At 42.1% G+C, this 137545-nt stretch overlaps 5 protein-coding genes across 6 annotated transcripts; 2 read left to right on the plus strand and 3 right to left on the minus strand.

Moving 5' to 3' along the window:
- The first annotated feature begins 13009 nt into the window (after nucleotides 1–13009).
- On the plus strand, nucleotides 13010–14310 carry LOC115144204 (hemoglobin subunit alpha-2-like). The gene is made up of 3 exons (XM_029685051.2): nucleotides 13010–13393; nucleotides 13683–13890; nucleotides 14040–14310. The coding sequence occupies exons 1-3, from the start codon at nucleotides 13299–13301 to the stop codon at nucleotides 14166–14168; spliced, it is 432 nt and encodes a 143-aa protein (XP_029540911.1). The 5' UTR covers nucleotides 13010–13298; the 3' UTR covers nucleotides 14169–14310.
- Nucleotides 14311–14415: 105 nt separating this feature from the next.
- aqp8a.2 (aquaporin 8a, tandem duplicate 2) lies at nucleotides 14416–20257 on the minus strand. Of its 2 annotated transcripts, XM_029685050.2 has the most exons (6): nucleotides 19910–20257; nucleotides 19486–19612; nucleotides 18965–19179; nucleotides 18560–18694; nucleotides 16188–16252; nucleotides 14416–16011 (listed from the first exon to the last, which is right to left on the minus strand). In XM_029685050.2, exons 1-5 carry the CDS (start codon nucleotides 20167–20169, stop codon nucleotides 16210–16212), a joined length of 780 nt encoding a protein of 259 aa, XP_029540910.1. In that variant the 5' UTR covers nucleotides 20170–20257; the 3' UTR covers nucleotides 14416–16011; nucleotides 16188–16209. The 2 variants fall into 2 exon arrangements, with proteins under 2 accessions (XP_029540910.1, XP_029540909.1); XM_029685049.2 differs by having other exon boundaries at nucleotides 14416–16252.
- A 463-nt stretch (nucleotides 20258–20720) lies between these two features.
- On the minus strand, nucleotides 20721–31498 carry LOC115144202 (aquaporin-8-like). The gene is made up of 5 exons (XM_029685048.2): nucleotides 31221–31498; nucleotides 30886–31012; nucleotides 23570–23784; nucleotides 21372–21506; nucleotides 20721–21152 (listed from the first exon to the last, which is right to left on the minus strand). The coding sequence occupies exons 1-5, from the start codon at nucleotides 31496–31498 to the stop codon at nucleotides 21110–21112; spliced, it is 798 nt and encodes a 265-aa protein (XP_029540908.1). The 3' UTR covers nucleotides 20721–21109.
- Nucleotides 31499–61604: 30106 nt separating this feature from the next.
- lcmt1 (leucine carboxyl methyltransferase 1) lies at nucleotides 61605–67442 on the minus strand. The gene is made up of 11 exons (XM_029685052.2): nucleotides 67005–67442; nucleotides 66593–66684; nucleotides 66367–66488; nucleotides 66184–66260; nucleotides 65888–65949; nucleotides 65677–65779; nucleotides 64791–64911; nucleotides 64585–64686; nucleotides 64020–64111; nucleotides 62454–62551; nucleotides 61605–62322 (listed from the first exon to the last, which is right to left on the minus strand). The coding sequence occupies exons 1-11, from the start codon at nucleotides 67088–67090 to the stop codon at nucleotides 62300–62302; spliced, it is 978 nt and encodes a 325-aa protein (XP_029540912.2). The 5' UTR covers nucleotides 67091–67442; the 3' UTR covers nucleotides 61605–62299.
- A 7969-nt stretch (nucleotides 67443–75411) lies between these two features.
- Nucleotides 75412–118166, plus strand: arhgap17a (Rho GTPase activating protein 17a). The gene is given in 22 exon segments (XM_029685057.2): nucleotides 75412–75949; nucleotides 84115–84154; nucleotides 96505–96609; nucleotides 98708–98784; nucleotides 101777–101888; nucleotides 102063–102139; nucleotides 102418–102535; nucleotides 103777–103845; nucleotides 103991–104072; nucleotides 108099–108226; nucleotides 109414–109525; nucleotides 109639–109720; nucleotides 109872–109952; nucleotides 110081–110194; nucleotides 110291–110382; nucleotides 110576–110717; nucleotides 112617–112883; nucleotides 113599–113762; nucleotides 114318–114737; nucleotides 114740–114859; nucleotides 115080–115109; nucleotides 116353–118166. Coding segments are annotated over 22 exon segments (2628 nt in total). The 5' UTR covers nucleotides 75412–75896; the 3' UTR covers nucleotides 116496–118166.
- Nucleotides 118167–137545: the final 19379 nt, after the last annotated feature.

Below are 137545 nucleotides of genomic sequence, written 5' to 3' on the forward strand. Positions count from 1 at the left end.
ACCACTACAGGTCCCCTTGGCATATGGCTTGAGGTGGGCACTGATATTTACTGACACACAGTCATTGACATGGAAATGATCTTTTGACGTCAGACTCACTCTGCCCAGTTTGCAGCCTACCAGGATAATTGGTTTTCTTGCCCTTGGCATGCGCGTTTCTGCAAGCATAAACGCACAACAGAACATTGATGAGGATTTATACTAAGACCAGTTAAGGGTCTGAGCAAAATACCAGTCTTGGTAAAGTTGTAAATCGACCCTGAAGCTACTTTGACTCAACAGCTACATTAATCCCCAGCTTCTTCCCAGAGGTCCATATATCATCCCTGTAGACTGTCCGAAGCTAGTGCCTTACAGCTGTAGCCTTATCATGTAGTTATCAACTTAGGATAGTGCCCTAAGCATCACACCACTAAGTAGGATCACCTTAGATATCACAGACAAAACAGTCATTTAGCCAAGACCATGGACGTATATATAGAATAGGGTCCAATTAGATGATAAAGGTGTGGTAACTATATTTTGTAGATATTTTTGTTTTGTATTTTTATTCTGCCACAAACAAGTTCCCAATACAACCACCAATTAGTGCCACAAAGCCGCTCATTTGGGAACGAAATGTACTGATGTATTGCCTGAGTGTTGTGCATTATTAATTAACGTCTGCCTAAGTTACTGCCTAGATACACCAGCCTGTCAGTCATGACTGTCCATGAGAATCCAAATATGTCAGATCAGGTTTGCAATGAATAACTTCAATCAGACCCGATCTCACCCATAGAGGGGATGGAAAGAACTAGCGGGGATTAACAACTCACATCCTGATGTAAATCAAGAGAGAAGATTCAGGCCTGTGCTCTCAAAATTCACCAAAGGAATGTGCTTTGTCTCAACAGACTTTTCCCCGCTGAAACTCTAACACGTTCAAAAGCGAATACTGGAACAATATTTCTAAAGTAAAATGTGGGGAATGGTCAGAGGCGATCTATATAACACTAATGTCATTTTGTTTGTTATTTTGTGATGTCATTAAACACGTTAAAGGAAATACTGTAACTTGGAAAGTACACACACTACATAGCTGAAGTTTCCATACAAAGGCTTGTGCATGTACTGTAATATGAAAAATTATTAAAGTGTTTTTGTTAAGAGATGGATGTGACTTGAGAAGCTATAACAGACAATTGTTTTCCATAACTTTGCACAGTGAGTAATTACCCCCACACACCCCCCAAGTGAGGTTAGAGAGCGTGTCTTCCGGCTGGAACCGCCCATTTCGAGCAAAAGGTATACATTATGGGATAAGACATTAACACATTGAACCAGAAAAAACGTGATGCGGCAGCTACATGTTTAAAATGGTTTAAACTTTGAATGTCAACCCAAGGTGGAGACGATAAGATCACCTCCTGGACAATCACTGGTACAGCTGATTAGCTGTCCTAATTAAGTTATGTTCGAAAGCGAATTTAAGTAAGACCATCCTGTTGCTCTGCTCAAACTAGCATATTATGCTACCCTCATCACCCCACTGGGGAAACATCGATACGGCTGGCTAGACTATCTTCAAAGAAGCATCTTCAAGAGCGAATGGAAGGAAAATCAACTCTGTAGTTCTATTCAGGACTACAAGACAAGTCACCGGATACCAGACAACTACGAAGGACAACAGTAGAAATGTTGTTGAAACCATTTCGGACATTCAGAGCCTTCCAAGCATGCCGCGAAAAGGCCCAACCCAATTTCCAAGGCTGGCCCTTTCATCGAGTGATCCCAGGTGAACCCAGGCATTTCACGTAAAAACATAAACGGTTTCTTGCTCAAAGCGGGCGGCGGTTCGTGTGCAAAATATACAGTGCAAGAAAAAGTATGTGAACCCTTTGTAAATACCTGGATTTCTGCATAAATTGGTCATAACATTTGATCTGATCTTCATCTTAGTCACAATAATAGACAAACACAGTCTGCTTAAACTAATAACACACAAATAATTATACGTTTTCATGTATTTATTGAACACACTGTGTAAACATTCACAGTGCAGGGTGGGAAAAGTATGTGAACCCTTGGATTTAATAACTGGCTGACCCTCCTTTGGCAACAATAACCACAACGAAACGTTTTCTGTAGTTACGGATCAGACTTGCAAAAGTGCCAGGAGGAATTTTGGACCATTCCTCTTTACGAAACTGTTTTAGTTCAGCAATATTCTTGGGATGTCTGGTGTGAACTTCTCTCGAGTTCATGCGACAGCATCTCAATCGGGTTGAGGTCAGGACCGGGCAACTCCAGAAGGTGTATTTTCTTCTGTTGAAGCCATTCAGTTGTTGATTTACTTCTGTGTTTTGGGTCGTTGTCCTGTTGCATCACCCAACTTCTGTTGAGCTTCAATTGGCGGACAGATAGCCTAACATTCTCCTGCAAAATGTCTTGATGAACTTGGGAATACATTTTTCTGTCGATGATAGCAAGCTGTCCAGGCCCTGAGTTAGCAAAGCAGCCCCAAACCATGATGCTCCCTCCACCATAATTTACAGTTGGGATGTTGGTGTGCTGTGCCTTTTTTTCTCCACACATAGTGTTGTATGTTCCTTCCAAACAACTCAACTGTAGTTTCATCTGTCCACAGAATATTTTGCCAGTAGAGATGTGGAACACTCAGGAGCACTTTTGCGAACTTCAGACCTGCAGCAATGTTTTTTTGGACAGTAGTGGCTTCCTCCATGGTGTCCTCCGATGAACACCATTCTTGTTTAGTGTTTTACGTATTGTAGACTCGTCAAAAGAGATGTTAGCACGTTCCAGAGATTTCTGTAAGTCCTTAGCTGACACTCAGATTCTTCTTAACCTCATTGAGCATTCTGCGCTGTGCTCTTGCAGTCATCTTTGCAGGACGGCCACTCCTTGGGAGAGTAGCAACAGTGCTGAACTTTATAGACAATTTGTTTTACCGTGGACTGATGAACATCAAGGCTTTAAGAGATTGCTTTTGGAGAAGTCATTGGTTCACATACTTTTTGTAAGCTACACTGTGAATGTTTAAATGATGTACTCAATATAGACAAGAAAATACAATAATTTTTGTGTTATTAGTTTAAGCACACTATGTTTGTCTATTGTTGTGACTTAGATGAAGATCAGGTCAAATTTGATGATCAATTTCTGCAGAAACCCAGGTAATTCCAAAGGGTTCACATACTTTTTCTTGCCCCTGTATGATTATTGTAGGTGAGAGTAGTTTCTGAATGTGGCAATGTTAAGTGTCTCTGTCCCTCTCTTCCTCTCCATCTCTTCTTTAAAAAGGAGACTGGTTGTTCAAATTAAACCAATGTGTGTAGTACTGAATCACAAGTAAGGCTCTAGTTTTTGCAGATGCAAGGAGGTTACAACTGTTCAGAATGATGATACGAGGTTATGATTAATAAGTTGACTTTCTATAGATGTGATAGGTAAAGACTTTTTAGAGTTTAACTCTGGAGATGATAACTCTTTATCCAACCACTGTCGTTACATTATTAATTTAATCGGGTAACAATTCAACATAGTTAGTTAATTAGGTAAATAACAGTCTTCAGATTAATGTTCAAGTCAAGTCACGACATACAGAAGATGGCTTTTCCAAGATAAAGGCCACAGTCACTCATGCCATAATTCATCAATCATACGAGCATCTATGAATTACGTGATTTCCTTAATTGTTTTGCTTATGATTATATTTCCCTTTGCATAAGAATGATGAACACCAATGGCATTTGATTTAGCACATGAAATTACCAAAGATATCTTTAAATTGGTGAGAATATGAAAAGAGTATGCAGACTCACCATATGCCTCCATAAATGCTGCTCCTCCAATGAGCTCTTTGCAACACAGGAAGTAAACTCAGCAAAAAAAGAAACGTCCCTTTTTCAGGACCCTATCTTTCAAAGATAATTCGTAAAAATCCTAATAACTTCACAGATCTTCATTGTAAGGGGTTTAAACACTGTTTTCCATGCTTGTTCATTGAACCATAAACAATTAATGAACATGCACCTGTGGAACGGTCGTTAAGACAAGACATGAACAGCTTACAGACGGTAGGCAAATAAGGTCACAGTTATGAAAACTTAGGACACTAAAGAAACCTTTCTACTGACTCTGAAAAAAAACAAAAGAGCGAAGAGCCCGGATCTCAATCCCATTGAGCACGTCTGGAACCTGTTTGATCGGAGGGTGAGGGCTAGGGCCATTCCCTCCAGAAATGTCTGGGAACTTGCAGGTGCCTTGGTGGAAGAGTGGGGTAACATCTCACAGCAAGAACTAGCCAATCTGGGGCAGTCAATGAGGAGGAGATGCACTGCAGTACTGTACTTAATGCAGCTGGTGGCCACACCAGATACTGACTGTTACTTTTGATTTGGACCCCCCCTTTGTTCAGGGACACATTATTCAATTTCTGTTAGTCTGTGGAACTTGTTCAGTTTATGTCTCAGTTGTTGAATCTTGTTATGTTCATACAAATATTTACACCTGTTAAGTTTGCTGAAAATTAACACAGTTGACAGTGAGAGGACCTTTCTTTTTTTGCTGAGTTTACTTCTCTAGGCAGTTGTGTGTTTTCAAAACTGCAATTCCTTTGAAGAGATAACACCAATGACAAGAAATTGATGGACAGGTATTTTCTAATAGTTTTTTTCTAATCATTCAGTACATATAATGCTTTTGTTTAATTGATGGCATTAAAACAATATATATTTAAACATTTTTACTCAAAACATGTGACTACACCTCCACACATCATCATTAGGACAAGACAATTTGCTAGCCCACATTATTTTCTAAAATGCATTAAAAAAATATATGTTTTGCAGTAATACGTTTTCCTATTCAATAACAGTTTAATTGTTTTTTAAGTATAATTTGTCATTAGTGGTTCCCTATTGTTATTCTCTCAATTATTAAATGTTTTTTCTTGACATGGTCAAATAACTCGGCATAGATTTGTAACTTGTTTCTAATTTGGCACACAGAAACTAGAGGCCATGAGTAACTTGGTCAAAAATAATGGCACCAATTGGCCTATAGGTAGCACTGTTATAAGCAGTCTTACTTAAACCCTTATATACGTCGCCCGTTTGACCTAGAGACTTGAAACTTGTAACTGTTTTTTCTCATGCTAACCTTTGTCCCCATGTGCAGTTGCAAACCGTAGTCTGGCTTTTTTATAGCGGTTCTGGAGCAGTGGCTTCTTCCTTGCTGAGCGGCCTTTCAGGTTATGTCGATATAGGACTCGTTTTACATTGGATATAGATACTTTTGTGCCTGTTTCCTCCAGCATCTTCACAAGGTCCTTTGCTGTTGTTCTGGGATTGATTTGAACTTTTTGCACTAAAGTACGTTCATCTCTAGGAGACAGAACGCGTCTCCTTTCTGAGCGTTATGACGGCTGCATGGTCCCATGGTGTTTATACGTGCGTACTATTGTTTGTAGAGATTAATGTTGTACCTTCATGCGTTTGGAAATTGCTCCCAAGGATGAACTAGACTTGTGGAGGTCTACAATTTGTTTTCTGAGGTCTTGGCTGATTTCTTTTGATTTTCCCATGATGTCAAGCAAAGAGGCACTGAGTTTGAAGGTAGGCCTTGAAATACATCCACAGGTACACCTCCAAATGACTCAAATTATGTCAATTAGACTATCAGAAGCTTCTAAAGCCATGACATCATTTTCTGGAATTTTCCAAGCTGTCTAAAGGCACCGTCAACTTTACAAGGAACCCAAACCGGCTGCGCGTGCGCCATCTGCATAAATGTATTTTGTCCCCCCACACCAAACGCGATCATGACACGCAGGTTAAAATATCAAAACAAACTCTGAACCAATTACATTCATTTGGGGACAGGTCGAAAAGCATTAAACATGTATGGCAATTTAGCTAGCTAGCTTGCACTTGCTAGCTAATTTGTCCTATTTAGCTAGTTTGCTGTTGCTAGCTAATTTGTCCTGGGATATAAACATTGAGTTGTTATTTTACCTGAAATGCACAAGGTCCTCTTCTCCAACAATTAATCCACACATAAAATGGTCAACTGAATCGTTTCTAGTTATCTCTCCTCCTTCCAGGCTTTGAACTTATATGGTGATTGGCATCTAAACTTTCATAGTATTACCACCACTACCGGAAAAACAATTAGTCTTTCAATCACCCACGTGGATATAACCAATGAGGAGATGGCACGTGGGTACCTGCTTCTATAAACCAATGAGGAGATGGGAGAGGCAGGACTTTCAGCGCGATCTGCGTCAGAAATAGAAAGGAGTTCTATTTTAGCCCTTGGCATCGCTCGCAGACGCTCGTTGGCGCGCGCAATAATTGAATAACATGGATTTCTAAATGTATTTTGCAACGCTTGTGCACGAGACTGTCCGGTCTGGTCAGAATGTTATGGACACTTCGGATAGTGTTGCATATAGGCTAAAAATGTGAGGGTTACCCTCAGAATCTATTTCTGGTTTCTAAAATGCTTTTTCAGTGGAAGGGTTTTAGCTGTTTCACCAAAAACCGCTGGATAGTAGGCCTAAAGAAGGGCCCAAATAATATAAAAAAACACTTTTTCCAAACTTGTTCATGACTCCGAATCTCACTAGAAACTAAGCTAAATCAGCACGAGCAACATGGTTGAGTGGACAGATGAAGTGCGCGCGGCCATCTCCGACATCTTCTCTAAACTAGACTATGACGACGTTGGCCCAAAGTTCCTGTCAAGGTAAAATAAGAAAACGTAGATTTACTTTCATTTGGAGTGTTAGTCCCTTAAATCTTCATCCTCTTCGTCATCTTCTGTTGTTGTTCAGCCACACACTGTCGGCATCTCCGCTCCCCTCAGGTGTCTGATCGTGTACCCAAGTTCTTGTCAGTGGTGGTGTCTGCTCTGGGCAGGCAGTACCACTAGAGTCAGTCTCCATATAGCTGAGAAGAGGAGACAGCATGAATGCTTATGTGCTTCACTCCTCAATAAAAAAACATTAAGAAGCACCTGTTTGTTGATCACGTGTTTTCCTTTTACGCATGCATAATTGTATAGAAGCTCAGACGGATTGCACTTTAAGCATGGCTAATAGAATAAGACAAATTTTAAGGTTATATCATAAATGGATGTTAGATCTATACATTATAAAAATGTGAATTACATACAGGGTTGGGTAGGTTACTTTCTAAATGTAACCCGTAGCTAGTTACCGGTCCAAAATCGTGATCAGAAATGTAACTTTTGGATTACACAAACTCAGTAACGTAATCTGATTACATTCAGTTACTTTTAGATTACTTTCCCTTAAGAGGCATTAGATGAAGACAAAAATGTATTTTACAACTTGAATGACATCTATTGCAGGATAAATCACTGTTAAAGATTACATAGCTGGCCATCAGTGGTGGAAAAAGTACCCAATTGTCATAAAAGTAAAGATACCTTTAATAGAAAATGACTCAAGTAAAAGTAACCCAGTAAAATTCTACTTGAATAAAAGTCTAAAAGTATTTGGTTTAAAATATACTTAAGTATATTTGAGTAATTACATGTACTTTTGATACTTAAGTATCAAAAGTAAAATTATAAAACATTTCAAATTCCTTATATTAAGCAAACCAGACAGCACCATTTTCTTGTTTTTTTTAAAGTTCTGGATAGCCAAAGGCACACTCCCACATTCAGACATCACTTACAAACAAAGCATGTGTGTTTAGTGAGTCCAGCGGATCAGAGGCAGTAGGGATGACCAGAGATGTTCTGTTGATTAGTACGTGAATTTGACAATTTTTCCTGTCCTGCTAAGCATTCAAAATGTAACGAGTACTTTCGGGTGTCAAGGAAAATGTGTGGAGTAAAAAGTAGAATATTTTCTTAAGAAGTAAGAGTAAAAGTAGTCAAATATATAAATAATCAAGTAAAGTACAGACACCCAAAAAAAACTACAGTACTTTTAAAGTTTTTCAATTTAAGTACTTTACACCACTGCTGGCCATACACTACCAGACAAAAGTTTTAGAAACCTACTCATTCAAGGGTTTTTCTTTATTTTTACATTGTAGAATAATAGTGAAGACATCAAAATTATGAAATAATACATATGGAATACATCATGTAGTTGTAACGGCCGTCGTCGGTGGAAGAAGGAGAGGACCAAAGCGCAGCGTTGTAAGTATTCATCTTATTTAATGAAAAAAAACTGAACACTGAATAACAAACAACAAAGAAACAACCAAAACAGTTCTGTCTGGTGCAGACACACAAACACTGAACATAACCACCCACAAAACACATTTGAAAACAGGCTACCTAAATATGGTTCTCAATCAGGGAAAACGATTGACAGCTGCCTCTGATTGAGAACCATACCAGGCCAAACACAGAAATAGAAAATCATAGAAAAACTAACATCGACAACCCACCCAACTCACACCCTGACCATACTAGAACAAAGACAAAACAAAGGAACTAAGGTCAGAACGTGACAGTAAACCCCCAAAGGTGCGGACTCCGGCCGCAAAACCTGAACCTATAGGGGAGGGTCTGGGTGGGTGTCTGTCCACGGTGGCGGCTCTGGCGCGGGACGTGGACCCCACTCCGCCATAGTCTTTGTCCACCTCCTCAACCGCCTCCGTGGCCTCTTTCGAGCAGCGACCCTCGCCACCGACCTCAGACTGGGGACCCTAGCAATGGGTCCTGAATGGACGGGAGATTCCGGCAGCTCCGGATAGGCGGGAGACTCCGGCAGCTCCGGACATGCGGGAGACTCCGGCAGCTCCGGAGTGAAGGGTGATTCCGGCATCGCCGGCGTGACAGGCGGCTCTGGCATCGCCGGCGTGACAGGCGGCTCTGGCAGCTCCTGGCTGACTGACGGCTCTGGCAGCTCCTGGCTGACTGACGGCTCTGGCAGCTCCTGGCTGATGACGGCTCTGGCAGCTCCTGGCTGACTGACAGCTCTGGCAGCTCCTGGCTGACTGACAGCTCTGGCAGCTCCTGGCTGACTGGCGGCTCAGGACAGACGGGAGACTCTGGCAGCTCAGGACAGATGGGAGACTCTGGCAGCGCTGGAGCTGAGGAAGGCTCTGGCAGCGCTGGACAGGCGGGAGCACCTGTAGGAAGGAGACGGAGAGACAGCCTGGTGCGGGGGGCTGCCACCGGAGGGCTGGTGTGTGGAGGTGGCACCGGATAGACCGGACCCTGAAGGCGCACTGGAGCTCTTGAGCACCGAGCCTGCCCAACCTTACCTGGTTGAATGCTCCCCCTAGTCAGGCCAGTGCGGCGAGGTGGAATTTCCCGCACTGGGCTGTGCTGGCGAACCAGGGACACCATGCGTAAGTCTGGTGCCATGTACACCGGCCCAAGGAGACGCACTGGAGACCAGATGCGCTGAGCCAGCTTCATGGCACCTGGCTCGATACCCACTCTAGCCCGGCCGTGTCTCACAAAGACACGGCGGTTGGAAACAAAAATCTCCAATTTGGACTCCAGACCAAAGGACAGATTTCCACCGGTCTAATGTCTATTGCTCATGTTTATTGGCCTAAGCAAGTCTCTTCTTATTATTGGTGTCCTTTGGTAGTGGTTTCTTTGCAGCAATTTGACCACGAAGGCCTTTTTCAGTCAGTCTCCTCTGAACAGTTGATGTTGAGATGTGTCTGCTACTTGAACTCTGTGACGCATTTATTTGGCTGTAATTTCGGAGGCTGGTAACTCTGATGAACTTTTTCTCTGCAGCAGAGGTGACTCTGGGTCTTCCATTCCTATGGCGGTCCTCATGAGAGCCAGTTTCATCATAGCGCTTGATGGTTTTTGGGACTGCACTTGAAGAAACTTTAAAAGTTCTTGAAATGTTCCGTATTGACTGACCTTCATGTCTTAACGTAATGATGGACTGTCGTTTCTCTGCTTATTTGAGCTGTTCTTGCCATAATATGGACTTGATCTTTTACCAAATAGGGCTATCTTCTGTATACCACCCCTATCTTGTCACAACACAACTGATTGGTTCAAAGGTATTAAGAAGGAAAGAGATTCCACAACTTAACCTTTAAGGAGGCACACCTGTTAATGGAAATGCATTCCAGGTGACTACCGCATGAAGCTGGTTGAGAGAATGCCAAAGCGTGCAAAGCTGTCATCAAGGAAAAGGGTGGCTATTTGAAGAATCTCACATGTAGCAATTGTCTAACACACATTTTGGTTACTACATGATTCCATATGTGTTATTTCGTAGTTTTGATGTCATCACTATTATTCTATAATGTAGAAAATAGTAAATATAAAGAAAAACCCTTGAATGAGTAGGTGTTCTGAAACTTTTGACCGGTAGTGTATATGGATGTTGCATTTTACTTTATGGGTTGGTTATGTAGGCTTCTTCTAACCCATCGCTTTCCACTACATATAATAATACATTAATATATATAATTTATAAGTCCAAAAATTGATGTAGCAACTGCAGATTGCCCCTTTAAGTCTATCAATAGTGTGCGAGATTGAGCATGTGTCCATTAGGCCTATGGATTATTTTTGCTTTTATCAGCATGAATTAGATTGAGCAATAAAAGCACCACTTTCATTCCATAGGCAGGGATCCACACTATGCAGCTGTTGCAAGAGCGCGTTTTTTACTGGCTGTCCACTGGTTTCAACAACAATGATTGATAGGCATCTTACATTTCTTGAATTCAACCATTATTGGGTTCAAATACACATTTAGATTTGTGAACAGCCTTCCACATAAACCACTGTAAGGCGCAAATAGCTAAATGAGAGAGCAGCACTCTGATTCACATCAATGCGCTATGTAGATATCAATAATACGTGATATCCGTATCCCAGTAGATTACACCACTGCTGTCATCCTTAACTCCAAGTGTTTATTCAAGTTGAATAATCTTTGGATGCCGACAGCTGTAGCACCATCGGAAGACATAGCTAGTACTGTAGACTACAAAAGCCTATTCGTGCTATTTTCCTGCGATCCATCAAACACATTTGATGTGTCATCATATTGGTCTCTGACTTGTGGTCAGACTCTCTCAGGTGAAACAAATTTAAATGTGCGCCTTTTTTAAAATGCAGATTTGAATGTAATTGAGAAAACAAAGAAGTGTCAAAGATTTCTTTTCGCAAACATCCTTTCTGAATTTAAAAGTAATCCTCGAAGTAATCATCTAGTTTTTAAAAAATATCTGTAATCTGATTGCAATATTTTTTCTGGTAACGTTACGGATTACATTTACAAATAGTTTATAATCTCTTACATGTAACGGATTACTCCCCAACTGTGATTGCATAATACATTTGACATCATGAACAAATTAGCGAATGGAAGTCAACATTCTACAGAGCTGTGCAGGCTGTTGCTGGCCATAAAACACGTGACAAACATTAATTTGATTATTAATACATAAAACATACAAAAACAAAACTACGAAGTGATGCACCTATATGTATTTCTTTACTGAGAAGAAACAGTGGGCTATAAAACGCATATCAATGCACCATGGATGGAATGCGCAAAAAAAAATGTACTGTCAAAATAAATGCATTATTGTCTTTTGAGCCATTAACAGTTAATATGCATTTGTCAAAGTTTTTACTTTAAATTTGCATTATTTTACTGTAGTTGTTGTGATATTGATATCCGTCATGCAAAACACTATAATTCCAGAAATGTTTAATCCCCTGCTAAGATTGTTTTTCGTTTTGTTTGATACAATTGACATCCACTTACGTGTAGGCTACATATAGCAAAAGCTATTCGGTTTGGTGAAGGAAACTGCCCCATATTCATTTTTTAAATACGTTTTACATATTTGCCACAATTTTTTATTGTCCATATGGGGAAATATTCAAGTTTCCTGTACCAGATCCATACATGAGCTACATGATTACCGTAGCCTACATGACGTGATCCACAGCAACCTGTTCCATGCAGGCCCCTGCAGCAGCTGGCCCTGGCCTCTCCAGCTGTGACATACGTGGGGTTTTAGAAGATAAGAATGGCAACACGTACAGATGAAGGATCTTATTTTGAACCAGTTTGCTACAGCAGGAAACATTATCCCGCATCAAACAGGAAATATGAATTATTATGTGGATTATAATTCATGGACATTTTTTTAGAGGTTGATACATTTTTCGTAAAGGAAAATCAAGTCTGAAATTCAAAACTTCAGAAGCTTTTTTAAACCTCAAATGCACTACAAGTTTGGCATTCCTGCATTGCAGGAAAATTATCCGGCAACAGGGTGATCTAATAAAGATCCTACATCTGTAGTGTTATCTTTAAGCACATACAGTAGGCCCACACACGATCTCAGAAGGTCTATGAGTGAAAGGCGAATATATGCGTTTTACATTTATTTCATGAAAGCATCCCAATAAAATGTATAACCATATGTCTCTCCACTGTGGCTATACTGTTCCCAAGCAGAGTATTCCTCATCATCACATAGGCAGGTGTAGGAGATGGCAGCTGCCACATACATAACACATTATAAAGACAGTTACATAACATTTCCTTCCCTCAGTATCACGATACCAGCCACTTTCATTCTAGAAATCATTATATTCGTTGAGAACCTAGCGAATGTTGGTCTTCATTCTGTTTTTTCCCCCATCTGTTAATATCAAGTCACCACTCCTCTGTTAGCAACTCAATCAATTATAAAACGGTCACTTTTCTATCTTCTTAATTGTGCACCATTTTTAGAAAGTAGAAATTGGTGCGAAGTATCGTCTATTTTCATAAGAACAGATCAATTGTCATACTTAGGTTATTGTCAAATAGCAAGCAGCAGTAAGTCTTCGCCATCGTTATATTGTGTAAGATATATTATTGCATTATAACAGATCATATCTGTTTCGTCGTAAGATATCAAAGTCCCTATTTTCAAAAAAGGTAGAATACATTTTTTAGAGAAGTGTTTCTGGGCTATATTTAGCTCTAATAGATAGAGCGGCAACGCATAGCAATGAACTTGGTTACTCCTATATGTCTATGTCAAACGCGTAAGGATGTGCTGTGTTACCATACATAGCCTAAAGCGATAAGGCAAGACAACACCCTAAATTCACAGAACTGATGCTCCATCTCACTCCATCATTTTACTCAATTATCTCATCATAGCCAATAGAAAACGAGTAGAGGTGTGGTTTCGTGACATATGTGTCTTGGGCCATAAAATAGGTGTCGGGATCCGTCTAACTCCAGACCCTTCTAAAGCTTCATTCATCCTCTGAATATCTTGTGTGGTACAGCAGAACCTCTTGCCAAAATGAGCCTGTCAGCGAAGGAAAAAGTAATCGTCAAGGACTTCTTTGCGAAAGTCTCCAGCAGGTCGGACGAGATCGGCGCCGAGGCTCTCGCCAGGTAAAGATGGAGATACTTTATCATCAGTTAGGCTACAACGGGGTGGAGTCTATCTAAACTCGTTCGATTTATGGAAATTGTATTCGAGATTATTGTATTAAACAATTCTAATAGAATAGGATCTAACAAGCCTATATGAATTTAAAAAAAAATACAAACCAGTTCCTGAAATTGACTGCATGACTGATACTTGTCAGATACAGAGTGTTATTGGTACTGAGTATTGATATGCTCGACAGAACAATTACCACTTACCCTAAGCAATCATTTCTATCCTTCCTCCATGCAGGTTGATCGTGGTGTACCCCCAGACCAAGTCTTACTTCGCCCACTGGAAGGACCTGAGCCCCAACGGCGCTCCGGTTAGGAAGCACGGCATCACGGTCATGGGTGGCGTTTACGAGGCGGTGAGCAAGATCGATGACCTGGCCGGTGGTCTTCTGAACCTGAGCGAGCTGCACGCCTTCGTTCTTAGAGTTGACCCTGTCAACTTCAAGGTAATTTTCAAGAACTATAGCCAATGTAACCATATGCTCTATAGGCGTATGGGCCATGTATTAGCCTACCTATAACGTTTGCAGAAGGTGTCATTGCACTTTTCTCAGCATAATCAAACTGACTCTTTGCTCTGTTTGTCCCTCGTCAGATTCTGTCCCACTGCATCATGGTGGTCTTGTCCATGCTGTTCGCGGAGGAATTCACCCCTCAGATCCATGTTGCGGTGGACAAGTTCCTGGCGCTGGTGGCCCTGGCTCTGGCCGAGAAGTACCGCTAAAGGACCAATCAGCACCAACACACACCAACACGCAGCACTCACATCTGCTGTGGTCCTCAGTGTGGAAATAAAAGGTCTTCTTTACTGAGAAATAAAAAGTGCAATCAATGAAATCGAAAGTTTCGATGGCCTTTCTTTGTACTTTTGTTTAAAAAAAAATAAAAAATAAAAGGATGTTTGTGAGTTAGCTATAAAAAGAGGATGTCATAGTCGACAATAAGAGATTAAAAAAATTGGAGTCACAAACTATAAAGCAAATACTTTTAAATAGCAAAAAATGTTATGAATGACACTATTAAATTACAATACTACTTATCCCAATAAATTGAAATGTTCGCAAAATGACTTATAATCAATATTAATAGCTATGCTATACTAATAACACAAATTCGATTGGTAGTGCATGCTGGGTGCTTTTCGAATGCTCAAAGCGCTTTACATAATAATTTAGAGGGGGCATTTATACCTCATTCACTAGGACTGTAGTAGATCAACGTGACTTGTAAAACTATTCTGTTGTAGACATCTTTTGTGCTAGGCCTACATGAATAGGCCAACAGCCGCAACCTCCCAGTTTCTCAAATATAGGCCTACTAAGAAGATGTCAGGAAATATATCTGCGAAAGAAGTGTGAAATTCCAAGCAAACAACACGAATTAAAGCTCATGTGAAATTGTAATGGAGTCACTTCAACAATTTAAGAAACTAACAAATACACTGAGATAAATTAATTAAATGTAATGAAAATTACCACAATAAAGAGTATTTCTGAATTATTAAAATAGATTTAGCATAGACTTCTCTATTTCATGAGTGGAAACCTTCAGATATACATATATATATATATATATATATATATATATATATTTTATTAATAATGATTCAAATAACAAAAAAAGTATTTAGATAAAAATAATAGATAACAAACATTTCATTTTTTATACATGTCATTTTTTAGATTTATCACATTGGTTGCCTTACAATAGAAGATTGAAATAAAAGCCTGTCTGTTTTTGATGTAGGCTATTCTTATCAACATTTTGATGGGTAACTGTACATTTACTGTACTTACTGTATGTACTGTAGCCTACTTACTGTACTTAGGCTACTGTATAGGTCATACTGAGCCAGAACATCAACCATATAGCCGTTTTGAACTAAACACAAGGGGTTGCTATATTGTATTAAACAATTTACTATATGTATTTAAATATGTATTTTGTATTATTATATATGATTATTTATAATCATATACTGCTACCCAAGACTTCTGGTCGTTCCTTCTATCGGTTTGGTTGCCAGAAACGTGACCCAGTCATTCAGTCTTTTTGTTCTGTATCTATGGAGGCGACCCAGTCGTTCGTTCTAAATATTCTATTGCCATACTGGCTGGCAACGTTCTTGTACCCTAGCTGCTGGCTGATGTTCTGACCGTGGTAGTCGCTGGGAGGATGTGCAACAACTTCCCATCCTCCCAGAGCATCTTTCCAGAAGTTAATGTCCTTGGTCGTGTCCGCTTGGGGCAGGTGGTACCACTACAAGCCCCTTCCCTCCATTCTCTCGACTAGGATTGGCTGGAGAGATGTCTCTGTCCAGTCGCAACAGCATAAAAAACGACACGTTTTGTTGGTTTCTTTTGACTTTGTTAATGTTGTTTGATGAGAAGGCTTGATGAGCTAAGAAAAGTCGAGGTGAGAATATACCGAAATTGTTTTATGATGAATAGCTTTAGGTCTACCAGTAAAAAAAATTGCCGCACGGTAAGTCAGCTTGCAGTTACAATCATCTTTAGAGGGCATCCACATCTTTATCGTTTAATTTAAAGGAAAAGCACGAAAGCAAACTGGAATCAGAGAGTACAATAAGAGTTATATTAGTACAATATGACATCTCCTATCTGCTGACATTTACAAACCAGATTCATAGTCTTTCAAATTAAACAGAAATTCCAGTCTAAATTCACGTTTCTTAGAAAAAAAGCTTTATAATATGACAAAAAGTAGGAAGTAAGTGACTTGCATAGGACATGTAGAGTAGGATGTCACTTCATGATGACTCGTGTCTTCTCATCTCCAAGCACAAGTCTGGAAAAGAAAAGTGGGTATTTTACTCAAAATCACAACATAAACTAGACACAGATAAAGATATCACACTAGCAACATAAGGTATTTTGGGGGGCGGCCAGGATGCCAAGACAACGACCAAGATCGACGACCACCACATACTCACATATTTTTGCTTAATATGATTAGTCTGCCTAATATGAATAGCTTGCCTAATTGCTTACACATAACTTAAAACCATCTAATGTACAAAAGTGTTTAATCCATAAATCCCGTTGACACAGATGTCAGGACAGAATTCTGGGCCTCAGGAACTGACAATCCAAGCTTGAACTTGCTAAAATGCTGAACACCACTCTCTGTTCCGGACAACATGACCAAGTAGCAGAAGTCTAACTGTTGTTAGACAGTTCAACTTACAGTTGTATCAGTGTCATATCTACAATGTCTTCAGAAAGTATTCATACCCCTTGACTTAGTCCACATTTTGTTGTGTTACATCCTGCCTGACTTTAAAATGGATGACATTTATATTGTTTCTCTCACCCATCTACACACAATACCCCACAATGGCATAGTGAAAACATGTTTTTAGAAATTTTAGCAAATTTATTGAAATCTAAATGCAGAAATAACTAATTTACATAAGTATTCACACCCATGAGTCAATACTTTGTAGAAGCACCTTTGGCAGTGGTTTCAGCTGTGAGTCTTTCTTTGTAAGTCTATAAGAGGTTTGCACACCTGGATTGTACAATATTTGCACATAGTTAGTTAAGCTCTGTCAAGTTGGTTGTTGATCAGTGCTAGACAGCCATTTTCAAGTCTTGCCACAGATTTTCAAGCCAATTTAAGTCAAAACTGTAACCAGGCCACTCAAGAACATCCAATGTCATCTTGATAAGCAACTCCAGTGTATGTTTGGCCTTGTGTTACAATTCTTCAATCTCTGTCAAGTTGGTTGTTGATCATTGCTAGACAGCAGACTTAACCAGGTTTTCCTCTAGGATTTTGCCTGTGCTTAGCTCTATCCCGTTTCTTTTTATTTAAAAAAAACCTCCCTAGTCCTTGCCAATGACAAGCATACCCATAATGTGATGCAGCCACCACCATGCTTGAAAATATGAAGAGTGGTACTCAGTGATGTGTTGTGTTGGATTTGCACCAAACATAACACTTTGTATTCAGGACGTAAAGTTAATTTATTTGGCAAAGTATTGGCAGTTTTACAATCATGTCTGATTGCAAACAAGACACACATTTTGGATTTTTTAAATTCTGTACAGGCTTCCTTCTTATCACTCTGTCATTTTGGTTTGTATTGTGGAGTAACTACAATGTTGTTGAACCATCCGCAGTCTTCTCCTATCACAGCCATTAAACTCTATCACAGCCATTAAATTCTGAAACTGTTTTAAAGTCACCATTGGTCTCATGGTGAAAACTCTGAGTGGTTTCCTTCCTCTCCAGCAAATTAGTTAGAAAGGACGCATGTATCTTTGTTACTCAGGTACTAACAGATGCCCTTTGCAGGCATTAGAATTGCAGGCATTAGGTGTTTGTGGTTGAATCTGTGTTTGAAATTCACTGCTCAATTGAGGGACCTTACAGGTAATTGTACTGTATGTGTGGGGTACAGAGATGAGGTAGTCATAAAAACATTGTGTTAAACACTATATTTGCACAAAGAGTGAGTCCATGCAACTTATTATGTGAATTGTAAAGCAAACGTGTACTCCTAAACTTATTTAGGCTTGCCATAAAAAAGGTTTGGCACGAGACGTTTCAGCTTTTCATGTTTAATTCATATGGAAAAATGTGTAAAAACATAATTCCACTTTGACATTATGGGGTATTGTGTGTAGGCCAGTAGTATAAAATATCAAGTTAATCCATTTTAAATTCAGGGTGTTTCATAACTAAATGTGGAAGTCAAGTGGTGTGAATACTTTCGGAAGGCACCGATTTTTTATTAATTCAGAATGATTATAAAGTCTTGAGACTCAGAAGCATATTTTGCCTTTGGCCATTTGTGTTTTAGCCATGCTCTTTAGCCACCATGCTATTGGCCTTGGTCTTTTAGCCCCTGGTACTAGTAGCCTTTGCAGTTTTACATAACCCCCTGTATCCAGAAAGCTCTGTATTCAACTTTTTAAAGTCAACTTGCTACTGCAAAATTTGATCTATAGTACGCAGGATATCAAGTACATTGTACAAGGATGTATATATTTTCGTAAATGTAAATGTATGGAATTTGAAAAAAGAAAAAAAAACACATTACAGGTTTGAACATATTTTATGTGATGGCCTATCTACTGTGTCTCTCACCTCACTAGTCCTGCTGCCAGTAGACCTCCTGCGATAGGACCAGCCCAGTAAACCCAATGGTAGGTCCAGTAGTTGGCCATTACCGCTGGCCCAAGAGCCCTGGCTGGGTTCAGACAGGTCCCAGACACATCCCCCCTGCACCAGCACACAGACAGGTTAAGTGCTTAAGTACTAATATCAAGGATAACAGTCAACACCAACTTTAGAGAAATCAGAGATGCTGTTTGGTAAAGGGGATATTATCTGGCACATGATACAAACTTGGCAATATGTCTGAAACTGACTATTGGTGAATTCTGAGCATGTGGGTATTGCAATAGTCTAGAATTCTTAGGGCAGGCTTAAAAAGGTAATATTGGATTCTTAAATATTGTACAATTCAATAAATATCTTCTCTCAACTCACCCTGCCAGAATGTTGATGATGACAGTACAGCCTACCAGGAAAGGCACCATTGGGCTTTTGCTCTTTGCATTGACCGCCCCTAGCAATACTACCATGGTAACCAGGCACGTCATGGCGATCTCTCCAAATATGGCTCCCGCCAGCTGGTCCTCTGATTGGAGGATAGTAAACGCCGCTCCGGTGGCGTTGGCATAGTTCTCCTTTGATGTCATCATCTGAGGGACAGTATACATCAGTCAACTGCTGACCTGCATATTGCAGGAGGTAAGCACAGCAGTACACCACTTCACATTAGTGACAAATGTATTCATAAAAGCTCTAGGCCTATACAAATAATTGATTGATTGATTTTCTTAACTTTATAAGAATGCCTTTCCCTGATTTTGTCCCCAGGCTCAATGAGAGCCGGCTGGTGGAAGAGATGAAATTTTCCACTATAGAATTAGAAGCTGTTCCCCATTTGTACCACTGAACCTGTTCATTAGAGGTTACCGCAGGTGAACATTAATAACTCAACTGACCTTTGACATGGCAGCTCCCAGCACCCCCCCTAATAACTGGCTGATAAGGTATGGGACAACCATGAACAGTTTCATGCCGCCACACAGGTAGATGGCAATGGTGAAGGGAGGGTTGAAATGGGATCCACTGCATAAAGAGAAGGATCTAGTAAGCTGCATTAAAAAAGCCTACACACTGATATAATTATTCAAATTCAATTGTATAAAATTATTTGCTTCTATAACAAACTATTTTTCATACATATATTTTTTCAGATAATTTTTTATCCAAAATACATTTTATTCCAATTTATATCTTGAGAAAATAAGAAATAGTTATCTGCACAGTAGACCATTAGCTTGCTGCAAGCAAAGCTTTAAGTTGCATGAAAAAGCCAGGTGAGACACAGTTAAGATCAACCAGAGCAGTACAGGTGAGTCCTACCTGATCTGATCCATGCATGCCACCATGACAGCCACAGCCAGGCCATGGACCAGCGCCGGCTGTACCCTGCCTGCAGACTCAACGTTCTCAATGACCGACACACACCCAATGAAGACAAAGAACATGGTTCCCACCACCTCTGCCAGGCAGGGTTGGATGATGCGCTCAAACGTGTTGGGAGGCCGAACCGGGGGAGGCTTCTTGGTGTCACTCATCAGAGTCGAGTGTCCCTCATCCAGCTCCATTTTCTCAACTCCCATTGTGTCTGTCCGGACCTCAAGAGTAAATCTGACTGTCCGTCTGACTGTCTAGTTGAAGTGTCTGAGATACAAGTGAGCGACTTATGATAGTGTCTTGACAATTTATAATCACTGGCGGTCTATATTGATATTGCCTCATTGTTTGACCCACTGACCATAAACCTTGACAGGGCAATTTCTAGACATATTTTATTCTGCTCCTTGACCTCATTCTGATAGAGGCAGTTCATACCAGTTCAACAAAGGACTTCTTAGCCTGAAGTGTGCCCAACAGCTTTACAAGACAGCATGAGGGGGAGGCAACGTCATGTTCATGCCTTGCAAATCGATAAGGGTAAACTTCAGTTGCTAAGTTGGCTAAGGCTACCAGAGGTTAGAAGTGTCTTGATAAAGGTCACTATGTCACAATCTGAAAGTTAAATGGGAGGACATTGACAAGGTCACCTACTCACAATGCTTTCTATATCGACACATTTTACATTTGAGACACTGTCATAGACAGGGATGCATTTATTGTCAATAAATGATATATATATATGCATGCAAGCTGAAGTGTGATTTGATCAAATTTGGTCAGTGAGTTCAATGCCTCTGTTGAGTTCTGGAAGTTATTACACCACCTATCATGTAATAAAATAGTCATAAACTATTAATGTTTTCCATTTAAGAACTTTGAACCAAACATATCAACAATGATTGATGGACTGAATGGCCAGAAGTGATCATAGGTTTGAATGTAATGTATTTATGCAAACCGTTTTTGTTTTATAGTTCACTACAGTTCAATACAATATGATGTGTATGACAAGATGGGAACTGCAAAGGTTCTGCAAGCTATAGAGGGCAATACAATACTTGGGAAGACAATGACATTGTTTTGGGAAAAAAAGCATGGCAAACACATTGTCAAAAAGGCTCCCATTGCTCCGAGGCGGCACATTCACTTCAGAACAAGACGAGTTTTCTGGTCTCCCAACAACAACCTGTGTACAAAAATCTGAACTAAATAATAGTAAACAATACATTAATTACAATGCGATTAAGAAATATTCTCCTAGTGACTGTATACAGTATGACTATAACATGCTGAAACTGTATGGAAATGCAGTGCCATTTTAGTGCCTATTTTAGGCAATAATCTATGGCCTAAGGGTAATACAATCTATAAATGGGTAATGAAAGCTGGGCGTGCTGTATCCTACCTGACCAAGCTGCCAGTGATAAGGGCCCCTGCCATCGGTCCCAACCAGTAGATCCAGTGGTACTCCCAGTAGTTAGCTACCACTGCAGGGCCAAACGCCCGAGCTGGGTTCATACACCCTCCAGATGCTGACCCTCTGAAAGACCAATGGGACAAACACATCTGGTTACTATATTGATAGAACTATGCATTACATTAGATCAATTCATGTATTCATATAATTAATCATTATCAGGCAGGCAGTGATGTCAATGGCAATGCCCTCTTTGTTTCTGCTGTGACATTTCTTGTTGTTGTCGATAACAACAAATAGCACAGCAGAAATAGTATTGAAACTGTTCTGCTGCGAACACTTGTCGTTTCAAAACACCATTCATCACCAAACCATTTGATGTTGCAAATTTAGTGTGGGAAAGGAGGAAAAATGATTGTTGTCGATAAATAATGACAAACCTCCTGGCATTGCCAACAGATGGAAAGCTACTGAGGATGGTAGCTGACTCGAGAGCCTCTCCCATCTGTCATATCTTTAATCTGAACCTAAAGGAAAGTCTTTGTCCTCAGATCTGGGAGTGAAGCCAAAGTCATTCAGCTACCCAATAGTGGTAAACCGGCCTTTACTGGTTCTAACAGCATACCTATCCGCTTGCTGTCAGCTCTTAGCAAACTGTTGGAAAAAAAGGTGTTTGACCAAATACAATACTACTTCTTTGTAAACAAATTAACAACAGATTTTCAGCATGCTTATAGAGAAAAGCACTCAACATGTACTGTACTGCACTGACACAAATGACTAATGATTGGTTGAAAGAAATTGATAATAAGAAGATTGTGGAAGCTGTACTGTTAGATTCCTGTACAGCATTTGATATTATTGATCATAACCTGTTGTTGAGAAAACTTGTGTTCTATGGCTTTTTCAAATCTGTCATATCGCGGATTCAGAGCTATCTATCTAATAGAACTCAAAGGGTTATCTTTAATGGATGCTTCTCTAATGTCAAACATGTAAAGTGTGGTGTACTACTGGGCAGTGCTCTAGGCCCTCTACTCTTTTCTATTTTTACCAATGACCTGCCACTGATATTGAATAAAGCATGTGTGTCCTTGTATGCTGATGATTCAACCATATATGCATCAGCAACCAAAGCTAATGAAGTCACTGAAACCCTTAACAAAGAGTTGCAGTCTGTTTTGGAATGTGTGGCCAGTAATAAACTGGTCCTCGACATCTCTAAAATCTCTAAGAGCATTGTATTTGTTACAAATCATTCCCTAAGTTCTTAACCTTAGCTGAATCTGGTAATGAATGGTGTGGCTGTTGAAAAAGTTTAGGAGACTAAATTGCTTGCTGTTACCTTAGATCGTAAACTGTCATTGTCAAAACATATACTGTAGATTCAATGGTTGTAAAGATGGGGAGAGGTCTGTCCATAATAGGCTCTAGTTTTGTATTTTCTTGATTATTGTCCAGTCATTTGTGCTGCAAAGAAAGAGCTACTTAAGCTGCAGCTGGCCCAGAACCGTGCGGCACGTCTTGCTCTTCATTGTATTCAGAGGGCTGATATTAATACTTTGCATGTCAGTCTCTCTTGGCAAAGAGTTGAGGAAAGACTGACTGCGTCAATTCTTGATTTTATAAGAAACATTAATGTGTTGGAAATTCCAAATTGTTTGCATAGTCAACTTACACACAGCACTGACACACACATGTACCCCACCAGACATGCCAACAGGGGTCTTTTCATAGTCCCCAGGTCCAGAACAAATTCAAGGAAACTTACAGTATTATACAGAGCCATGATTGCATGAAACTCCCTTCCATCATATATAGCGCAAGTGGACAGCAAACCTGGTTTCAAAAACAAATAAAGCAACACCTCTCCTCCATGTGACCTACTTGCTGTGTGTATGTACTGATATGTATGTAGAACTGATAGATGCACACACACACTACATGTTAATGCTTTAAATGTATGCAAATTGTAAAGTATTTTGTCTGTAATGTATTTTTCATTATATGTCGGACCCCATTAAGACTAACTGTCACCATTGGCGTCAGCTAACGGTGATCCTATTAAATCTAAATCTAAACCATCTATCATGACAATGCATTACATACTGTAGGCCTCAGGTGTTTCCAAACAATCTGTATCTATTGACATTCATGGGTCTCCATAGATCTTCCTCAGCCCTTACCCAGCCAGTATGTTAGCAGTCACAGTGAGCCCGATGCAGAGTGGGGCCAGTGGTGTACGGGTCCTGCCGTTCACAGCCCCCATACAGACCACTAGGGACAGGAAGAGGGTCATGACTATCTCTGCTACGGTGGCACTGCCGATCGCTCCACTGGTTTTAACCACGTTGAACACTCCCCCTGCTGCACTGGCATAGCTGATGGTGGAGGATGCTGCCTGAGGAATATCACAACATCTGTACGATTAGATTGGGATTACATTGGGTTATATTTCCTTTTATGAAACACAATCGGAAGGTCTTTTGTTTCTTCATAGATCCGAATGCTTTTGAAAAAATTATTAGGCCTATTTTAATGTCCAAGCTGAACAAAGATGTACATCATTCACGTGTTTTATTCCAAGAAAACAGCACATGGAGACTGTTTCTCAAAACATGTTTGTTTGCTATCGTTCGAATCAGAGTTTGATTATTTGCTACATTGTGTTTTGGTCATTTGGTCCAGTTGGTTTCACATTGCCAAATGTCGAACAAACTAAAATATGTAGGCTATACAAAACTGTGTGTGATGCAAGTCATTTGTTTATTGGACAGAAATGCTCACGTTAAATCCATCTATGATCATATGGAGCAACACTTTTCTGTCCCAATCTTCATATTGCATTCGCTTTGTAACATGAGCGATAGCTGCTCTATAATACCTGCCAAGTGCAGTAAATAGGGGAGACTGGGGCTGGTTCTCTTATCATTGGTTGGTACTAACGTAGCCTATTACTCCAATCGAGAGGGTGCTCTGTAACCTAGTCATTTTAGAATTAATGTGTGCGACTTATTTGCAAGAGGTCATCTGGTCAATTCATATTAGCATATCTAAATATTGAGGAGCAGGGATTCTGTGTTTTTACATGAGCTGAAAGTAAAACATACATGTCTTGATGTTTGAATTGTTTGAATTATAGGAGTAGGCTATCCTTGAACAATTAATTTATATTGTTGAAAAGAGGAAAGGAAGAGCTATAGCTAGACTATTTCAAACTGATTTCTAAATTGTTGCCAGGGTAAGCCATGTGGAAATTAGCATCATAGGCCATACCAGAGGAAGATGTTTTGGGGTGGGGGTGCTGAATTTATTTTTCTGGCTGGGGGGGGGATATACACGGATACTAACAAAATGTTTCAGAGGTACACTTCAAAAGTATGTGGACACCTGCTCACCGAACATCTCATTCCAAAATCATGGGCATTAATATGGAGTTGGTCCCCACTTTGCTGCTATAACAGCCTCCTGTCTTCTGGGAAGGCTTTCTACTAGATGTTAGAACATTGCTGCAGGGACTTGCTTCCATTCACCGACAAGAGCATTAGTGAGGTCGGGCAATGACGTTGGGGGCGATTAGGCCTGGCTCGCAGTCGGCATTCCAATTGGGGTTGAGGTCAGGGCTCTGTGCCAGTCAAGTTCTTCCACACCGATCTCGACAAACCATTTGTGTATGGACCTCAATTTGTGCACAAGGGCATTGTCATGATGAGACAGGAAAGGGCATTCCTGTAACGGTTTTCTAGGTGTGGTGAAGGAGAGTCGGACCAAAACGCAGCGTGTAGATTGCGATCCATGTTTAATGAAAACGTAAAACTCGAATCAATACAAATGCACTACAAAACAACAAACTTAACGTAATGAAAACCGAAACAGCCTATACTAGTGTAAACTAACATAGGAACAAGGACACTAAGGACAATCAACCACGACAAACTCAAAGAATATGGCTGCCTAAATATGGTTCCCAATCAGAGACAACGATAAGCACCTGCCTCTGATTGAGAACCCTCCAGACAGCCATAGACTTTGCTAGATAACCCCACTAGCTACAATCCCAAATACATACACACCAAAACCCCAAGACAAAACACACCACAATACAAAAACTCCATGCCACACCCTGGCCTGACCCAATACATGAAGAAAAACACAAAATACTTAGACCAGGGCGTGACAGAACCCCCCCCTAAGGTGCGGACTCCCGAACGCACCTCAAAACAATAGGGAGGGTCCGGGTGGGCGTCTGTCCATGGTGGCGGCTCCGGCGCGGGACGTGGAACCCACTCAGTCAATGTCTTAGTCCCCTCTCCTCGCGTCCCTGGATAGACCACCCTCGCCGCCGACCATGGCCTAGTAGTCCTCACCCAGAACCCCACTGGACTGAGGAGCAGATCGGGACTGAAGGACAGCTCGGGACTGAGGCAGCTCGGGACTGAGGGGAAGCTCGGGAGTGACAGAAAGCTCGGGAGTGAGAGAAAGCTCGGGAGTGAGAGAAAGCTCAGGAGTGAGAAGAAGCTCAGGCAGGTTGATGGATCTACCAGATCCTGGCTGGCTGGTGGTTCCGGAAGATCCTGGCTGACTGGCGGATCCTGGCTGACTGATGGATCCTGGCTGACTGGCGAATCCTGGCTGACTGGCGAATCCTGGCTGACTGGCAGATCCTGGCCGACTGGCAGATCCTGGCCGACTGGCAGATCCTGGCCGACTGGCACTTCTGGCGGATCCTGGCTGACTGGCACTTCTGGCGGATCCTGGCAGACTGGTGGATCTAACTGATCCTGACAGACTGGCGACGCTGGGCAGACTGGCGGCGCTGGGCAGACTGGCGGCGCTGGGCAGACTGGGAGCACTGGCGGCGCTGGGCAGACTGGGAGCACTGGCGGCGCTGGGCAGACTGACGGCTCCTTGCAGACTGACATCTCTCCTTGCAGACTGACATCTCCTTGCAGACTGACATCTCCTTGCAGACTGACATCTCCTTGCAGACTGGCAGCTCCTTGCAGACTGGCAGCTCCTTGCAGACTGGCAGCTCTGGCTGCTTCATGTAGACTGACATCTCTGGCTGCTCCTTGCAGACTGGCAGCTCCATGCAGACTGACAGCTCTGGCTGCTTCATGCAGACTGGCAGCTCTGGCTGCTCCATGCAGACTGACAGCTCTGGCTGCTCCATGCAGACTGACAGCTCTGGCTGCTCCATGCAGGCTGACAGCTCTGGCTGCTCCATGCAGGCTGGCAGCTCTGGCTTCTCCATACAGGCTGGCATCTCTGGGTGCGCTAAACAGGCGGGAGACTCCGACAGCGCAGGAGAGGCGAGGCGCACTCTAGGCCTGATGCGTGGTGCTGGCACTGGTGGTACTGAACCGAGAACACGCACAGGAAGCCTGGTGCGGGGAGCTGCTACCGGAGGGCTGGAGTGTGGAGGTGGCACAGGATGGGCTAGACCGTGAAGGCGTACTGGAGATCTTGAGAGCAGTGCTGGCACAGGACGTGGCAAGGCTAGGGATGTGCACAGGAGGCCTGGTGCGTGAGGCTGGCACCAACTTCACCAGCCGACTAACACGCACCTCAGGACGAGTATGGAGCGCTAACCCAGGTGCCATCAAATCCCCAACACGTTCCGTCGGGCGAATTCCATGCAAAAAGCACCAACACAGCAACTCCCTCATTTCTCTCTCCTCCAATTTCCCCATTAACTCCTTCACAGTCTCTGTTTCGCTCACCTCCAACACCGGCTCTGGTTCTGGTCTCCTCCTTGGCTCCTCACGATAAACAGGGAGAGTTGGCTCAGGTCTGACTCTTGACTCTGCCACACTCTCCCTGAGCCCCCCAATAAATTTTTGGGGGCTGATTCTCAGGCTTCCGTCCGCGCCGCCGAGTTTGCTTCGCCAACTCCATTCTCCGATAACCTTCCGCGCACTGCTCCATCGAATCCCAGGCGGGCTCCTGTTGCCTCTTCTCCTGCTGCACCTTTGGGCGGCTACACTCCCCTGGTTTAGCCCAGGGTCCTCTCCCGTCGAGGATTTCCTCCCATGTCCAGAAATCCTTATTCCGTATCTCCTCTTTGGGCTGCTCCTGCCTGTTGACACGCTGCTTGGTCCATTGGTGGTGGGTGATTCTGTAACGGTTTTCTAGGTGTGGTGAAGGAGAGTCGGACCAAAACGCAGTGTGTAGATTGCGATCCATGTTTAATGAAAACGTAAAACTCGAATCAATACAAATGCACTACAAAACAACAAACTTAACGTAATGAAAACCGAAACAGCCTATACTAGTGTAAACTAACATAGGAACAAGGACACTAAGGACAATCACCCACAACAAACTCAAAGAATATGGCTGCCTAAATATGGTTCCCAATCAGAGACAACGATAAGCACCTGCCTCTGATTGAGAACCACTCCAGACAGCCATAGACTTTGCTAGATAACCCCACTAGCTACAATCCCAAATACATACACACCAAAACCCCAAGACAAAACACACCACAATACAAAAACTCCATGCCACACCCTGGCCTGACCCAATACATGAAGAAAAACACAAAATACTTAGACCAGGGCGTGACAATTCCCCAAACCTTTGCCATAAAGTTGGAAACACACAATGGTTTAGAATGTCATTGTATGCTGTAGCATTAAGATTTCCCTTCACTGGAACTAAGGGGCCTAGCCTGAACCATGAAGCGTGATTCATTACTCCAGAGAACACATTTTTCACTGCTCCAGAGTCCACTACCAGTTCGCGGCTGATCTGTTGTTGCTCTTTGACGTTTCCACTTCACAATAACAGCACTTACAGTTGACGGGGCAGCTCTAGCAGGGCAGAAATTTGGCTAACTGATTTTTTGAAATAACAGTGCCACGTTGAAAGTCACTGAGCTCTTCAGTGCGAGCCATTCTACTGCCAATGTTTGTCTATGGAGATTGCATGTCTGTGTGCTTGATTTTATACACTTGTCAGCAACGGGTGTGGCTGAAATAGCCTAATCCTCTCATTTGAAGGCAAGTCAACATACCTTTGGCCATTTAGTGTATCAACCCACTGAGCACAGACGTCAATTCAACGTCTATTCCACGTTGGTTCAAAGTAATTTCAGCCAAATGATGTGGAAACCACTTTGAGTCAACCAGTGTGTGCCCAGTGGGAAGTTAGGATATTGCATGCATGCTTACAAGAAACGCAAACCGGCTGCTTGCGTGCGTCCGCCATCATGCATAAATATATTTTGTCCCCCCACACCAAACGCAATCACGACACGCAGGTTAAAATATCAAAACAAACTCTGAACCAATTACATTAATTTGGGGACAGGTCGAAAAACATTAAACATTTAAACACTTGGACATGCTAGCAAATTTGTCCTATTTAGCTAGCTTTCTGTTTCCAGCTAATTTGTCCTGGGATATAAACATTGATTTGTTATTTTACCTGAAATGCGCAAAGTCCTCTACTCCGACAATGAATTCACACATAAAATGGTCAACCAAATCGTTTCTAGTCATCTCTCTTCCTTCTAGGCCTTTTCTTCTCTTGACTTTATATTGCGGTTGGCAACTTCCATAAATTAAGTGCATTACCGCCACTGACCTCGTTCGTCTTTCAATCACCCACGTGGGTATAACCAATGAGGAGATGGCACGTGGGTACCTTCTTCTATAACCCAATGAGGAGATGGGAGAGGCAGGACTTGCAGCGCAATCTGCTTCACTAATAGAACTGACTACTATTTTAGCCCTTGGCAACGCAGATGCTCATTGGCGCGCGCGAGCAGTGTGTGTGCAATAATTGAATAATTTAGATATCAAAATTGATTTTGCAACGCGAGTGGTGTAGTCAGCCTGTTACAGTCAAACAACCAATAGCTTACTGCACGCCTCTGGTTATTTTCCTGTGTTTGGTCCGGACTGCATTCTCACTTGCAGCAAACTGCACCAAGGTACCAATGGAATCGGGACCGAGACTATAATTTTATGCGAACCACAGAGCGTTTCAACAAGGCACACATCATTTTAACGTAGATAGTTGGGTAATATTTGGTTGAGTCGTTGATCAATGAGATTCCAACCTATATTCACCCACTCAAAAAGACAGCCACAAGTTAGTTGTCACTATGCTTTCAACCATCTAAAAGCTGTGTTACAGCCTGAATTAAAAATTGATTAAATAGATTCTTTCAAATGTATTGAAAATTAAATACAGAAATATCTCAGGAACATTCAATGTCTTCTTGGTAAGCAACTCCAGTGTAGATTTGGCCTTGTATTTTAGGTTAATGCCCGGCTGAAAGGGGAATTTGTCTCCCAGTATCTCTTGGAAAGCAGACTGAACCAGATTTTCCTCCCTGTGCTTAGCTCTATTCTGTTTTATCCTAAAAAAAATCACTCTAGTCCTTGCCAATGACAAGCACACCCATAACATGATGCAGCCAACACCATGCTTGAAAATATGATTTGGACTCAGTGATGAGTTGGACTCAGTGATGTGTTGTGTTGAATTTGCCCCAAATATACACATTTTGACAAATTATTTTCACTCTGTCATTTAGGTTAGTATTGTGGAGTAATTACAATGTTGTTGATCCATCCTCCATTCGTTTTCTCCTATAACAGCCATTATTAAACTATGTAACTGTTTAAAATCACCATTGGTCTCATGGTGAAATCCCTGAGCGGTTTCTTTCCTCTCCGGCAACTGAGTTAGGAAGGACGCCTGTATTTTGTAGGGACAGGGTGTATTGATACACCATCTATAGTGTAATGAATAACTTCATCATGCTCAAAAGTGCGTTCAATGTAATTTATTTTGTCATTTTACCCATCTACCAATAGGTGCCCTTCTTTGAGTCTGTATTTGAAATTCACTGCTCGACTGAGGGACACTACAGATAATTGTATGTGTGGGGTACAGAGACGAGGTAGTCATTAAAAAAAAGTCAAAAAGTGTGAATACTTTCTGAAGGCACTGTACTGTATTACAAAAGTAATATTGAATTGTGTTTGGTTGTCAACACAACCAAATATCGACATTTTAAAGGAGATGTATCTTCTGCTTGGATAGTTCCTTCTGTGCCACTGACTCAGTCTGGCTTTAATTCCAGTTTGTCTACAAATTAATAACTGATATGACGGATTCATGTCTCCATCGCAACCAAAAGTCCAGAGAACAGAACAAAATCAAATCAAAATCTCATTGCACTTTAAAGTTTGATTTATTCCTATTCTTTCATTTAGATTTTTGGTTTTGATGGAGACGTGAATCCTGAAAACAACAGTTTATCATGATTACTTTTTTCAAAACCAATGTATTTTCCAAGTAGATTCCGTGTCACAATACATTGACAAATTGCGTTGAAACAACATTGATTCAACCAGTTTGTGCCCGGTGGGTTATTTGGTGCACACCCCAGTACGGTTAGTGTTCCCACCTGTCCAATCTAACCAAATTTAAGGGTTAATCGCTCCAGAGTTCGAAAAAAAACTTGGTGTGAAAGCCCCCTTACCTTTGCCAAGCCAGCCCCAATCATTCCCCCCACCATCTGGGAGAGTATATATGGCCCCAGTAGGATTACGTCCAGTCCTCCACTAATGCACACACTCACAGACACAGCTGGGTTGAAGTGGCCACCGCTGGATTCCGAAAGAATTAGGTGTACAATCACATTGAAAAAATTTAAAACATTGATAAAAGAGATTCCTACACGTGTTACAGCTATAAATCTCAAGTCATGTGAACAAAATTCTATTTTAGCCCAAAGTTAAAATCATTCATAAAAACATCCTAATACTTTCTGACCTTAGAGGAGGGAGATGTTAACAGGTGTCAGCATGTCCTCACCTGATCTCTCCCAGCACAGCGATAACAATCACCAGCGCCAGCCCATGAGCCAGAGCAGGCTGGAGGCTCCCCGGAACGCCGGCGTTCTCAATAACAGACCCGCATCCCACGAAGATGAAAAGGGCGCATCCCACCACCTCAGCCAAGCACGGTTGGATATATCTCTCAAAGGTGGTAACTATCTTTCTGGAGTTGAAAACCTCTGAACCTGGCCCTGACTCCACAGTGTCAGTCCCAGCCACGGTGAAGAGCTCTGTCTTTGACTCTTTCACGGACATGTTGCTCAGCTGACTCCTGCTGCTCTCTGTGTGTCACATACACCTGCTCTGTTAAGTGGTCAGCCAGAGCATGATACATGCCGTGATAAAAGTGCAGACAGGAGAGGCAGGACTGTCATATTGGGGTGGTCTCAGGATATGTGTGGGAGTATTCATATCGCCAACACCCCTTAATATGGTGACATGTTTTGGCACACATCCCCATTTCTGGATATAGTAATAGCCGTAGTGTTAGTGGTTATTGTAATGGATGAAGTATTAATGATGGAAAGACGAGGATTAGCTTATCAGGGTAACACAGGGGTAATAAATCGTGTTCATAATTAGCCTAGTAAGTAGGCATAGCTGCTAAAGAACAATATCAAGTGCGTTGAATTGTCCTACTTGCCTAAATAAAGGGTCAATCTGTTGTTGCTACATCTATTTTGGACGTATAAATTAATAATATTGTCACGCCCTGACCTTAGAGAGCTTTTTAATGTCTCTATTTTGGTTTGGTCAGGGTGTGATTTGGGGTGGGCATTCTATGTTATTTTTTCTATGTTTTGTATTTCTTTGTTTTGGCCGGGTATGGTTCTCAATCAGGGACAGCTGACTATCGTTGTCTCTGATTGGGAACCATACTTAGGTAGCTTTTTCCCACCTATGGTTTGTGGGTAGTTGTTTTCTGTTTAGTGTTCTGCACCTGACAGGACTGTTTCGGTTTCGTTTTGCACTTTGTTATTTTGTTTCAGTGTTCAGTTTAATAAAAGTCACTTACCACGCTGCACTTTGGTCCGATTCTTCCTCATCAGACGACGACGACCGTTACAAATATGTACCCATCGATTTTTGAAGAATATAACTTACAAATGCCTCATGAGCTTAGTTCAACTGAAGTCCCCCTTAAGAACCCAACATACAAGCCTGTTTTACTCCAAAGTTTGTATAAAAAAAAGTAAATCTTAAAAAACAATATATAGCCTCAAAACATAGTCCAAACTAAAATGTTGATATGATGGATGGTCAGTCCTTGCATCCATAGCTCTGTCTATGAGTGGTTCTTCAGGCCAATCCCTTAGCTTTTTACCAAAGCAGAGGCAGGGAATATTCTTTGTCATTCTTTCAATTAAGGACTCTAGTTTAATAACTTTAATTAGGCCTAACAGAGGTTAATAAGCAAAGGTTATGTTGTAAGTATTCAAGGCCATTGAACATGTTCTCAGCAGCACTATCTACAGTGCCTTCAGAAAGTATTCACACCCCTTGACTTTATCCATATCTTGTTGTGTTACAGCCGGAATTTAAAATGCATTCAGTTAAGATTTTTTGGTCACTGGCCTACACACAATACCCCATAATGTCAAAGTGGAATTTGTTTTTTAACATGTTAACAAATTAATTTAAAATTAACAGTTGAAATGTCTTGAGTCAAAAGGTATTCAACCCCTTGTGATGTGTAAAAAAGCAGACATTGAATATTATTAATTACACTTTGGATGGCGTATCAATACACCCAGTCACTACAAAGATACAGGTGTCCTTACTAACTCAGTTACTGGAGAGGAAGGAAACAGCTCAGGGATTTCACCATGAGGCCAATGGTGACTTTAAGACAGTTACAGAGTTTAATGGCTGTGAGGAAGGATCAACAACATTGTAGTTACTCCACATTATTAACTTAATTGACAGAGTGAAAAGAAGGACAGCTGTACAGAATACAAATATTTCAAAACATGCATCCTTTTTGCAACAAGGCACAAAAATAATACTGCAAAACATTTTCACAAAGCAATTCAGTGTTTGTCCTGATACAAAGTGTTATGTTTGGGGCAAATCCAATATAACACTTTACTTAGTGCCACTCTACATTTTTTCAAGCATAATAGTGTCTGCATCATGTTATGGGTTCAGCGGCGATTTTAGCATTTCTAAATCTTGGTGTGGCAAACTCCCCAAAGCCACTACACAACACAACACTAAACAAGACAAGAATTGCACTATAATAGTGACAAACGGTGCCCACAAACTGTTAGGGCCTACATAAAGCTGTCCCCAACAGCAGTCCCAACACCTTACCACTACTACACCTGACTATAAGCGGAGCCTTGTCTGGCAGCAAAACAGTTAATTCAGCCTCATTTACTGCCTTTAAAAAAAGATAGCTGATTTGGCTGACTTGCTTCAACGAATGTGGTTTCTACTGACAATTGAGATGTACAAACTATGCCATAAGTGGATGACGAGTAGATAAGAGGAAATCCGCAATTTTGATTTAGACATTAATGAGCGAGCTAGGATGGACATTGTCAATATAACTATTTGTTCAGAACTTTGAAATGTACAGCGACAGAATTCAGAACATGGCCATTCTTACAGTATTCTCCCTGTACACCAAGTCAGAACCATATGATAAATAAAGGGGGCAAATAAGCAGACAATGAAACAATTACAATATTCGATGATAGCATTTCTCTAAAACAGGCTATAGGCTACATGTGTATCACCAAGTCAGAAGCGTAGGCTAAATGATGAGGGAAAAGAGACCAAATTATTAGGGTGAGGCACATGGGCTACTAACAGCTTACTACACAACATACACGTAGTATTACTTTCTTAGCTGCAGTATACATATCTCCCTGGCATATTACATAATTTATGCAGCAGCATAAAATGCATATTGGACTCACCTTGTTGTGCTGTGCTCACTTGAACAGGATGGTGGCAGGGCAGTCCTTTATTTATTTAACCTTTATTTAACTAGGCAGGTAAGTTAAGAACAATCTCTTATTTACAATGATGGCCTACCCCGGACGATACTGGGCCAATTGTGCACCGCCCTATGGGACTCCCAATCACAGCCAAATGTGTTACAGCCTGGATTCAAACCAGGGATGGTAGTGATGCCTTGTGCACTGAGATGCAGTGCCTTAGACCACTGCGCCACTTGGCTGACATTCTGGCATTATCTGGATTTATGGTGCTTTCAAGACAACTAGGAATTCTGTCAAATCATGAAGACGTCAGGGATCTTCAAGTCAGAGCTATAGAAAGCGGCATGAATTGTCGACTTGCAATTCCGAGTTGGATGACCGTTCAAAACGTATTTTCCCAGTCGGAGCTAGTTTTTTCCCGAGTTCCCAGTTGTCTTGAACCCACTGAAGTCTGAGCTTTCCCAGTTCAGAGAATCCAGTTGTTTTGAGCGCGGCAGAAGTCATGCTGGATTTACAGCAAGGCCAATGTTGAATGTTTATCCCTTTTACGCCTGGAAAAGAGACCCTTAAACCCAGACTTGGACCAAACACCCACTCAACTGAATAGCAGGCTAGTGATTGCTTTACAATGCTTGTAGTTAGCCACTGATTACTTCCAAACCACTCATTGTTCAATTTGCAATTTCCAACTTGTTGTGTAATGTTTATGTCCAATATCTGACGAGCACCGATACATTTTATATATAATTTATCTTGATTATCTCTCTTCATATGACAAGGATTGAAAGGATTTGCCAGGAGATTGTCAACTTGATTCATGATGCTGACTGCTAGCTTGATCAGTCCAATCAAAGCTACTGTAGATATAACGTGATTTGACATCATTTTATCTGTAGCCAATGACCTTGCGCCTTCATGGATGGGCTCTTCTAATATAACTCTATGGCAGCACCCAAGGGGCTTGAATTGTTGAGCTCTACCTGTAGATCTTGCGTTGATGTCGTGTCCCCTCGAGTGACACGACACTGAGCCAATCACGGCGCAACTAGAGAACATTACCAAAACCCCTACGCTTTGTATTTTCCGCTGGCTGCCCCACCACCACAGAAAGCACTGAGCTAGGCTGAAATACCTGCATTTTGGAGCTGTCTTACTCAAGAAAGCAAAAAAGAGACCAAGTGTGTATGCGGCTTTATTAACTCAATATTGTTTTTCCTGTACATTGTTTGCAAACTGATATGTGACACGTATTAATGCCAAAATAATTGTGGCTGAACAGGTGGGGCTCAAAACAGGTGGGGCTCTGCAATCTGAAAACATTCTGCTTTCCACCAGACACTGGCAGGTTAATACACCTTTCAGCAGGACAATAACCTAGAACACAAGGCCAAATTTACACTGAAGTTCCTTACCAAGAAGACATTGAAGGAGTGGCCGAGTTACAGTTATGACTTAAATCTACTTTGAAAATATATGGCAGGACCTGAAAATCGTTGTCTAACAATGATGAACAACCAATTTGGCAGAGCTTGAAGAATTTGATAAAGAATGATGGGCAAATGAGACTTAGCCAGAAAAACTCACAGCTGTAATCGCTACCAAAGGTGCTTCTACAAAGTATTGACTTATGGGTCTGAATACTTATGTAAATGAAATATTCTGTATTTTGTTTTCAATAAATTGGCAAACATTTCAAAAAAAATATTTTCAGTTTGTTGTTATGGGGTATTGTGTGCAGACAGGTGAAAAAATATATATCTAATCCATTTTTAATTCAGGCTTTACCACAAGGAAATGTGGAACAAGTCAAGGGGTATAAATACTTTCTGAAGGCACTGTATACAACGTACACTGAGTGTACAAACATTAGGAACACCTGTTCTTTCCATGACATAGACTGACCAGGCGAATCCAGTTGAAGGCTATGATCCGATGATGATATCACCTGTTAAATGCACTTCAATCAGTGTAGATAAAGGGGAGGAGACAGGTTAACAAAATGTTTAAGCCTTGAGACAATTGAGACATGTATGTGTGACATTCAGAGGGTGAATGTGCAAGACAAAATATTTAAGTGCCTTTGAATGGGGTTTGGTAAGTGGTGCCAGGCGCACCGGTTTAAGTGTCAAGAACTGCCACGCTGCTGAGTTTTTCACTCTCAATCACATGGACTGGGAAATGATCCGGGCAGCCTCAGAGAATAACATTGATTAATACGCTGACTCTGTGAGTGAGTTTATAAGGAAGTGCATTGGAGGTGTTGTGCCCACTGTGACTGTAAAACCTACCCTAACCAGAAACCGTGGATAGATGACTGAAAGCGCAAACCACCGCATTTAACCATGGAAAGATGACTGGGAATATGGCCGAATATAAACAGTGTATTTATTCCCTCCGCAAGACAATCAAACAAGCGAAATGTTGGTATAGGGAAAAAGTGGAGTCGCCATTCAATGGCTCAGACACAAGACATATGTGGCAGGGTCTACAGGCAATTACGGACTACAAAAAGAAAAAACAGCCACGTCACAGAAACAGACGTCTTGCTTCCAGACAACTAAACACCTTCTTTGCCCACTTTGAGGATAATATAGTGCCACCGATGTGGCTACCAAGCCCTGTGGGCCCCCCTTCTCCGTGGCTTATGTAAGTAAGACATTTAAACTTGTTGACCCTCGCAAGGCTGCTGGCCCAGACGGCATCCCTAGCCGCGTCCTCAGAGCATGCACAGACCAGCTGGCTGGTGTGTTTACAGACATATTCAATCGCTCCCTATCTCAGTATGCTGTCCCCACTTGCTTCAAGCCACCATTGTTCCTGTACCGAAGAAGGCAAACATAACTGAACTAAATGACTATCACCCCGTAGCTCTCACTTCTGTCATCATGAACTGCTTTAATAGAATAGTCAAGGATCATATCACCTCTACCTTACCTGCCACCCTAGACCCACTTCAGTTTGCATACCGCTGCAACAGGTCCACAGACGATGCAATCGCCATCACACTGCACACTGCCCTATCCCATCTGGACAAGAGGAATACCTATGTAAGAATGCTGTTCATTAACTACAGATCAAAATTCAACACCATAGTACCCTCCAAGCTCATCATTAGGCTTGAGGCCCTGGATCTCAACCCTGCCCTGTGCAATTGGGTCCTGGACTTTCTGACGGGCCACCCCCAGATGGTGAAGGTAGGAAACAACATCGCCACTTCGCTGATCCTCAACACTGGGGCCCCACAAGGGTGTGTGGTCAGCCCCCTCCTGTACTCCCTGTTCACCAATGACTGCGTGGCCATGCATGCCTCCAAGTCAATCATAAAGTTTGCAGATGACACAACAGTAGTGAGCTTGATTACCATCAATGACGAGACAGCCTACAGGGAGGATGTGAGTGCACTCGGAGTGTGGTGTCAGGAAAACAACCTCTCACTCAACATCAACAAAACAAAAGAGATGATCGTGGACTTCAGGAAACAGCAGAGGGAGCACCCCCCTATCCACATCGACGGGACAGTAGTGGAGAAGGTGGAAAGTTTTAAGTTCCTTGGCATACACATTACAGACAAACTGAAATGGTCCACCCACACAGACAGTGTGTTGAAAAAGGTGCAACAGCGCCTCTTCAACCTCAGGAGGCTGAAGAAATTTGTCTTGTCACCTAAAACCCTGACAAACTTTTACAGATGCACAATTGAGAGCATCGTTCTGGGATGTATGACTGCCTGGTACGGCAACTGTACCACCCTCAACTGCAGGGCTCGCCAGAGGGTGGTGCAGTCTGCCCGAACGCATCACTGGTGGCAAACTACTTGCCCTCCAGGACACCTACAGCACCCAATGTCACAGGAAGGCCAAAAATATCATCAAGGACATCAACCACCCAAGCCACTGCCTGTTCACCTACCATTCAGAAAGCGAGGTCAGTACAGGTGCATCAAAGCTGGGACCGAGAGACTGAAAAACACCTTCTATCTCACAGCAATCACTAACTCAGAAAAGCTGCTGCCTACATACAGACTAAAAACATTAGCCACTTTAATAAATGGATCACTAGTCACGTTAAATAATGCCACTTGCATATCTTTCATTACTCATCTCATATGTATATACTGTATCTTATACCATCTATTGCATCTTGCCTATGCCTGCTCGACCATTGCTCATCTATATATTTATATGCACATATTCTTATTCCATCCCTTTAGATTTGTGTGTATTAGGTAGTTGTTGGGGAATTGGTAGATTACTTGTTAGATGTTACTGCACGGTCGGAACTAGAAGCTTAAGCATTTCGCTACACTCGCATTAACATCTGCTAACCATGTGTATGTGACCAATAACATTTCATTTGATTTCTAAATTCTTAATACATAGAAACACTTTTTAGTTCACAACACAATGGCACATTTAAAAACTTGACCGGTGTCCAGCTTTTACTTTTCTCCAACATCCAGCAAACCTGCTCAATGTTGTCTGAAGGTACATTAGAAACAGGCCGTGCCATCTCAGACAAATGGATTCAACGAAATGAAGGCTAGGGATACTATCCTTTCCAATGTCTTGTCATTCATATCACATTTCCAGCACAAATGTCTTCTTTCCCAAAACCATGCTGGGAGGCAGTGGGTGCACTTATGGGATGCAAAGGAAACACATTAAGTAAAATTCTGCTGATGCCAGAAGTTTCCAACACCAGATTGATCCAGATTGATTCACCTCTAGTACTTATGGAGGGGACACTTCACACAATAAAATAATGGAGTCACGCTTCCATTCCACTTTCCCTCAGACTAAAACTGAAACTGCCAATTCAAACAGTCTAGAGTTGCATTTGGCATGCAAAATTACACACAGTCAGCAAGATTTAATGCATTAAACAAGATAGTGTCTAATACTTGAGATAAGTATGACACGATAGTGCTTCAATGTCTCTTCTCACTTTCAAACATAGTCTAGGGCCCCCGGCCTAATCACCAGTAATGGATCTACCCTTGAGAGAGCAGCCCTTTTGAATAAGTGTAATCTTTGGGAATATCTTGGCAACGGATCACTAATTCCGTAGGCTTTTATCCATGGAGAGAGATATAGAACCTCCCTGTAACAGTATCCTTGAAAAGGAGGACTGCCCTGCCTTGCAGACAGTAGCTAGTAGAATACACAGCCAGTGTTGTTGTCTGGCCAGGTCCAGGTTTACCAAAATAATCTTACGGCTAGGTTCATCATTTGAACCTTCGTAGGAGCATTGTTTAATATCTGAGTGGTTTCCCAAAACCATCGTTATTAATGTTGCACTTGAAAACACTCGTAATCTAACGCCTGCCTCCGACCACTTGTAGAACAGCAAAGTGTATCGTTAGATGCTTTTTTTGCTCTCCCGCATCACTTTATACACAAGATATCCGCTGTCCCTGATTGAGAACCATACCTGGCCAAAAACAAAGAAATACAAACATAGAAAAGAGAACATAGAATGCCCACCCTAGTCACACCCTGGCCTAACGAAAATAGAGAATAAAAAGCCTCTCTATGGCCAGGGCGTGACACCTATTTTAATCATATTGAAATACACTTAATGTTCAATAAATTGAGTTTTATTTTGCTACTTGTAGGCCACTGTCTAATTTGTCTCAATATATTTCATGATGTGTAGCCTTATATGTGCGCAATGATGTGCCAAATCTGTGATTCAGTGAATTTTTATTGAGTAATCATTAGAATAAGCCACCTCAATATTTGCAGCCATAGGTGATATTATCTCTCCAGGAGCTGATCAGCGTTGTGAAATAATTATAATGTTCAGGAAAGATCTGAATTGAGAAAGCTGATCCGAGAGCAGCGCTCCCTTTCTTTTGATCCTATCAGTACCGACATATTCTCTAACGACGCAAACGTATGTTACATCTTCGGCCGTTGTAGGAAAGATGCATCCTTAAAACACCTAAATTCCATCTCTATTGGGAAACCGGGCCCTGGCCTGTTATCATTACGTGGGGCTGAAGTGTGAGGGGTACTGCGTGGGAGTATGAATATAACCTTTAGCTATGGGCTTGGGGAGAGCCCAGCACAGGATGGTACGGAAGGTCTCCTTGGCTTCTCTGAGTGAACACATGACCAGAGATGATACACATTGTACAACATGCAACAGTTGTGGCTCTAATAGTTTTAACTAGCTTCATGTTCCTACTGCCATGATCTCTGATCTGGCAGAACATAATGATAGGTGAAAGAACAAGTTGGAAACCTATCCAGTCCTTTCAGTGCTGATGGAGAAAAGGTGACTTGGAAAGGAAGCAATTGCAGAGTTTTGAGACACAGCCAAGATAACATCTCAGACTGGGGAATCTTGCTCTGCTCTGGTCTAAGGATCAAAAGTAACCTAGAATGCCACATGTGGATTGTGGAATGGAACATAGCATTGAATTGGAATGTCCATCCGTTCTACAAACTCTAATTCTATGGGGAGAAACAATGTTCAGGGCCTAGCTCTAATTCTAGAAAAGATCTGCAAGGCTAAGCTACTCTGTACTTCTTTCCAATTGGCATATTTTGAATGACAGTGTAGTTAGCATAGAGAGACATCCAAGTTGCCATACCCAGATAATCCTGGCGTGTTTGAGTGTAACCGTATCCTGAGTGCTCAGAGTATCCCCTTAATGTACATTCAGCGCTGTGCCACTGGCTCAGGGTGAACAGACAGGACTGCTGGAATACTAATCATTTCCTCACTGTATTTAACTAACATTGAATCAGGAGTGTGTGTGATGTAGAAAGCAGACCTGTGGGAGTGTGGGAGTACAAGTATACAAAAGTAGTGCACTGGGCCTGTTCTAGTCCTGTATTAGCAGACCCTCGTCAATGAAAGAAATCACACCCCCCCCCACAACATTTTTCCATGGCTATGAAACCATGTCACAGTATGCTACTATAAGTATTCAGTTGTGCACAACTCCTATCATTTCATCTGTGTCCAAAATCCGTTATGTTGTGAGCCCTGAGCTGCCAACTGTTGCTAATATGAAAAACTCAACCTCTTCTCCAAACTGATTGAGTGGTGAAAAGGCCAGCAACAACCCCTCTATTGTAGAAACCGGGCAGAGTATTAATTTAACCTCTCTAGCACGTTGCCATGGGGATCATTCTTAGGCTGGTGGCGGGGTGCAGCCTAACTGTCTGGAGCAGTGGAAACGCGTTCTCTGGAGTGATGAATTACGCTTCACCATCTGGCAGTCCAACGGACAAATGTGTGATTGGCGGATGCCAGGAGAATGCTACCTGCCTTAATGCATAGTGCCAACTGTAAAGTTTGGTGGAGGAGGAATAATGGTCTGGGGCTGTTTTTCATGGTTCGGGCTAGGCCCCTTAGTTCCAGTGAAGGGAAATCTTAACGATACAGCATACAATTACATTCTAGAGCCCTGACCTCAACCCCATTGACCTCCATTGGAATGAATTGGAACGCCGACTGCAAGCCAGGCCTAAATGCCCAACATCAGTGTTCCCGCAGAATTTCTTTTTTTTTTACACATATTTTATCAAATATGTATACAGTGCATTCGGAAATAATTCAGACCCCTTGACTTTTTAAACATTTTGTAAAAAAATAAATATTTAAAAAAATCCTCATCAATATACACACAGTACCCCATAATGACGAAGTAAAAATGTATTTTAGATTTTTTTGCCAATGTATTAAAACTAAAAAACAAAATACCTCATTTACACAAGTATTCAGACCCTTTGCTATGAGACTCAAAATTGAGCTCAGGTGCATCCTGTTTCCATTGATCATCCTTGAGATGTTTCTACAACTTGATTGGGGTCCACCTGTGGTAAATTCAATTGATTGGACATGATTTGGAAAGGCACACACCTGTCTATATAAGGTCCCACAGCTGACAGTGCATGTCAGAGCAAAAACCAAGCCGTGATGTTGTAGGAATTGTCCGTAGAGCTCAGAGACAGGATTGTGTCCAGGCACAGATCTGGAGAAGGGTACCAAAACATTTCTGCAGCATTGAAGGTCTCCAAGAACACAGTGGCCTCCTTCATTCTTCAATGGAAGAAGTTTGGAACCACCGTGACTCTTCCTAGAGCTAGTGGCCCGGCCAAACTGAGCAATCAGGGGAGAAGGGTCAGGGAGGTGACCAAAAATAGTCACTCTGACAGAGCTCTAGAGTTCCTCTGTGGAGATGGGAGAACCTTCCAGAAGGACATTTTACATGTACTTGTTAGCATTGCTATCCCTGGATTACAGAGCATCAATGTGGTTAGAAAACAGCTTCCCTTGTGTTCAGTGCCGATTTTACAACATAGTTCAATCCTCCCGTTCGTTATTGAATGTGAGTGAATTTTTCCAATTAATAGCAAACATTTTGCAGCAATTAGTCTTAAGTTACAAATATTGGTCACAAATATAAATTTCTAGACACAATGACATGATGGCACAGACATTATCTCAAAATGGTGTCAGTTATTCACCGGATCACAGCATATGTCGTTTTTAAAAATATATTTTATTATTTTATTAATATATTTTATATTTTATATTTTAACATTGATATGACATTTCTGTGTGCATCACATGCATTTTTGCAGGAGTGTAGTACATTCTATAGACCTTGAATTGCAATAATATATGTCTAAGGTTGTAGGTGCAAATATTAACATTTCACATTTCACGTGTGACTTCATCGCCTTCTTCCTTGATCTGTTTCCCATTTGTTCCTTAGGTTCTGAGCTATCAGGTAGAGATTAAATCAACCCTTGATTTAACTAGGCAATTAACTTATTTGGCATTACAGCTTCTTTCAGTATTTTTTCAATGCTAGATGCTCTAGGTTCATCCAGATTCTGTTGAAGCGATTTAAGATTTCTTAGTTGTAAAACTTAAAGAAATTTGTCTTGGATAACCCACATTGTCTTGTAATTGATTGAATGGCTGTAAAGAGCCATCATAGTACATATGCTAAACATTTATGATGCCAATTTGGAACCAGTACTTAAAGGTATTGTCATTAAATGCTGGAGGTAATTTGAGGTTGTTACAAATAGGGGTGCCTGGCAATGTGGGTTTAATCCATTTCATTCATTTATATACATTTTCTTGAATTGAAAATAATGCCTTTTTTCTTTAAAGCCAGGGACCCAAATTAGTGAATATATTTTAAATCATAAGGTATTCATGGCTTCAATACTCCTCCAAGTACAAGGATAGTCTACTGTCCATTGTTTGAGTGAACACAGTTGTGCGGCCCAGTAATACATTTTTATGAGTTAGTCCAAGACCTCCATCTTTATAAGGTCAGTGTAAAACATTCAATTTGACTCTTGAGGTCTTTCCATTAAAGATGGAGAGTTGGACTTTTATTCTCTTAAAGCAGGTTGATGGAATTTAAACTGGTCAGGCTTGGAATATATACATCAACCTTGGTAATATATTCATATTGCCCTACTTAACATAGAAATAGGGAGATTTCTACATTTCTGAACATTGGATTCAATCTTATCTATACTGAACCTAAATGTAACATGTAAAGTGTTGGTCCCATCTTTCATGAGCTGAAATAAAGATCCCAGAAATGTTCTATATTCACAAAGCTTATTTCTCTAAAATGTTGTGCACAAAATTGCTTACATCCCTGATAGTGGGCATTTCTCCTTTGCCAAGATAATCCATCCACCTGACAGGTGTGGCATATCAATAATCATGATCATTACACAGGTTCACCTTCTGCTGGAGACAATAAAAGGCCACTCAAATGTGCAGTTGTATCATACAACACAATGGCCTGCATACTCCCCAGACATGTCACCCATTGAACATTTTTGGGATGTTCTGGATTGACGTGTACGACAGCGTGTTCCAGTTCCCGACATTATCAAGCAACTTCACACAAGCATTGAAGAGGAGTGGGACAACATTCCACTGGGAAAATCAACAGCCAAAACTCTATGCGAAGGAGATGTGCTTTTGCGCTGTATGAGGCAAATGGTGGTCACACCAGAAATTGACTGGTTTTCTGATCCACGCCCCTAACTTTTTTAAGGTGTCTGTAATAAAGTAATGTGCAATCCATAGATTAGGGCCTTATTTAAATTGACTGATTTCCTTATTAACTGTAACTCTGTAAAATCTTTTGAATTGTTGCATGTTGCGTTTGAGGTTTTTGTTCGGTTGTAGTAAATGAGAGTAGTTGATTTTATAGGCCTCTTCCAAATTGCTAGGTATTAATACACCCAGGTATTTTGTCTGTCAATTTCCACTGAAACCTACTATATAAGCTTGAAGAGTAATAACTGAAATAATAGGCATTTCTAATATCTCCTAAGTCACTTTGAATCCTGATACAGCACCATAAACTGTATTTCCAGTTGCAAAAGAAATTACAGAGAATGTTCAGATAAATACAGTAAAATGTCATCTGGATACAATATCACATGTTTTACACCAATCTCTATTCCCTGGCTTGAGCCGTGGCTAAAGCAAATAAATAACTGGACAAAGGGCATCCCTGTCTTGTCCCTCTTGATAACTTAAATGGTTCAGAGATTTGTCAACTTGTTCCTTATTGAAAACTCTTCTTTTGACAGTCACCAAATATGTGACCGACCAGCTCGAAAGCAGTCTTATATAGAAACATTTTTTTTTTTTTTTACATTGGATAAAAGTAGAGACTCGGAGCTAGAAAATGCTACATCATACACTACAGTCGAGGAACAATGGGGAAAGTCATTCTGCTTGAAAGTTGATAAACTTGTAACCCCACTTTTGAAAAAATGGCCGTTGATTGTTTTGGTACACCTACTGGAGAGCTCTCCTTTGTCTACACCCATTCAGCATTGTTCACACTCTCTTAAGCCTTAGCCTCACCCATCTCTTTAAGTATGCACATGTGAGGCCATGTACTAAACAACCAAAGATTTCAAGACTAAAGGCTAGTTTATACTATGTCTATTGATAGTTGTCACAGTAACCTGAACATTCTATTGTCGTCCGACATCAAACTTGTCGTTGTCATTATGAAAAAGTATTAACACAAAAATTACAGGCTGCATGACATCAACAGCCAGGTGGTCCAAAATAGCGTAACTGGTGTATTTTAACACCAATTAACCCACCTGTTTTAAAATAAATGTATTATATGTCAATCTAGAAAACCAGGCAACTAAAAGCAACTTTCTAAACAAAGTTTTGGTTAGTTTCTAGCTTGTTAGCTAGCTAGCTGACGTTAAGTTAGCTGGCTAGCCAGTTCAAATAATGACCATATCATATAGCTGACAACGTCTTCACTTTTGCTCATTTGTATTAATTGTCACAGGAAAATAAACTCACAACAAGATCATTATTTATCATAAGTTCATGGCGAGCCAATTACAGAAAATAGCTTATGGTTGTGAGTGATACAGAAGGTGTGAGTGCTATAGAATGTGTAAATGGTACAGGGCAATGGTTACTTGCATAGTTTGTTTAGACGTGTAGCTAGCTGGATAACTAGCTAAACAGTGAGCCATAATCCCAACTCATAACGTTACTGTCCTGCAACCAGGTTCAATGTTAGCTAGCTAGCTAACATTAGGCTATAACTTGTGTACAAATGGCTCTGAGATACAAATAATATTACTACACAGATCATACACAACGTTGGCTAGCAAGTCAGCCAGCTGAGGTTAGCTAGCTACAGTAGCTAAAAATTAAAAATGACTTTCTGACAAAATTAAAAATGTATAATATCTGAATGTAGCTAGCTAGACTCTCTTCCCCATATTATGTGGATGAAAGTTTCTCTCTCTTTGTCACAGATGCCATGGTTGTTCTTAGTTTTAAGATGTAATCTGGAGACAGGTTTTATACAACATACTTCTGCGTGTTCTCTTTTCGACTCCCACTGCATATTTGCAAACAAATTGCAGAATTTTCTCCATCTCCTAAAATTGTTATTTGTATTTACAGATGGCATCCAAGTTTGTTTTTAAGGCACATGAAACTTCACATGTTCCAGAAGGCATGTCTGCCTAAATGCATTTTGATTAAAAAAAAAACTGTTTCCGTTCAAATGCCTCTCCTGTGAAGTAGTGACGTGAGACATATGCCTAGCTTCCTGAAATGGGTCACATATGCCCATTCCACCCTTTTGCTTTTTCAGCATCTAATTTCAGCATCTAATGATTCTGCCACTTTTGGAACATTTCAAATTCCTGGTAGGATGGATTCTATTGAAAAAACGGCAGAGATTGTCTGAAGACATCCTATTCTGTATGAAGCCTGTTTGATCTAAGTGAATCAACATTTGTATGACTACTTCTATGTGAAAAGCCAATACCATACCATAGCATTGATTTTGTAATCCACATTCAAAAGTGTTACTGGGCAGAAAGATCCACATGACAATGGATCCTTATCTTTCTTTTTAAGTAGGGTTATTGTAGCCAAACATAGCAATTGGGGAAGTGCATTTTTCTTTTAGAGCATCTGAGCATTAGTAACTTAGGCTTTAGAAATTTGGGACAAAAATGTATATCAAATTTCACTGGGAATCCATCATTACCAGAATATTTCCCATTTTGTAGATTTAATGGCCTCCACCAGCTCACCTAGGGAAATGTTTCTATCATATACATTTTCTTTGGTTCACTTATAACTGGTAAATTGGCCTTTATTAAGGAAATTCTCTATCTCTTTGAACTTTTGTTTTTGGATTGATACAATTTGATTAAATGTTTAAAGACTAAGTTAATTTCAGGAGGATCCATTGTTATAAAATCTGGGGTTTTAATGCTGTAGATGGTACGTTCCTCTTTCTTAATTTTCCAATTAAGATTTTTCCTGGCACTTTCACCTTGCTAAATATATTGTTCCTTGGATTTCAAGGGCAGCAATCTTTGCAGAGGGGTTTATTATGTTATATTCAAGTTTCAAAGTGTTCAACTGTTGAATGGTGTCAACGTTTCTATCTGTTTTATTTCTAAGTTGTGGATTTTCTTTAATAGTATTTCACATTTTCTATTAGTCTTCTTCTTCTTATGTGAAGAGTAAAACATGATATAACCCCTCATGTATGCTTTAAGACAGGGATCGTCAACTAGATTCGCAGAGGGACAATGTTGTTTTTGAACGGATAAACGGGGTGCTGAAAAATTACTACAGATCATTTGTAGACTGCAAATTTTACTAAAACATAATCATTTCAAACCTTGCGTACATTTGTATATGATCACGTCTCTCTATAATACATAGGAATATTTGGAGCTGATTTCCTGGTGTTTTTACAATCTTTTATGTCCAACAATAAAAACTTAGTTGGGAAGGGCAAATAAAACCACACGCTGGCTGCCAGTTGGGGAACCCTGCATTAAGAGCTTCCCATACAACAGTTAGGCATACTTCAATATCTACATATATTTACAAAAACATGTCTGTTTGTTGAGATATGTTATGTTGAGATATAATCTTCAATTAACATTGTGTTCAATCGCCATGTCTTTGTTATTGGCATAGGAGGTTTGAACTTAAAGATGAAGGTCAACGGGGGGTGGCCTGAAATTATTCTAGGAAGGCGATTGAACACAACATTTTTACAATGACAAAATCAATTCTTGAATATGAGTTGTGGACAGAGTAATAGGAGTATTCTCTTTCAGTTGGATGTTTCCAGAGTTCACATAGAACCATCTCTTTGATGTTGGGGTTTAAGACCTGAGACATGTTAGGAAGACGATATAGTTTAGTTGATGATGTCTAGAATTGCATCCCGCACACAGTTAGAAACCCCCCCCTATATAATGTTCAGGTTACATTAAGATAGTTTTAGAATAAGGTCATTAATGAACTTTGGGTCATCTTCATTTGGGCAATAGCAATTCAGTAAAGTAACTTTTTCTTGAGCCAGATCTCCTTTTACCATTATAAAAGGTCAATTTTGGGTCGTAATCATTTCTGTAGATTTAAATGGGACTTTTTTTCATCAATGAGATTTGATACTTGAGGAGTAGGTGGAGGGAGAATGTCAACCCATCCCAAGTCTTTCACTTTATATTACTGATAGGTGAGTTTTCTTTTGTCAAAAACAGATGTTGGCGTTATTCTATATCAAAAAAGAAAATACCTTAATTGTTGCTGGCTGCACAATTCCATTGACATTCCATGTCACACATGTTAATGTATTAATATCTTAAGTATTATCCACAACATGTGATATAGCGATGGGTCTTGACATATCTTTTTGTTTCATATTAACTCCATACATTATGTAAGGTGTTGATACACTACATAAACAGCTACATTGAAACCAGTTTTGATGAAATCCTCAGGCTTAGTGGGCATGTATTCACAATACATAACAAACAAAACAATAAATCCCTTATGTTTCACCTCCTTCCCTCTCCCCTTTGATGCTTCCTTTATGAATCTGTCCTGTCGTCAGCAAACTAGGCGTTGGAGTCGTGCACTGCCACGCAGTCGTGGTTGAACAGGGACTACAGATGGGGACTAAGCACACACCCCCGAGGGACCCTGTTTTTATGGTCAGCATGATGGATGTGTTGTTGCCTACCAGTTACTGAAGGCTACACTCAGACGAGGTTGGCGATCTGCTGTTGGCCACCCATCTCTCTGTGTGACTGAGATGGTACAGTATCAGTATCTGCCGATTTTATATCGTTTTCTTTAGAGGTAATGAAAAACATATATTTTTTTAATACAAATTGTGCTCCAAAGGATTAATAGACCCTAAATTATGATTTCTTAACTACACTAAACAAAAAATATAAATGCAACATGTAAAGTGTTGTTCCCATGTTTCATGAGTTGAAATAAAAGATCCCGGAATGTTTCCATATATCTCAAATGTTGTGCACAAATTTGTTTACATCCCTCTTAGTGAGCATTTCTCCTTTGCCAAGATAATCAATCCACCTGACAGATGTGTCAAATCAAGAAGCTGATTAAACAGCATGATCATTACATGGGTGCACCTTGTGCTGGGGACAATGAAAGGCCACTCTAAAATGTGCAATTTTGTCACAACACAATTCCTGTCGCGAAGCTGTGCTCAATTTCTCCTCTCTTACTCAGAGGCAGTGTGACAGCGAACTTGCAGTCTACTCAGACTGGCCTGGGCCATTGTTTATAACAGGCTATAAAATTATACAATATGTCAACTTTGCTCGCTCTGTGCGCTGCACCAACGTAGTAAATATACAAATTCACTGAGTGTACAAAACATTACATAATACTCTTTCCATGACATGTACTGCGAACAAGGACAGGTCTGAGGAGCTATTTGGCGTTGCAGCTATTGTCCCAGGCTTGTGGCTGTCTAGATCCCTGCTGTTTGTTGTTTTCAATCTTCCCTGTGACCTTTCCTGTCTGGAACTGTGAGGAGTAACAGCGTAACCAAAGTTGCTAGCTACCATGACAAAGACTAAAGCTGGCAGTAGTACCGTTGAGGACAACATTTCTCAAGGGACAATCAAGGTGGAACAACATGGTTGTGGACAGAATTGTAGAATCTCCATGAGACCTGGATGGAGTCTGAGGACAAAGTGAGGGAAATGATCTCTGAGACGTTGAAGATGGACCACAAGAAGATTGAGGTGGAGCGCGCCCACAAGACTGGAAAACCATCACCGGCCCAGGTGACAGGCCCAGGCCGATAGTGGTCAAGTTCCTGAGGTTCAAGGACAAGGTAGCTGTTCTGGAAAGAGCCAAGCACTTGAGAGGAATGCATATCTTCCTCAACGAGGACTATCCTGAAGCTGTGCACCAGAAGAGCAAAGAACCGATCCCAGCCATGAAAGCTGCCAGAGCGTGTGACATTGCATCAATCTGCCATGACAGGCTCATTGTCCACCATCCCTCCCAGAAGCCTGGAAGGGATGAGAGAGCCAAGCCTATGGGTTCGTAGCTTCAACCTCGCAGCACACACACACACCAATTGATTAATGGACTGCTGAATGAATATATTGTTTCTCTTGCTTTGTTTGGTCTTTTTAGTATTATGTCTATCTCTGATAAGCTACCCAGGAAAGGGCTGAAAATAGCCCATATTAATATAGTATGTAGCCTTAGAAATACGGTTAATGAAATCAATAACTTGCTAACACCAGATAACATTCATATATTAGGTATTTCTGAGACTCACTTGGATAATTCATTTGATGATACAGCAGTAGCAATACAAGGATTTAAGATCTATAGAAGAGACAGAAATGCTTAGAGGTGTTTCTGTATATATTCAGTGCCATATCACTGTAATGCTTAGAGAATATCTTATGTCAATTGTTATTGAAGTGTTGTGGTTGCAGGTTCACCTGACACATCTAAAGCCTTTTCTTTTGGGGTGTTGCTATAGGCCACCAAGTGTGAATAGTCAGTATCTAAATAATATGTGTGAAATACTTGATAGTGTATGTGATGTAAACAGAGAGGTCTACTTTCTTGGGGACCTGAATATTGACTGGTTTTCATCAAGATGTCCGCTCAAGAGGAAGCTTGTCACTGTAACCAGTGTCTGTAATCTGGTTCAGGTTATTAATCAACCTACCAGGGTGTTTACAAACACGACAGGAACAAGATCATCCACATGTATCGATCACATTTTTACTAATTCTGTAGAACTTTGTTCTAAAGCTGTATCTGCACCCATTGGATGCAGTGATCACAATATAGTGGCTATATCCAGGAAAGCCAAAGTTCCAACAGCTGGGCCTAAAATAGTGTAAAAGAGATCATACAAAAGATTTTACGGTGAGCCTTATGTGGATGATGTTAAATATATTTGTAGGTCTGATGTGATTTCAAGAGGAGCATCCAGATGCTGCACTTGATGAATTTATGAAATTGCTTCTTCCAATTATTGATAAACATGCACCTGTTAAGAAACTGACTGTTACATGCTGACCACACCGCTCATGTTGTGCCAACGAGTGTTGCCAAGTGCTTGCGGTGCAAGTCCTGCCTCTCCCATCTCCTCATTAGTTTATAGAATCAGATACCCACGTGCCAACTCCTCATTGGTTATACCCACGTGGGGGATTGAAAGATGAACTGAGTTTGGTCGGTCGTCGTGGTAACTATGAAAGTTAGATGCCAATCGCCATATAAAGTCCAAAGAAGAAAAATCTTGGAAGGAGGAGAGCTGACTAGAAACGATTCGGTTGACCGTTTTGAGTGGATTAATTCTCGGAGTAGAGGACCTTTTGCATTTTTGCATTTCAAGTAAAATAACATCTCAATAATTTTTTGTTTATTTTTCTTTAAGCAATGCTTTTTTCTGGTCACTCTTCTGTAAAGCCCAGCTCTGTGGAGTGTACAGTATGGCTTAAAGTGGTCATATGGACAGATACTCCAACCTCCGCTGTGGAGTTTTGCAGCTCCTTCGGGGTTATCTTTGGTCTCTTTGCTGCCTCTGATTAATGCCCTCCTTGCCTGGTCCATGAGTTTTGGTGGGCAGCCCTCCCTTGGCAGGTTTGTTGTGGTGCCATATTCTTTCAATATTTTAATAATGGATTTAAGGATGCTCCGTGGGATGTTCAAAGTTTTAGATATTTTTTTTACAACTCAACCCTGATCTGTACTTCTCCACAACTTTGTCCCTGACCTGTTTGGAGAGCTCATTGGTCTTCATGGGGCTGCTTGCTTGGTGGTGCCCCTTGCTTAGTGGTGTTGCAGACTCTGGGGCCTTTCAGAACAGGTGTATGTATACTGAGATCATGTGACAGATCATGTGACACTTATAGGACACACAGGTGGACTCATTTAACTAATTATGTGACTTCTGAAGGTAATTGGTTGCACCAGATCTTATTTAGGGGCTTCATAGCAAAGGGGGTGAATACATATGCACGCACCACCTTTCCGTTTAGTATTTTTTTTTTTTTTGAAACAAGTTATTTTTTCATTTCACTATACCAATTTGGATTATTTTGTGTTTGTCCATTACATGAAATCCAAAATAGGAAAAATGCCAAGGGGTATGAATACTTTTGCACTGTATGTCTGTAATAAAGAGATGCTCTGCTTTTTTGACACCACACTCCAAAAAGCTAATTCTGCAGGCGCTAGTTTTGTCTAATCTTAATTATTGTCCAGTCGTGTGGTCTGGTGCTGCAAGGAAAGAGCTACTTAAGCTGCAGCTGGCCCAGAACAGAGCGGCACGTCTTGCTCGTCATTGTAATCAGAGGGCTGCATCACTTCTTCTTTTTATAAGAAACATTAATGTGTTGAAAATCCCAAATTGTTTGCATAGTGAACTTACACACAGCTCTGACACACACACTTACCCCACCAGACATGCCACCAGGGGTCTTTTCACAGTCCCCAAATCCAGTACAAATTCAAGAAAGCGTACAGTATTATATATTATATATATTACTGCATGGAAGTCCGTTCCATCTCATATTGCTCAAATAAACTAACCTGGTTTAAAAAAACAGATAAAGAAACATCCCACGGCACAATGCCACTCCCATATTTGACCTAGATAGTTTGTAAGTATGATATGTAGGCAACGTGTACCCTTTAAAACATTTTTTTTATGTAGTTCTGTCCTTGAGCTGTTCTTGTCTATTACTGTTCTGTATTATGTCATGTTTCATGTTTTGTGTGGACCCCAGGAAGAGCAGCTGCTGCTTTTGCAACAGCTAATGGAGATCCTAATAAAATACCAAATCCACTTCAATCAGTGTAGATGAAGGGGAGTAGACGGGTTAAAGAAGGCTTTTCAAACCTTGAGACATGGATTGTGTATGTGTGCCAATCAGAGGTTGAATTGGCAAGACTAAATATTTAAGTACCTTTGAACGAGGTATGGTAGCAGGTGTGTCAAACTGCAACGCTGCTGGGTTTTTCACGCTCAACGGTTTCCTATGTGTGTGTGTGTGATAAGATTTCTCCACCACCCAAAGGACATCCAGCCAACTTGACACAACTGTGGGATGCATTGTAGTCAACATAGGCCAGCATCCCTCTGGAATGCTTTTGACACCTTGTTGAGTCCATGCCCTGACGAATTTAGGCTGTTCTGAGGTCAAAAGCAGTTGCAACTCAATAGTAGGAAGGTGTTCCTAATGTTTTGTACACTCAGTGAACAACAGAAGACTCATCAGGGTCTGCATCCCTGCTCACCATCACGGCTGTCATGACTCCCGCCGAAGTCGGTCCCTCTCCTTGTTCGGGTGACGTTCGGCGGTCGAAGTCACCGGTCTTCTAGCCATCGCCACGCCACCTTTCATTTTCCATTTGTTTTGTCTTGTTTTCCCGCACACCTGGTTTACATCCCCTCATTGCTCTACGTGTATATTATCCTCTGTTCCCCCCATGTCTGTGTGCGGTATTGCTTGTTCGTTACATGTGTGACGCTACAGGCTGGTTTTGCGCCGGGTATTGTTGTAACCCGTGGTTTTGATATTTTGTACCATTTTGTGTGATTTTGTGCGCTATCGCTTTTCCTTGGGCCGGAGTGTTGTGACGCAGTTGCGTCCGGCTGTTTTCCTCTGCCTGATTAAAGTGTGCCTGTTCACTCATCTCTGCTCTCCTGCACCTGACTTCCTTCGACCAGTTGCACACACTCTGACAACGGCTAAATTATATTTTAACTGGATATACAGTACCAGTCAAAAGTTTGGACACACCTACTCATCCAGGGTTTTTCTTGATTTTTACTTTGTACTATTTATTTACACACATGGAATCATGTAGTAATCAAAAAAGTGTTAAACAAATCAAAATATATTTTAGATTATTCAAAATAGCCACCCTTTGCCTTGATGACAGCTTTGCACACTCTTGGAATTCTCTCAACCAGCTTCACCTGGAATGCTTTTCCAACAGTCTTGAAGGAGTTCCCACATATGCTGTGCACTTGTTGGCTGCTTTTCCTTCACTCTGCGGTCCAACTCATCCCAAACCATCTCAATTGGGTTGAGGTCGGGTGATTGTGGGGGCCAGGCCATCTGATGCAGCACTCTATCACTCTCCTTTGTCAAATAGCCCTTACACAGCCTGGAGTGTTGGGTCATTGTCCTGTTGGAAAAAAAATGGTTGTCCCATTAAGCACAAACCAGATGGGATGGCATGTCACAGAATGCTTCGGTAGCCATGCTGGTTATGTGTGCCTTGAATTCTAAATAAATCACAGACAGTGTCACCAGCAAACCAACCCCACACCATTACACCTCCTCCTCGATGTTTCATGGTGGGAACCACTCATGCAGAGATCATCGCTTCACCTACTCTGCGTCTCACAAAGACCAGGACGATTGGAAGCAAAAATCGCACATTTGGACTCATCAGATCAAAGGGCAGATTTCCACCGGTCTGCATTTTTGCTATTTCGATATTTGCCTCATGACTCCTGCATGCTTTGTTGACTACAAACTTTATTTTCCCAAACGTGGGACAGACTATGCTTGTTCCCACACTTGGGACTCTATTGTTTACACAGTCTTTTGGCCTCCCATCCCATTCTAACCACCTCTCGCCGGATTTGTATTCATGTTACCTGATGAAATTGCTGTACAATATGATCTTGTTGCCATCTGATGCACATTCAGATGTCATAAATCAGCACTGCAGAGCTCTTCCTTTCATATGCCTGGATTGTATTACTGTTGATGATATCTGGATATGTGCATGTACACCCTGGCCCATCTACTGTTGTTAGCCACAATTCTGACTTGTGCTCTGATATCTGCTTCACTGATTTCTGCTCTCGCTTATTACCTAATATGGATAAATTGAAAGTGTGGGTTCACAGCTCCAATTCCGATGTGTTGGTCATTACTGAGACATGATTAAGGAAGAGTGTTTTGAATACTGATGTTAACCTTTCTGGTTCTGTCCTCAAACAATTTGATTGGCTGGTTTTAAGTATTACACTTTCAAATAGCTCTTTGTTGACTGTTGCTGGGTGCTATCGTCCTCCATCAGCACCGGCCTGTACTCTACCTGCCCTAAGCTTTCTCCTGGCCCCTTTACACTAAGTCTGAATTTGTCCTTAGGTGACCTAAACTGGGACATGCTTAAACCACCTGACCAAGTCCTAAAGCAATGGGACTCCCTAAATCTTTCTCAGATTATTACCAATCCCACATGGTTTGACTCCAAACACTCAGAAAAGGCTACTCTTTTTTATGTTATCCTCACAAATAATCTTGATAGGTATCAGTCTGACGTTTTCTGTAATGACCTCAGTGATCACTGTTTTACAGGCTGTTTTCGTAATGGCTGCTCAGTGAAACGACCTCTACTGATTTGTCATAGGCGCTTGCAAAAAAACTTGAGCAAGCCTTCCTTCATGAACTGGCCTCTGTAAAATGGTATAGAATCAGCTTGACCCCCTCTGTCGAAGACGCGTGGACCTTCTTTTTTGATATTTTTAGTGGTATTGTTAACAAACACGCCCTCATAAAGAAAATGAGAATTAAAGACAGGTTCAGCCCCTGGTTCAACCGTGATCTTGCAGAGTTACTCCACCTCAAGAATTGCATTTGGCGAAAGGCTCGGCTGACTGGCTCTCGTTCAGGCAAATGAGAAATAAGTGCTCTCAGGCTATCCGAAAGGCCAAAGTTAGTTACTTTAAGGAGCAGTTCTCTCTCTGCGGGTCTAACCCCAAGAAGTTCTGGAAAACGGTTGAAGACCTTGAGAATAAACCCTCCTCTTCACAGCTGCCCATGTCCCTTAAAGTTGATGGTTTGGTTGTTACTGACAAGAAGCAGATGGCTGAGCTCTTTAATCACCACTTCATTAAGTCAGGATTCCTATTTGACTCCGCCATGCCTCCTTACCAGTCCAACATTTCCTCATCTCCCACCCTTTCTAATGCAACTAGCTCCAATGCTCCTCCCTCTTTTTTCCCCTGCCCCGCTACAAAATTTCTCCCTGCAGGCGGTCGCTGAGTCCGAGGTGCTAAAGGAGCTCCTGAAACTTGACCCCCAAAAAACATCTGGGTCAGATGGTTTAGACCCTTTCTTCTTTAAGGTTGCTGCCCCTATCATCGCCAAGCCTATCTCCGAACTTTTTTAACCTGTCTCTCCATTCTGGGGAGGTTCCCATTGCATATAAGGCTATTTTTATTGACTTGGCCAAAGCTTTTGATATGGAAGACCATTCCATTCTTGTGGGCCGGCTAAGGAGTATTGGTGTCTCTGAGGGGTGTCTCTGACAGGTGTCTGGTGTCTCTGACAGGCCACTGCCTGTCACCAAGGAAGTATCCCAAGACTCAATCCTAGGCCTCACGCTCTTCTCAATTTACATCAACAACACAGCTCAGGCAGTAGGAAGCTATCTCATCCATTTATATGCAGATGATACCGCCTTATACTCAGCTGGCCTCCCCGGATTTTGTGTTAAATGCTCTACAACAAGCTTTCTCTACCCTTAATCTTGTTCTGAACACCTCCAAAACAAAGGTCATGTGGTTTGGTAAAATGAATGCCTCTCTCCCCACAGGTGTGATTATTACCTCTGAGGGTTTAGAGCTTGAGGTAGTCACCTCATACAAGTACTTGGGAGTATGGCCAGACAGTACACTGTCCTTCTCTTAGCACATATCAAATCTGCAGGCTAAAGTTAAATCTAGACTTGGTTTCCTCTATTGTAATCGCTCCTCTTTCACCCCAGCTACCAAACTAACCCTGATTCAGATGACCATCCTACCCATGCTAAATTACAGAGACATCATTTATAGATCAGCAGGTAAGGGTGCGCTCGAGCGGCTAGATATTCCTTACCATTTGGCCATCAGATTTGCAACTAATGCTCCTTATAGGACTCCTCACTGCACTCTACAGTATACTCCTCTGTAAACTGGTCATCTCTGTATACTGTCGCAAGACCCACTGGTTGATGCTAATTTATAAAACCCTCTTAGGCCTCACTCCCCCCTATCTGAGATATCTACTGCAGCCCTCATCCTCCACGTACAACACCCGTTCTGCCAGTCACATCCTGTTAAAGGTCCCCAAAGCACACACATCCCTGAGTCGCTTGTCTTTTCAGTTCGCTGCAGCTAACGACTGGAATGAGCTGCAACAAACACATAAACTGGACAGTTTTATCTCAATCTCTTCATTCAAAGACTCGATCATGGACACTCTTACTGACAGTTGTGGCTTCTTTACGTGATGCATTGTTGTCCCTAACTTCTTGCCCTTTGTGCTGTTGTCTGTGTCTAATAATGTTTGTACCATGTTTTGTGCTGCTACCATGTTGTGTTGCTACCATGTTGTTGTTGTCATGTTGTGTTGCTACTATACTGTGTTGTCATGTGTTGCTGGCTTGATATGTTGTTGTCTTAGGTCTCTCTTTATGTAGTGTTGTCTCTCTTGTCATGATGTATGTTTTGTCCTATATTTATATTTTATTTTTAATCCCAGCCCCCTACCAAAAGGCCTTTTGGTAGGCTGTCATTGTAAATAAGAATTTGTTCTTAATTGACTTGCCTAGTTAAATAAATAAAAATATGGACTTGGTCTTTTACCACCCCTACCTTGTCACAAAACAAGTGATTGGCTCAAACGCATTAAGAAGGAAAGAAATTCCACAAATTAACTTTTACAAGGCACACCTGTTAATTGAAATGCATTGCAGGTGTCTACCTCGTGAAGCCGGTTGAGAGAATGCCAAGAGTGTGCAAAGCTGTCATCATTGCAGCAGGCGGCAGCGTAGCCTAGTGGTTAGAGAGTTGGACTAGTAACCGGAAGGTTGCAAGTTCAAACCCCCGAGCTGACAAGGTACAAATCTGTCGTTCTACCCGTGAACAGGCAGTCAACCCACTGTTCCTAGGCTGTCATTGAAAATAAGAATTTGTTCATAACTGACTTGCCTAAAGGTAAAATAAAAAACTTTGAAGAATATAAAATATATTTTTGGTTACTATGTGATTCCAAATGTTTATAAATCCTCTATGACAACAAAATCATAAACAACAGATTAGGACTGGCTAATAAGTCCATAGTTTTGGGGTTATGCTCAGGTAAAACAATTTGGCTAATCTATACCTCCATATTTCCAAGTCCTATTCTTGAAGATCAAGGTGTATAACATTTTATTGGAATGACTGGAATTCTGATAGACTTTGGTTTTTAATGTAAAGATATAATTTTGTCATATTATATGGAGTAGAAAGCGATAGGTTAGAAGAAGCCTACATAACCAACCCATAAAGTAACATTTTACATCCATATATGGCCAGTTATGTAAACTTTAATATTGATTTATCCTGCAACAGATGTCATTCAATTGGTAACATACATTTTTGTCTTCTTCTAATGCCTCTTAAGGGGAAAGTAATTTAAAAGTAGCTGAATGTACTCAGATTACGTTACCGAGTTTGTGTAATCCAAAAGTTATGTTACTGATTACAATTCTGGACAGGTAACTAGTAACTGTAACAGATTACATTTAGAAAGTAACCTACCCAACCCTGGTAATAGCTGATGTGTGTAGTGTTGGCTTACATAGACACTGGCTTTACTGAAAGCAAGTAGCATGTCGTTAGTAAAGATTGAAAAAAGTAAAGGGCCTAGCCCGGGGGAATTCCTGATTCTACCTGGATTATGTTGGAGAGGCTTCCATTAAAGAACACCCTCTGTGTTCTGTTAGACACGTAACTCTTCATCCACAATATAGCAGGGGATGTAAAGCCAAAACACATACATTTTCCCAGCAGTAGATCATGACCGATAATGTCAAAAGCTGCACTGAAGTCTAACAAAACAGCCCCTCATCAATTTCTCTCAGCCAATCATAAGTAATTTGTGTAAGTGCTGTGCATGTTGAATGTCCTTCCCTATAAGTGTGCTAAAAGTCTGTTGTCAATTTGTTTACTGTAAAATAGCATTGGTCAAACACAGTTTCACTAAGGGTTGGTAACAGGCTTATTGTCGGCTATTTGAACCAGTAAAGTGGGCTTTACTATTCTTAGGAAGCGGAATTACTTTTGCTTCCCTCCAGCCCTGAGGGCACACACTTTCTAGTAAGCTTAAATTGAAGATATGGCAAATAGGATGGTAATATCGTCCGCTATTATCCTCAGTAATTTTCTGTCCAAGTTGTCAGACCCAGGTGGCTTGTCATTGTCATTGACCCAGTTGGCTTGTCAATAATTTTAACAGAATAAAAAAAATCAGTAATCGGGATCCTAATCACAGCTGTCACCCTAGTGTTTGAGCTTCCAGTTTCTCCAAGTAGGCCCAGAGCTTTCCCACTCTCCTAGCCCAGAGAGTTTCCCTGTTAGGACAAAAGTTTTCAGCACGACAGTAGGCTCCCACCCTTCAGCCATTCTAGTTTCACTGTCTCCAGCTTTACTCAGCCCCTAGTCCACTGCTCCGCCAGGCTTTAGGTTCTCTGCCCCACTAGGTCTGCACTCTCTGCCTTTAGTCAGCTGCCTCCAGCCTCAGTCAGCAAGCAGTCAGCTACGCGCTAAACCTCCTGCCCTAGTTCTAGGCCCTCTATCTCTATCAGCCCCATGACCTGGGGGGCCCACTGTTTCCTGACCCAGGGGGCCTGCTGTTTCCTCTGGGTGGCTGCCCTCCTCCTGCACTAAAATACCCTCTGTCCCTTGCACCTGGGAAACTTCCTGACCTCCTCTCTGGGCCCAGCCTGCCCCTGCCTTAATGGGGTCCGCTCCTGCTCCACCGTGGTAGCCATTGCCTTGCAATTTAAAATACTTTGATTGCCTGAGTGGTGAGTCACCAACGTCAGCCGCAGGCAGTATCCTGCCAATGACAGTTGTGGCTAATTCATGACTCTGGCACCAGAGGGACATTTTTTTGTTGTTGTCAGGGACCATGTACAACATGCCATTGCACCATATTCCTGTATTGTGATGGCAGCATCATGTTATGGGTATGTTTGCCATTGGCAGGGACTGTGGAGTTTGTCAAGATCAAAATAAATATGAAAGTAGCAAAGCCCAGATAAAACGTTTGCAGGACAACTACACAAAGTTGAATGCCAAAGACACACCAGATGGCTTTCCAATAGGTGTTGTGTTCCTGAATGTTCCAGTCTCTGTCCTGACATAAATCGGTGTGCGAATCAAAGACACGATTTTAATATTGCTGTCCTTCAATGACCAACAAAATTTGCTGAGTTTGAGCAATTTTGACAAAAACAATTAATATAGTGGGGTCCGAAATTATTAACACCCTTGATAAAGATGAGCAATAATGACTCAAGAAAATAAATAATTCAAATACTGAGATATTGTATGATAACAAATTAGTGAAATTATATGATGTTATACTAATACAATTACTCAAGTAATATATTTTTTCTGCCGAAGAGGTAGGGGTTCAAATGATTGACATCCCTAAAGATTTTTTATAAATAACGTATTTGGTCCCATATTCGTTGCATGCAATGAATACAAACTTGTGACACTCTAAGCTTGTTGGATGCATTTGCAGTTAGTTTTGGTTGTGTTTCAGAGTTCAAAGATCATACCCCCATGCTAACCTCACGTTATTGGTAATTGTGAGAGTTTAGCATGTCTTGGGGATATGATCTTTGACCTCTTTCTTACTCATCATTATTCACGATTTTTCAGGATTATCTGTAACCATGGTAGCATCCACATTAATGTGTTTAGAAACATATTCTATTCTTATTTATAAAAAAAGTGACACAAATGACCTAACATTTATTTATATTGGGCACAAAATAAGATGAAAAACCATAACTGCAAATGCATCCAAGTTTGTAGAGTCACAAGCTTGTAGTCGTTGTGTGATAGGAATATGGGACCAAATACTGAACTATAACTACTTTATAAGACTCTTTAGGGGTGTCAATAATTTTGACCCCCTACCTTTGAGGAAAAAAATATAACTCGTTAAACAAAATCTCTTTCTCTGAGCAATTATATTCGTATTAAACAATTTCCCAATATTATGAGCATTCAATAAAGCTCAATATTTGAAATATTTTATGCAGTGATTATTGCTCATCTCTATGAAGGGTGTAAAAATGTTCAAACCCCACTGTATGTCACACTACTTTTGATTTATTTACAAGTAATTTGGAAAATGTTCTATAATTTGTAGGGTTGAGTACATTGGTAGGGAATAAAGCAATTGAATCCATTTTTGAGGTTAAGTTATAAGGCAGCAACATGTGAAGACTGTGCAAGGGGTGTGTGTAGACTAACTAGACTGTATATGTGTTATAAACATCTCTCTTCTATCACTGTCTTCAGTGCTCTAGTGCTGCTATCTGTATCCATACCACACTGTACACAAGGTCATATTGGGTTAATGTTTCTCTGTAAAACACAGGATCTGACCAGAAGGACATAAGGGTCTCAGAGGGTGACAAACTATTCAATGTGTCTTCCATGTGGAAATGACATCGACTTTCATGGCATCTAATGCAGTCTGTTGACCATAGGTAATGAAATGGAAGTCAGGTTTTCAAACACAAATATGAACAGCTTTATTCAACCTCTAGACCTGCATTGTCGTGGCATTGGTACTGTTGTATCACCTGCAAGAACTTGAAATGAGTTTGCTCTGATTGAAAATGCCACTCGTATTTCTTTGACTAGAATCCTTTTTACATGCACATGTATCTATTGCTACCTTAAATCCAGCAATTTCCTAATTGAATCAAAGAAATCTTTAAGTGCATTCAATGTATTAACTTCACATTTCTATTCGTAAGACACTATCGGTCTTGGCAATACATTTTTAGAGTCTTAATAATACATACACTTTTTTAGTTCACAACACAATGGCACATTAAAAACTTGACCGGTACCTGGCTTGTACTTTCTCCAACATCCAGCAAACCTTCTCAATGTTGTCTGAAGGTACATTAGAAACAATGAAATGAAGTCTAGGGATACTGTCCTTTCCAAAGTCTTGTCATTCATATCACACTTCTCTTTTCTTTCCCAAAACCATGCTGGGAGGCAGTGGGTGCACTTATGGGATGCAAAGGAAACACATTAAGTAGAACTCTGCTGATGCCAGAAGTTTCCCACACTTTATTTGAAGCAAAGACAGACAGGACTGGAGTCTGATGTTAACGGGTTCCTTCTTCCTTGCATGGTGGTGTTGATCACAGAGAAACAGGCTTAAGACAGTCGGTCCACAGTCCAGGTTCAGAAAGCAACTTGTGAGAGTCCTGGAACAAGCAGACGATAGTGTCATTGGCGATCTTATAAAGAACAGTGATGTAAATTAAAAACAACGTTCTGTATCCAAATGTAAAGACTTAAAAATAAACTTTGTGGCAGTACTCTAACCCATATGTACCTAGCTTGAGCTTGTCCTTGGTAGCCCAGCAGATACTGTAATGTTGGAGGAGCTGCTGCAGAAGTTCCTTCTCATCCAGAAATTCCAGACGCTCTATTCTGTATTAAAAAAAGATGGAGAAACTAAATAAAGAGTTGAAAAAAATAAAAAAATAACTTGAGCTAAACAATGTGAAACTGACAACGGAGAAATAACATGATGCCTAATGTATTGAAAATACTTTATACAACAGGTGGGTCTAATCCTGAATGCTGATTGGTTAAAAGCGCATTCCAGCCGGTGTCTATTCCACAAGTTACCGCCGGCTGAATCTTTGACGTTAAAATGCCTATTTACTCTGTTCTATCTGACTGCACAATCGACTGTCTCATCAGCCCAGCCAGGGAAGTTAGAAACTTGATCTCCACTATAAAAATGTACACATTATCTCACATTTCTTTTAGACTAACATTTAGTTTTCAACAGCGGAGATTTGTATAAACCTTGCTGTCGGTCTCTCCGAAATGTTCTAATTTAGATTCCCCACTGTCCCATTGTAATGAATGTGTAGGGGTCGGGACGAGAGAGGCAGGCAGTGTTTCTCAGACAGTCTAAAGCATTAATCAGCTGGCATCATTTTATGGATATATATATATATATAAAGAATATACAATCGAAAAAAGGTCAAATGAAACGAAGTGCAGCTAGTTTGTAGTCTTTCCTGCTTCAGTTTGAAGTTGTGTGAGCTGTGTCCTCTGAACAGTGTCCTGACAAGAGAGCACATTTTCTATGCCAGATAAAAGCACGCCTCATTAGCTCATTGTTATGGATGTATCCAAATAAATGTCACTAGAAAACAGCTTAAACAAATGCAGCTACTGTTGTTATTCTGTCGGCACTGTTGGACGTGACTAAGTTAACCAGCAAGGGATAAGAAAGTTGCCAGCAGGTATAGCAATGGAACATTTAGAACGAACGACGGGGTCGTGTCTGTAAATACAGAACGAAAAGACTGAACGACTGGGCCGCGTCTCTGGCAACCGAACCAATAGAACGAACGACCAGTCAGATTGGGTAGCAACCCTATATTTGTTTCGGGACTATATAAATAAAATAAAAATGTATTGGTCACATACACATGTTTAGCAGATGTTATTGCGGTTGTAGCTAAATGCTTGTTTCTAGCTCCAACACTGCAGTAATATCTAACAATTTCACAATACACACAAATCTAAAGGAATGGAATTAAGAATATATAAATATTTGGACGAGTAATGTGGGAGCGGCAGACTAAAATACAGTAGAATAGAATACAGTATATACACACACGAGATGAGTAATGCAAAATATGTAAACATTATAAAAGTGATTCTTGTGGAAGGATGAAATTGTATGAATCAATTGATCAAAATAACGTTTTGATTGAAAATATCATTATTTGAATATGTTGTATAAAAGGAATAATGCCCTTGAAGCCAGTGTTAGGAGGATATACCGGCACGGTTTGCAGGCCCTCGACTAACAACACCCGTGCCAATATATCCTCCAAGCACTGGCTTCTCTAGCATTAACACTTAAGTGTCTTACCTTGCCACGTCGTCCTGAGGTATAACACTGTACACAGTCATCATGTCCAGAGCATCTGCATTCTCCCAGCCCGTCTTTAGGAAGCGCTCTTTCTACAAATGCAAGCATGTTTCACTTCAGGACATGTCTTGCACAAAATCAACACTTGGGATTTGTTGTTTCATTATCATGATTGAGTACATATATATGTTTGGGGTGACGTTTGATCAAGTTTCAATACAGAATATTTACAAGCAAAGGATTTAAGTCATAATGACTGTGAAACTTTCAAAAGGACCAAGTGACCTCATAAGTCTTCGGCCCTGAGACCTTAAGTTTGGTTCCACAGACAGAGATCTGGAGACTGACACAGCTGCTGTACATACAGAATTGTAGTCTTCTAATCACACCCACTCAGCATGTATACACCGTGTTTGTGTCACAAAGTGAACCTTATCTAACTGTGCTGCATAATCACTGCTGCCTTCAGATTTATTTAGCTAATTCTGTAACGTCACTTCTGATCTAATACAAAGGTGTTTTAAAGTGTTGTTGTAAAGTTGCTGTACGGTTGAGGGTGCTGTACCTGCGTTTCCAGTGACTGACACACCTCCACTCCAGCCAGATTACACTGACGACGCTGAAGATTCTCAATCATCACCTGGCCAAAACGATCCAGCATGTTCACCTAGAGAGAGAAACAATTAGCATAGACGCTCAGCAATATAGATGGACTCAGCAGAGGCATTCTATCTCGCCATAGTTCAGAGTCTGATCTTGTTCATCCTTTACCTGCTCATAGTTGACAAACATGGCTGTGTGGAAAGTGACTGAGGCCCAGTTCACCAGCTTGGATGACTGATCTGGAGTCATGTAGACCAGCACACACTCTGACAGGAACAACGTAGGCAACCTAGGAGAACAAAACATCCCCAAGTTAGAAAAAGCCAGAGGATTCCTAGTCAGTTCTGCATGTAAAAAAAGGTATACATTTTATGTCTGGGATGCATCCTACATGTAACAAAGGTGAAATAGACAACATTTATTTGCATCTGCTTAATTTCTCCCTTGAATGTCAGAATCTGTGACATAAAACACCACATCCGCAGAGCCTTTGGCACAAGTGGCAGACATTTTAGAAGACACTTGAATCCACAAAAAAAAAAAACATATTCTAACGTCATTGAGGCTTGGCTGGTAGACCAGACCTCACAGGAAGAAGTTAATATATGCACTAAAACAATAAGCTCTCAGAAAAGCAGAACCCTTGGTTGACACTGGGCCAGTGTCTATGGCGGCTTTTCCAAGTCTCATAGGCTGAGATCAAAGGAGATGGGTCTCTTTGAAAGCACAGGTGGAAAGGATTGAAAATCAAAGAGCACCCAAGTGTATGATCGTTGTCATCAGGAACTGACTGCCAAACACTCAGCCACGTCTGGCCAAGACCATAAATACGAGTTAGGTACAGGGAAAGAACACTGTCAGCCCAAGACATCAATAGTCTGCCAAACATCCTACTGTAGCGCTACAGCAAAACTGGTGATCCACTGATAGGGTTGGATACTGCTACCTCAAAAATGGCTATACTCTTGCAAAGCTGTCCAATAAAATTAAATAAAAATAGTGCAACGGTGAATTCTAGGCCAAGCATATTCAATATAATGTTATTTTCACTGACTCTGGGTTGAGGTGGAACTTCTTCAGTTTGTCATCTAGGCCTGGGATGTCCCTGAGGTCAGCACCGATGATGCAGTACCTGTCTGAGTCTAGGCTGTGGCCATCTGAAACAGACAGACAATACAAATCACTAGGTGAAATGTTACCATAAGAGACAACTACATACAAGTATTATGTTGATTTGTATCAGCCAATGTCTTTTACTTCATTACCTAGTAATAGTGAGTCTGTGGAGTGGGTCTCAATGAGAGGTTTTGACAGTGGTGGTTTTGTCCTGAAGAGAAGGTTCACAACATTATAACTACACACTAAATTGTGTTTCTTTTTAACAGATTAGCACACTACAAGTGTAGCTGGACAGACTATTTCCAAAAGTGTTTATAGACAGGCTCTGCTTCCCTCTACAGGTCAATTTCTGACATTACAGAGACCACAGTGACACAAAACAAATTAAACCCAAAACTGATGTATATGAATTATTCTAAAGAGAAAAAGTAGAACGTCTTACTTTATGTTGTGTATTTTCCTGGCAGCAATCATTGGAAAGTCAACTTCAAAGTATTTTCTAGGCATGAGGTTTTCATCCTAAAAACAAATGACAAATGAAAGACAATGCAAGTAAAAACCAAGACCAAGCATGAATTGTACTCTAAGATTAATGCATTTCTTTAATGGGATTATTAGACTGTACCTTTAGCCTCCAGAAAGTGGTGTCCAGCCCTGCCCCCAGGTTCACTATCTGACAGTCACACTTTGTTTTCCTGAGGAAGGCATCCAGGAGGTGGTTCATTCCCTGCACACGGGCATAGTAACCTAACAGAGGACAACAAAGATTTAGTAATACAGTATTAAGCAAGCCTTCTTCACGCCCCAAAAAAATGTATGAATGCGTTTGTCTCTGGCCAACATTGACTTGCCTCGGTTAATTTCTGGAGCTTTTCGTTCCCCTACCGACCTCACAAAATACTGGACATAGGGGTCCGTCCAGTAGCCTTTACTGGTTGCATATCTGAAAATCAAACTAATGGTAAGTATTGCAAGTCCAAATGCAGTATAAAAAAATACTACACTCCCATTTATGAAATAAGTCTCATTGAATATGGTTGTGTCATTTACTGGGTAATATCTGAATAAATACTAATGGCAAGCTGATTATTTATTCCACCACTATGTGGTTCAATAGATACACTTTTCATGTTGCTGGTAAGCAGGTGGCTACAACTGGGGGAGGCAATTGACGTGTTGCAAACGCACAGCAACCATGTTGCAATTCTGATCACCTAGCTAAGCAGCAGCTTGTACATGTTATGAATCTAGCTAGCTAGCTACCTTTTGCATGTCGTTGCATCGTCACAAGTCGACCTCACTGCTTCGTCGGCAGTGTCTAAATCTGTGAAGGGTTGTCGGGCAGCCATCTAACAGTTTCACACCTCATACAAAAGTCCCTGTTGTTGATATTTAAAAAGAAAACGGTATTCTCTGCAACACCAAATGCATCAGCTGTTCCAATGTGGCTAACGTTAGCTAGTTGCTAACACTGTATAACTTTGACCGTAGCTTTGAAGCCAGACAAAACAACTTGACCAGCCGGTTGGTGAAACTCTATAGTAGATGGACGAATTGATATAAGAAGCAGTTAAATAATTTAACTACCGTCACATAACATAGGCAAGAAATTCTGTTAAATTGGCATTATTTAGCTACCACTGCTCAGCTGAAGGAGCTTGCCAATCTTCAACATCCGGTGCCTACAATGTATGTTCTTCTTCGATGAGGTTTAAGAGCGGTTGGCATCCTATAAATGTTGCATTACCGCCACCTACTAGACTGGAGTACAACTCCCTTATATCATGCTTGAAAATAAATAAATAAACAAATACCCTACCATCTAACACTACACACACACAAATAATAAAAAATAACACCACCCTAATCCACTATTTAAATATATTTAGTCCTACTTCAGGCCAACAACCTGAAATGATGTGACACCACCACTTAACACCCCCCAAAGCTTTCCCTTGCCCTCCATTTGGCAAATCTGACCATAATACTATACTCCTGATTCCTGATTCAAGCTAAAATTAAAGCAGGAAGCACAAGTGACTCGGTCTACAAAAAAGTGGTCAGATGAAGCAGATGCTAAGCTACAGGACTGTTTGGCTAGCACAGACATGAATATGTTCCTGGACTCCTCCGATGGCACTGAGGAGTACACCACATCAGTAACTGGCTTCATCAATAAGTGCATCGGTGACGTCGTCCCCACAGTGACTGTACGTACATACCCTAACCAGAAGCCATGGATTACATGCAGCACTCGCAAGGAGCTAAAGGGTAGAGCTGCCGCTTTCAAGGAGCGGGAAATATGCTCACTTGTGCCCAGTAACACTAAGGTAACCTGCCTAAACGACTACAACCCGTAGCACTCACGTCTGCAGCCATGAAATGCTTGGAAAGGCTGGTCATGACTCACACCAACACCATTTTCCCAGAAACCCTACACCCACTCCAAAATTGCATACCACCCCAACAGATGATGCAATTTCTATTGCACTCCACACTGCCCTTTCACACCAAGATAAAAAGGAACACCTATGTCAGCATGCTATTCATTGACTACAGCTCAGAGTTCAACACCAATCTCATCGCTAAGCTAAGGACCCTGGGACTAAACACCTCCCTCTGCAACTGAATCCTGAACTTCCTAACGGGCCGCCCCAAGGTGGTAAGGGCAGGTAGCAACACATCCGCCACGCTGATCCTCAACACAGGATCCTGATCCTCAGGGGTGCGTGCTCAGTCCCCTCCTGTACTCCCTGTTCACTCATGACTGCACGGCCAGGCATGACTCCAACACCATCACTAAGTTTGCCGATGACACAACAGTGCTAGGCCTGGTCACCGACAACAATGAGAGAGCCTATAGGGAAGTGGTCAGAGACCTGACCGTGTGGTGCAAGGACAACAACCTCTCCCTCAACGTGATCAAGACAGAGGAGATGATTGTGGACTACAGGAAAAGGAGAACCGAGCACATCCCCATTCTCATCGACGGGGCTGCAGTGGAGCAGGTTGAGAGCTTCAAGTTCCTTCGCGTCCACATCACCAACAAACTAACATGGTCCAAGCACACCAAGACAGTCGTGAAGAGGGCATGACAAAACCTATTCCCCTCAGGAGACTGAAAAGATTTGGCATGGGTCCTCAGATCCTCAAAAGGTTTTACAGCTGCACCATCGAGAGCATCCTGACGGGTTGCATCACTGACTGGTATGGCAACTGCTCGGCCTCCGACCGCAAGGCACCACAGAGGGTAGTGCGTACGGCCCAGTACATCACTGGGGCCAAGCTTATTGCCATCCAGGACCTCTATACCAGGCAGTGTCAGAAGAAGGCCCTAAAAATTGTCAAAGACTCCAGCCACCCTAGTCATAGAATGTTCTCTCTGCTACCGCACGGCAAGTGGTATTGGAGCACCAAGTCAAGGTTCAAGAGGCTTCTAAACAGCTTCTACCCCCAAGCCATAAGACTCCTGAACATCTAATCAAATGGCTACCCAGACTGTTTGTACCCCCCCTTTCTATGCTGATGCTGCTCTCGGTTATTATCTATGCATAGTCACTTTAATAACTCTACCTACATGTACATACTACCTCAATTACCTCGACACTGGTGCTCCTGCACATTGACTCTGTACTGGTACCCCCAGTATATAGCCCTACTATTGTTATTTACTGCTGCTCTTTAATTATTTGTTATTCTTATCCTCTTATTTATTTTGGAGGGTATTTTCTTAAAACTGCATTGTTGGTTAAGGGCTTGTAAGTAAGCATTTCACTGTAAGGTCTACCTTTTGTATTAGGCGCATGTGACAAACACAAATGTATTTGATTTGATTTAATTGAACTCTTCTGATGTCAAGTCTCGCACACCCAAATACCTCCCTGCAGCTGCCACCACAACCTTAATATTCTGCGACTTACGTTCCATCCCTGCAGTACAGTTGATAACCATTGCTATCAATGCTAAAAATCCAATCTTACTGAAACATATATCACTTGTTGGCCTATCTCTCTGTACTGGTACAGATCTACTACTCACAACACTCCTCTCAGGATCCCTCTCTCTGTACTGGTACAGATCTACTACTCACAACACTCCTCTCAGGATCCCTCCCTCTGTACTGGTACATATCTACTACTCACAACACTCCTCTCAGGATCCCTCTCTCTGTACTGATACAGATCTACTACTCACAACACTCCTCTCAGGATCCCTCTCTCTGTACTGGTACAGATCTACTACTCACAACACTCCTCTCAGGATCCCTCTCTCTGTACTGGTACAGATCTACTACTCACAACACTCCTCTCAGGATCCCTCCCTCTGTACTGGTACAGATCTACTACTCACAACACTCCTCTCAGGATCCCTCTCTCTGTACTGGTACAGATCTACTACTCACAACACTCCTCTCAGGATCCCTCTCTCTGTACTGGTACAGATCTACTACTCACACCCCTCCTCTCAGGATCCCTCTCTCTGTACTGGTACAGATCTACTACTCACACCACTCCTCTCAGGATCCCTCCCTCTGTACTGGTACAGATCTACTAATCACAACACTCCTCTCAGGATCCCTCTCTATGTATTGGTACAGATCTACTACTCACAACACTCCTCTCAGGATCCCTCTCTCTGTACTGGTACAGATCTACTACTCACACCACTCCTCTCAGGATCACTCTCTCTGTACTGGTACAGATCTACTACTCACACCACTCCTCTCAGGATCACTCTCTCTGTACTGGTACAGATCTACTACTCACAACACTCCTCTCAGGATCCCTCTCTCTGTACTGGTACAGATCTACTACTCACACCCCTCCTCTCAGGATCCCTCTCTCTATACTGGTACAGATCTACTACTCACAACACTCCTCTCAGGATCCCTCTCTCTGTACTGGTACAGATCTACTACTCACACCCCTCCTCTCAGGATCCCTCTCTCTGTAGTGATACAGATCTACTACCCACAACACTCCTCTCAGGATCCCTCTCTCTGTACTGGTACAGATCTACTACTCACACCCCTCCTCTCAGGATCCCTCTCTCTGTACTGATACAGATCTACTACTCACAACACTCCTCTCAGGATCCCTCTCTCTGTACTGGTACAGATCTACTACTCACACCCCTCCTCTCAGGATCCCTCTCTCTGTACTGGTACAGATCTACTACTCACACCACTCCTCTCAGGATCCCTCCCTCTGTACTGGTACATATCTACTACTCACAACACTCCTCTCAGGATCCCTCTCTCTGTACTGGTACAGATCTACTACTCACACCCCTCCTCTCAGGATCCCTCTCTCTGTACTGGTACAGATCTACTACTCACAACACTCCTCTCAGGATCCCTCTCTCTGTACTGGTACAGATCTACTACTCACAACACTCCTCTCAGGATCCCTCTCTCTGTACTGGTACAGATCTACTACTCACACCCCTCCTCTCAGGATCCCTCTCTCTATACTGGTACAGATCTACTACTCACAACACTCCTCTCAGGATCCCTCTCTCTGTACTGGTACAGATCTACTACTCACACCCCTCCTCTCAGGATCCCTCTCTCTGTACTGATACAGATCTACTACTCACAACACTCCTCTCAGGATCCCTCTCTCTCTGTACTGGTACAGATCTACTACTCACACCACTCCTCTCAGGATCCCTCTCTCTGTACTGATACAGATCTACTACTCACAACACTCCTCTCAGGATCCCTCTCTCTGTACTGGTACAGATCTACTACTCACAATACTCCTCTCAGGATCCCTCTCTCTGTACTGGTACAGATCTACTACTCACACCACTCCTCTCAGGATCCCTCTCTCTGTACTGATACAGATATACTACTCACACCACTCCTCTCAGGATCCCTCCCCCTTAACCCATCTTCCTCTACTTTCTTCACTGCCTCAGCATATGACAACTTCTGCACTCCTCTAACCCTGGAAACCTTAACCTGCCTCTTTAACATGGGACATTTCTGATCTCCAGCCCCATGGGCACCCCTACAATTAACACATACCAATACTTTCCCCAATGCTACACATTCCTTTGTCTCATGCCCTTCTGTACACTTCTCACACCTAGGGACCTCCCTCCTACACACTGCTGCCACATGCCCATAAGCTTGGCACCGCTAACAACGTAATGTATTCGGCACAAAAGCTCGTACAGGATAACTTATCTATCCTATCATCACTTTGTTGGGCAAAGACTCAACATCAAAACTCAAAAGAACAGACAATGACTCTTCTGTTTCACCACTCACGCCACCATGTCTGCGTCGCACCAAACGGCGAGCATCTTCCCCTTCAGTTGGTCAACTTTTACATTTACTGCTACCCCAGTAATCACTCCTTTCAATGGCACCCTTTTCTTGAGAGCAAAACAATTCACATTTCTTGCCCTTATTCGTTTAACGCGGAGCGCCTTCTCCCTCTGACCAGGAGAAACACAAGACCACTTCTGGTTACCCTCACCGATTCCACAGCACCCACCCTGAAACCACAAATAGATCAGCCAAAAGGCAAGGGACCACTTTTTCCAAAAACTTCACTCCTACTGCCAGACTCATCTTTATCCTGACCCTCGGTGCAAGCCTCAGGCTCCGAGAACTTCACCACACCACCTCCAATACTTCACCCTCATTCACTTCCATTTCTCATCCTGTCTTAAGCTCACTCTGCTTACACTTTCTACCATTCTTCTTTAACAAACCATCTACCTTTTTTCAGACATTTTTAACCAACTCAAGCTCACCCTCTTCCTCCCTCCCTCTCAGACCTCCTCTGCCTCTCTTTTTCCCTCCATTCCTTCTCCGTATTCCAAGTAAACATCTCCTTATGATAATACTGCACTTCTCCTGACATGCATCTTGTTTTTGCCTTCTGAAGGGATGCCATTTAACCAGTTGTCACAATCTCCGTACAATCAGCACAAACCCCTCGGGATGTAGCGCTCAACAGTACATCCCACTTGTAAAGCAGCCGCCTCGTCTTGATGTTCTTCTCTATCAAAAGCTACCGCAAAGCATTTTCCATTTCAAACAAGCGCGCTCTTCCAACCACCATCCACAGTCTTGCTTCTTTGGAACTTGGGCTACGGTGTATGTGTCCCACAATGCAACGCTGTATTCATTTTCTAACGTTTTCATTGCCCTACTCTCTAGCCGCCACAACCAATAAATGAAATGCATTATAATGACATCAGATAACCTCTCAACAGATCTGGGATTGTCATTTTAGATGCATCAAATTTCATTGGGATTGTTATGATGTTACACGTATATTTTATCTCTATGGTATTAAGTATGGGTCAGTTATAGAAATAACATTTGACAGGGGTTTTGATCATGTTGACTTCAATTAAAGACATCTAGTTTTGTGCATGTAATAATGACATTTAGTTTAATGCCAGACTTGGTGAGCTCGGCCTCGAGGGCAAGTGTAAATCTGGTTGACACCTAACTCATGATTTGCGTCAGCCAGGCTATGCAAGTGGTGCCAATCCAAATGGAATTGGATCAATAAAGAATGGCAGCCATACTAATAAATGATCCATACTCCCAGTGGCCATGGCAACTTTAGCAGTAAAACCTGTCTCTCTCCTCTGTTTTTCTTATCTTCTTTTCTCTCCTTCAAGATTATTTTAATGAATGGAATTGTTTTACATTTTTCCTGAGGAATCAGATGACACCACATGTTCATTAGGGCTGAATATTTTCCTGATTAGGGCTGAACTTTTCTCCCGGGGAACCCAATATTTCCCGCCCAAACCGGAAGTGCCATTCAAAAGCATTATAAAGTATTTAAATATGTCTGGATTTGATTAAAGCTTTGATCAGCATGAAAATTCAAACCGGATACTACCTGAGCCTGATGAGCCATATATTAAATACATTTTACGAGCCCTACATAAACAACATTTAATGTTAATGACCCCAAGCCCAAAAAAGGCCAAATGATTGTGCTGTTATCCAATACATAGCCTATATGATATAGGCTACTGCGCATTACACACGACAGAAAAACATGAACGCCCATAGATGTAACTAGCTATATGCTCTCTTGGGCAAATAAATGAATCAGTAGGCTAATCTTTTTGAGTGTGAACTGTATTACTGTACTGTATTATACAGTATTGTATGGACTGGAATTACGCACATAGTTCAAACCATGATAAAGCAGAAGAGAACATGCGATTCTGCTGCAACACATGCGGCCTACAAAGTTACAAGTATAGGCTAGCGAATTTTATTTCATTTTTGAAATATAATACGGCCTATTCGTATAATTAGTAGGCTGATGCATATATATTTCCCCTAATGTTATTAGCCTACCTCTTCTTTCTCTCTATTGTTGCTTCAGCCCTTCCCCGCTTTAAACAGTTCAATTAAATACGTTCCCTTGTCCATATCTTCATCATTCTAATGACACACTTGAATAATACAGGACTAGAATTAGATGCAGAATGCTTTGACTTCTCTTCACAAAGATTGATTGAATGGTTATGGGTCGGAATAAATAACTGCTATAACCTATCCCCCATCTCGCGTTCACTCTTTCTTCAAACTACCGGTGAGTTCCATTGGCTGCTGTATTTACAAAGACAACCGTTGGAACCAAACAATTTAAAATGTGGACTCATCAAACCAAAGGACAGATTTCCACCGGTCTAATGTCAATTGCTTGTGTTTCTTGGCCCAAGCAAGTCTCTTCTTCTTATTGGTGTCCTTTAGTCGTGATTTCTTCGCAGCAATTCGACCATGAAGGCCTGATTCACGCAGTCTCCTCTGAACAGTTGATGTTGAGATGTGTCTGTTACTTGAACTCTGTGAAGCATTTATTTGGGCTGCAATTTCTGAGGCTGGTAACTCTAATGAACGTTCTTTCCTGTGACGGTCCTCATGAAAGCCAGTTCATCATAGTGCTTGATAGTTTTTGCGACTGCACTTGAAGCAACTTTTTAAATTCTTGACATTTTCCGCATTGACTGAACTTCATGTCTTAAAGTCATTATGGACTGTCATTTTTATTTGCTTATTTGAGTTATTCTTGCCATAATATGGACTTGGTCTGTCTTCTGTATACCAGCCCTACCTTGTCACAACACAACGTTAGGCTCAAACACATTACGAAGGAAATATATTCCACAAATGAACAATTAACAAGGCACACCTGTTAATTGAAATGCATTCCAGGTGACTACCTCGTGAAGCTGGTTGAGAGAATGCCAAGCGTGTTCAAAGCTGTCAAAGGGTGGCTTCTTACAAAATATATTTAGATTTGTTTAACACTTTTTTGGGTTACTACATGATTCCATGTGTGTTATTTCATAGTTTTGATGTCTTCAATATTATTCTACAATGTAGAAAATAGTAAAACAATAAAGAAAAACCTTTGAATGAGTAGTTGTGTCCAAACTTTTGACTGGTACTGTATGTCGTTGAATAACAGTTTGATATTTCAACTCAACTGACTGTTTTAATAGGTATGGGTAAATGTTACTGTATAATTCTGTAGGCATGTTCAATGTCTTCATGATCACAATTCTAGTGAGGTTGTGAGGTCAGTGCAAATTATTGCAGTACTGTATTGTATCACGGGAGCGAGCAAGATTACTTTCGTAAAACTAGCCCAAATTACACAGTCTGCACATTTAGCAGTGCTGAGGATGGTGTTAGACGGATGGATGCTTTTGCTACGTATACTTCCTGCCACCCATTCAACGCCCTCAGCTTGTGCTGGCAAAGAGGGGAGAGGTGTGCTGCAAGCTGGTTGGGAAAAGCGGTCGACGTTGAGTAGCCGGCCAGATATTCAGCAATGTAAAGGCTGCAACCAGTCAGTGGAACACTGGATAGCTTTTTGATCATATACATTGCTTTAACCATGTCGTCAGCTTGCGAGGGAATAGCTTTTTTCTGAAACAACTACTTGAAGGCTAGACTAAACTAGCTAAAAAGTGACTAGCCACAGTAAGTTAGCTATTTTAATTGGTTCATAGCTTAGCTAGCTGCAAGCTAATCTTCGACAAAAAGCTAGCTGGCTATTGTGAACTTCATGACCAACCTCGTCTGATGAAGCACATCGCAGGAGTTACTTTTCCAGCTCTAAAACGTCGCAAGACTCCACTGGAGAAGGACGCAAAATGAAGAAACAGTTCAATCGGATGAAACAACTCGCCAACCAAACAGTTGGCAGGCAAGTAATGTTGGCTGTTGTTAAATTTAGCTAGCTAACGTTAGCTAGTTTTGTCTTTATTGCGGCGTTGGGGGTAGGGATGTTGCCCTGATTTTCTATGGCGTTCGTATGCCGTATTGTCAGTTCAGTTGTCTAGAAAATACATGTTTTCTATCAATAACTGGTCATGTCAAGGCTAGAGCTAACGTGAATGTTGTCCCATTTAATTTGGAGCTTTGTTAATCGAGGAAAAGTGGTGAGGTTTCCTAAACCGTTCACATCTGTTGCTTGCTATGAACGGTTTGTGCCATGGCTGGAAGTCTAAACATGTGATGCTAAATTCACCATGAAACATCTCTTCGCCAGCATGCATATCGCACATTTACATCGGTAACGGCCAGATTTGCACATCGTCTACTGCTGAGCTTAAAGACATTTGACAGCTGTTATCCAAGGACTGTGACGACGACCTACTTCACGTGGCCGAGCCACAAATGGCTTACGCTGGAAATGATACAAAAAGTGCATGCCCTGCAACAGTTTTTGTCCCCAATTTAACTGACATTAACCTGGCTGGTTTTTCATCCAACAATTTCATGCGAATACATTAACGTTACCTGACGCATGAAAACAATCACGTCCGGGCTGATGGAAAGGTGAAGTGCCGGAACAATTGTATTAATGCAATTTGTTCATTCGACATGGTGGGATATTTTTGTGTCGGTAAAATGTATCATGCGAGAAATGGCAGTGGAAACTCCTTCATGCCAAATATTGATAATCATCATATCGAAGTAGATTTGGGAGTCACGCTATGATATGTTGTGTGGTCCTCCCACTATGACTCCGGAAAGCATGCAGGTTATTAGACTACAGATGAAGTAAAACTTCACAGGGTGGTGAATGTGCAAGGTGATGAGCTTGATGCTCATTTCCAATAAATATCGAGGGTCTTATTCTGGTGACATGAGGATTAATGCTTGGTCTCCGTTTGGCAAATACAAGTAATATCGCTGTTATCCATAATAATCTCATACTGTAGGTTGGTAGTCTACCCGCACTGTATCTGCTAGCTGTTGGCTAGAGCTCATGTACCAAGACCAGAGTGGGCACATTTGCTACTGGATATAACATAACGCAAGTTTTTGTGTCAAACGTCAGCAGAGTTGAAAATGCGATGGAAACCAATTTAACGCACAGGCGTTTATCCACAAAAATGTAGTTCGATGGAAACATCTCTGGTGGGAAAATGCTCATTGTTTTATGAAGATTTTAGAATATTCACATGAAAATCTGTCTGAAATTGGATGGATTCCTACCTAGTGAAGATATTCAAGCAATGTTTTGGGATGCCAGTCCATCAGTGAGTCACCAGTCCTCCAGCTCTGTTGGCTGGCCATGTCACTTCAATGCCATGTCAGCCTAATCTGCTGAGGTAGCCAGGATGAGTGATCAAGTTCATATTAACTGATGCTAACCAAGAGATAACATCCTTGTTTACCCTTGTGTGGCTCAAAAGAGCACAGGTGTGCTTGCGGTAGAAGGCCCCCGGAACAGTTTCACCTCTAGTACTTATGGGGAGGGGGGGGGGACACTAAACGATCAAATAATGGAGCCACGCCATGCTCTTCCATTCCACTTTCACTCAGACTTAAACTGAAACTGCCGATTCAAACAGTCGAGTTGCATTTGGCATGCAAAACTACACACAGTCAGCAAGATTTAATGCATTAAACAAGCTAGTGTCTAATGCCTGAGATAAGTATGGCACGATAGTGCCTCAATGTCTCTTCTCACTCTCAACCATAGTCTAGGGCCCCAGGCCTAATCACCAGTAATGGATCTACCCTTGAGAGAGCAGCCCTTTTGAATAAGTGTAATCTTTGGGAATATCTTGGCAACGGATCACTAATTCCGTAGGCTTTTATCCATGGAGAGAGATATAGAACCTCCCTGTAACAGTATCCTTGAAAAGGAGGACTGCCCTGCCTTGCAGACAGTAGCTAGTAGAATACACAGCCAGTGTTGTTGTCTGGCCAGGTCCAGGTTTACCAAAATAATCTTGAGGCTAAGTTAATCTTTAGAACCTTCGTAGGAGCATCGTTTAATATCTGAGTGGTTTCCCAAAACCATCGTTATTAATGTTGAACTTGAAAACGGCTCGTAATCTAACGCCTGCCTCCGACCACTTCTAGAACAGCAAAGTGTGTCGTAAGATGTTTTGTTTTGCTCTCCCGCGTCACTTTATACACAAGATCTCCGCTAAACGTAGAATCACATGAGTTATTTGTCTCTCTCTGACCACTGATAACTTCAGAACAAAGTTGACCACAAATACAATGTTGCCAATGTCTTTGCAATGGTATAAACAAGCATTGTTTAAAAAATATGCATGAAATTAAAACAGTAGGCTATAGGCCTATATTAATCATATTGAAATACATTTTAATGCTCAATTGCGTTTTATTTAGCTACTTGTAGACCACTATCTAATTTGTCTCTGTATTTCATGTGTAGCCTTTCATGTGCACAATGATGTGCCAAATCTGTGATTCTGTGAATTTTTATTGGAATAAGCCGCCTCAATATTTGCAGCTATAGGTGGTAATATAATTATAATGTTAAGTAAAGATTTGAATCGCGAAAGCTGATCCGAGAGCAGCACTCCCTTTCTTTCGATCCTATCAGTACCGACATATTCTCTAACGACGCACTTAGCTACCTTTCTCTCTGCATGGTGTTTTGGGAAACGCATGTTCGGCCGTTGTAGGAAAGATGCATCCTTAAAACACCTACATTTCATCTCTATTGGGAAACCGGGCCCTGGCCTGTTATCATTACGTGGGGCTGAATAGTGAGGGGTACTGCGTGGGAGTATGAATATAACTTTTAGCTATGGGCTTGGGGAGAGCCCAGCACAGGATGGTACGGAAGATCTCCTTGGCTTCTCTGAGTGAACACATGACCAGAGATGATACACATTGCACAACACGCAACGGTTGTGGCTCTAATAGTTTTAACTAGCTTCATGTTCCTACTGCCATGATCTCTGATCTGGCAGAACATAATGATAGGTGAAAGAACAAGTTGGAAACCTATCCAGTCCTTTCAGTGCTGATGGAGAAAAGGTGACTTGGAAAGGAAGCAATTGCAGAGTTTTGAGACACAGCCAAGATAACATCTCAGACTGGGGAATCTTGCTCTGCTCTGGTCTAAGGATCAAAAGTCACCTAGAATGCCACATGTGGATTGTGGAATGGAACATAGCGTTGAATTGGAATGTCCATCCGTTCTACAAACTCTAATTCTATGGGGAGAAACAATGTTCAGGGCCTAGCTCTAATTCTAGAAAAGATCTGCAAGGCTAAGCTACTCTGTACTTCTTTCCAATTGGCATCTTTTGAATGACAGTGTAGTTAGCATAGAGAGACATCCAAGTTGCCATACCCAGATAATCCTGGTGTGTTTGAGTGTAACCGTATCCTGAGTGCTCAGAGTATCCCCTTAATGTACCTTCAGCGCTGTGCCACTGGCTCAGGGTGAACAGACAGGACTGCTGGAATACTAATCATTTCCTCACTGTATTTAACTAACATTAAATCAGGAGTGTGTGTGATCCGGAAAGCAGACCTGTGGGAGTGTGTGAGTACAAGTATACATGTGAGCGCATGTGCGAGCTACGAGCGTGCATGTGAGCATGAATGTGTGTGTGCTTGTTGTGTGTGATAGAGAAGGGCCTTTAGCCTGTCCCTGGGTTCCTGTGATTGTGCCGGAGCAGAACACTGCGTTCAGCAGTCAGCCACTCAGAGGAAATCTCTCCTTATTATTCTCCAAACAGGAAATGGTCTGCCAGAGAAGTGCTGTTTCTAAGAAGAGAAAATGGGTGAAAAACACTGGTGTGACGAACGCTATAGAAGTACCTGTGTAGAAGAGGATGTGAATCCTTGCCTACTCTTGTTTCTTGATTTTAACTCCCAAGTTCTGATGGACCTCAGACAGAACCTGGTGAGGTAACTCTGCTGAATCTAGTGTGATTAGATCTGGTGATAAGACCGAGCCTGTTCCAGCAGAGTGGTAGAATGATTAAGGAAAGAATCTAGCCACAGTTTGTCACAGGCAGACAGGTTGCACATCTCAGCACAGTAAGTTGTTTAAAACCACAAGACATTCTTCAGTTCCATAGTTCTCAAAGGGTTGGGTGTCTAGGTGGTAGGTCCATGCAACACTGAAATTGACTGGTCAGAAGTGTGCTCAGTGGCACAACATCTCCTTGTAAAACTGGACACAGTAAGGGTGCTGAAGATACTGCAGCACTCCCTGCAAAATCAGAATAATACAAATAAATAATAAAACCTTTACAAATAAAATCTTCACAAGAGTAGTGCTCTGGGCCTGTTCTAGTCCTGTATTAGCACCCCCCCACACTTTCCCGTGGCTATGAAACCAGACAGCAACAGTATGCTATTTCACACCTGTAAGTATTCAGTTGTGCACAAGTCCTATCATTTCATCTGTCCAATATCCATTATGTTGTGAGCCCTGAGCTGCCAACTGTTGCTAATATGACAAACTCAACCTCTTCTCCAAACTGATTGTGGTGAAAAGGCCAGCAACAGCCCCTCTATTGTAGAAACCGGATAGAGTATTCATTTACCATCTCCAGCACGTTGCCATGGGGATAATTCTTAGGCTGGTGGCTGGGTGCAGCCTAACTGTTATGTTGTTCAGTGATCCAAGTGACTGTTGTTGCTATAGCTAGCTAGGTCACAAAGATACCTCGTGGTGAGTGTAACAGTTCTACAGAGCCTGGTGTAGTCACTCAGCTCCATTCACTTTGATAGCCCAGGTCAGCTGAGAGATGCTAAACAATTGTTTTGTTGCTCCTGGGCTGGGACATTATACTAGGTCTATTTTTGTTTTTAGTGACGCAGTTTAGTTTGTCTGGATGAGCGAGTGTGGCTTTTATGTTGTTAGATATAGGCTACTGCTACTCATTTGTTTATACACCAAATAACCATGCAAATATAATTGATTGGTGCTCCGAGTCAATAATTCCATGCAGACTCATTCCATGTACTCTGAACTGTTATATAACACCGAGGCAATAAATGGGAGACAGCTAGAGGGATTCTGACCTGTGGTTTAGTAATATGTTTTAAAGTGTGTTTCTCTCTGGAGTGCTGTAGATGTGGTGAGTGATGTGAGTCTCATATGTCCCCTCTGGCCCTGGCTGCCTGCTGCTGCTCGAACCATGTTTGTCCCAAATGGCCCCCTATTAGTGCACTACTTTTGCCATTTGGAACGCAGCCCCATGTCTTCTGGTTTCTGAGGTTGAATGTCCACACACCATGTGACCCCACCAAGCTGCTTTGCTTCAGGCACTTCTCCAGAAAACTTTGACTTGAATCCTCGCTGGATTTGGTTTTGGGGCTTGGCTCGCAGCCCCTTTCTCTCATTCTCCTTCTCTTTCTGCCTCCATCTTTCTCTCTTAGCCTCCATCTCTTTCTCTTTTTTTTCTCTCTCTCGCTCACTTACCATGCCTCTCTCTGGGTTGTAATTGGAAGCAGCTGTCCACCACTGTCACAAGGTTACTATAGTGCACAGAGCCCAGTTTTTGGAGGAGAGGAGGGACTCCGCTGAGTTTAGGGCTCCAGTTACTGACTGTCTGCTGTTTAACATCTGACCTGAGAACTTTTCGCTGTACATCAGCCTAAACCTAAGCAGTGGGACCTTAACAGTGAAACTATACTAGGACCAGTTGGCAAGGGGAAACGCTACAAGCTACAAAAAGGGTTGCTTGACTTGTAGGAGGAATAGAAAGGCATGGGGGAGGGGGAGAGAGGGAATGGACTATGGAGTCTTGTGTGAAAGCACCATTTTCAACATGTTGGTCACATGCAATATTACACCGTCTCTTTGCTGAGGTATGAAATGACAGAATCCTACTCATTATTCCACTTGCATAATCTAGCTAGGTTATGTCAATTTTGTTTTGAGACAATTTCACTTCACCATTGGCTTTGAACGGGGCACCTGGCTCACGCCCGGGAAGCAGCCCGGTTCCTAAATTAATGCAGCCTGGAATCGAACCAAGGTCTGTAGTAGAGGTCAACCGATTAATCGCCATGGCTGAATTAATAAGGGCCGATTTTCAAATTTTCACAACAATGGGTAATCAGCATTTTTGGATGCCGATTATATTGCACTTCACGAGGAACTGCGTGGCAGGCTGACCACCTGTTACGGGAGTACAGAAAGGAGCCATGGTAAGTTGCTAGCTAGCATTAAACTTATCTTATAAAAAACAATCAATCTTAACAATCACTAGTTAACTACACATGGTTGATATTACTAGGTTAACTAGCTTGTCCTGCGTTGCATATAATCAATGTGGTGCCTGTTAATTTATCATCGAATCACAGGCTACTTCGCCAAACTGGTGATGATTTAACAAAAGCACAATCGTTGCACGGATGTACCTAACCATAAATATTAATGCATTTCTTAAAATTAACACACAGAAGTAGATTTTTTAAAACCTGCCTATTTAGTTGAAATGAATTAATGGTAGCAGGCAATATTAACTATGGAAATTTTGTCACTTCTCTTGCGTTCATTGCACGCAGAGTCGGGGTATATGCAGTTTGGGCCACCTGGCTTGCTGCGAATTAATTTGCCAGAATTTTACATAATTATGACATAACATTGAAGGTTGTGCAATGTAACAGCAATATTTAGACTTAGGGTTGACACCCGTTAGATAAAATAGGGAACGGTTCCGTATTTCACTGAAAGAATAAACGTTCTGTTTTCGAAATGATAGTTTCCGGATTTGACCATATTAATGACCAAAGGCTAATATTTCTGTGTGTTATTATAGTATAATTAAGTCTATTTGATAGAGCAGTCTGAGCGGTGGTAGGCAGCAGCAGGCTCGTAAGCATTCATTCAAACTTTACTGTGTTTGCCAGCAGCTCTTCGCAATGCTTGAGGCACAGTGCTGTTTATGACTTCAAGCCTATCAACTCCCGAGATTAGGCTGGCAATATTATAGTGCCTATTAGAACATCCAATAGTCAAAGGTATATGAAATACAAATGGTATGGAGTAGAGGTCGACCGATTATGATTTTTCAACGCCGATACCAATTATTGGAGGACCAAAAAAGCCGATACCGATTAATCGGCTGATTTTTATTTATTTATTTGTAATAATGACAATTACAACAATACTGAATGAACACTTATTTTAACTTGATATAATACATAGTCCTATAATAACTACAACTTAAAACTTCTTACCTGGGAATATTGAAGACTCATGTTGAAAGGAACCACCAGCTTTCATATGTTCTCGTATTCTGAGCAAGGAACTGAAACGTTAGCTTTCTTACATGGCACATATTGCACTTTTACTTTCTTCTCCAACACTTTGTTTTTGCATTATTTAAACCAAATTGAACATGTTTCATTATTTATTTGAGACTAAATAGATTTTATTGATGTGTTATATTAAGTTAAAATAAGTGTTAATTATTCATTCAGTATTGTTGTAATTGTCGTTATTACAAACTAATATATAAAACTCGTCCGATGACCTCTAATTTTGATTTAACACTTTTTGGGTTACAACATGATTCCATCTGTTATTTCATAGTTTTGATATCTTCACTATTATTCTACAATGTAGAAAATAGTAATAAATTAAGAAAAACCCTTGAATGAGTGGGTGTGTCCAAACTTTTGACTGGTACTGTATATAATATCTGTTCTTTATATGTGAAATAAAGACCGATACAAATATTTCTGTGAAAGGCTAATATCAGCCGACAATATCGGTCAACCTGTTTATCGGTCGGGCTCTAAACCCCACCATGTAAACCGATAGTGCTCAGGCTTTCATGTGGTTTTCTATACTGGGTGCCAGTCTGCTTCTGTCTCACCGAGGCAACAATGTACCATAGTTGTGTTGTATAATACATTTCAAACAGTGTGGTTGGTACCCAGGCTAGTGCAGTGGTTCACATGATCACTGCCCATAATACCTGACCCTGTTCTTCTGCACTGTGTGGAATCTAGTCTGTCTGGAAAGGCCTCATTGTATTGACAGTGTTTGCATATACAAAGTGTCTCTAATCAGTAGCTGTCAAACCTAATCTATCTCCTGTTGTGTTTTCTCATCCACAGAGCAGAGAAAACAGAAGTCCTCAGCGATGACCTTCTACAGGTAAATAAATCATTACCTAGGCTACATTTTTGCATTTACTCTACCAACTCTCCCATTACGTGCTGTACAGTAAGTCAATGGAACTGCGGACTCAGCATATGTGAATACAAGAGGCTCTTAGCTGAGTTACAGATGTCATTCTTCCTCATGTTGGTGACAAAATGTAACTCTGCCAGGAAATTTGACAATCTTTGGTACTAGTAGTGCAAAGTAAAGACAATGTGTGTGTATATTCTATTCATTTAATTTCAGTTCAATTTATGCTCTGGTTCTCCCCCAGTGCTGTGTGTAGTCTGGTTCCCATGGAAATTCCCATTGAGTCTAGAGACAGCAGGTGGAGTCCCTCAGAATTCCTGTTGCTCAGTGAAGACATTCCATACACTCAACACTTTATTTCTGTCATTCCGGAATGTTATTGTTCTTCTGGTTTTCTCCACCCCATTTAAAGTCAGAGAGGGCGTGTACAGAAACAACGCTGTTGAAAAGACAGGCTCCTGCTGTTGCTTCAAGCCTTGTTCTCTTTCAGTCACGTTAGATAAATAGCATGCGTTTGACTGGAGAGAAGTATACTGGAATGAAAACGTCATGGGACCCAAACACACAGCATTTGAGTGACAACTAGCATGACCGTGTCCTATTTAGAAGCAGTGTGAGGCGTTGTCATGGAAGGAGTAAGTGTCTGTCCAACAGCAGTTATGAATAGCTGCTACTGAGGTGGGGACACTTTATCGTATCTGACAGTTGACTCCGTTTTCCCTCCAAGGCGTTTTGTGTGCGACCTTCCTCTAACAACCTTCCATGGCCCACTGTGACTCAGACTCCTCTGTATTCCACACGTCTCTCACGCTACCATGTTAGTCTGAGAACACACGGTTGGACCTTCCTCTAACAACCTTCCATGGCCCACTGTGACTCAGACTCCTCTGTATTCCACACGTCTCTCAAGCTACCATGTTAGTCTGAGAACACACGGTTGGATCTTTCTCGTGTCCCTAGAAGCACTGGAGTGTCTGGTGCTTGATCACCACTGATCGGTTTTCTGCTTCAGCCAACTCCTCTCTGCGGTGTTTGTCATTCCATACGTGCATGCTCTGGGTTAGTGGGTTTGGCATCCATGCTGGCTCTGGTTTTGCCTGCTGTAAATGTATGGCATGCATGAGATGACATGAGTAGGCTAAAGAGTGGTCAACAGCCCAAACAGATGAGACCTCTAGTAGAGCTGGATGTGTAGAATTGCAGGATATGCACTTTAAAACTGTAAACTTTGCTCTGCATCCCATGACATAATGTATAGAACTGCAGGAAAAAGCTTTAAACCTTCAAAATGTTCTCTCCACAAATGAGGGGTGTGAACAGCTGGTCATGAACTGTGCTTGTGCCCATAGAAATAGACTGGGGGGAGGGATGTTCCCCAATGCTGGGGGAGGGGTGTTCCCCAATGCCAAGAGTGGAGCCGACGTGATAACGTTTGGGAACCCCTGGTTTAGGCTACTGCTGTTTTTGTTTGGACACAGACAAGCTCTCACACCCTTCTTTGGCTAAGTGTGTTGTGTGCTTGTCTGGACGTGTTCTCATCAGTCCTGGCACACACACTCCTCAGTCACATTACAGTGGCGATTCCCAGCTCAGTTGATGCGTCATAGACCTAACTAGGCTCTGAGCTGATCACAGTTAGTACAACAACTTCTGGCTGGCTCTTTCACATCCTTCTGGTTTGTTTGTTTGTTTGTTTGTTTGTTTAGTCAGTGTTTCCGCTGCAGTCATTTAGCTGTGGCGCTACGCCACGGCATAAAAATATGGAACATGTAAAAATAGGTGCACTTTAATGATGCTAGGACAGTCCACATTTACTTTTCCTCTGCAAGCTGAGTAATGAATATAAAAGTCAGACAACCCATAGTAGAAAAGTTCATCTATTTACCTAGTCTGCTTGTTGTTGTGCCTTCAGAAGGTATTCATACCCCTTGACTTATTACACATTTTGTTACAGCCTGAATTCAAAATGGATTCAATAGATGTTTATTTTGTCACCCATTTACACACAGTAATGACAGTGAAAACATATTTTTGCAAATGTATTGAAAATGACATGCAGAAATCTAATTTACAGAAGTATTCACACCTCTTTGCTATGACACTCCAAATTGAGCTCAGGTGCATCCAATTCTCCTTTAATCATCCTTGAGACGGCAGTACAACTTGATTGGAGTCCACTTGTGGCCAATTCAATTGTTTTGGACATGATTTAGAAGGAAGCACACCTGTCTATATAAGGTCCCACAGTTGACAGTGCATGTCAGAGCAGAAACTATAGCATGAAGTCCAAGGAACTGTAGGTGATGGAATGTTTAGAAGGCATACAACGGCTGTGCAGGTGCCTTGTTTGCGCAGAGGGAGGGAGCTCCAGTCTCATTTTGTTCATGGTGCCATCCAGACTTGTTTTCTTTGCAAGAAACTTGTTTGCCGATGACAGTGAAGTGAAGAAATGTCTCCCCTTGCCAACACAAGCTTCTACAAGCCGCATCACCACATTGTCCGACACTAGCTCACCTGCTGCCCGATGCAGATTTTTTTCCCAGATATTGAAAGCCTTTCTGCATGTATAATTACGCACGCTCTCGCTTGTGTTGTTGGGGCAGTAACCGAAAGATTGCTGGATCGAATCCTGAGCTGACAAGGTAAAAATCTGTCGTTCTGCCCCTGAGCAAGACCGTTAACCCACTGTTCCCCAGGCGCCGAAGATGTGGATGTCAATTATGACAGCCCCCCGCACCTCTCTGATTCCGAGGGGTTAAATGCAGAAGACACATTTCAGTTGAATCCATTCAGTTGTACAACTGACTAGGTATCCCCCTTTCCCTTAGCCTACTCCAAGTAGGCCAGAGTAGACTGATAAGTGGACTGAAATAAGGTACATACTAGAGGTCGACCGATTATGATTTTTCAATGCCGATCCCTATTATTGGATGTCCCAAAAAAAGCAGATACCGATTAATCGGCCGGGTTTTATTTATTTTAAAAGAAATATATTTTTATATATTAGTTTGTAATAATGACAATTACAACAATACAGAATGAACAATGAACACTTATTTTAACTTAATATAATACATAAATAAAATCAATTTAGTCTCAAATAAATAATGAAACATGTTCAATTTGGTTTTAATAATTCAAAAACTGTGTTGGAGAAGAAAGTAAAAGTGCAATATGTGCCATGTAAAAAAGCTGATGTTTAAGTTCCTTGCTCAGAACATATGAAAGCTGGTGGTTCAATATTCCCAGTTCTTCAATATTCCAAGTTAAGAAGTTTTAGGTTGTAGTTATTATAGGAATTATGACGCGGCGACTATTTCTCTCTATACCACTTGTATTTCATATACCTTTGACAATTGGATGTTCTTATAGGCACTATAGTATTGTCAGCCTAATCTCGGGAGTTGAGAGGCTTGAAGTCATAAACAGCGCTGTGCCTCAAGCGTAGCTAAGAGCTGCTGGCAAATGCAGTAAAGTTTGAATGCTTACGAGCCTGCTGCTGCCTACCACCGCTCAGACAGACTGCTCTATCAAATATCTAATCATAGACTTAATTATATAATAAACACACATACAAGCCTTTGGCCATTAATATGGTCAAATCCGGAACTATCATTTTGAAAACAAAACGTTTATTCTTTCACTGAAATACGGAACCATTCTGCATTTTATCGAACGGGTGGCAACTCTAATTCTAAATATTGCTGTTACATTGCAAAACCTTCAATGTTATGTCATAATTATGTACAATTCTGGCAAATTAGTTGACAGTTTGCAACGAGCCAGGCGGCCCAAACTGTTACATATATACCCTGACTCTGCTTGCACTGAACGCAAGAAAAGTGACACAATTTCCCTCCTTAAAATTGCCTGCTAACATGAATTTCTTTTAACTAAATATGCAGGTTTAAAAATATATACTTCTGTGTACTGATTGTAAGGCATTGATGTTTATGGTTAGGTACATTTGTGCAAAGATTGTGCTTTTTTTCGGCAATGCGCTTTTGTTAAATCATCACCCGTTTGGCGAAGTTGAAGTAGGCTGTGATTCGATGATAAATTAACAGGCACCGCATTGATTATATGCAACGCAGGACAAGCTAGTTAACTACACATGGTTGATGATATTACATGGTTAACTAGTGATTATGTTAAGATTTTTTTTTAAATATAAGTTTAATGCTAGCTAGCAACCCACCTTGGCTCCTTGCATCCACAAGGTCCTTTTGACCCTGCACTCACGTGGCAGGCTCACTCACGTAACAGGTGGTCACAGCCTGCCATGCTGTTTCCTCGTGGATCGCAATGTAATCGGCCGTAATCGGCGTCCAAAAAGGCTGATTACCCGATTATGAAAAACTTGAAATCAGCCCTAATTAAATCGGTCAACCTCTAACAGCTACCTCAATTACTTCGTACTCACCGGTATATAGCCATGTTATTTTTACTAGGTTTTGTTATTCACTGTGTATTTATTGCTCATGTCACTTTATATTTATTCATCTTTAATTCTGCGTTGTTGGAAACAGACCCGCAAGAAAGCTTTTCACTGTTAGTGTACACCTGTTTATGAAGCATGTGACGCATAACATTTGATTTGTTTTTTTGTTAAGAGACATGGGTAAGGGGTTCTTCTGGTCCACTTTCCCAGGGCCAGACCAGGCCTTAGCTTGTCTGTCTTCCATTTACCCATGGGCCCAGAGCTATTAATAGTCACCATAGTGAGGGTCAGACAGATTAGATTAATTTAAAGGGAGAGGAGAAAACACTGGCTGAGCTTAAATAGTTGATCAATACCCTCAGCATGGCGCTTAAGCACAGCACACAGAAGGTCAGCTGACTGTTACAGTTGCCATGGACAACACTGATACTACTGTAGGATTATCCGAGTCACTGAGGGAGTTCTATTAACCTGAGCCGTGGTGTACCGGTCTATGGCCCGTGACATGAACGGGCAAACGTGGTGAGGGAGGAGTGCCCTTCTTAAAACAGAACAGTAATCTGCACTGCTCAGTCATGTTGTCAACAAGGCAGCATTGTGCATTGTCCAGAAACACAAAACATATATTTTCCATAAAACATACACTTCATGACCAAAGGTATGTGGACACCTGCTCTTCGAACATCTCATTCCAAACTCAGTGGCATTAATTTGGAGTTAGTCCCCCCCTTGCTGCTATAAGAGTCTACTCTCCTGGGAAGGCTTTCCACTAGATGTTGGGACTTGCTTTCATTCAGCCACAAGAGCATTAGTGAGGTCGGTCACTGATGTTGGGCAATTAGGCCTGGCTCGCAGTCAGCGTTTCAATTCATCACAAAGTGTTCGATGGGGTTGAGGTCAGGGTTCTGTGAGGCCAGTCAAGTTCTCGCTTTGTGCACGGGGGTATTGTCATGCTGAAACAGGAAAGGGCCTTCCCCAAACTGTTGCCACAAAGTTGGAAGCACAGAATTGTCTAGAATGTCATTGTATAATGTAGCGTTAAGATTTCCCTTCACTGGAACTAAGGAGCCTAAACCATGAAAAACAGCCCCAGACCATTATTCCTCCTCCACCAAACTTTACAGATGGCACTATATATTGAGGCAGATAGCATTCTTGTGGCATCCGCCAAACACACATTAATCCGTCGAACTGCTAGATGGTGAAGCATGATTCATCACTCCAGAGAACGCATTTCCACTGCTCCAGAATCCAATGGTGGTGAGCTATACACCACTCCAGCCGACGCTTGGCATTGCGCATGGTGATCTTAGGCTTGTTCTGCGCCATGACAAACAGTTCTTGTGCTGACGTTGCTTCCAGAGGCAGTTTGGACCTCGATAGTGAGTGTTGCAACAGATCAGACGATTTTTACGCACTACGCGCTTCAGAACTTGGCGGTCCCTTTCTGTGAGCTTGTGTGACCTAACACTTTGCGGCGGAGCCGTTGTTGCTCCTAGACGTTTCCACTTCACAATAACAGCATTTACAGTTGACTGGGGCAACTCTAACAGGGCAGACATTTGACCAACTGACTTGTTGGAAAGGTGGCATCCTATGACGGTGCCACGTTGAAAGTCACTGAGCTCTTCAGCAAGGTCATTCTACTGCCAGTGTTTGTCTATGGAGATTGCATGGCAGTGTGCTTGATTTTATATACCTGTCAGCTGACCTAGCCGAATCCACTAATTGGAAGGGGTCTCCACATACTTTCATGTATATAATTGTCTAACTAGTTTTCATTTGGAAGGCAGATAAAGCATCAAAAGCAATCCCTTTTGCATGTGAAAACACAGAATCCCACTCCTATGCCACATGCTTAATCTCAGGGCTCCAGAGTGGCGCAGCGGTCTAAGCCACTGCATCTCAGTGCTAGAGGCGTCAGTGCAGAGTAGAGGTCGACCGATAATGATTTTAACGCCGATACCGATTTATTAGAGGACCAAAAAGAGCCGATACCGATCAATTGGTCAAATTTCTATTTGTGTTTGTGTGTGTATAATGACAATTACAACAATACTGAATAAATACTAATTTTAACTTAATATAATACATAAAAATATATTTGGTCTCAAGTAAATAATGAAACAATTTGGTTTAAATAATGCAAAAATAGTGTTGGAGAAGTAAAAGTGCAATATGTGCCATGTAAAAAAGCTAACGTTTGAGTTCCTTGCTCAGAACATGAGAACATATTAAAGTTGGTGGTTCCTTTTAACATGAGACTTCAATATTCCAAGGTAAGAGGTTTTAGGTTGTAGTTAATATAGTATTTATAGGACTATTTCTCTCTATCGGTCGACCTCTATTCTCTATACCACTTGTATTTCATATACCTTTGACAATTGGATGTTCTAATAGGCACTTCAGTATTGCCAGCCTAATCTCGGGAGTTGAGAGGCTTGAAGTCATAAACAGCGCTGTGCCTCAAGCATTGCTAAGAGCTGCTGGCAAACACAGTAAAGTTTGAATGAATGCTTACGAGCCTGCTGCTGCCTACCACCGCTCAGACTGCTCTATCAAATCATTGACTTAATTATAATATAATAATCACAGAAATATGAGCCTTTGGTCATTAATATGGTCAAATCCGGAAACTATCATTTCGGGGAAAAAAATGCTTATTCTTCCAGTGAAATACGGAACCTTATTTGTGTTCTACAATGTTGAAAATAGTAAAAAATAAAAACCCTTTAATGAATAGGTGTGTCAAGTTTTGACTGGTACTGTGTACTTAATTGTTTGAAACCTGAACATTTTAATAGATACTATGAGGCATGTCTTACCTTTCTTCAAAGTAGCGTATTAGATCTCCTCTCTTCATACATTTCTAATGGATATTTTTGTCTCTGTCACATGAAACCACTTGCATGTGCAGTGCCCTTTTTAACAACTCTGTTTTCCCGCAAATTGCTTTATGGAACAAACATTCACGCTGGTCTTATTGCCTTGTGTGCATTGCTGCGCTTATAATGTGAAGAAATAATAGGTTATCAACATTTTAAGCTAAACGTTCTGATCTGTTGCATCAGACTCATTGCTTGTAAACTTTTTATGTAGCCTAGGCCTACTGGTTGTATGAATTTGGGATCTAACTTTCCCAGAGTCGGGTTTGGAATAGGCTATTTCTTTCTTGACAAGCAGATCTATAGAATAGCCTAAACTTTTCTACTATAGTAGATTGACATAAGCTTGTGATTGTGCTGTTCGTTACTCATCTTGTTGGCTGAGGAAAAGTACATTTGGACAGTTATTCTAACATGTTCAAAGTGCACATCAGAATTAATCGACTTCCATGTTCTTTTAATATGAATTGCCATATTTGAACTATTATGTCTGTCATGAGCACCGTGGGTGGACGCCCTAATCAGGTTACTCGCCCAATAAGCACCGTGGGTGGATGCCCTAATTGGGTTACTCTCCCAATGAGCACCGTGGGTGGATGCCCTAATCGGGTTACTCGCCCAATGAGCACCGTGGGTGGATGCCCTAATCAGGTTACTCGCCCAATGAGCACCGTGGGTGGACACCCTAATCAGGTTACTCGCCCAATGCATATGGGTCCGGTACATTTCTAAAACGTCTGTAAAATTCAAATGTTGCCTGTCAAATGTCCAGCGCCACATTTTCCTAACGGAAACCCTGGGTGCAGCTCAATATTAAGGTGTTCCAATTGTTTTGTACACTCAGTGTGTGTAATTTTATTGTCAGAGTAAAATCTTTAACATTTGCCTAGGAACTCACTTGGTGAAGTCCACGGGACTTAAAAGGAATGAATTCAACAGCTAGGTCTGTCACTAACAAATACAGCCATGGTTGGTAACTCCACAATTCACTCGATAATGCAAGGCAGGATCCCACAGAAATATGCAAATGAGGCTTTACATCATGTGGTGTTAAAACACTAACACTACAGGTGTTAATTTCTTACACTGAGAAAGTGTGACAGCGTCAGCACTAAGCAGTGTTAAATTAACACAAATGTGTGGGTCGCTATAGACACAGGAACCGTTTTAATTTGAACCCTCAGTGTTGATTCAACACTGGAACATTTGCTGTGTGTGGGAAGTCTTTGTCTCTGTGTCTAATTTAGGGGGGGGGTTGTCTCTCTGCGTGTAAGAATATGGTGGAAAAGGGAAACACAGTGGCACCCCTAGCTCCATGTAATCAAAACACACACACATTCCCAGGATCTCCCACTCCAGTAAGAGGAATCTCCCTTTCCTGTGCCAGGTACTAGCAGGGCCCAGTTTGAACACATGACTTTGCCCCTTAAGCCATGGGCTTGTGGAAGAGGCAGGAGACGCCCTCCACACAGTTTCTGTCATAACAGCTGTTTTGGGAATGCTTAGGGGCCTCCTTGAGTCGGGAAAGACGAGTGAGAGAGAGGTGGAAAGAGTCTCTGCACACCTATCTCCTCTGTCCTCTTCCAGCCAGTGGAATTCCAGAGTTCTGTTTTTAGAACACAATTGCCATGGTTTCTGTTTATCTGTTCTGACACTGTGTCTGTCTGTCCCCTGGCTGCTCCGTCTCTGCCCTGTTCCCAAAGCATTGTTCTGTCCCCCCCCCCTTTTAAAAACCGACACACCCCATGTTCCATACTGCGCATGTTCTGTACCTAAGTTGGTACAACCGACACTAGTTTTGAACTGACAATAAATGGCATAACAATGCTCTAAAGAAGCGTTGGAAATAACATTGTTTCACCATTTAGTGTGCAGTCGGAACGTATTCAGACCCCTTGACTTTTTCCACATTTTGTTATGTTACAGCCTTATTCTAAAATTAATTAAATAATTTTTTCTCTCCACAATCTACATTCAATACCACATGACAAAGCAAAAACAGCTTTTTAGAAATGTTTGCAAATGTATAAATTTTTTTAAAGTATTCAGACCCTTTACTCAGTATTTTGTGAAGCACCTTTGGCAGTGATTACATCCTAGAGTCTTCTTGGGTATGACGCTACAAGCTTGGCACACCTGTATTTCTCCATTCTCTGCAGATCCTTTCAAGTTCTGTCAGGTTGGATGGGGCACGTCTCTGCACAACTATTTTCAGGTATTTCCAGGGATGTTTGATCGGGTTCAAGTCCGGGTTCTGGCTGGGACATTCAGAGACTTGTCCTGATGCCACTCCTGTGTTTTCTTGGCTGTGTGCTTGGGATTGTCCTGTTGGAAGGTGAACCTCTGCCCAGGTCTGAGGTCCTGAGTGCTCTGGATCAGGTTTTCATCAAGGATCTCTCTGTACTTTGCTCCGTTCATCTTTACCTTGATCCTGACTGGTCTCCCAGTCCCTGCCACTGAAAAACATCTCCACATTATGATGCTGCCACCATGCTTCACCGTAGGGATGGTGCCAGGTTTCCTCCAGATGTGACGCTTGGCATTCAGGCCAAAAAGTTTTAATCTTGGTTTCATCAGACCAGAGGATTCTGTTTCTCTTTAAAATAGCCTCCAACACTCTACTCAACAAACTGGATGCAGTCTATCACAGTGCCATCCGTTTTGTCACCAAAGCCCCACACACTACCCACCATTGCAACCTGTACGCTCTCGTTGGTTGGCCCTCGCTTCATACTCGTCGCCAAACCCACTGGATACAGGTTATCTACAAGTCTCTGCTAGGTAAAGCCTCGCCTTATCTCAGCTCAACGGTCACCATAGCAGCACCCACTCGTAGCTCGCGCTCCAGCAGGTATATCTCACTGGTCACCCCCAAAGCCAATTCCTCCTTTGGTCGTCTTTCCTTCCAGTTCTCTGCTGCCAATGACTGGAACGAACTGCAAAAATCTCTGAAGCTGGAGACTCATAATTCCCTCACTAGCTTTAAGCACCAGCTGTCAGAGCAGCTCACAGATCACTGCACCTGTACATAGATGGGCTGTTTACAGATGGGCTATCTACCTACCTCATCCCCATACAGTATTTATTTATCTTGCTCCTTTGCACCCCAGTACCTCTACTTGCACATTCATCTTCTGCACATCTACCATTCCAGTATTTAATTGCTATATTGTAATTACTTCGCCACCATGGCCTATTTATTGCCTTGACTCCCTTATCTTACCTCATTTGCACTCACTGTACATAGACTTTTTGTTTTCTTTTGTTCTACTGTATTATTGACTTTTGTTTATTCTGTGTAACTCTGTTGTATGTGTTGAATTGCTATGCTTTATCTTGGCCAGGTCGCAGTTGCAAATGAGAACTTGTTCTCAACTAGCCTACCTGGTTAAATATATATGTGTATATATATTTTCTTAAGTGGTCTGAGCATCCCTTAGGTGCCTTTTGGCAAACTCCAAGCGGGCTGTCATGAGCCTTTTACTGAGGAGTGGCTTCCATCTGGCCACTCTACCATAAAGGCCCGATTGGTGGAATGCTGCAGAAAATGCTTGTCCTTTTGGAAGGTTCTCCCATCTCCACAGAGGAGCTCTGTCAGAATGACCATTGGGTTCTTGGTCACTTCCCTGACCAAGGCCCCTCCCCCGATTGTGCAGTTTGGCTGGCGGCCAGCTCTAGGAAGAGTCTTGTTGGTTCCAAACTTCTTCCATTGAAGACTGATGGAGGCCACTGTGTTCTTGGACTTTCAATGCTGCAGAACATTTTTTGGTGCAGATCTGTCTCGGAGCTCTATGGACAATTCCTTCGACTTCATGGCTTGGTTTTTGCTCTGACATGCACTTTCAACTGTGGAACCCTTTTATATAGATGGGTGTATGCCTTTCCAAATCATGTCCAATCAATTGAATTTACCACAGGTGGACTCCAAGTTGTAGAAACATCTCAAGGATGATCAATGGAAACAGGATGCACCGGAGCTCAATTTCGAGTCTCATAGCAAATGGTCTGAATACTTATGTAAATAAGTTTTTTTTACTTTTATACATTTGCACATATTTCTTAACCTGCTTTTGCTTTGTCATTATGGGGTATTGTGGGTTGATTGACAAACATTTTTTACATTTGTTTTTATACATTTTAGAGCAAGGCTGTAATGTAACAAAATGAGGAAAAAGTCATGGGGTCTGAATACTTTCCGAATGCACTGTATATCAGCTCTTCATTTGGGAGATCGACAAGGCTGGCTGTCTTTTATGGCCTAGTATGAAGTTGTTTTCTGCCCTGTCTTCAGAGTGCCTTGAAATCACAACTTCCAAGGGGAGAGCATTAATCTGCCCTTTCACTCTCCAAACAGCAGTCACAGCCCAGCTACGGTCTCCATGGAGACGTTTCGGATGAGTCATCCGTTTCATAGAGAACATTCCTGTGTCGCCCCGCTGGGAGCGGCCGGTATCAATCGTGCCTGACCTTTGACATCCAGCCCCGGCCACTAATCAAAACAGGCCATGTATCTGAATGGACTTCCATGAGACAGCAGTCAACAGGCAGGAATGGGGGCGATTAGAGGAATATAGTGACCTGTGGAAAGACGTCAACACCATTCATTCTACAGACAGTTATCAGAGGACCAAAAGGGCTGGGAAAGATGGCTCAGTGTAGTTCTAAACTACAGGCATAACCTTTCAACTCATTGTCCCTAACCCCGGGAACTTTTGTCTGCATTACAAAGTTCCTCCACCAACATTATTTTTTTAAATAAACAATGCGTTGAGTTAACTTTGCCTGTGACAGCAGTGCGGAACATATGGAATTCATAACTTTTTTACACAATGAACAACAAAACAATGCATTGACAGGGGTTTACTTATTCAACACACTGCCTCTATGAAACTAGTTCCCCATGTCTATAGGCTGTAGTTGCATGCTACTTCACAGTAAAGGTCTGTCTGTCTGTAAGTGGTCGTGTGTTTCTCTCTTCTCGTGCACAGATTGAGCGGCGCATGGAGATGGTGCGCGTGGTGTCCCACAATACACACAAGAGGATGGTCACGTGTCTGCAGGGCCACATTGGCACCGACGCAGAGAAGAGACATGTAAGTACACCTAATTTAACATTATTCCTGGCCAAATTGTCTGAATTACTAGATCAAATATTAACAGATTTATGATTTACAGTACCAGTCAAAAGTTTGGACACATCTACTCATTCAAGGGTTTTTCTTTTTTTAAATAGTGAAGACATCAAAACTATGAAATACACAATGAATCATGTAGTAACCCAAATAAATGTTAAAAATCTAAATATATTTTATATTCTTCAAAGTAGCCACCCTTTTCCTTGATGGCAGCTTTGCACAATCTTGGCATTATCTCAACCAGCTTCACCTGGAATGCTTTTCCAACAGTCTTGAAGAAGTTCCCACATATGCTGAGCACTTGTTGGCTGCTTTTCCTTCACTCTGCGGTTCAACTCATCCCAAACCATCTCAATTGGGTTGAGGTCGGGTGATTTTGGAGGCCAGGTCATCTTATGCAGCACTCCATCACTCTCCTTGGTCAAATACACAGCCTGGAGATGTGTTGTCATTGTCCTGTTGAAAAACAAACGATAGTCCCACTATGCGCAAACTAGATTGGAAGGTGTATCGCTGCAGAATGCTGTGGTAGCCATGCTGGTTAAGTGTGCCTTGATTTCTAAATAAATCACCCACAGTGTCACCAGCAAAGCACCATCACACCACCTCCATGCTTCACGATGGGAACCACACATGCAGAGATCATCCGTTCACCTACTCTGCGTCTCACAAAGACACAGCGGTTGGAACCAATATCTCAAGATTTCCACTGGTCTAATATCCATTGCTCATGTTTCTTGGCCCAAGCAAGTCTGTTCTTGTTATTGGTGTCCTTTAGTAGTGGTTTCTTAGCAGCAATTCAACCATGAAGGCCTGATTCAGAGTCTCCTCTGAATACTTGTGTTGAGGTGTCTGTTACTTGAACCCTCTGAAGCATTTATTTGGGCTGCAATTTCTGAGGCTGGTGACTCTAATGAACTTATCCCCTGCAGCAGAGGTGACTGGGTCTTCCTTTGCTGTGGATGTCCTCATGAGAGCCAGTTTCATCATAGTGCTTATTGGTTATTGTGACTGCACTTGAAGAAACTTTCTGGATTGACTGACCTTCATGTATTTAAGTAACGATGGACTGTTGTTTCTATTTGCTTATTTGAGTTGTTCTTTCCATAATATGGACTTTTACCAAATATGTCTGTCTTCTGTATACCACCCCTACCTTGTCACAACACAACTGATTGGCTCAAACACATTAAGGAAAGAAATTCCACAAATGAACTATTAACAAGGCACACCTGTTAATTGAACTGCATTCCAGGTGACTATCTCATGAGGCTGGTTGAGAGAATGCCAAGAGTGTGCAAAGATGTCATCAAGGCAAAGGGTGGCTACTTTGAAGAAAATAAAATCTATTTTGTTTTTGTTTAACTTTTTTTGGGTTACTACATGATTCCATGTGTTATTTCATATTTTCGATGTATTCACTATTATTCTACAATGTACAAATACAGAAAAACCCTTGAATGAGTAGGTGTGTCCAAACTTTTGACTGGTACTGTATATACCACTGAGTCTTCACTTATCCCGATTTAACACTAGATTATCTCACCCCCTTGAAAATAATGTTCTATATCAGCAATTTGTTTGTTTTTGTTTACTTCTCATGCTCCAACATGTACAATTGTGTCAATGCCAGTCCGTACCACGCCTTTACACAGGAAATGGTCAGGTAAAAACACACATTTTACTTTTCTCATAGCTACATTTCCAGCTCTGCTCATCTCTCCTCCCATGCTTTTCATTCCAGCTTTGAGAATAGAAAGGAATGAAAAGGCATCATACTATATCTAGTTTTTACAGTATGTCAAAGTACTGTAGCTATTAACACAGCAATAACAGTAACATCCTCATTCTTTCTACTATTCTTTATTGTCCAACTTCATGACATTGGAAAATGACTTTCTGCTGATAAACCCTAAAAAACTAAGCATAAACATTTTGTTGACATTATTAGAATGAGTAAATTGTTGGTGCCTCAGATGGTATCTAATAAATATATACATCACTCTCTTCCCTCTCTTTCTCCACACACACACACACACACACACACACCTCACAGAAAAAGCTTCCTCTGACGGCGCTGTCTCAAGCCATGGTGGACGGTGGCAGTCAGCTGGGAGAGGAGTCTCTGATTGGGTGAGTGAGGGTGACAGGTTAGACAACCAACCATTTGTCTGACATTGGTTATATGGAACAGATGAACCTTAGAGTGGGGGAAAGGGGGATACCTAGTCAGTTGTACAACTGAATGCCTTCAACTGAAATGTGTCTTCTGCATTTAACCCAACCCCTCTTAATCAGAGAGGTGGGGGGCTGCCTTAAATCGACATCCACGTCTTTGGCACTCGGGGAACAGTGGGCCTTGCTCAGGGGGATGGAGAATGTGGGACTATGTTTTCAGAGCTAACAAACTGGCCTAATTTGTTATTATCGTCTGTATTTTGTAATTTTTTGTTTTCGTGGAGGATCAGAAAGTGCTTAGTGTGGTTGTGTGTATCCACATAATGAGGATGTGTGCCAGACAGTTCCTCCATGTAACAACACTAGCTTGCCTTGTTCGCATGGTAAGACAGTGACAGAAATGGACAGGCACTCAAACAAGAGGATCTAGAAACTGTGACTGGAAGCTACCCATTGATTTTACTGTTACTACCAAGGTGTCCATCTGACCTTTTTATGAGAGTAAAGTACATGTTGGATAAAAAATGTCTTGACAGGCCTGATTGAAACTGAACATTTGTCATTAACTTTCCAAATGTCATCAAAACAAAATACCCTAGACAAGGTGGGATCTTTTTGTGTAGGTAAAATTCATTATGTAAGAAATGTCAGTTGAAATGCTTTTATGCATAAATATTTCTATAAGAACTAGCATATCGAAGTAAACTTTGTCAGGCGATGACAAGTTGTGTGGTCCTCCCTAGAGGTCGACCGATTATGATTTTTCAACGCCGATACTGATTATTGGAGGACCAAAAAAAGCCGATACCGATTTAATCTGCCGGTTTTTAAAATTGATTTATTTATATATATATTTGTAATAATGACAAGTACAACAATACAGAATGAACAATGAACACTTTTTAATTTTTTTATTTTTTACTTAATATAATACATAAATAAAATCAATTTAGTCTCAAATAAACAATGAAACATGTTCAATTTTGTTTAAATAATGCAAAAACACAATGTTGGAGAAGAAAGTAAAAGTGCAATATGTGCCATGTAAAAAAGCTAATGTTTATGTTCCTTGCTCAGAACATGAGAACATATGAAAGCTGGTGGTTCCTTTTAACATAAGTCTTCAATATTCCCAGTTAAGAAGTATTAGGTATGTAATTATAGGACTATTTCTCTCTATACCACTTGTATTTCATATACCTTTGACAATTGGATGTTCTTATAGGCACTATAGTATTGCCAGCCTAATCTTGTGAGTTGAGAGGCTTGAAGTCACAAACAGCGCTGTGCCTCAAGCATTGCTAAGAGCAGCTGGCAAACACAGTAACGTTTGAATGAAAGCTTACGAGCCTGCTGCTCGGTCATTAATATGGTCAAATCTGGAAACTATCATTTCGAAACAACTTTTATTCTTTCAGTCAAATACGGAACCGTTCCGTATTTTATCAAACGGGTGTCAACCCTAAATCTAAATATTGCTGTAACATTGCACAACCTTCAATGTTATGTCATAATTATGTAAAATTCTGGCAAATTAATTAGTCTTTGTTAGGAAGAAATGGTCTTCACACAGTTCGCAGGCGGCCCAAACTGCTGCATATACCCCGACTCTGCTTGCACAGAACGCAAGAGAAGTGACACAATTTCACCTGGTTAATATTGCCTGATAACATGAATTTATCATAACTAAATATGCAGGTAAAAAAATATACTTGTGTATTGATTTTAAGAAAGGCATTGATGTTTATGGTTAGGTACATTGGTGCAACGATTGTGCTTTTTTCGCAAATGCGCTTTTGTTAAATCATCACCCGTTTGGCGAAGTTGAAGTAGGCTGTGATTCGATGACAAATTAACAGGCACCGCATTGATTATATGCAACGCAGGACAAGCTAGATAACTACACATGGTTGACGATATTACTAGTTTAACTAGTGATTATGTTAAGATTGATTGTTTTTTATAAGTTTAATGCTAGCAAGCAACTTTCCTTGCTTCCTTGCAGTACTTGCGTAACAGGTGGTCAGCCTGCTACTCAGTCTCCACATGGATTGCAATGTAATTGCCGTGCAAAAATGCAGATTACCGATTGTTATAACTTGAAATCGGGCCTAATTAATCGGCCATGTCGATTAATCGGTTGACCTCTAGTCCTCCCACTACGACTTGGGAAAGCGTGCAGTTTGTTAGGCTACAGATTAAATAAATGACGATGTACTCCACAGGGTGGTGAAAGTGTAAGGTGATGAGCTTGATTCGCCTTTCCAATAAATATTGAGTGTCTTATTCTGGTTACATGATCATCGATGCTTGGCTGCCATTTGATAAATAAAAATGATCTTGCTTTTATGTCCCTAATAATCTCATCATCTAGTAGGCTATACCCGCACTGTATCTGTGAGCTGTTGGCTAGAGCACACGTGCCAATACCAGAGTGGGCACACTCGCTATATAACACCCATTTTATTTTGGTGAGAAAACCATCAGAGTTAAATGCGATGGAAACCCATCTAACTTGTATTTTTTTATTCGGTACGTGGGAATTTAACCGCAAAAGGTATTTTTATATGCAGTACGTCATCACACACAGGCTTTTATACACAACAAGTCAATTAGATGGAAAAACATCTCTGGTGGGAAATTGCCTATATTGTTTTTATGCCGATTTTAGAATGAAACGCTGTCACCAATTGGATGGAAACCGATCTACTGTCTGCTTTTAGGAGGAGGTCAATCTCTCATTTGTGCATGATGTACAGTATGTGTGGATGATGAATTTGAAAGGTGGTGCCAACGAAGACTAGTGACGAATGCGACATGTAGATGGCCTTCTCTGCTGTTATCAGTCCTTATTTATATTATTTGAAGGAAAGTAATTAACTGCTGATCCGGTGGCTCTTCCTGTGGCGTCTGAATGACCTGTGTGTATGGGGTCTCCTCCCGACAGGAAGATGATGGAGGTGTGTGGGGAGGCAGAGAACAGGCTGGCGTCAGAGCTGCTGCAGCATGAGGTCCAGATAGAGAAGGATGTCCTAGACCCACTCAACCAGCTAGCAGAGGTGAGAAGGAGACATCTAGCTAGTGCCTTATTTCATCCAAACCGGTCTCAAGAGTAGGCAATATATATAAGTCAATTCTTACTCCAACACAGCATCAAAGAATCATTGAGTCAATATGTACTTGGAAAAGTACCATACATTCTTAATATGAATGTGATCTGTCCATATTCTCAGGTGGACATTCCCAACATCCTGAAACAGCGGAAGCAGCTAGCCAGGCTAGTGCTGGACTACGATTCTGCCAGAGCGAGGTGAGCCTATGTACAGTTGAAGTCGGAAGTTTAGATACACCTTAGCCAAATACATTTAAACTCAGTTTTTCACAATTCCCGACATTTAATCCTAGTAAAAATTCCCCAGTTAAGGACTCCAACCTAAGTGTATATAAACTTCCGACCTCAACTGTATCACCTGTATCACCTTTATTTACATGTATGACCTTTATTCATGTTATATTGTGCTTATGACATGTTTTCTGAAGTTTGTAACAAGTTTCTAACCTGGTGTGTGTGTGGTCTACCCCTTCCAGGTGGTTGCAGGCAACCAAGTCAATAATCTCAGGAACAAACACGCAGGCACTGACAGCCAAGGCAGACCTGCTGAAAGAAGAGGTGGATGAAGCTATGAACAAAATGGAACTCTGCAAGGTAAGTGTGTCGGACGTCCAGTCCGCTGTATGAATTAGGATAAATCACAGACCTCAGTCCCGAATGTTAACTGCTTGCAGAAGAGGAAGTTGGAATATGGAATGATTGGTACAGTTTTTCTGTCAAATCAATAGTTTGGGCACAGCTACTCATTCAAGGGTTTTTATTTGACAATTTTCTACATTGTAGAATAATAGTGAAGACATCAAATCTATGAAATAACACCTATGGAATCATCTGGTAACCAAAAAAAGTGTTGAACAAGTCAGAATATATTTCATATTGATGACAGCTTTGTACACTCAGTGGCTACTTTGAAGTATCTAAAAAATACATGGTATTTTGTTTAACACTTTTGGTTACTACATGATTCCATATGTGTGTTTTTCATAGTTTTGATGTCTTCACTATTATTCTACAATGTAGAACATAGTAAAAAATAAAGAAAAACCCTGGAATGAGTAGATGTGTCCAAACTTCTGACTGGTACTGTACATGAGAGCAGAAGTGGACATTCCAACCTCCGTGACGTCGTGGCTGCTTGCTTTAGGAAGAATGCCCAGTCAGCTGTTTGTGTGCACATGTGGCCCCTCTGTGTATGTTGCTGACTCAGTGTATTGCGTTTGTATGGAGTGGTGTGTCAGTTCATCTGTCCAGGAAACGACATGCCTGTGTGTTTTCCTTCCTCTACTCTCCAAGCCTGTTTAGCCCTACGAACCCTACAGCTCTACCCAGGCCCTGTTAACAGCAGACAGATTTGATTGACGGTGGAAGGCCCAATGGCCATACCCACCGCTAACACTAACAGAGCGGCCACCTGAAATACATTGATTGGATGTTGATATAATGGAGACCAGAGAGGTGGATAAAAAATATATATTTTACCTTTATTTAAATAGGCAAGTCAGTGTAGAACAAATTATTTTATACAATGATGGCCAAACCCGGACGACGCTGGGCCAATTGTGCGCCGCCCGATGGGACTCACAATCACGGCCGGATGTGATGCAGCCTGGATTGGAACCAGGGACTGTAGTGACGCCTCTTGCATTGAGATGCAGTGCCTTAGACCCCTTTGCCACTCACCACTTAGGTCAATAATAAAACGGGCATAGGGAAATTACTGTTGATGTGAAGTTTTATCATTAAATGGATGTGTTTTAAGTTTGAAATGTAAGTTCTGAGAGCTGATTCCTCTGTCATCTGGTTGTAATGATCTCTTGTCTGCTCCTCTCTCTCAGGACCAACTGGCTGCAGACATGTACAGTTTCTTCTCAAAGGAAGGGGACTATGCCCGCTACTATGTAATGGTGGGTGTGTGTGTGCATGTGTGGGAATGTTCACAGCTGTAGATTGACTGGGTGAGCAGTTCATTTTTAAGTCCTCATTGTTGATGATTAACACTCTCCCTCTACAATCTCCCCCCCCTCCTCCAATGTTCTGTTGTGTTCCCAGCTCTTAGAGGCCCAAGCTGATTATCATAGAAAATCTCTGACTGTGCTGGAGAGTGTCCTGCCAACCATCCAAGCACAGCAAGGTACACTACACTCCTGCCCCCCCAAAACCCTCCGACAGCCAGGTGCAGTACAACAGTCTTCCTCTCCCCGTGCTGGTTGAACATGCCCAGAAGTTATCCTCCTCCAATCCTAGCCTTAACCATGATGGAAGGAAATGCAGTACTACATCAAATTTGTCTAGAGACAACTTCATTGTACTCCCCCCTAAAACCTCTCGCAGCAAGATACAGTCCATTCGGAAAAGTATTCAGAACTGTGGCTAGAGGGGGGTGGGGTGGAGAGGTATAGATTTTTTTGGAAGGATGTGAGGATTGGTCTGTACAGTGCATTTGAGAAGTATTCAGACCCCTTGACTTTTTCCACATTTTGTTACGTTAGACTTATTCTAAAATGGATTACATTGTTTTTTCCCCTCATCAATCTACAGACAATACCCCATAATGACAAAAAAAAATGTTTTTTTATTTTTTGCAGCTGTATTAAAAATGTAAAACTGAAATATCACATTTACACAAGTATTCACACCTTTTACTCAGTACTTTTGTTGAAGCACCTTTGGCAGCTATTACAGCCTTGAGTCTTCTTGGGTAGGATGCTACAAGCTTGGCACACCTGTATTTGGGAAGTTTCTCCCATTCCTCTCTGCAGATCCTCTCAAGCTCTGTCAGGTTGGATGGGGAGCATTGCTGCACAGCTATTTTCAGGTCTCTTCAGAGATGTTCGATCGGGTTCCAGTCCGGGCTCTGGCTAGTCCACTCAATGACATTCAGACTTCTCCTGAAGCCATTCCTGTGTTGTCTTGGCTGTGTGCTTAGGGTCGTTGTCCTGTTGGAAGGTGAACCTTCACCGCACTCTGAGGTCCTGAGCAGGTTTTCATCAAGGATCTCTCTGTACTTTGCTCCATTCATCTTTCCCTCAATCATGACTAGTCTCCCAGTCCCTGCTGCTGAAAAACATCCGCACAGCATGATGCTGCCACCACCATGCTTCACTGTAGGGATGGTGCCAGGTTTCCTCCAGACGTGACGCTTGGCATTCAGGCCAAAGAGTTTAATCTTGGTTTCATCAGACCAGAAAATATTGTTTCTCATGGTCTGAGAATCCTATCATGTGCCTTTTACTGAGGAGTGGCTTCCGTCTGGCGACTCTACCATAAAGGCCTGATTTGGTGGAGTGCTGCAAAGATGATTGTCCTTCTGGAAGGTTCTCCCATCTCCATAGAGGAACTCTGGAGCTCTGTCAGTGACCATCGGGTTCTTGGTCATGTCCCTGACGAAGGCCCTTCTCCCCCGATTGCTCAGTTTGGCCGAGCGGCCATTTCTAGGAAGAGTTTTGGTGGTTCCAAACTTCTTCCATGTAAGAATGGAGGCCACTGTGTTCTTGGGGACCTTCAATGTTACAGAAATGTTTTGGTACCCTTCTCCAGATCGACACAATCTTGTCTTGGCACTCTACGGTCAGTTCCTTTTGACCTCATGGCTTGGTTTTTTCTCTGACATGCTCTGCCTTGCACTGTCAACTGTGGGACCTTATATAGACAGGTGTACCTTTTCTAAATCATGTCCAATCAATTGAATTTACCACAGGTGGACTCCAAGTTGTAGAAGCATCTCAAGGATAATCAATGGAAACGGGACGCACCTGAGCTCAATTTTGAGTCTCATAGCAAAGGGTCTGAATGCTTACATAAAAAAATATTTCAGTTTTTTATTTTTAATACATTTGCAGATATTTCTTAGCCTGTTTTCGCTTTGCCATTATGAGGTATTGTGTGTAGATTGATGAGGGGAAAAAACGACTATTTTTTAGAATAAGGCTGTAATGTAACAAAATGTGGAAAAAGTAAAGGGGTCAGAATACTTTCCGAATGCACTGTACAGACCAATCCTCACATCCTTCCAAAAAACCACTTTCTCTCTCCAACCCACCCCCTCTAGCCACAGGCTCTTTTTTTCTACTTCAGGCTCATAAAGGTTTAACTGAGCGTGATACAGGAACTCTGTCCAGTATATTATGGTGTTATTGTTAAATTAGGCTGAAGTCTTAAAAGGAAACATCCACCCAAAAGCACCAATTCTTTATAATTTGCAGTGTTAAAAATAACACTACGCGAGAACATTTTGTTATAATAAGGTTGGTAGCAACGTGAAATGTTGATGTCTTTTGCAGGTCAAGTCGACTACAAAACCCACAGTACAATGCTCTCTCTATGGGCTGGCTGGCTAGCTAGCAAATGTAGCTACACACAATAATATTGAAGTCAATATCAGCATATGAAGTAGCTAGTTGTCTGTAAAATCGCTGAAACAAACTGCACTATCAATTTAGGGGTCTACAATCTCACCATGTTCAACCACAGATCGTGTGCCTCGCCGAGTGGAGTGGTCCGCAACAGCAGCATGCCTGTGCACCCTGGACTGAAGAAGCAGAAAAATAGGAGAAATGTGGTGGACCCTCTGTTAAATTATACATTTCTCGAGGTAGGAATATCGCAAAAAAAATATGATCAATGGCTCATTCAAGAGAGAACAACATCCCGGGTTTTGACATGTGTGATATACATTTTCGCGGTCTAAAATGAACCGAACGTATTAAAGAGTGACATGCCAAAGCCGTTCAAAGGGTTGGTTAACTCTTCAGATTCCTCGGGTCTCCACGGAATTAGGTGAATCCGCTTTTAGTTTTCACGCTCCAAATGTTTGGGATCGGTTACATTTGGATTCCCTGGTTCCACTAAGGCAGTTTATAACCTTGACGATAAATTAGTTCAACGATGTGTGCAATTGTTTTGATTGATTTGAATAACTTGTTTATGATGGCTGATGTTCTAATGTACTTTTTTATTTTTTTGCATTTTACTTTATGGTCTCAGGACACCATTGAAAATGAGGTCCTGGTCTCAATTGGTCTTCCCTGATTTAAATCAAAGTTAATAAAAAATAAAAGAAATGCTATGCCATACCGGCTTTATTTCTGCCTGCGTGAACGGCAAGAGCTCAGATACACATGAAAACGGAATGACCCCCAGAATCGATAGAACATTGTTTAGAGATGCCCAAAAACGATATAACGTTCAAAGTGGGTGTGTCTTTCCTTTAATGTCTCCTTTGTTTCCCCCTGACGGCTTGTCTACAGCTGTTAGCATCTTGGTTATTTGTTAGACCATTTCAATCACTTATACGTATATTAAAATGCCACATCAACCATCTCTCAGTCAAAGTAATTGCTTATTATTCTCAATGATGGCTGGATGCAACTGGCAGACTCTGTCAAATATAGAGAATTGCTTATTGTTTCTGTAGGACTGAAAAGGATTACAGGGAAGCCATTTTATGTTGGTGCCTCCACTCTCTTTAGTATGGGCATCCTCCCTCCCTCTTCTCCCTCTCTGTGGTTGTGAAGCTGTGTCCTGTTCGCTTGTTTTTATCTAGTAAACCCAACACATTTGGTCTAAATCAGACAGCCTTGCTCTCAGCATGTAGGTTATGATGACTCAAAGTCCAACACTATTTACAGCTCACGTTAGACCTACCTGGGCTTTCCTTTCCACAGAGTGGGAACACATACCATGGATGGAGACTGTGGTTATTCCTTACAGCTGGCTTTATTAGAGGAGGGAGTGACTGATGGTTGACCTAGAAATCTACCATTCCCAGGCCTCCTAACCTCTCATCCACACACTGCTCTTCCTGGGGTGACTACCTACCTACCTCTCTCGCTGCTGATCCGTAACAACTGTAGTGTTGTTACCACCATGCTTAGTGCTACCATTCCCAGGTCTCCTAACCTCTCATCCACACACTGCTCTTCCTGGGGTGACTACCTACCTACCTCTCTCGCTGCAGACCCGTAACAACTGTAGTGTTGTTACCACCATGCTTAGTGCTACCATTCCCAGGTCTCCTAACCTCTCATCCACACACTGCTCTTCCTGGGGTGACTACCTACCTACCTCTCTCGCTGCAGACCCGTAACAACTGTAGTGTTGTTACCACCATGCTTAGTGCTACCATTCTCTCTCTACCACGCTCTCGATCTCCCTTCAGACTCGTGGACGGAGAAGCCAGCGTTTGGGACGGGGCTGGAGGAGCATCTGAAGAGGAGTAGCAGAGAGATCGCTCTGCCCTTAGAGGCCTGTGTCATGATGCTGCTGGAGACTGGCATGAAGGAGGAGGTAGGGAGATGGAGGGAAGCATTGGCTGGAGGGGGGGAGAAATGACGGGATCATAGTAAGATGAGGACTGAAATGTAATTATGGATGGGTGGAATAATAGGATGGAGGAAATGGATTGAACATTTTTGTCTCAAGTGGACCCAAATACGAAACACAAAATGCACTTAAACTGGTCCTAAAAATAATTGAACGCATCAATTTGAAATGTTTACCAAAATAAACATGAAGAGAGATGGGACAAAACATTGAAATCTGTTGCAATGTTCGACGTTCTTTTCACTTATTAGAAATGTCAGCAATTATTCTGTAATTGCGATTTATTAGGACGCTATGTTTGTGTTTGCACGGTTTTAGAATACAACAAAGTATCTTGTTGGTCATAATAAATCAGCTGTGTGTTTACTCCTCCCAGTCTTTAGTTCTCAACACATTGTTTGTCTTCCCGTTCATTCTATGGGTGAACACAACACAGTCAGTGTGGTGAGAAGAGAGGGACTGTTTGTTTGGGAGAGAGCGAGTGGAGGTGTGTGTGAATGAATGAATACAGGGTTGGGTGTCTGTGTAGTGATTAAAGGAGAATTTAGCTCTTTTACAACCAAATCTCTATTTTCGAGTTAATGTTATGTTTTTGCGATTTCACTCAATTTTATTTTATTTACCCAACCAGCGATTTCACTTCCTCATCCTCTTTGTCAGTTTGGGGGCTCGGGAAAAATATGTGAACAATAGGGTATAGTGTTTAGTTGTACACGTGAAATTGTGTAATTCTGAAATGTATCCGCGTTATATTACATAATGTTTTGGCGACTTGAACAACACCGTTCCGTCCATTCTAGCAGCAGGCTACACCATGGAACAGCTGTATAGGGTAAACTGCTCGTCGTACAAAATGGAATGTAACGTTGCGGATAAAGTTCGAAATGACACAATTTCACGTGTACAACATCTAAAGACCTGCATCACTATACTGAAAGTGATTCCGTTTCTAAAAGGACGTATTTGGGTGTTTTTGTTCATGTTCTTTCAGAGCCCCCGAACTGCACAACGAGGATGATTGATTGATTGATTGATTTATTTATTTTAATCAAGTGAAATTACCAAAAAAGTGTCTGGACCCTTCTATGACAAAAGGAAATGTATCATTTTAAGCATTGTTTGCAGATTGCGTGTCTGTGTTGTTGTATCAGGGCCTGTTTAGGATCGCAGCAGGGGCCTCTAAACTGAAGAAGCTCAAGGCTGCTCTGGACTGTTCCACCTCACAGCTGGAGGAGTTTTACTCAGACCCCCACGCTGTCGCTGGTACGGTGCTAAGCCCTACTCACGTTTTTATACATGTTTCGGCAAGAGTTTTCAAGTAATATGACTGAAATGACTGTCGGACCATTCCTCACATAACTGTCCTTTCATTCCAGGAGCCCTGAAGTCTTACCTGAGAGAACTGCCAGAACCTCTGATGAGCTTCCAGCTTTACGACGAGTGGATTCAGGCGTCTAAGTAAGCCACCACACACCGTCTCGTATAGCTGTGAAAGGAAGTGTCACCAAGTAGAGCAGTAATAAAAGTATGAGAAATCAAATGTAAAAAGGAGTGAAATTATAGCAACCATGAAACGGGTCCGTGATTGTCCCTCTGTCTCTCTGCCCAGCGTTTCAGAGCCAGACAAGCGTCTGCAGGCCCTATGGGTTGTGTGTGATCAACTACCGAAGAACAACAAAGCCAACCTACGGTGGGTAACAGATGGACTGGTTCACACAACTTTGCTTCACAACAAAGATGTGTGTATTATGAAGATATGTTACCCTGTTTCTTACCATCTAATGTTTTGCCTTACCTGTGCCTGTCTCTGTGTCGTAGGTATCTGGTGAAGTTCCTGTCCAAGCTGGCTCAGGACAGTGAGGTCAACAAGATGACCCCTAGCAACATCGCCATTGTACTGGGACCAAACATGCTGTGGGCCAAAACAGAGGGGTGAGAAAGGGGGGAGTTACTTACTTTTCAAACTAAAAATCAAATGTTTGTTAGTGTTTGTTTATAACATGTCTGCTGTCCTCTGTATGCCTGCAGGACTCTAGCTGAGATGGCTGCTGCTACCTCTGTTCATGTGGTGACCATCATAGAACCCATCATACAGCACGCTGACTGGTTCTTCCCTGAGGGTATGTATATGTAACCTTTGACCGGGTCCTCAGGGAGGAGTCTCCTGTGTACAGGATCATGAACAATAGAATTCATCAGATTACTCTTTCAGTGGTATAAATCTGATTCCCAGGCTACTCAAAAAGATGGATCTGTTTGTTTTTAAATGGCGCCTAAAGGAATTCTACTTGCCTGTTCTCCGCCTTTGCATAGATGTGGAGTTTAATGTATCGGGGATGTTCGCCATGCCCACCCCTCCTTCCAACCACTCGATGGAGTACGACTGTTCCACCATCGAGAGGAAGAGGCCTGGTAGCATGGTGGGGCCAGAGAACGATAACCCTCGCAAGGACAGGTAACCACCAACAGTAGCTAGGGCTGTCACTTGTGAATGATGCCCAGCGCAGGCAAGAAACGATGTATACCTTCATATCATAGTCGCACACCTCATGTAGGCCCATATGCCTATGTTTTGATAAGGTTTGTATCACAACTACAGTGGCCAAATAACTTCTTTAAATTTAAGCACATTATCCGCTTTATAAGGAGTGTAGAGCCTAACTGGCATACATATGCAGCACGTGAGTTTCAAGTTGGGTAAGTTAATTTTCACCATTAATGCACCTTTAAAAAAAAATAATAATAGCATTACATGCATAATCCCATTTCTGGTCACTTGATAATGGTGTTTTCCTGCTAATGGAACATTCACACTTATAACCTCCTGCTGTGTGAGCATTGCTGCGCTTATGTGATGAAATATCCTTATCTATCAATATTTTAAGCTAAACGTTCTGATCTGTTGCATCAGCCTCATTGGTTATCTTTTTTTTGATTGCTAGTGGTTGTATTAATTAGGGATCTATCGCATCCCACAACTGTCCCAGACTGTTTGGAATATTTATTTCTCTCACAGAATAGGTCAACTTTTGTACTATGGGGGATAGTAGATTGATGTAGGTTGGTGCTTTTTCTGTTTGTTAGGCCTACTCATCTGGTTGGCTGAAAAAGTAAATGTGGACAGTTCTTCCTCTTCCAATATCTTCAATATGCGCCTCAGAATTGGAGGCGTCCCCGATGTCCGTCTTCACTTGTAGGCTGTGAGAAAGAGCCGATCACGTGACGGAGAGCCGTGTGAGTGAGAGGTGATTTGGAGTAAACAGCACGCAGGGGAAAGTGAATTATAATTGTTATATTCAGCCCAAGGGCACAACTGCCACTGGCCACAAAAGGCATGGATATTTTTAGGGGGCATTACGACCACACAAAGAGGATGCTGCCGGACAATTCGAGGCATTATCAAGTGCTTGTCAAATTGGGAATGAGAGACTGATGAAGTGTATACAACCTGCGCAAAAAACACAGCAGAGCTCATGCCTTTCATGCAACTTTTCAAATCATCATTAGTCGCGTCATGCAGCCTTGGAATGTATAAACATGTATAAACGTATAGCCCAACGTTTGTGTCACAACAAAAGTTACATGAATAACTCTAAATGAAGCATATTGGAGTACCTGTTTCTTTAACTGCTCAACGCACTCCCTCAGATCATTTGGAGAAACTATCATTGATATTTTATTCCATTGTATTCTTCACACTAAAATAATGCCAGATCAGGACCTAACATAAGGACAACTCCGAGTATGCTATTATCTTGTACTGAAATAGACTACATTTTGTTCATATCATGTTTCTTTAGACCGGTCTAAAATAAATAATGGATTTATTGTGAAGTTTAGACTATATTACATGGATTTATTAGACTTTTTAAAATGTAGATGTTCCACAGGTCTGCATCAGTGGCTTGTAGGCTGTGTGTGGAAGCCAGGAGATGTTAAATGTGTTAATTAATGGTCAATTAACTAGCTCCATCCCTCTACTTTGAACTGCTATTTAAATCTAAAGGATTTTCACTTGTATAACTCAACCAATAATATATTAAATTACACTTTGAATGTTTGGTTTGATTGGTAGCTCTGATGATCATACTTACATGGGGGTCTTTTTGAAGTGTATTTTTGGATGTCTTAAGTGCTATAGGCTTCTAGTTGCTTCTAGTTTATCTTTGTGACTTTAGAATACAAATCTACATAACATCCCTTTTGACTATTTGGTGTGGAGTATCTCTCTCGCTCTCTTTCTCTCCACTCTCACGCTCTCTCTCTACTCTGGGACTTGGTGATTCTGTCCTGTCGCCCGGGTTTCTTTCTCAACGTGGCTCTGCCGTCTGTCTGTCCTCTCTCCTCTCTGTAGTTTTGCTAACAAACTGTCGGACCATAACACCGTCCCCCGTAGAGGCAGCAACACCTTAGGTAGAAAGCAGCATGCTTCACCCGCCTTCCAGCCCCCCTTACCCCCGGTAGAGGCCCCAGGGCCTGGGCAGTTCACAGGGTGCGTGGCTGAGCTCCAGGCCCCACCGGGGGGCATGGCGTTGGAGGGCTGCCAGCCTAGCCTGGCACTGAGTATGGCTGCCCTGGTGGCAGCGCAGCAGCTTCTCGCTACTACCGCTGAGGAACTCAGGTAAGGGTGTGGTGCACTGGGGAGCACAGACACGCATGCCACTCCACTGCATGGGAAGGAAATACCCTTTTGCCTGCAACCTTTTGATGATCATTTGCTGATAAGTATGTGTGCACTGTTTATGGTGATGTCACTGCTCTTCTACAAATATAAACGTTTCATGGTAATTTGAATCATTTTTGAATGGAAAATGACTACAGAGATAGAAAATTTTGAAGTGACCGCATGGGTTTCTCACGTATTATTTTCCTAGTGTTTTTCCTCTCGCTGTCTAACTGCATTTTCCTCAAACAATTAACAAGTAATCATTATAATAACACTGTGGGTACATCTCAGTTCAGACCACTGGCTCTACAACAATGGTTGGTGTGAGCCAGCCGTCCTCAGAGGGCCCTCCCCACGCCTCTGCTCTCAGGCTAGAACACATGAATCAGCAGAGATGTTGTTTGACCATTAGGTCCATTTCCGTTTCTCATTGAGCTTATGTAGTTTTTGAAGGATGAGTTTGAATCTGTTTATGAAAGGTTTCCATTCAATCTCATTTTGACTGTTCTATTGATCCATTGGACAGAATATAGAAGGTAAACCGAAGACACCGTGCAGTTAAGGACAAAAAGCTCACAGAACAGGCCTTCAATTTGATGGACATTTTCATAGCACTACGCTAAATTCTGAGTCTTGTACTTAAAATTAGGACCTCTGTCTGTCTGTTAAGCAACCCAAAGCGTGAACCCAGTTCCACCCCGACCCTCCACCAGAGGAACGGTTCAGGTGGGGGCCACCCGGGCTCAGCCGGAGGAGGGGGAGCTGGGGGACAGCTGGGAGTGGGAGGCCCTGGGGCTGGATCCATGGGGCCCAGTCCACACATGATGCGCAGAGGTGAGACACTCCTTAAAGCAATTAAGCTTAGCTTTATTAGGTTGTTTGACATTTATTTGGAGCTATATGCATAATGGTATCATGAGGACATTTTTATCAAGAACCTATTCTTTTCTTTTTCATTAGTAAGCCTCTTATTACAAGGTAATTTCCACTAGCAGTTATATTGTTACATTTGACATAGATTTACAAGCATGCTACACTGGATGTGTAACTGTTGCAGAGTGTAAGACACTCCTATTCATTTGAATGAAACCTGTGTAAGCAACGCAGATCTTTAAGAGCCTGTGCTGCTTAGTGTAAAATGGCGCTCTGGTTCTATTTGTAGGAATTGAACGCGCGCCTCATGCCAGAGAACACTACAGAAAGTGGCTTGGGCTCTGCTCAGCCTGGCTATAGTTAACCAGTCCAGTGTAGCAGCTGAAAACCCACTGTTTTTCTGACTCCCCAGTGTAGCTCCCCTGTTAGACGTAGACCTACAATTTCAAGTAGCCTAAAATAAAGTATATGTAGACATAAGATCCTTTCTGAAGTCCACCCCTCTCCACTATCCAGGTACAAAGAAGCCGGCCCCTGCCCCTCCCAAGCCGCTCAATCCCCCTTCAGGCCAGTCCAGTAACCCTACCAACCACCACCCCTTCTCGGGCCAGGGCCAGTCCCTCAGCCCCTCTCCCAGACCCCTCTCCTCCTCAAGCCACTCCCCTACCTCCCCATCTCCCAGCCCTCTACCACCCCCGCCGCCAATCCAGCAACCAGCCCCCATCCAGGCCCCCAACCACCCGCCCCCACAGCCCCCCACACCCTCACAGGTCAGTCCCCCGCCCCACCCTAGGGCCCTCAGCCAGCCCGCAGGAGACTACCTGGGGGCAGACCAGTCTCCTCCAGACACCCCCACCCCGCCTGACACCCTCCACCCTCCACCACCCTCCTGGACATACCCGATGCCCATCCTGGCCCCCTCTCCCTTCCAGTCAGGCTCCCTCCCCCGCGCCCCGTCCCCAAACCCAGAAACAGGCCCAACATCCCTCCGCCCCCTCAGCCCCCCACACAGGGAAACGATACCAACGGGATCTGCAGCACAGCCTACAAAATCATGGGTGAGTCCAGTCAAGTGACATGTTATTGTCCCATGAAGGGAGATTCATTTGGCAACACGCCACATAAATATATTCACAACAGTCTATAAACAGACAGAACAGGACATCACAACAATCCCTTCTTTCAGTTTATAGTATTGGTTCAGTATTCAGTACCTCCTTTTCCTCTAGTGTTGACAGTATATTGACAATGTTTTATCTAAAAGTCCTGTGTCCACAGGTTCAGGAGCATTTATGAAAGGTTTGTCAGGTGATACTTGCATTTTGCAGCTCCTGCACTCCATCCGTTTTGGCATTACTCCATTACCACATCATACTTTTAGAAACATGCCACTTGTGCCTGCTTTTACAATTGTTCCCATTGGTTGTGAATCATCATGACTTTCAACCTTCATTATTAAATCATTTAAATATCAGTAACATTTTGATGTGGAATTTGCAAAGGACATCGCTAATGGTTGGTCTGTAAATGATGAAAGCATACCGGAAACTAAAAAAAACAATTTGATTAATGGAATTGGCAGAATATAAACTTTTTGAATTTGATAGATTGTGTCAGGATGTCTTTTGCAAAGCCTTAAATTGCATTTTTCGCCCTCTGGAAATGTTTTTTGTTAAGACATTGTTGTCATCTTGATTGGAAGACTTGTCCCCATAATGGCCTGCTCCTTGTCTTGGCCTATACTATTATACATCCGAATATTAAGCATGATCATAGCCTTTCATACATATTCACTTTAGGCTAAACACACTGCATGCCTAATGCCTAACCTGACTTAGGTGTGTTTTAGTTAGGCAACCCAACCGCATCAGGTTGTAGTGTTCTGGTATGCATGGAACAAGATTGTACTTAAGGTACAAGCCTTGGATGCATTTTGAAGCTCTCTTTAACTCTGTGCTGATGATGGCTGTGATGTGGTTTTCAATAAAGAGGGCTGCATTATTTGCCTTTATGATGGAATGTGGATAGCATTAGCATGACTCTGTTTAAGAATAAATCTGTCTCAGCATCATCTCTGATATGCTACATAGTGTGGCTGGCATTTAACGCTACTTGATGGTGCACTGCTATTTTTATATTTAAGCCAATGGAAAATGGTCATAGATTGCATCGGTTGAAACCACTGTTTGGATGTCAGATCCTTCAGATGATGGCACTGAAGGTAGTAGCATGGGGGAAGTGATTGTCTGTACTGCAGGTTCAATTTGCATTATGCTTGTCTTTTTTAAGCATGTCAACCATCCTTGCCAAAACAAACTAACATTGAACACAAGTCACCATTTGATGTTAAAATCCACTTTTGTTTTCTCCTTTAGGCATTTCTATTTATTGAATTCTTAGTATTTTTTACTTAGTTAATCCACAATATTTAGTTAAAGAATAAGTGAGTGATTTTATACAGTCTCTCAACAAACTACAGCTTAGCAGACTTTAAACATGAACTCCTCAGTCAGCTGCAGCACTAACATTTCACTGTCTCTGTCCTGTCCAGACCCAGCCCTGTCTCTCAAAGGCTTGACCCGAGCCTTCATCCCTGAGTTTGCTGTGGACCAGCAGCCAGTGACCGCCCCCTCCATGACGTCCGTGCCCCAGCCCAAAGACTCAGACCTGGACACAGAGAGTACCGTTCTATAAGGAAGAGGACTGGCCTTGTCCCCTCCATCTCCTCTCCAGGTGTGGTTAGAAGTTGACCCTAACCACAGGTCCGGGGTCAGATATTAGTGTCATCCCCTGATGGTTAACTTTAGGGGTAGGGTGATCTGGTCCTAGACTTGTGGTTAGAGTCAACTTCTACCTCAAGCTCCCCTCAGATCACCACACATCTGCTGCTCTCTCTCAACTCCAACTCCCGGTGTCCTCCACACACTAACTTTCCCTTCACCACCCCCTTGGTTCGCTCTACTGCAGGCCTGTTACAGCTACAACTCCATACAGTCAACTCAACCACCCCAGTGGAACTACAGAACAGGCCTCCCCTGGCCCCTCCCCACCAGGAAATCGTAACTGTAGCACTGATGAAGCCTCTAAAGCTTTTTAGATTTTGGGGGGATGATGAGGTTTGGAATGAAAACGGTATGCATTTGCATGGGATGTTGCACCTTAATGAGTTTTACGGGCCCGGGGCTGGGTTTCTAAGCTAACATACAGAATTGTTTTATGATGCTTAAGGAACTGCTAGTAGAGTGGGTTGTTCACAGTGGACCGACAGACTTCTTTGATATTGGTGTGTTGTTCTTGATGATGGCCTTAGTTCAAGAAATGAAAAATACTATTTGTAAATGTGAAGCACAGTAAACGTGGGTAAAAGTAGAATCCCGCCAAAATAATAACTGTTGCTGAAGTGTAGCAGGTTTCCAGTCTATCACACAATTATACCTTTTTTTTATCCCTGTTTTTGTATGAAACCCATCCTTTGCTCTCTGTATTTATTTCCTAAAACACATTCCCTGTAGCTTGAGGTAATAATCATGCAGTTTTCTGAAGCAGGCCTTACTGGTTCCATAACTCGTAGCAGGGATAGGTCTATATACTTTCAGTGTACATGCTGGTCCTCTTGGCTTGTAGGTGCCTTCCTAATCTTCTGTGTTTACGTCAATGTTGCTGGGGCATTAAAGTGACAGTTCCTGTATAAGTGAATATAGGAAAGGACTGTTTTAAAGCGCTTATACTGTAGCTACCTTGTCATCTGACTAGTGAATCACTTCAACAGCTGATATTGAACCAAGTCTAAACCCCACAAGCGCTTGCTTTCCAGGGAACAGGTTTCTATATGGAAGATCATTCTGCTCTACCTTTCCCACTGAGCTGGGTTTTACACACAAACCAATGTAACAACCTAGTAGTGAGGTGGTGTTGGATACACTAGACCAGAAAAGCGTAATTATCTTTTATTTTTATACACGTTGCTTTTTCCTTGAGTATAATGCAGGGTTGTGCTCCTAGAGAAGAGACCCTGAATGGTATCAACTAAAGGGCACATTTCTGGATGCTTTAGTTGCACTGAAAACATGTTCAGTATTTGTACTGCTTTTCAGAGACCATCATCATCCATGTAGTCTTGCTGAGATTCCCCTCTATCTCATATTTTCCTTTAACTTGCTGCCTTATCCTTCTGCAGAAAGAGTACCTTGTTTCGGGGCTCTGAAAGATGAACAAATGCCATTAAACTACAAATGTTAAAGCTGCGTTTTGAGCTCAGCTAGTTTTGTATGCAGACTGAGCTGAAACAAGAAATAAATCAAATGTAAAATGACTGCTTGGTTATACTCCCTTTCTGAATAAAGTATATGAAGAAAAATGTGAAAAGGTTGTGAGTCATGGCTTTATCACTCACATGCTCACACATGAACCCACAACATGAGTAAGAAAATGATTAATTTGGTCTTATTGATGGAGGATGATTGTCTAGTAATCATTTCTTCAATCTCCGGCTACCAGTAAAGTCTGGTGTGTCGGACAAACAATTTCTAAAATAAAAACCGAATAATTGTTTAACACTTCTGATTCAAGACTAAGGTGCAGATTACTGTATCCTACAGCTTACCTATAGCACAACACACACTGAACAGCTAACCTATAGCACAACAAGCACTGAAAAGCTAACCTATAGCACAACACGCACTGAACAGCTAACCTATAGCACAACACACACTGAACAGCTTACCTATAGCACAACACGCACTGAACAGCTAACCTATAGCACAACACACACTGAACAGCTTACCTATAGCACAACACGCACACACTGAACAGCTTACCTATAGCACAACACACACACACTGAACAGCTTTCCTATAGCACAACACACACACACTGAACAGCTTACCTATAGCACAACACACACTGAACAGCTTTCCTATAGCACAACACACACTGAACAGCTTACCTATAGCACAACACACACTGAACAGCTAACCTATAGCACAACACACTGAACAGCTTTCCTATAGCACAACACACTGAACAGCTTACCTATAGCACAACACACACTGAACAGCTTTCCTATAGCACAACACACACACACTGAACAGCTTACCTATAGCACAACACACACTGAACAGCTTACCTATAGCACAACACACACTGAACAGCTAACCTATAGCACAACACACTGAACAGCTTACCTATAGCACAACACACACTGAACAGCTTACCTATAGCACAACACGCACTGAACAGCTTACCTATAGCACAACACGCACTGAACAGCTAACCTATAGCACAACACGCACTGAACAGCTAACCCATAGCACAACACACACTGAACAGCTTACCTATAGCACAACACGCACACACTGAACAGCTTACCTATACCACAACACACACTGAACAGCTTACCTATAGCACAACACGCACTGAACAGCTTACCTATAGCACAACACGCACTGAACAGCCAACCTATAGCACAACACGCACTGAACAGCTAACCCATAGCACAACACGCACTGAACAGCTTACCTATAGCACAAACACACACTGAACAGCTACCTATAGCACAACACACACTGAACAGCTTACCTATAGCACAACACACACTGAACAGCTTACCTATAGCACAACACACACTGAACAGCTAACCTAGCACAACAGCACTGAACACACAACACTGAACAGCTTACCTATAGCACAACACGGACTGAACAGCTTTCCTATAGCACAACACACACACACTGGACAGCTTACCTATAGCACAACACACACTGAACAGCTAGCACAACACACACTGAACAGCTAACCTATAGCACAACACACTGAACAGCTTTCCTATAGCACAACACGCACTGAACAGCTTACCTATAGCACAACACACACACACTGAACAGCTACCCTATAGCACAACACACTGAACAGCTTACCTATAGCACAACACGCACTGAACAGCTTACCTATAGCACAACACACACTGAACAGCTTACCTATAGTACAACACGCACTGAACAGCTAACCTATAGCACAACACACACACACTGAACAGCTAACCTATAGCACAACACACACTGAACAGCTAACCTATAGCACAACACACACTGAACAGCTTACCTATAGCACAACACGCACTGAACAGCTAACCTATAGCACAACACGCACTGAACAGCTAACCTATAGCACAACACACACACTGGACAGCTTACCTATAGCACAACACGCACTGAACAGCTAACCTATAGCACAACACACACTGAACAGCTTACCTATAGCACAACACGCACTGAACAGCTAACCTATAGCACAACACGCACTGAACAGCTAACCTATAGCACAACACACACTGAACAGCTTACCTATAGCACAACACGCACTGAACAGCTAACCTATAGCACAACACGCACTGAACAGCTAACCTATAGCACAACACACTGAACAGCTTACCTATAGCACAACACACTGAACAGCACTGAACCTATAGCACAACACACTGAACTGAACAGCTAACCTATAGCACAAACACACACACTGAACAGCTTACCTATAGCACAACACACACTGAACAGCTAACCTATAGCACAACACACACTGAACAGCACTATAGCACAACACGCACACCTATAGCACTGAACAGCTTACCTATAGCACTGAACAGCACAAGCACAACACACTGAACAGCTAACCTATAGCACAACACACACTGAACAGCTTACCTATAGCACAACACACACTGAACAGCTTACCTATAGCACAACACACACTGAACAGCTTACCTGTAGCACAACACTCACTGAACAGCTTACCTATAGCACAACACACACTGAACAGCTTACCTATAGCACAACAACACACTGAACAGCTTATAGCACAACACACACTGAACAGCTAACCTATAGCACAACACACTGAACAGCTTTCCTATAGCACAACACACTGAACAGCACAACAACACGCACTGAAAAGCTAACCTATAGCACAACACACACTGAACAGCTTACCTATAGCACAACACTATAGCACACACACTGAACAGCTTACCTATAGCACAAACACACACTGAACAGCTTACCTATAGCACAACACACACTGAACAGCTTACCTATAGCACAACACACTGAACAGCTAACCTATAGCACAACACACACTGAACAGCTAACCTATAGCACAACACACACTGAACAGCACTGAACACTGAACACCTATAGCACAACACACTGAACAGCTTAACCTATAGCACAACACACACTGAACAGCTTACCTATAGCACAACACACACACACACTGAACAGCTTACCTATAGCACAACACACACTGAACAGCTTACCTATAGCACAACACACACTGAACAGCTTACCTATAGCACAACACACACTGAACAGCTTACCTATAGCACAACACACACTGAACAGCTTACCTATAGCACAACACGCACTGAACAGCTAACCTATAGCACAACACGCACTGAACAGCTAACCTATAGCACAACACGCACTGAACAGCTAACCTATAGCACAACACACACTGAACAGCTTACCTATAACACAACACGCACTGAACAGCTAACCTATAGCACAACACACACTGAACAGCTTACCTATAGCACAACACACACTGAACAACTTGAACAGCTACCTATAGCACAACACACTGAACAGCTTAACCTATAGCACTGAACACTATACACAACACACTGAACAGCTAACCTATAGCACAACAACACTGAACAGCACTAGAACAGCTGAACAGCTAACCTATAGCACAACACACACTGAACAGAAACCTATAGCACAACACACACTGAACAGCTAACCTATAGCACAACACACACTGAACAGCTTACCTATAGCACAACACACACACACTGAACAGCTTACCTATAGCACAACACACACTGAACAGCTTACCTATAGCACAACACACACTGAACAGCTTACCTATAGCACAACACACACTGAACAGCTTACCTATAGCACAACACACACTGAACAGCTAACCTATAGCACAACACACACTGAACAGCTAACCTATAGCACAACACACACTGAACAGCTAACCTATAGCACAACACGCACTGAACAGCTAACCTATAGCACAACACGCACTGAACAGCTTACCTATAGCACAACACGCACACACTGAACAGCTTACCTATAGCACAACACACACACACACTGAACAGCTAACCTATAGCACAACACACACTGAACAGCTAACCTATAGCACAACACGCACTGAACAGCTAACCTATAGCACAACACACACTGAACAGCTAACCTATAGCACAACAAGCACTGAAAAGCTAACCTATAGCACAACACGCACTGAACAGCTAACCTATAGCACAACACGCACTGAACAGCTAACCTATAGCACAACACACACTGAACAGCTTACCTATAGCACAACACACACTGAACAGCTTACCTATAGCACACACACACTGAACAGCTAACCTATAGCACAACACACTGAACAGCTTTCCTATAGCACAACACACTGAACAGCTTACCTATAGCACAACACGCACTGAACAGCTAACCTATAGCACAACACACACTGAACAGCTTACCTATAGCACAACACGCACACACTGAACAGCTTACCTATAGCACAACACACACTGAACAGCTAACCTATAGCACAACACACACTGAACAGCTAACCTATAGCACAACACGCACTGAACAGCTAACCTATAGCACAACACACTGAACAGCACTATAGCACACACTGAACACACTGAACAGCTAACCTATAGCACAACACGCACTGAACAGCTTAACCTATAGCACAACACGCACACACTGAACAGCTAACCTATAGCACAACAACACACACTGAACAGCTTACCTATAGCACAACAACACACACTGAACAGCTTATAGCACAACACACCTGAACAGCTTACCATAGCACAACACACACTGAACAGCTTAACCTATAGCACACAACACAGCACTGAACAGCTAACCTATAGCACAACACACACTGAACAGCTAACCTATAGCACAACACACACTGAACAGCTTACCTATAGCACAACACGCACTGAACAGCTAACCTATAGCACAACACACACTGAACAGCTAGCACAACACACACTGAACCTATAGCACAACACACACTGAACACACTGAACCTATAGCACAACACACACTGAACAGCTAACCTATAGCACAACACACACTGAACAGCTACCTATAGCACAACACACACTGAACAGCTTACCTATAGCACAACACACACTGAACAGCTTACCTATAGCACAACACACACTGAACAGCTTACCTATAGCACAACACACACTGAACAGCTTACCTATAGCAGCACAACACACTGAACAGCTAACCTATAGCACAACACACACTGAACAGCTAACCTATAGCACAACACACACTGAACAGCTTACCTATAGCACAACACACACACTGAACAGCTAACCTATAGCACAACACGCACTGAACAGCTTACCTATAGCACAACACACACTGAACAGCTTACCTATAGCACAACACACACTGAACAGCTTACCTATAGCACAACACACACACACTGAACAGCTAACCTATAGCACAACACACACTGAACAGCTTACCTATAGCACAACACACACTGAACAGCTTACCTATAGCACAACACACACTGAACAGCTAACCTATAGCACAACACACACTGAACAGCTAACCTATAGCACAACACACTGAACAGCTTACCTATAGCACAACACACACTGAACAGCTACCCTATAGCACAACACACACTGAACAGCTAACCTATAGCACAACACACACACACACTGAACAGCTACCCTATAGCACAACACACTGAACAGCTTACCTATAGCACAACACACACTGAACAGCTACCCTATAGCACAACACACTGAACAGCTAACCTATAGCACTGAACAACACACACTGAAACAACAGCACTGAACAGCTAACCTATAGCACAACACACTGAACAGCACCTAGCACAACACAGCACTGAACAGCTGAAACCTATAGCACACACACACACACTGAACAGCTTACCTATAGCACAACACACACACACACTGAACAGCTTACCTATAGCACAACATAGCACAGCACAACACACTGAACAGCTTACCTATAGCACAACACACACTGAACAGCTACCTATAGCACAACACACTGAACACTACCTATAACAAGCTTACCTATAGCACAACACACACACTGAACAGCTAACCTATAGCACAACACGCACTGAACACTATAGCACAACACACACTGAACAGCTAACCTATAGCACAAACACACACTGAACAGCTTACCTATAGCACAACACACACTGAACAGCTAACCTATAGCACAACACACACTGAACAGCTTACCTATAGCACAACACACACTGAACAGCTAACCTATAGCACAACACACACTGAACAGCTAACCTATAGCACAACACACACTGAACAGCTAACCTATAGCACAACACGCACTGAACAGCTAACCTATAGCACAACACACACTGAACAGCTAACCTATAGCACACACACTGAACAGCTTAACCTAGCACAACACACACTGAACAGCTTACCTATAGCACAACACACACACACTGAACAGCTTACCTATAGCACAACACACACACAGCACAACACACACTGAACAGCTAACCTATAGCACACACACTGAACAGCACCTGAACAGCTAACCTATAGCACAACACACACTGAACAGCTTACCTATAGCACAACACACACTGAACAGCTTACCTATAGCACAACACACTGAACACACTGAACAGCTTACCTATAGCACAACACACACTGAACACTAACCTATAGAACAGCTATAGCAACACACACACTGAACAGCTTACCTATAGCACAACACACACTGAACAGCTAACCTATAGCACAACACACACTGAACAGCTAACCTATAGCACAACAAGCACTGAACAGCTAACCTATAGCACAACACGCACTGAACAGCTAACCTATAGCACAACACGCACTGAACAGCTAACCTATAGCACAACACGCACTGAACAGCTAACCTATAGCACAACACGCACTGAACAGCTAACCTATAGCACAACACGCACTGAACAACCTATAGCACAACAGCTGAACACCTATAGCACACACACACACACTGAACAGCTAACCTATAGCACAACACACACTGAACAGCTAACCTATAGCACAACAACACTGAACACTGAACAGCTAACCTATAGCACAACACACACTGAACAGCTAACCTATAGCACAACAAGCACTGAACAGCTAACCTATAGCACAACACGCACTGAACAGCTTACCTATAGCACAACACGCACACACTGAACAGCTTACCTATAGCACAACACACACACACACTGAACAGCTTTCCTATAGCACAACACACACACACTGAACAGCTTACCTATAGCACAACACACACTGAACAGCTATAGCACAACACACACTTACCTATAGCACAACACACACTGAACAGCTTACCTATAGCACAACACGCACTGAACAGCTAACCTATAGCACAACACACTGAACAGCTTTCCTATAGCACAACACACTGAACAGCTTACCTATAGCACAACACGCACTGAAAAGCTAACCTATAGCACAACACACACTGAACAGCTTACCTATAGCACAACACACACTGAACAGCTTACCTATAGCACAACACGCACTGAACAGCTACACTGAATAACCTATAGCACAACACACACTGAACAGCTTACCTATAGCACAAACACTGAACACTGAACAGCTAACCTATAGCACAACACACTGAACAGCTAACCTATAGCACAACACACACTGAACAGCTAACCTATAGCACAACACACACTGAACAGCTTACCTATAGCACAACACACACTGAACAGCTAACCTATAGCACAACACACACTGAACAGCTAACCTATAGCACAACACGCACTGAACAGCTTACCTATAGCACAACACGCACACACTGAACAGCTTACCTATAGCACACACACACACACTGAACAGCTAACCTATAGCACACAACACACACTGAACAGCTTACCTATAGCACAACACACACTGAACAGCTTTCCTATAGCACAACACACACTGAACAGCTTACCTATAGCACAACACGCACTGAACAGCTAACCTAGCACAACACACTAGCACAACAACACACTGAACAGCTTACCTATAGCACAACACACACTGAACAGCTTACCTATAGCACAACACACACTGAACAGCTAACCTATAGCACAACACACACTGAACAGCTTACCTATAGCACAACACACACACTGAACACACTATACACAACACACACTGAACAGCTAACCTATAGCACAACACACACTGAACAGCACTATAGCACAACACACTGAACAGCTAACCTATAGCACAACACACTGAACAGCTAACCTATAGCACTGAACAACACACACTGAACAGCTAACCATAGCACAACACACACTGAACAGCTTACCTATAGCACAACACACACTGAACAGCTAACCTATAGCACAACACACACTGAACAGCTAACCTATAGCACAACACGCACTGAACAGCTAACCTATAGCACAACACACACTGAACAGTTACCTATAGCACAACACACACTGAACAGCTAACCTATAGCATAGCACTGAACACACACACTGAACAGCTTACCTAGCACAACACACACTGAACAGCTAACCTATAGCACAACACACACTGAACAGCTAACCTATAGCACAACACACACTGAACAGCTAACCTATAGCACAACACACACTGAACAGCTAACCTATAGCACAACACACTGAACACACTGAACAGCTGAACACCTATAGCACACAACACACACTGAACAGCTTACCTATAGCACAACACACACTGAACAGCTTACCTATAGCACAACACACTGAACAGCTTACCTATAGCACAACACACACTGAACAGCTTACCTATAGCACACACACTGAACAGCTAACCTATAGCACAACACACACTGAACAGCTTAACCTATAGCACAACACACACTGACAGCTTACCTATAGCACAACACACTGAACACTATAGCACAACACACACTGAACAGCTTACCTATAGCACAACACACTGAACAGCTTAACCTAACACAACACACTGAACAGCTTACCTATAGCACAACACACACTGAACAGCTTACCTATAGCACAACACACACTGAACAGCTACCCTATAGCACAACACACACTGAACAGCTAACCTATAGCACAACACACACACACTGAACAGCTACCCTATAGCACAACACACTGAACAGCTTACCTATAGCACAACACACACTGAACAGCTACCCTATAGCACAACACACACTGAACAACTGAACAGCACAAGCACACACACACTGAACAGCTTACCTATAGCACAACACACACTGAACAGCTTACCTATAGCACAACACACACTGAACAGCACCTATAGCACAACACACACCTATAGCACAACACACACTGAACAGCTTACCTATAGCACACAACACACACTGAACAGCTAACCTATAGCACAACACACTGAACAGCTTAACCTATAGAACAGCTAACCAACACACACTGAACAGCTTACCTATAGCACAACACACACTGAACAGCTTAACCTATAGCACAACACACACTGAACAGCTTACCTATAGCACAACACACACTGAACAGCTAACCTATAGCACAGCACACACTGAACAGCTTACCTATAGCACAACACACACTGAACAGCTAACCTATAGCACAACACACACTGAACAGCTTACCTATAGCACAACAACACACACTGAACAGCTTACCTATAGCACAACACACACACTGAACAGCTTACCTATAGCACAACACACACTGAACAGCTAACCTATAGCACAACACACACTGAACAGCACAACCACATAGCAACAACACACACTGAACAGCTTACCTATAGCACAACACACACTGAACAGCTAACCTATAGCACAACACACACTGAACAGCTAACCTATAGCACAACACACACTGAACAGCTAACCTATAGCACAACAGCACTGAACAGCTAACCTATAGCACAACACACTGAACAGCTTACCTATAGCACAAACACACTGAACAGCTTACCTATAGCACATAGCACACACACACACTGAACAGCTAACCTATAGCACAACACACACTGAACAGCTAACCTATAGCACAACACACACTGAACAGCTAACCTATAGCACAACACACACTGAACAGCTAACCTATAGCACAACACACACTGAACAGCACTATAGCACAACACACTGAACAGCTAACCTATAGCACAACACACACTGAACAGCTTACCTATAGCACAACACACACTGAACAACCTATAGCACCTATAGCACAACACACACTGAACAGCTTACCTATAGCACAACACACACTGAACAGCTTACCTATAGCACAACACACACTGAACAGCTAACCTATAGCACAACACACACTGAACAGCTAACCTATAGCACAACACGCACTGAACAGCTAACCTATAGCACAACACACACTGAACAGCTAACCTATAGCACAACAAGCACTGAAAAGCTAACCTATAGCACAACACGCACTGAACAGCTAACCTATAGCACAACACCTATAGCACAACACGCACTGAACAGCTTACCTATAGCACAACACACACACACTGAACAGCTAACCTATAGCACAACACACACTGAACAGCTAACCTATAGCACAACACACTGAACAGCACAACCTATAGCACAACACACACTGAACAGCTAACCTATAGCACAACACACACTGAACAGCTAACCTATAGCACAACACACTGAACAGCTAACCTATAGCACAACACGCACTGAACAGCTAACCTATAGCACAACACACACTGAACAGCTTACCTATAGCACAACACACACACACTGAACAGCTTACCTATAGCACAACACACACTGAACAGCTTACCTATAGCACAACACACACACACTGAACAGCTTACCTATAGCACAACACACACTGAACAGCTTACCTATAGCACAACACACACTGAACAGCTTACCTATAGCACAACACACACTGAACAGCTAACCTATAGCACAACACACACTGAACAGCTTACCTATAGCACAACACACACTGAACAGCTTACCTATAGCACAACACACTGAACAGCTTACCTATAGCACTGAACAGCTTACCTATAGCACCACATAGCACAACACACACTGAACAGCTTACCTATAGCACAACACACACTGAACAGCTACCCTATAGCACAACACACACTGAACAGCTAACCTATAGCACAACACACACACACTGAACAGCTACCCTATAGCACAACACACTGAACAGCTTACCTATAGCACAACACGCACTGAACAGCTTACCTATAGCACAACACGCACTGAACAGCTAACCTATAGCACAACACACACACTGGACAGCTTACCTATAGCACAACACGCACTGAACAGCTTACCTATAGCACAACACGCACTGAACAGCTAACCTATAGCACAACACGCACTGAACAGCTTACCTATAGCACAACACGCACTGAACAGCTTACCTATAGCACACAACACAGCACTGCACAACAGCACTGAACAGCTAACCTATAGCACAACACACTGAACAGCTAACCTATAGCACAACACGCACTGAACAGCTTACCTATAGCACAACACACACTGAACAGCTTACCTATAGCACAACACACACTGAACAGCTTACCTATAGCACAACACACACTGAACAGCTTACCTATAGCACAACACACACTGAACAGCTTACCTATAGCACAACACACACTGAACAGCTAACCTATAGCACAACACACACTGAACAGCTATAGCACAAACACACTGAACAGCTTACCTATAGCACAACACGCACTGAACAGCTAACCTATAGCACAACACACACACTATAGCAACAACACACACTGAACAGCTTACCTATAGCACAACACACACACTGAACAGCTTACCTATAGCACAACACAACACACACTGAACAGCTTACCTATAGCACAACACACTGAACAGCTAACCTATAGCACAAACACACTGAACAGCTAACCTATAGCACAACACACACTGAACAGCACCTATAGCACAACACACTGAACAGCTTACCTATAGCACAACACACACTGAACAGCTTACCTATAGCACAACACACACTGAACAGCTTACCTATAGCACAACACACACTGAACAGCTTACCTATAGCACAACACGCACTGAACAGCACAACACACACTGAACAGCTTACCTATAGCACAACACACACTGAACAGCTAACCTATAGCACAACACAGCACTGAACAGCTAACCTATAGCACAACACGCACTGAACAGCTAACCTATAGCACAACACGCACTGAACAGCTAACCTATAGCACAACACGCACTGAACAGCTTACCTATAGCACAACACGCACTGAACAGCTTACCTATAGCACAACACACACACACTGAACAGCTAACCTATAGCACAACACACACTGAACAGCTAACCTATAGCACAACACGCACTGAACAGCTAACCTATAGCACAACACACACTGAACAGCTAACCTATAGCACAACAAGCACTGAAAAGCTAACCTATAGCACACACACTGAACAGCTACCCTATAGCACAACACACTGAACAGCTTACCTATAGCACAACACACACTGAACAGCTACCCTATAGCACCACACACTGAACAGCTTACCTATAGCACAACACACACTGAACAGCTTACCTATAGCACAACACACACTGAACAGCTGAACCTATAGCACAACACACACTGAACAGCTAACCTATAGCACACACACACTGAACAGCTTACCTATAGCACAACACACACTGAACAGCTTACCTATAGCACAACCGCACTGAACAGCTAACCTATAGCACAACACACACTGAACAGCTAACCTATAGCACAACACACACTGAACAGCTTACCTATAGCACACAACAGCACTGAACAGCTAACCTATAGCACAACACACACTGAACAGCTTACCTATAGCACAACACACTGAACAGCTTACCTATAGCACAACACACACTGAACAGCTAACCTATAGCACAACACACACTGAAACAGCACAACACACACTAGCACAACACACACTGAACAGCACTATAGCACAACACGCACTGAACAGCTTACCTATAGCACAACAGCACTGAACAGCTTAACCTATAGCACAACACACACTGAACAGCTAACCTATAGCACACACATAGCACTGAACAACCTATAGCACAACACACACACTGAACAGCTTACCTATAGCACAACACACACTGAACAGCTAACCTATAGCACAACACACACTGAACAGCTAACCTATAGCACAACACACACTGAACAGCTACCTATAGCACAACACACACTGAACAGCTAACCTATAGCACAACACACACAACACACACTGAACAGCTTACCTATAGCACAACACACACACTGAACAGCTTACCTATAGCACAACACACACTGAACAGCTTAACCTATAGCACAACACACACTGAACAGCTAACCTATAGCACAACACACACTGAACAGCTAACCTATAGCACAACACACACTGAACAGCTAACCTATAGCACAACACACTGAACAGCTAACCTATAGCACAACACGCAGCACAAATAGCACAACACACACTGAACAGCTTACCTATAGCACACACACACACTGAACAGCTTACCTATAGCACAACACACTGAACAGCACCTGAACAGCTAACCTATAGCACAACACACACTGAACAACTATAGCACAACACACACTGAACAGCTTAACCTATAGCACAACACACACTGAACAGCTTACCTATAGCACAACACACACTGCTAACAGCTAACCTATAGCACAGCTTACCTATAGCACACACACACACTGAACAGCTTACCTATAGCACAACACACACTGAACAGCTTACCTAGCACAACACACACTGAACAGCACCAACAACACACTGAACAGCTTACCTATAGCACAACACACACTGAACAGCTAACCTATAGCACAACACACACTGAACAGCTAACCTATAGCACAACACACTGAACAGCTAACCTATAGCACAACACGCACTGAACAGCTAACCTATAGCACAACACACACTGAACAGCTTACCTATAGCACAACACACACACACTGAACAGCTTACCTATAGCACAACACACACTGAACAGCTAACCTATAGCACAACACACACTGAACAGCTAACCTATAGCACAACACACACTGAACAGCTAACCTATAGCACAACACACACTGAACAGCTAACCTATAGCACAACAAGCACTGAAAAGCTAACCTATAGCACAACACGCACTGAACAGCTAACCTATAGCACAACACACACTGAACAGCTTACCTATAGCACAACACACACACACTGAACAGCTTACCTATAGCACAACACACACTGAACAGCTTACCTATAGCACAACACACACTGAACAGCTTACCTATAGCACAACACACACTGAACAGCTAACCTATAGCACAACAACACTGAACACTAGCACAACACACTGAACAGCTTTCCTATAGCACAACACACACTGAACAGCTTACCTATAGCACAACACACACTGAACAGCTTACCTATAGCACAACACACACTGAACAGCTTACCTATAGCACAACACACACTGAACAGCTTACCTATAGCACAACACACACACACACTGAACAGCACACACTGAACAGCTTAACCTATAGCACAACACACACTGAACAGCTTACCTATAGCACACACACACTGAACAGCACTATAGCACAACACACTGAACAGCTAACCTATAGCACAACACACACTGAACAGCACTGAACAGCTAACCTATAGCACAACACACACTGAACAGCTTACCTATAGCACAACACACACTGAACAGCTTACCTATAGCACAACACACACTGAACACTACCTATACACACACTGAACAGCTACCTATAGCTGAACATAGCACACACACACTGAACAGCTTAACCTATAGCACAACACACACTGAACAGCTTACCTATAGCACAACACACACTGAACAGCTTAACCTATAGCACAACACACACTGAACACAACACACACTGAACAGCTAACCTATAGCACAACACGCACTGAACAGCTAACCTATAGCACACACTGAACAGCACACACAACACACTGAACAGCTACCTATAGCACAACACACACTGAACAGCTAACCTATAGCACAACACACACTGAACAGCTTACCTATAGCACAACACACACTGAACACTGAACAGCACACAACCTATAGCACAACACACACTGAACAGCTAACCTATAGCACAACACACTGAACAGCTAACCTATAGCACAACACACACTGAACAGCTAACCTATAGCACAACACGCACTGAACAGCTAACCTATAGCACAACACACACTGAACAGCACCTATAGCACAACACAACACACACTGAACAGCTTACCTATAGCACAACACACACACACTGAACAGCTAACCTATAGCACAACACACACTGAACAGCACCTATAGCACAACACACACTGAACAGCTAACCTATAGCACAACACACACTGAACAGCTAACCTATAGCACACACACTGAACAGCTAACCTATAGCACAACAGCACTGAACAGCTAACCTATAGCACAACACGCACTGAACAGCTTACCTATAGCACACACACACACACTGAACAGCTTACCTATAGCACAACACACACACACTGAACAGCTTACCTATAGCACAACACACACTGAACAGCTTACCTATAGCACAACACACACTGAACAGCTTACCTATAGCACAACACACACTGAACAGCTAACCTATAGCACAACACAACACACTGAACAGCTTTCCTATAGCACAACACACTGAACAGCTTACCTATAGCACAACACACTGAAAGCTAACCTATAGCACAACACACACTGAACAGCTTACCTATAGCACAACACACACACACTGAACAGCTTACCTATAGCACAACACACACTGAACAGCTTTCCTATAGCACAACACACACTGAACAGCTTACCTATAGCACAACACTGAACAGCTTACCTATAGCACAACACACACTGAACAGCTTACCTATAGCACACACACACTGAACAGCACCTATAGCACAACACACACTGAACAGCTTACCTATAGCACACACACACTGAACAGCTAACCTATAGCACAGCACACACACTGAACAGCTGAACCTATAGCACAACACACACTGAACAGCTTACCTATAGCACAACACACACTGAACAGCTTACCTATAGCACAACACACACTGAACAGCTAACCTATAGCACAACAACACACTGAACAGCTGAACCTATAGCACAACACACTGAACAGCTTACCTATAGCACAACACGCACTGAACAGCTAACCTATAGCACAACACACACTGAACAGCACCTATAGCACAACACACACTGAACAGCTTACCTATAGCACAACACCTATAGCACAACACACTGAACAGCTTACCTATAGCACAAACACACACTGAACAGCACCTATAGCACAACACACACTGAACAGCTAACCTATAGCACAACACACACTGAACAGCTAACCTATAGCACAACACACACTGAACAGCTAACCTATAGCACAACACACTGAACAGCTAACCTATAGCACAACAGCACTGAACAGCTTACCTATAGCACAACACACACTGAACAGCTTACCTATAGCACAACACAACACACACTGAACAGCTTACCTATAGCACAACACACACACACTGAACAGCTTACCTATAGCACACACACACACTGAACACTGCTTACCTATAGCACAACACACACTGAACAGCTTACCTATAGCACAACAACACTGAACAGCTTACCTAGCACAACACACACTGAACAGCACCTATAGCACAACACACACTGAACAGCTTACCTATAGCACAACACACTGAACACCTATAGAACACTGAACAGCTAACCTATAGCACAACACAACACACACTGAACAGCTAACCTATAGCACACAACACACACTGAACAGCTTACCTATAGCACAACACACACTGAACAGCTTACCTATAGCACAACACCACTGAACAGCACAAGCACAACACACTGAACAGCTAACCTATAGCACAACACACACTGAACAGCTAACCTATAGCACTGAACACACACACTGAACAGCTAACCTATAGCACAACACACACTGAACAGCAACCTATAGCACAACACACACTGAACAGCTTACCTATAGCACAACACACACTGAACAGCTTACCTATAGCACACACACACTGAACAGCTAACCTATAGCACACACACACTGAACAGCTAACCTATAGCACAACACACACTGAACAGCTTACCTATAGCACAACACACACTGAACAGCTTACCTATAGCACAACACGCACTGAACAGCTAACCTATAACAGCACTGAACAGCTTACCTATAGCACAACAACTGAACAGCTTACCTATAGCACAACAACACACACTGAACAACCTATAGCACACACACTGAACAGCTTACCTATAGCACAACACACACTGAACAGCTTACCTATAGCACAACACACACTGAACAGCTTACCTATAGCACAACACACACTGAACAGCTTACCTATAGCACAACACACACTGAACAGCTAACCTATAGCACAACACACACTGAACAGCACCTATAGCACAACACACACACTGAACAGCTTACCTATAGCACAACACACACTGAACAGCTAACCTATAGCACAACAGCTAACCTATAGCACAACACACACTGAACAGCTAACCTATAGCACTGAACAGCTTACCTATAGCACAACACACACTGAACAGCTTTCCTATAGCACAACACGCACTGAACAGCTTACCTATAGCACAACACGCACTGAACAGCTTACCTATAGCACAACACACACACACTGAACAGCTAACCTATAGCACAACACACACTGAACAGCTAACCTATAGCACAACACGCACTGAACAGCTAACCTATAGCACAACACACACTGAACAGCTAACCTATAGCACAACACGCACTGAACAGCTTACCTATAGCACAACACACACTGAACAGCTTACCTATAGCACAACACACACACACTGAACAGCTTACCTATAGCACAACACACACACACTGAACAGCTTACCTATAGCACAACACACACACTGAACAGCTTACCTATAGCACAACACACACTGAACAGCTTTCCTATAGCACAACACACACTGAACAGCTTACCTATAGCACAACACGCACTGAACAGCTAACCTATAGCACAACACACTGAACAGCTTTCCTATAGCACAACACACACACTGAACAGCTACCTATAGCACAACACACTGAACAGCTTAGCACAACACACACTGAACAGCTTATAGCACAACACACACACTGAACAGCTTACCTATAGCACAAACACACACTGAACAGCTTACCTATAGCACAACACACTGAACAGCTAACCTATAGCACAACACACACTGAACAGCTAACCTATAGCACAACACACACTGAACAGCACCTATAGCACAACACACACTGAACAGCTAACCTATAGCACAACACACTGAACAGCTGAACAGCACCTATAGCACAACACACTGAACAGCTTACCTATAGCACAACACACACACTGAACAGCTTACCTATAGCACAACACACACTGAACAGCTAACCTATACACTGAACACACACTGAACAGCTTACCTATAGCACAACACACACTGAACAGCTAACCTATAGCACAACACACACTGAACAGCTTAACCTATAGCACAACACACACTGAACAGCTAACCTATAGCACAACACACACTGAACAGCTAACCTATAGCACAACACACACTGAACAGCTAACCTATAGCACAACACACACTGAACAGCTTACCTATAGCACAACACACACTGAACAGCTTACCTGAATAGCACAACACGCACTGAACAGCTAACCTATAGCACAACACACACTGAACAGCTAACCTATAGCACAACACACACTGAACAGCTTACCTATAGCACAACACACACTGAACAGAACAGCACTGAACAGCTTACCTATAGCACAACACACACTGAACAGCTTACCTATAGCACAACACAACACTGAACACACTGAACAGCTTACCTATAGCACAACACACACTGAACAGCTAACCTATAGCACAACACACTGAACAGCTAACCTATAGCACAACAGCACTGAACAGCACCTATAGCACAACACACACTGAACAGCTTACCTATAGCACAACACACACTGAACAGCTTACCTATAGCACAACACACACTGAACAGCTAACCTATAGCACAACACACACTGAACAGCTTACCTATAGCACAACACACACTGAACAGCTAACCTATAGCACAACACACACTGAACAGCTAACCTATAGCACAACACACACTGAACAGCTAGCACAACACCTATAGCACAACACACACTGAACACACACTGAACAGCTTACCTATAGCACAACACACACTGAACAGCTAACCTATAGCACAACACACACTGAACAGCTTACCTATAGCACAACACACACACACTGAACAGCTTACCTATAGCACAGCACAACACACACTGAACAGCTTTCCTATAGCACACACACACACACTGAACAGCTTACCTATAGCACAACACACACTGAACAGCTTACCTATAGCACAACACACACTGAACAGCTTACCTATAGCACAACACACACTGAACAGCTTACCTATAGCACAACACACACTGAACAGCTTACCTATAGCACACACACACACTGAACAGCACTGAACACCTATA

Source organism: Oncorhynchus nerka, linkage group LG16 (assembly GCF_034236695.1).
Source record: "Oncorhynchus nerka isolate Pitt River linkage group LG16, Oner_Uvic_2.0, whole genome shotgun sequence".
Taxonomy (NCBI): domain Eukaryota; kingdom Metazoa; phylum Chordata; class Actinopteri; order Salmoniformes; family Salmonidae; genus Oncorhynchus; species Oncorhynchus nerka.

Bases quoted from the DNA above. Each gene is read 5' to 3' on its own strand.
- LOC115144202 (XM_029685048.2), bottom strand. From the start codon at position 31,498: ATGTCCGTGAAAGAGTCAAAGACAGAGCTCTTCACCGTGGCTGGGACT. The intron at 31,013-31,220 runs GTGAGGACATGC...TTCGGAATCCAG, and splicing joins GCTGTGCTGGGAGAGATCAG to CGGTGGCCACTTCAACCCAG. The intron at 23,785-30,885 runs GTAAGGGGGCTT...GATATTCCTCAG, and splicing joins TTGGGGCTGGCTTGGCAAAG to GCAGCATCCTCCACCATCAG.
- LOC115144204 (XM_029685051.2), top strand. From the start codon at position 13,299: ATGAGCCTGTCAGCGAAGGAAAAAGTAATCGTCAAGGACTTCTTTGCG. The intron at 13,394-13,682 runs GTAAAGATGGAG...TCCTCCATGCAG, and splicing joins GGCGCCGAGGCTCTCGCCAG to GTTGATCGTGGTGTACCCCC. The intron at 13,891-14,039 runs GTAATTTTCAAG...GTCCCTCGTCAG, and splicing joins TTGACCCTGTCAACTTCAAG to ATTCTGTCCCACTGCATCAT.
- lcmt1 (XM_029685052.2), bottom strand. From the start codon at position 67,090: ATGGCTGCCCGACAACCCTTCACAGATTTAGACACTGCCGACGAAGCA. The intron at 66,489-66,592 runs GCAAGTCAATGT...GTCCTCTGTTAG, and splicing joins AGCTCCAGAAATTAACCGAG to GTTACTATGCCCGTGTGCAG. The intron at 65,950-66,183 runs GTAAGACGTTCT...CCTTCTCTTCAG, and splicing joins AGGAAAATACACAACATAAA to GACAAAACCACCACTGTCAA.
- aqp8a.2 (XM_029685050.2), bottom strand. From the start codon at position 20,169: ATGGGAGTTGAGAAAATGGAGCTGGATGAGGGACACTCGACTCTGATG. The intron at 19,180-19,485 runs GTCAGTTGAGTT...ACTGTCCCTCAG, and splicing joins TGGGAGCTGCCATGTCAAAG to ATGATGACATCAAAGGAGAA. The intron at 16,253-18,559 runs GTGAGAGACACA...TTTCTTTTCCAG, and splicing joins CTGGCAGCAGGACTAGTGAG to ACTTGTGCTTGGAGATGAGA.